Source organism: Orcinus orca, chromosome 10, assembly GCF_937001465.1.
Source record: "Orcinus orca chromosome 10, mOrcOrc1.1, whole genome shotgun sequence".
Lineage (NCBI taxonomy): Eukaryota > Metazoa > Chordata > Mammalia > Artiodactyla > Delphinidae > Orcinus > Orcinus orca.
Genome location: NC_064568.1, coordinates 104,086,063 through 104,214,748, shown reverse-complemented (window position 1 = coordinate 104,214,748; position 128,686 = coordinate 104,086,063). Strand labels below are relative to the sequence as shown.

General features: G+C 48.7%; 2 protein-coding genes and 1 long non-coding RNA gene across 6 annotated transcripts; 1 reads left to right on the top strand and 2 right to left on the bottom strand.

Moving 5' to 3' along the window:
* Nucleotides 1–10,024: 10,024 nt before the first annotated feature.
* Nucleotides 10,025–99,185, bottom strand: MYLK4 (myosin light chain kinase family member 4). The gene is made up of 14 exons (XM_049715428.1): nucleotides 97,856–99,185; nucleotides 95,879–96,105; nucleotides 81,621–81,891; nucleotides 33,466–33,544; nucleotides 29,842–29,947; nucleotides 25,817–25,910; nucleotides 25,634–25,743; nucleotides 24,603–24,744; nucleotides 21,012–21,082; nucleotides 20,110–20,238; nucleotides 19,381–19,533; nucleotides 16,619–16,697; nucleotides 13,140–13,211; nucleotides 10,025–10,529 (listed from the first exon to the last, which is right to left on the bottom strand). The coding sequence occupies exons 3-13, from the start codon at nucleotides 81,777–81,779 to the stop codon at nucleotides 13,164–13,166; spliced, it is 1,170 nt and encodes a 389-aa protein (XP_049571385.1). The 5' UTR covers nucleotides 81,780–81,891; nucleotides 95,879–96,105; nucleotides 97,856–99,185; the 3' UTR covers nucleotides 10,025–10,529; nucleotides 13,140–13,163.
* LOC117197081 (uncharacterized) lies at nucleotides 49,864–52,322 on the bottom strand. Its single transcript, XR_004477565.2, has 2 exons — nucleotides 50,430–52,322; nucleotides 49,864–50,250 (listed from the first exon to the last, which is right to left on the bottom strand). It is a non-coding gene; the product is annotated as an uncharacterized LOC117197081 (long non-coding RNA).
* Nucleotides 99,186–99,238: 53 nt separating the features above from the next.
* WRNIP1 (WRN helicase interacting protein 1) lies at nucleotides 99,239–113,909 on the top strand. Of its 4 annotated transcripts, none has more exons than XM_033408002.2 (7): nucleotides 99,242–100,140; nucleotides 101,971–102,162; nucleotides 102,603–102,844; nucleotides 108,607–108,836; nucleotides 111,340–111,495; nucleotides 112,580–112,659; nucleotides 113,090–113,230. In XM_033408002.2, exons 1-7 carry the CDS (start codon nucleotides 99,403–99,405, stop codon nucleotides 113,120–113,122), a joined length of 1,671 nt encoding a protein of 556 aa, XP_033263893.1. In that variant the 5' UTR covers nucleotides 99,242–99,402; the 3' UTR covers nucleotides 113,123–113,230. The 4 variants fall into 4 exon arrangements, with proteins under 4 accessions (XP_033263894.1, XP_033263893.1, XP_033263892.1 ...); XM_033408001.2 differs by having other exon boundaries at nucleotides 99,246–100,140; nucleotides 113,190–113,909; XM_004281073.3 differs by having other exon boundaries at nucleotides 99,250–100,140; nucleotides 113,208–113,909.
* Nucleotides 113,910–128,686: the final 14,777 nt, after the last annotated feature.

Sequence of the window (128,686 nt, the reverse complement as noted above, 5' to 3'; positions counted from 1 at the left end):
AGGAAAACTATGATTCTAATACGTTGAAAATTTAGTCAATAAGTACGGCTAATAGTGTTGAAATGTTCTCATTCCAAATCCAGCAAAATAAGGATTCATGTACTCAAAAATTAGCTCTCTTGAAACTTGGAGAGAAAAGGATAATTATGCCCCAAATAAGACCCCACATCTTACACTCAAGGAACGTACAGGAGGAGGGAAACCAGACCCCAAAAGCAGAAGCTAGAAAGTAATGTGACAACTGCTACGAGAAACATATAGAGGGTGTGACAAGGACATAAGGGCTTTGCCCTGGATTGGGAGACACTGTGGGATTTATGTGCTTATCAGGTAGAGAGACTAGTGGAGAACATTTCAGACAGAGAGATGAGGATGTACAAAGCTTCCAAATCATAAGCAGGTGTACTGTCCCGGTGCTGTCAGCATGTAGAGCATCACCACAACGAAAACCCAAAAGATGGGAGAGGCTTTGGAAACAGGCCGTGGGAAGAACCTGGAAAGACTCTGGGGAGAGTGACCTTGGAAGCGTGAAGAGCCTTGAAGAGTGTTTCATGAAGTCCTGATGCCCTTGGAAGAGGCTGAGAGTGAGGGCTTGAACGAAAGCAAAGAAAATGTTATTTGAAACTGGAAGAAAATGATCTTTGCTATAGAGAGGCAGAGAGTTTAGCAACACTGTTACCTGCAGTAATGGGGGAGGTGGAGGGGACTTCCCTGGCGGTCCAGAGGTTGAGACTTCGTCTTCCAATGCAGGGGGTGTGGGTCCGATCCCTGGTCAGGGAGCTAGGATCCCACGTGCCTCATGGCCTTAAAAACAAAAACAAAAACAAAAACATAAAAGTAAAGCAGAAGCAATATTGTAACAAATTCAATAAAGACTTAAAATTTTTTTTTAATGGGGGAGGGGGAAAACTTACCAAATGAGCTGTGTGGTCTAGCTAAGGAGACTTCCAGGGGCTGTTGAAAGTACTTCTTGGTTTCTTCTTGTAATTGCTGCTTGTAATAAAATGTGAGAAGAGACAGCTACACTACAGGAAGGACTTTTAAATAAAAAGAAATTTTAAAACTCAGCCCCTCCAGACAACAAACGATGCTACGGGTAAGGAATGGCTTCCAAGTCAAGACCAGATCCAGGGCACTCGGAAGAAAACGTGGTCTGACCGCGAAGCCAAGAATTTAGAACCTTTGCTAAGACCTCAGAATATCCAAGAAATATCCAATATCCGTCAGAGAAGCATTCAGCCGAACGATAGGGCTTCTGGGAAGTGGGAGGGTGCTGCCCCGTGTGAGGCAGAGGTCTGTGGGTGTGGCCTTTTTCTAATGGAGTCAAACCCCAATAAAATACACAGGTGACCTGTAACGTTTTTAAGAGAGTTCTATTGCCAGGTGCACTGCCCGCTTGGACTGAAATGGGCAGAGAGAACACAACGAGGAAAGAGACCTTTGTATCCTCCAACTTCTCGGCAGGAAGAAGGCCGAGAAAGCTACCCAGCTGCACACAGACTAGCTTTCGCGGGCAAGGAAGGAGGACTCAGAGGGTGAAGCTGAGATCCCAGAGGGCGGAGCCAAGAGTAAACGGCGAGTCATTCCTGGGAGGGGTGAGGCTGAGTCCTGAACAAGGAGCTCCCAACACTCACCCGCGGAATTTCACAACTGCTACGGACCAGTCACTCTCGTACGTTGTCCCTTTGCCCTCATTTTGAATAGGAATTTTAGTGGCTGTCCTATGCCTGTCCACCATTGTGGGTTAGGTGTGTATGTGGTGGGGGAGGGGTGGCTTTTCTCTTTCGTTCACATGACTTTGGATCAAGGAGCTTCACTAAGGAGCTCCACTAAGGAAGACTCATCCACAGCCCGACTCGATGTACATGGTGAGATGCCTGACTCTGAGCCGCTGTCGTCACGGGATGAGACCTTGAGGGGCCTTTGGAGCGGGTGAGGTGTTTTGCATATGTGGGAGGGATGTGAGTCACTGAGGGGCCACAGGGCAGACAATGGTCACTAGCCTTCAGAATGACCCCTCATGATTCTCATCTTGTGTCATCCCTCCCCATGTGGAATAGGGCACTGTGGACACGAGGGCATAGGTCATAAAGGAGATCGAGATTTCCATCTTTCTCTCTCCTTGATTCCTTGCTCTGAGAAGCCAGCATCACAGGAGCCGCGCCGTGGAGAGGCTCACCTGGCCAGGAGCTGTGGTCTCTGCTGAAAACCAGCATCAATTTGCCAGCTCTGCAATCCAGCCGTCTGGGAAACAGGTCCTCCTCCCGTCGCGGTCTTTTCTAGCACGAGTTGTCTGTGATAGAGAAACAGCGCACAAATCGTGTGAACCCTTTACTGGTGCCTGAAGGGTCTAAAGGCGTTACTTTCAAAATTTTAGCAACCGTGGTGTCCCAAAGGACACACATGCAAAGCCCTAACCTGGTCAGAGACACCGCATTATGACCCTGCTGGACGCCTAGGAGATAATTCCTGTGTCTTTAGGGTGGGAGTGGGGGAATACAGCAAATGATGCTGAAAAGTAAGGCCGATCCCACTAGCATGTGAGGGTCTCAAAGCTGACATTAAGGAGTTTAATTTTTTTTTTTTTGAGACTAAAGTTCTAAACTTTAAAGAGATATAAGTAATTAGATTTGTGTTTTTGAAATAAAATTAACAACATGGAGGATTGGAGGAGAAAGAGACTTGAGTCCAGGAGACTAACTGTGAAATCCGGGAGGGCTATGAAGTACGGGGTGTGTATCGGCAGGTGCCCCCAGGTGAGGGATGGAGAGGGAAGAAGCAGGAGGTGACCTGAGAGGGGCAGGTGCTCATCACAAGCCCAAGTCTCCACAGAAAATTGCAGGATCTTAGTTTTAAGAGGAATGTGGGCTCAGAGGGGCCATCCCTCTGGTTGTGATGAGTGTGGCCCTCGAGTCTCCTAGAGCAGCAGGATTCTTCCTTGGGCTTCACATCTACGTTAGGGACATGCATCGTTAAGAGGGACAGAAAGCGCTTGTGGTTGATGGCCCTGTAATCATCCCTAAGCGTTAGCTGATTCTGTGTGGCAGGGATGTCACCAAAGGTAACACACAGGGATCCAGGGGGCTTCATGAGATGTGCATTTTGGAGCAGGACAGATCTTCATGAGAAAGAAGGGAGAGGAAGGGGGCTGTACGCTCCTCAACCAGCTCAGTGATGGGCCAAACTCAGAGGCTGGAGAGCTTTTTTAAGGAAGAATCGTGTGAAATGCTATAGCCAACCTGTATGATTTTGTCTGTGATTTATTGGAAAAGACTGTGACAGAGAAGTTAGTTAACATTTGAAGGATGTTACCCTAATCCAGAATTTACACTCCAGGACTTAGCAGGTAGCATTTAAAGTCAACATAAGAAGCCTGATTTGTACAATCTCTTCTTCTATCCTCATATCCATTCAACACCAGAGGAGTTTGAAATTGACGTAAGGGATACTAGAAAATGACTTTTTTCTGATTGGTGAAATAAGTAGTGTTTAGAGTATGGATTGGCTAGAAATGTTGTACAGACACTTCCACTCTTAGATGAAGAACAAGAATAGAATAGAATATTAGAATAATAATAATAGTGTCATAATCCTTTTATGATAAGAATCCAACAAGCTCAGGAGCCTGTACGCTTGGGAGAGGCCCCCAGGCGTCAGAGCTGTGTTGAGGCTGATGTCAGACCTTTATCAAGGATGCTGTCATCTGATGTCACTAAACAGCAACTTGGATCTTGCGATTAGAATTTTTTTTTTTTTTTTTTTTTTGCGGTACGCGGGCCTCTCACTGCTGCGGCCTCTCCCGCTGCGGAGCACAGGCTCTGGACGCGCAGGCTCAGCGGCCATGGCTCACGGGCCCAGCCGCTCCGCGGCATGTGGGATCTCCCCGGACCGGGGCATGGACCGGGGCATGAACCCGCGTCCCCTGCATCGGCAGGCGGACTCCCAACCACTGCGCCACCAGGGAAGCCCTCACATCTGTCTTGAGTGACCCTCCCATACAAGACACTGTCACGACACCTGCAAGGCCCGCGAGCTGGAGCTCCACTGGGCGCACACAGCAGTTTATATAACTCTGGCTGTTCTGCGGCCATCTTTTGTAGGAAAGGCAGAATTCAGCCTGAACCTTGCTGTCACTGGACCAAACACCACCCAGCAGCCAGGTTCTGGGGGAGGCTCACTCAGCTCTACCTGCTGGTTGCTGGTAGCAGCTCCCGAGAGCCTAACAGGTGTGGTGGCCTGGTGTGCTCAGGTCTGAGCACAGAGACTGAGGCGGACAGGTGGTGAGCGTTCTCCATGGTTCCCCCCGGCTGCCTGGCTCTGCACACAACCTTAGAGTGACGGGGGCTCCAGAAACACCACATCACGTACCTGGAGGGCTGCCAGGAAGCAGCGCCCTCGGCAGGGCAGCAGGTGTCAGGGGGACCAGAGCTGCGGGTGGACGCCTCTCCCTGGCGCGCTGGCTCCTAAGCTTGTGTACGGGTACTTTAGAATTCTCTAGTAACAGCTGCGTGAGCTGTGAGGGGACTGAGCTCTGCAGGGGAGGCCACGAGCCACCTAAGCACAGGTGAGTATCTTTCCCAAAAACCTATTTGTACCCACGGCGGTGTCCGGGGACACAGATCACAAGCTCTCGGGAAACCCTGTGTTAGGGGCAGCAGAAGTAAGTTACTGAAGGGGGGACTTCAGAAGCCCCTCGTTCCCCTGATGGGCCCGGATCCCACGGTGGGTGGTGGCCGCCTTTCAGAGCAGGGAGGGGTCGGTGAAGTGATGATGTGGGTTTAGTGTCTCCCTTGGGGAGAAGGTGAGGGACACCACCCGGTCCCCTTACCCCGGGAGAAGGCGAGGACAGGGCCCGGGAGGGCAGTGACCAGTTCTTGTCCCCGCGCCCCAGGCCCCAGCCCTGAGACTATTCTTGGCAAAGGTGGAGCTGGACTCCGGGACCTGCCTTGTGCCGATACCAGAGGCTGAAGGAAAAGTGCTTCTCTGCTCGGAGCATTTCTGACAGCAAACGTGCAGGTTTCCCTCACAGGAACAGTCCTGACACTTCACTGCTTGGCGTCAGTGCAGACCCCCGGCTCCCAGTCCCACAGACTCCCCCCATCCCAGACACACTTCTGTCCAACTTGGCCACACATCAAGGCTTCCCAAGACTCCCTAAGCTTCAATAATTTGAATTTATAACTGGTTAACAGAACCCAGGGAATAACTTCCTTACTATTCGCAGTCTATTAGGAAGGATATAGTAAAGGACACAGATGAACAGGCTGACGTAGAGGTGCACAGGGCGAGGTCTAGGAGGGTCCAAAGCGCAGGAGCTTCTATCCCCATGGAGCTGGGGTGCGTCACCCTCCAGACCCCTTCATTTAGGGTTTTTAATAGGGGTTCAATACACGGGCGTGGTGGGTCGACTCAGGGGCCATTGGTGACTAGCTCAATCCCTGGCTTCTTTCCCTCCCCGAGGTGGGGGCAGCAGGGGTGGGGTTGAAGGTTTCAACCCTCTGATCACGTGGTTGGGTCACTGACCGCCAGCCTCATCCTTTGAGAGTCACCTGAGGGGCAACAGCTCAGGTGCGGCTGCTGAGGAAATTCTGAGGGTTTTAGGGGCCCTGTGCCGGGAACCGGGGACCAAGAGCAAATGCACAGCTGTGTTTATGTCACAGCACCATCAAAGACGGCCTGTGAGGTTTTCTCCTCTGGGGAGGAGGTCAGAAGGCCTCGCCTGGACGCTGGGTACGAAAGACTGAGGCTCGAACGAGAGGGAAGGGAGGCTTTGTGTGAACAGGGCCCACTTGTGCTTCCGACGGAGACACCAGAAAACCCAGCAGGTCCGTCTCAGCCAGGTGGTGCGGGTGGAGGACCCCGTCCCTGCTGGGATAAAGTGGGGACACCGGCGAGGCCCCAGGTCCTCCTCAGACACACGGCTCAGAGCTGACCAGTCACAGCAGCGTTGCAGCCGGGATGCTGGCCCAGAAGGTGACCTGGTGGTCCCCCGCTGGGGGGCCGTTTCGTCCTGAGTCTTTCAGTGGTAGGTCTTCTGAGGCAGACATCTTTCTGGGTCTGAAGAACCTGCCCGAAGTCACTTTAAAGAGTGAGCTGCTGCTAATCGCCTTTATAATTTGTCACACACTGCTCTGGCACTAGACACTGCATATGGATATCTCAGTCAATATTTTTGTGTTAAAATTAGGGGGAAAGCCCTGAGCCTTGTGTTGGTTCGTCGTAAACACTATGTTTTCAAAAGGGGGGCGGTTTTCCCCAGGGTTCCTGCGGACGGTCCTGGGGCCCCTGCAAGTGTAGCTTGGGTTCTTGATATCGCGGGACGTAATACATCAGCCTCGTCCGAAGGAGAGCGTTCGGATGCCATTTGCAATGTCCACGTCATTGCATAAATTAGCTCATTTACCAAAGGATAGACAGGTCCAAGTTTATTCTTCAATGGAATACATATATATGACTGTTACACATCTTTATAAGGCAAAAGAGTACAGCTGAATGAAACTACGTTCAGAAATAGAAAATACACACAATATATGCAACCACCACATTCTGGCTCCGTTTTTATTTCTTATCGCCACTGAAAAACCTCATCCAAAGGGCTCGCTGGCATCTATCCGCCGGAACAACTACAGAACACACAGGACGCAACGCAGGCACAGGCGGGGGTAGGACGTCTTCCACTCCTTCGAGTGGGCAGTAGGGGGTGACTTAGAAGCCTTCACGGAAGGTGAAACTGCCCATACAAAGACCACTTAGGGAAAGCACCCCGGACTGTGTCAGAAGCTGGGAGAAATACACAGACCTTCTAAGGCGGGAAGCTGTAGATTTCACGCAACGCACGGAAGGCACGCACGGAAGGCACCCTAATCCAGGAAGCCACATCCTGTAAGAGCCGCATCACGTTTCCTTTAGGACAGAAAAAGCAACTTGACTTTTGGAAACATACTTTTCATCTCAAAGAGGCTCTAGAGGAGCACGGTGATGGATAAGAAGATGGACTCTGATTCTAACTTAAGAAAAAGAGAAAGAAGTAAAAAAATAAAATGATGGAGCAAAAGCAAAGCGGGTGGCATCCTGGCTGCTGAGAAGGGCGCAGACATGGAGGAGCGAGCGCCCTGAACCCACTATGGAATCGCCAGGGGACAGAGCTGAGCTGAGCCCCCGACCTCGGCCGCTGAGGTCCCCGCCCTGCCCTCATTACCAGTTCACAAATCAGTTTCCAGATGAGGTCCCCTTGACTGGCCTACATTTCATACTGAAGAAGCTCATGTCTGAGATTGCCCCCCTACCCCAACCCAGAGCGGGGTGGGGGGAGCGTCAGGGTAGTGGGAGCAGAAGAACAAAAGAGGAATTAAATGAGAGCCTTGCTCATTTCCCTAATACAAAATCCATATTTTGATTCTAAAACAAGAAACGAATTTTGCTGCACTAATTTCCATAAAAACGGTGAAAACCTTGGTGTTCACACGTCTTCAGACCACATCACATCAGCGTCTGCCTCGGCGTGACAGTGCCCCAGGCCAATTTACATTTTTGAGGAAAGAAAGCGACTACAAGCAAACCTACGGTACTCAACAGATGTGACTTACCCAACTTCAACCCAGAAATAGTTTCCCCAAGTTAATTCAGGTGAGAATCCATTCCAGAGGGTTTTATGTCACAAATTGGGCACTAGCTCTTTTCTCCCTGATTTTTAAACAGCAACAGATTCTGGGTAACTGTTGGTATCTTACGAATTACGAATGTGACGTGCTTTTTCCTTAATAGCTTGTGAAGTTTATTTCTCTCCAGGCAGCAGGAAGTGCCCCACTGGTGCTTAATTTCCTGCATTTACTGGAGGAACGGCGGCGGCCTAAAGGGAGGGAGCAAGGTTGTCACGTCCATGAAGAGGGTGGAGAAGCAATACAGCCTCCAGTCCTCGTGACTTCTTGGAAAAGTTGATCACAATAACCCCAGTCCAGCCAGACTCCACTCCTCTGGTCCACGCTCGCATCTGGTTTGATTCTTCCGATGTGCAAAGCCCATTTCCCATCAGAGCGGCCACGTACAGCAAGGCGTGGAGGGAGGGGACCGGCCGAGCAGGAGACCGAAACTCTCCCCTTTCACCGTAACTGCAGACTGTAATAATCAGCTCTGCAGTGCAAACTCTCCCCCGTTCCCATATAAAAGGCCCCCCGCTGGCATGGGACCACCTCCCCATCCGAGGTGGAAACACAGCTACAAATTCTAAGGAGAGTCTCCTTTCTAAACCCCTAAAAAAAAAATCACATCCACTGACCGTGGGGTCATCAGTGGATGAATCCGGCAAAGAAATCACTGCTTCATTTGGCCGAAGCCGTCCCCCTCATGTGCGTGCAGCAGGGCCGGGGTGGATGCGATCTGCACGCCCTGCAAAGGCCCCCTGCTCGGGCCGGAGGGGAACACACCAGACCCCGTGTCCTGTTCAGCATTTGAGTGGATGCCAGCTCTCTGCGGGCTGAGTATTAAGCCTGCACCGGCTTGTATTTTTCCAGACTCGATGAGTACCAGCAGCTAAAGATAGCGCAGTAACATAACACTTCAGTCACAGGGCTGTGTGCGTGTGTGTGTGCATGCGTGTGTGTGCGGTGTGTGTGTGTGGTGTGTGTGTGTGTGCGGTGTGTGTGTGTGTGCATGTGTGTGTGTGTGTGTATTTGAAGGAAACTAAATTAAACATTGGAAACATAGTCACAGAACAGGAACAGGAGAAGCCAACCTTGGATAAATGCATAGGCCCAAGGAAGAAAGAGTGCATCGTAATACAAGAGCAGAGGCCGCAAAGGAGGACCTTCCACAGCCAGCATGACCAGTAAGTTGGCTTGTGGCCTGAACTAATGACACCTCGTCTTCTGCCTCTGCTTCCCCCGTAACTGAAACACAAGAAAAAGGACGTTGCACGCGTCGCTATCCGTGGGCAGGCCATGAGGATTCACTGGTGGGATGCTGGGAAAAGCCAACGCACGTCAGGTCCGCCCTGGCCCAGGCAGCCCCGAGCTGCCCTTATTTTGTTTTGTCGCTGTTGAGACAACTGCGGGCTAGAACGGTTTAAGCTAAAAATAAAGACATTATTATAGCTGATCTCAACACAACAGGTACTTGGAAGTGGAAAATGTGAGGGAGGCTTAAGATGCTAGTGGTGGGCGTGGTGCTGGGCATGTAATCCCTCTGCATCGCTTCTGCTTTGTAAAGAAACAACGCCCAATCCTGCAGCAGGGCTCACGTCCCCTGTTAAACGTCTGTGACAAAATGGCACACGAGCTCGGGAACAAGAAGACGCTTCCAACTAGAAATCAGTGTCACATCCCCAAAGTGAGCAGAGGTGCCCCTGGCCTTCAGTGTCCAAGGCTCCCTGCACGGGGCTGAGCCACAGAGACGCCACGTGGGTGAGGTCACTGGTCCTCACACGGGCTGGCATTTACCTGGGTCACTTTGACAGGAAACACAGCACCGTCCCCCTCAGGACCCACCAGACCCATCTCTTCTTGTTTCAGCCACGTTGAGGGAAGCTCTCGGGACGTTAACATTATTCCAAAGGTCCTGATTGTAAAGACTAACCATACACCATCTCCCAAAGCCAGTGTGCTCCATGTGGATGAAGATTCCCTCGGAAGAGAGCGGGGTGCATGGCGACAACACACGTGCCTCGTTTGGAAGTAGATCTGCTGCTTAGAAGACACTGCTGCTCTTGGAGGGGATTTCAGAATAAACGAAGGTAGAATGTCTGATGCTTCTTGCCTCAGAATTCAAAGAAAGCTTATGTTCCAGAAAGCAAATGACTTATCAGCTGGATTCACCCGATTTCAGACCAAATCCAAGTAACAGAGTCTGAGAAACTAAGTGGTCGAGGGTGCACCAGACTTAGAATTTTTTCTGGCGTCGTACTCACCGCTTTGAAAGGCAATTCTCCCTCTAAATGTATCCAACATGGTTGTTTTTTTTACATATATATACTTTCTTTTTCTTATTCTTTTCTGTTATGGTTTTTCTTATTCTTTTCTGTTATGGTTTATCTTTTCTGTTATGGTTTTCCTGTTATGGTTTATTCTTTTCTGTTATGGTTTCTTTTTCTTATTCTTTTCTGTTATGTTATGGTTTATAGTTCCCTGTGCTCTACAGTAGGACCTTGTTGTTTATTCATTCTATATACGATAGTTAACCTCTGCATCCAACATGTTTTAAAATCTCAACGAAATCTCCAGTATGATTTTGCTCTAGGGATCTGAGAAATTGCAGAAATAATGCACCCCGTGCATTGACTGAGATCGAAAGTTCTAAAGCTCAGGGTGGCAGGGAAATGTCTTCTGGGGTGTGCACTGCTGCAGGGAGCGGGCTTGCCTGTCCCCTGGGCCGCAGCTCTGGGTGTCCCCGGCCCCGCGAGCCTGGCCGAGGTACTCAGAGTTCTGTGTGGCGGCTTCCCCTCCCCCAGAGCCACCAGTCTCCTTAGGGGTCAAGGCATCAGAACTGCTGATTTTTCCAAAAATCTTCTCAAAGCAGCAGCAACCGCAGCAGTTTTCCTGCAAAGCAAACAAAATATGAGTCTTGTTCATTCAGCAGGGCTTTTAAAATTGTAATTAGTTGGTTGTGCCCCTTAGGAAAACCACAGATGACTTTTTATCATGTGTGTGTGTCTGTGAGGGAATAAAAAGAAACCCCTTGGAGGATCCCACTGCTTACCAGAGCTGGGTGGTTTTTTCCGTTGTTGTTGATTTAGTTTACGCAAAGCTATTTTAATACTATTTGCCGTGGCGAAGGACAAGACCTCTTTGTTTCACCTGAAGCACAGCTAGCGCCAAAGCTGCCGCCAGCTTGATTCGCTTCGAAGTCAGGCTGGGCCGCGCGTGGGAATCTTCCCATGTGCTTTACGACCACATGTGACCCAGGGCCGCATCTATCGATACATCATTCCTATAGATCTGAGGGCGTGTCCCCAGTGCACGTCTCACGGCCTGGCACAGAGCCACGGAAACGAGAAACGAAAACGCCACCTGGTTGATTTTTAGAGCGTTTCCTCAACCCATCCAAAAACCTCGAACCAACTGCAGAAGATTCCTAGGCCTCAATTTACATTGCGGATTAGGCCTTATCATAAGGCCCGGGAGCCTTCTTTTTCCGCAGGAATCATTTTCAGCCACCAGATTTTTAAAATCAATATTATCTCAAAATTGGTTTTCCTCATATCGTATGTTGCCAAAAGCCGTATCTTAGCCTGGCGGGAAAGGTTGTGAAGAATGATCTACTTTTCTAACACGACACTCTTCTCAAAGGAGTCTGCTCCCAGAGTAAATATCTGAAGCTTACATTTTCATTTGAAAAAGAAAAAACAGTGGGAAAGTAAACCAGGAAGCACCCACATCGCAGGGACATGCAGTGGTAACGGGTGGGTTTGTGTCGCCCCTGGAGGGATGGGGGGACCTGGGAAAGGAAGGCAGTCAGCCCGAGCGGCTGGCGCGAGGCGGACCCGGCCAAGTCTCGCGAGGTCTCCCCGAGCATCTCCCACAAGGATGCCATCTCTCTGTGCCAGGGGGACCAGATCAACGCTTCTGTCTTTGTCCTCTGCATGCCTGTGGCACTGCCCGGCTGCTGCCACCCTCCATTGCCCTGGGCTTAAGAGCCAACCTCCTTGGAAGGACTCAGCCATCTCCCACCGCCTTTTCCCCTCATCCTTCCCCCCAGACCCTGGCAACAGGCCTGCCTCTCTGTCCCCCACTGAATTCCTTCCCTCCAGGCCTCCAGAGTCACCCCAGTGCTTATGGTGGGAAGCTGGTTTGTGGTCAACCCTTGGGGTTTGTGGTCGCCCCTTGGGGTTTGTGGTCGCTGGGGACAAAGCTGCCTCTGGGAGGGACGGGGGGGAGAGAGAAGGACCGACCAGGCCCAGCTGTGTGTGGACACCAGGGCTCCCGGCTCACAGCGAGGCCGGGCTGTAGCTCATCCCAGGCCCCGGGGCGCGGGGCGCCCTTGTCCACACTGTCACCAGACACAAAACGACTTCCTCCTGTGCCCAAACCCTGAGGCCTTGCTATTCTGGACAGACAAGAATGGTCTCTGTATGTAGAAGGCAAAAGCATCCCTGCTGACTGCTCATCAGTGTCTAAACAAGCGACAGAATCCTCAGTAAGTGGCCCTCATACCAAAGGCTGAACGCTTGCCTCATGCTGGCTCGTGACTTTTACGATGATTTACTGAATGATTTCTGCTCTACCCGATCTTATTCTACCACAGATTCGAGGCAGCTTACAAGAATACATACAGTCAAACAGACAAAAAAAGCCTCAGGACCAGAGTAGATATGAATCAGAATCAGAGATTAAGGTGAGTGGGCAGCGAGAACGCAGCCTCACAGGCGCGAGTCCAGCAGAGATGCTGACGCCAAGCTGCACAGCCGGCCGTGGCCCTGCTGCCCGAGGAGCTGGCTGGCTGGGGGTGAATGTCTCCCGCACCGGATGCAAACGCGGGGATTTCTAAGTCCTCTGTAATAAGTACACTTCCCTAGGCCTCTCCTTTAGGCCATAAATCAGGCCATTTATTGATGTAACAGAAGATATTCACATGTAAAACTCTCTCTTTGAATAATTCGGACAAAATTCTAAGCAGGGCAGAGGCTTTGCATGAAGAGGTGGGGTCTTGGGGTCCCAGAGTGGGTCCAGACCCGGAGGCAGCTCAGGGGGGAAAAGAAGCGTGAGCTTTGGGGTAGGATCTCGCTCTACCACTGACTAGGGGCGTGGTCTTGGGGGGTTAATCCTAGGTTTTCCCATCTCTACAAAGAAGGTATTATTTCCCCTGATCTCACACGGCTGTTGCAAAGACTCCCAAGGACCGCTTCTGTGCAGGAGTTACTTCCTGAGCACCTACTGTGTGCCAGGCCCTGGTCTCTGGGCTTTTCTCGGATGATCTCATTGGAGCCACTCAACAAGCATAGGAAGTGAGACTACTTCTGGACCACAAATCTGGAACCGGAGGTTTCTGCACTAGAAAATGGCAGACGGGGTGCAAACAGAGCTGCCCGGTTTCAGGGTCTCCCCAGAGGAAACGCTGCCCCACTTCCCACCCAGTCAGATGGCCCTCCCCTCCCCTCCCCTCCCCTCCCTAGGCTCAAACGCCTCTTCAGGAAAAGGCCTGAGACCAACCTTTCAAGAGGGCGCCTCCGGGGACTATTTGGCCACCAGGTCCTGGGCGTCAGAGCAGCAATTCTTCCTCTTCTAGGGAAACCAAGAAGTGAGTTTCGAGAAGGATTAGAACCTTTCATCAGCTCCTGACTTGAGATCTGACAACACCTGAAGAGGCAGTGACTTGTCACCGGGTAGGTCCTGCCCTTGCAGAGACGTCCCTGGAGGCTGAACGGCTGACGGCCTCTTTCAGACGCACCAACCGGCCCCGAGTCCAGCTCGAGGGCGTCCCCACTCTCCCCTAAAGCTCCGTCATCACCACCCTCCCTCTCAGAGTCACAGACAAAGAGCTTTGTACCTCATGACACTTGACTTTTACACGTGTGTGTTTTGTCAAAACTCGTGTCGACAAATGCTCACTTCGACAAAGCACAGAAGTCAAGACAGACTGACCAAAGGGTGAGTCAGACACGGACAGTCAGACACGGACACTGCTTTTCCCGGATGTTCTCAAATCCAGCTGACAAGATTTAAGTGCCAGGGCAGAGTCCTGAGAGGACGGAGAGAGCGTCCCCAGTTTGGGGCTTGAGAAGGCCGTCCTGGAGGAGGTGGCAGTGACAGTGGGCCTCAGACACTGGCTGGGGTTCGGGCTGATCCGGAAGGAGCCGTGGGGATAGGGCTGGGAGCCTGACCTCGGGGTTCACTGGGGCCCGAACTGCTGGGTGTGTGTGTTCATGGTGCACGAGGGGAAAGACTGGAAGAGTTCCTGATCAGGGAATCGTATAATCAGAGCTGTAATTAATGAAGTGATGATTTGGTGAATTAGAGAAGAGAGTGGGCGGAGGTTGAATATCAGCTCCAACGTTATCTTATTAGCTCACTGAATGGGAAGAAGGACGAGAGCTGAGGCAGGTGCACGGGGGCGCGGAAGGGAAAGGTGGAAGGTCATTAGCTCTGGGAGGAAAGAATCACGTCGCCTTTGTTCAGTTTTCCTTCCTCTGGCCACAAAGCATGGAATACAGGAGGTGCTAGCTAAGTTCTCACAGATTTGCAGTGAGGCTCTGCTCCGTCCCAGGTGAGAGCTGTTTCTGATGGAAGATGGGTTACGTGTGGATGGTGACACAGAGCAAAGGTGGGAACCTCAGTCTTGTAAGCGTAACAGAGAAGACAGAGAACTCCAGGGCCTCAGCGTCTAAGAAGGAAAATCCTTCCTAAATTCACTGACCACAGTCACGCGCAGCAGTTCCGAAACAGGAAGTGCTTTTAAGCACGAAATACTTAAAAGGGATAAAAGTTTATTAAGAAAACTTTTAAAAATAGAATTTAGATTTAAATAGTTGGGTAAGCGTTAGCTTTTCAACATAGAGTTGAATTCTGATTCTATAGAACATAGAACCAAGATGATTCCAGAAATGAGTCTTCTGGGAAAAATTAGTCTCAATATTTCACTGAAGAATAAACTATATTGAGCTTGGGTGTTGGCCTTCAGGAACAGCAACGATGTCCTACAAGGATGGTTCCAGCATCGTCACAGCAGGATGGCAGAGTGGGGACCCTCGTCCGACTCCCGAGCCTGCTGCCTGCGTGGGATGCTGGATGAGCCCCTAACCCTGTCCTCGGCGGCCTCATCCACATAACGGGGATGATAACAGCGCCCATTTCGGAGGCTTGGCCTGGGGACCAAATGAGCTAATTTTCATAAAGCAGTTAGAATGGTGCCTGGCACGGCGCTGTATAATTATAACTTTCATGGAAACTAACTGGACTTATACAATGGAATTTTTCAAAAGTCCTCACTGTTCTTGAAATGTCTGTTCACCTTAGGCACCGGCAGTTGGATAGAGTAACAGAAAGGGGATTTTTGTTGTCGTTGTCATTATATGGTTTAAAAAATATTTTTAAACACTTTTAAACTGTATAATGTCATTAATTATCTGCTGTGGTTTCCATATTGTCGACCACGTCAAAGTGTATTTGGACACCAATAAGCTTGGATAAAAATACATCAGTGGAAAATTGGCCCAGAATAGGTTGGTAACCCTAATAAGCAGGTTACGCAGTCTGGGTGAGGCACCTGCTAGGGAATAAGCCTATTTTTACTTGACATCAGTACCAATTATCAAGGAAAGGTATATTCAGACACAAAGAAAACTTACTACCCATGCTGAATTTAGAAGTGAAGTTAATTTCAATAAAAACTGGATGTGGAAAAAGTGAGTACTGGGAGCACAGTCATCCCAGGGTTCTGGTCAGTGGAAAAGCTCCATTCCGAAGCCCCAGGGGGTGCAGGAGCAAAGGTGGAGGAAAGGAGAGTGTATCAGGCACATCCGGCACCAGGACACGACAGCAGCTGTCCCAGCTGCTACTCACGCCAGGCCCGCGTCCCCAGAGAGGCCTGACGGCCTGTGTTCTTGCCCCGTTGACCACCCTGAGTATTCAGCAAAGTTACTTAAACGTTACACATCTGCTTCTGTGTTATTGGTGTATTCCACAGAATCTGGATGGAGATGGTCTGAAGGGGGCTGTGACAGTAATTCAGGTGACAGGTGTCCCGGACAAGATAACCACTCAGACGGAGAGGATTGTACAGATTCCAGAAATAATTGGGGGAAATCACGTATAGAAACTTGGAAATAAACTACAGATGAGATGAGGGGATTGAGGGAGAGGAAGGAAGCAAAGAGATGCTCTGGGGTCCAGTTGAGGCCATTCGGGGGAGGTGCCGCTCTGGGAGGATGGTTGAGAATGAGGTGAGGGCGGGGCGGGGCGGGGTGAGTTCCGTTTAGAGCTGAGAACATCCGCGTGGAAATGCCCAGCGCACAGGTGGCTGTTCGGATCTGAAGCTTAGGAAAGGAATCTGCGCTGAAGAGGCAGATGAGGAAGTTGGGGTGTAAACAGTAATTAAGGCAAAGAGAGCCCATGGGGACTCCATTCAAGAACTGCCCACAGGGCACCGCTCAGTTACTCTGAACGTACACCCCAAGCCCCTTCATTTAGTCTTTGGTAAGAGTCTTGAGTACTTGTATTCATCTCTTGACCAAGCTGAATATTGCAGGGTTTTGCCACCCGAAGCAGACTAAACCAGGTAAGCACAGAAGCTGGAATTCTGAGTTGTGTTTGAAGGAGAATATTTACCTTGAATGTACATTAACACGTGTTCTCCAAAGCTTTACGTGTTTATAGACCCTAGGCTATATGCGGGCATGGGCACAGTTACAGTGATACAATTCACTGTGTAATGGATACAGTAATTAAATAATAAATGTAACAAATAGTTCTGCTGAAAATAATGCTCTACTAAACAATGTAATTAGCATTCATTAGAAACATAAATTGCTCAATAAACACATTTTAAGCAATTTAACACTTTAGCACAAGATTTGAAGCCCAAGAGAAATTAATTAGAGAGAACTTCACTCGAGGCTAAGGTGCCTCTAGCATCTGCTTGTCAGCAGACTGAAGCCGACTGGAAAAGAGGGGAAGCTGGGAGCCACGGTTACCTGCGCGTTGAGCCTGGAGCGGAGCGTGTGATCCGACAGCCAAGGGTGCTTGAGGGCTTCACTCGCGCTTATCCTCCAACTAAAGGGAAACGCAGGGGGTTATTGTATCCCCTGCGTTTGGATCCTCCCCTTCCACCCAAGGCTCTGAACGAGATAGAAATGTATCTCTCTCTCACATGATAGTCTAGGGCTGGCCTGGTTCCAGGCTCCAAACACGGCAAAAGAGACCTCGGCTCTGACCACTGCCTTTGGGAGACCAGATGGCCGAATGTCCAGGACAAAGCAAGGCAGATAATTCAGAATTCTTGTTCATAACTGAACATTTATCTTCAGATAGAAGTAACCATTCTTGATGGAATGTCTGAGCTTCATAAATTGAACTTCTATCAGTCAGATGAAGAATCAACATATATTTATTAATATAAGACAAAATTCTACTATGATTCTTGATGATTGCAAAAGCAATGTATGTGTCAAAACTTTTGAATAATATGTATTGTTAATGTTTGAATTAAGTTTTGAGAGTCAAATAAATGGAGAAGTAGATGGAACGTCAATGTAAGTATCGAGAGAGAGCGTATATTAGAAAGTCTTGAGCCAACAAAGGTTTATACAATTAAAAAATATATGAGGAAGAATCATAAAGATTATATATCATAATTTTAAGCTTTGTAAACCTGTTTTGTGTACTAATGTTTATCACATTAAACAAAATAAGCTTTCAAACTTAAAAATTATGAGTGAGTGCAATAATCTGAAGTCTGCTTCTGAAACAGTATCAAGAAAGTAGTTTCAAGCCGTCATGAAGTTCAGTCTATAGAATTGCTTCAATAAAATTGCTTCATTAGACACCAAATATTAAATATAAGAAGAGGATGTAATGGAAAAGAATCTGAAAAAGAATATATATGTATAACTGAATCACTTTGCTGTATACTTGAAACTAACACAGCATTATAAATTAACTACACTTCAATTAAAAAGAAGAAGAGGAGAGAAGCCTTTACTTTAGTCAATGAAGGATAACTTGGTGACAACATCACCAGTAGGACCCTAAATGAATAGATATAATTAAAAAAACAACTCTGGACCTCCATCAACTTCAGTTGGAAGAGTTAGTCTGTTGACTACCATAAATTTTCCATGTTGGACCTCAGAAGCATTCCAACAGATGACAGTGCTAAAAAATTATCCCTGCACTCCAGTGTCAAACTTTCAAGAGCCGACTATTAAAAAGTTAACTATAACATTGTACTAATAATTAAATATTTAATACAATTTCAAGTTTACTTCTGTAGCCCAGAAATTTATTCTATGATAGTAATGGTTGCCATTGGCCTTGGTTTCATTCATGCACTGACTTGAATGCTTAGCCAGTTGTTTTTCTGCCCAAACATGCAATTGTTGCTCTTTAGGTAAAGAACGAAGCCCTCAGACTGAGGGTGGGCAGAGCAAGGGCGCTGGAGCCCCTGAGCCAGCTGGGCGGCTGCTTCCCTGCTCTGAGCCTCAGCTCCCTCATCTGTAAAGTAACTGTGACAGCATCCACATGCCACAGGATCAGCTGGAGGATTAACCAGCTGACACAGAAGAGCACGTGTGTAACACAGGTTCTCAGTAAGCGTGGATTTCTCGGCCTCCAAAGATTTGACGGAGATGACATTTTGCATCTGTTCTCTGCTGGCATTCAGCAATGTACAGACGGCGATGCCGGTTACATCATCAGCGATGCTGGTACAATATACAGACAGTGATGCTGTCTTTCCTTACCTTTCTTGGCTCTAAAGAGCTCTCCGATTGACACTCCAGCCGGGCTAAGCCCTCCTCACCTTTCAGGCTCAGTTCTGGCCCGTGTCAATATACTCCATCTTTAATAAATGTTAACCACATTTCACTGCCTCTTTTAAAATATACCCGTGCCTTCTATTAGCTCGTGACTTAATTAAAGGCAGGGACTGGGCTTTATGCATCTGTTCTCAAAGCCCCAGACATATTTCCTGGCAGCTTGGAGATAGTCAGTGAAGTGCTGCATGAAGGAGTATGTCAGGCTCTGCACCAGACCCGTTACCCCTGCCGTTCCCTGACCCCCATCACCCCCATGGTTCTAAAATGCAAGCCCCTATATTTCAGTATCACTACTCTTCGTCCACTGAAGTTTGAATTATGTGATTTTAGCAGGGCAGAAAAGTAAAAGTCCATGTAATGCATAACAGTTAAGTGCACGGCCTTGTGTTGATCGTCAGCTCTGCCACTTAGCTAGCCGTACGATCTTGGAGTCTCACGCATAGAATATTATTGATAATTTCCACCCATGGGGCTGTGTGGGGTTAAAGAGATAATGTCTGTAAAGCGGTTGGCACAGTCTGGTCCATAGCAGACTCTCAAATGAAATGATCGTCAAGTGTTCACCTACATGGAGCCACATATGCCTCGTAGATGTGAAAGGGATCATGGGAATAACTTGTCCCGAACCCTTCATTTGGAAGGTGAGTGCACAGAGGCCCAGCAAGAGACCCTAACTGCCTTGTTGGAAAAGGCAGAAGGATGGGTTTTTGCAGCCCCATTCAAGCCTCGTGACCACGGCAGTCCCAGATCTCAGGAAACTGGGTCAAGGGCATCAAATTCATTCTAACTACGACTCTGCAGGTGCAACACAGGTGTCACTGAGGGGGTGGTAGTTCTCTGACATGAGTTCTCACAACCCTGGTGGAGCATGCCTCTCTGTTACCCCTACTTCTTTCTGAGCACAGAGTGGATGTGATCACCTCTTCTCCTTGATCAGAAGCTTGGAGATGAACCCCCGGGCCTCCTCCGAGATGTCCTGAAATTCTTCATCCTCCAGATCCCACCTGCAGGCCAGGATGTTGTTCAGGGTCTCGGCGTCGTTATCTCCCAGGAAGGGGGACAAACCGCTGAGTCTGTAAGACACGGAGTCCGGGTTGAGTAGTCTTTAAACACCTTCAAACCCTGTACAGATAAGTTGCCTTCTTGTTTCTGTCCTTTAAAACTGAAAGGAGGCAAATCACCAAGAATTAAGCATCATTTTATAATATGTCTTTGCAATCGAGAAAACGCTATGTCTCCCACCCAACTCCTAACTTAAACAAGGTCACAATGAAGGCGGCAGCTACCCTCAGATATGAATCTCAGAGAAGAGTAAAACTGCCTTTTTAAAGCACTTTACAGCTAGCAAAGTGCTGTCACATCCGCAGACGGCGGCGGTTGTGTTCTTCTAGTTTCTTTGGGGGCACTAGGTGTTGTCCTAGGGTTAGGGTGATTAATGAAGAAGACATCCTTTTACTTTTTCAGGGGATGTACAGGGAAAGAGTTTATTCCTTTCACCCACGGGAGTCAACAGAACCTAGGAAGTATCTGACTATGGAACAGAGTTATTTATTTTCGAAAGACCTAAATTAGGGTTTTTATTCAAAATAGCAAATAGAATATGCGGGGCGATTGAGAACAAGCGTCAGAGGGGCTGGGGGTCCACTTACAGCATGTAAGTGATGACTCCCACGCTCCACATGTCCGTGGAAAAGGAAACAAAATCATAGTTCACAACTTCAGGGGCGAGGAATTCTGGCGTTCCGAAGTTCACCTTCAGCTTCTCTCTGGGTTTGTATCTGAAATTTAGGAGACAGTGCAGAGGAATGGAGAGGGTCAGTCAAAAGTCAAAAAGCACGGAAGTAGAGAGGATGCGGTCTACGAGCAAAAGAACTGTAGCCACACAGCAAATTTAAAGTAAAGAGACGATAAAGGAAATCCCATACTGAAGAGACAGTGTCCACAACTTGTAAAGAAGCTTCCCACTAGAAAGCCTTAATAATCTGAAATAATTGTGAGAAAAGCCACTTAGAATAATTTCGAGCACAAATTATGGAACACGACAAAAGGAGCAGTGATACAGACTGTGACGTGTTGATGGCTTGAACGAGCCTGTTTTAATGAATAAAGAAGATGCGGTAATTTACGACCATTTAATATTTTCACTAATGCGCTGAGGTCCATGCAGAGTCTCTGCTCCCTTAAGAGGCTGGTCTGAGCCAGAATCCTTTGCAATCTTGGTCACACTATTAATTTTTTTAAGTAAATATTCTCTTTACACATGGAACAAATATAAAAGACTAAGACAAACTCTTACAAATCCTGAATTAATGTCTTCAAGTTTAATAACTGCACTGTATTAGGTCTTAATATCCCATATTTTTCTTGCGTGCACTGTGCAAACTCCTAAACGTTCCAATTCCGAAGCCAGCAAGGTAAAGCTGAAACACAACTTTGGTTAATTCTAAATGGGGATATGAAACCAAGGGGTACGTCAGATTTTTCTTTGCAAAGAACGAGCACCACCGTGCTCCCTAACTCAGTTCATACACCTATGTCCAAACTGACATACCTTCTGGCCAATCCAAAGTCAATAATTTTTATTTGTTTAGTATCCCGATTCACACACAGGATGTTCTCAGGCTGCCAGGAGAAAGAGACACATTAGCAATGAAAACAACCATCCTTCACTCAAATTGTCCCTGAACCACAACTAAAAATACAACGATGCTCGGGAAAAGCAGATCAGGCCTTTCCCTCTGGGGCTGGCTTGTCTGCGTGGGTATTTTCTCCTTTAATTATGTGGTGGACAAGGCTGTAGGTCCCTTGCCTAGTCGCCTGGCCCTGCCCGTCCCTCCCCCAGCTCTGCCGCCGACGATCACTCCTGAGTTCAGGCCGAGGCCTCCTGCCTCAGGCCTTTCCAAACGGACTGGTGGGGGCCGTCTCAGCCTTGACATCTGCCCCCTAAAATTATGAAGTATGAATTTCCCCTTCTTGGAGGAATATTTTTCCTGAGGATTTATGAGTTCCAGGAGAAATGGCCTGATTCATTCCACCAGCCACACTGAACATGCACTGTAACGAGAACGGCTCTAACCTCCGGACGTTCCCTTCGCGCTCAGTCTGTGGGAAAGTCATATGTGAAAGGAGGGGCTCCCTCACCCCCGTTCACTCTCCATTCTCAGCAATTCCAGAGTTTTGCTGAGTTTGGTCTCAGTGCCAAAAACCCTTAGCTAAGTGTTCCCTTGGAGTTTGAGTCTGGAAAGACTTTGCCCCGTCAACCGGACAGTCTCAGGGTGACGAGGAGAAAGGTAGGCAGCACTACAGCTCAGTGTTTACAGAATGTCTTACAAGTGTACCTACCTTTGTTAAGATAGAAAAACTGAGGTCTGGGAAAAATAAGGGATTCGTTTTAAAGTCAAGGTCATCCATAAAAGAGAAATAAAGATTTCAAAGAACTGCCTGAAACTTTCAAGCTCTAATTAACCCCAACTCTTCCCTAAGTGCTGGAGGGAAGGGGGAGGTTGGCCAAGTTGCCAAATCCCCAGGATTCATGTCCCATCCTTTAGGTGGGATCATGGCTGCCCCTCCCCTGCCCGTCTAGGTAGAGAAGAGGTTAGAATGAGATCAGAAACTCAGAAACACTTCATGAAATGACCTAGTGTCACCTTGCCAATAATCAATAGTCCATTTGGTCGGGCATAATGTCTTTGGAAGCCTTTTTTCTAAAATATCTCTAAAACAGAAGTCTATAAGAAAAGGCGACTTATGGAAAAGTGGGTGCTATACGAGAAGATTTGGCCTCATGCTTAAATAACTGATCGATCATGTATAAAGCTGTCCGATTGCCAAGGAGCACCGTGACATAAGATATTTGCAGAATGTAAAGAAACAGCTCTGAGGGCGCTTTCAAAAGTTACATTTTTTTTCTAATTATGAAATTAAAGCATATTCATTGAATAAGTTTTGCAAAACACAAAAAATATATAAGGGAGATCATTCTTAAGTCACCTATAATCTCCCCTACATAGTGACAAGCATTCAATACTTTGGGCCCCCTTCCTTCCAAGGAGCTTTCTGGAAGGGATGCCTGACCCTTAATGGTTCATCCAGCTGTCGCTTTTATTATGATCTTTACATACAAGCCACAGCTAAAATTGCCCGTTGCAAGTCCTCAATCAACATTATGAAGCCACATATGGAGTTGTTTGACTTATGACAGGTCAGGTCCTCATTTCAGTTGCCAGTCAAAGCCCTTTAGGGATATGTGTAAGAATATCTACACTCAATGAAAATGCTCCGTGAAAACATGCATTATCAAACCAGCTCATAGCCACGGGCTTTGCTAATGATTTTTAACCTCTGGCTGTGTCATTTTATATATCACTTCCTTCTGGCCTGTGAATGGGAGAGGCAAAAGACATAAATCAAGAGAGTAAGGGAAGCCAAGTTAGAGGAGCAGCAGCCCATGGAAACCTATTTAAGGAAGTTACATTTATTTAGCTCTGCAATCCCTGATGACTTGCAGTAGATGGTATGTTATACAGAATATATATTTTATCTCCCTGTCACGCTGTGCAAACAGGGAAATGAGAAAATGACTGAGCCACACAAGAAGATGCACTTTACGAAATTAGAGCTGGTCGGAGTTATTGGTCCTTCCCTGGTTGTAACTGTGCACCGTCCAATTCTAGGGACTTCATAATGGGAGAGAGAGCGAAAGGAAAGGCTCATTAAATAAGAGGAGAAAGAAGGCTTGGCTCCCCGCTGTTGGCACAGGCTTTCCACTGCTCCCAGGGTGCTGCCCAGCCCCACCCACCCCCTTCTGCCCCTCGCCCTTTTAGCACCTCCCTCTGGCTGCCCTGTATCCCATTCTGCCATAGGTTTCTCCTCTGTGCTCTAGTACGCCTGTAGAAAAACAATCCCTAAAGTCCTCACTTTCCTAAAAGGTTTTAGGAGAGTGCTGGGGATTCTTGGAGAGCTGGAAAGTTTGGCTACAACCAGGAAATTCTGAGTTAGCTAAAATTCTCCCACCTACTCATCCTAATAATGAGAGGATGCAACACGGATGCTGTGATGGTGGTGGTGAGGGTGATGATGGTGGTGATGGTCATGATGGTGGTGGTGGTGGTGATGGTGGTGGTGATGATGGTGATGATGGTGGTGATGGTGATGGTGGTGGTGGTGATGATGGTGATGGTGGTGGTGATGGTGATGGTGGTGGTGGTGATGATGGTGATGGTGGTGGTGATGGTGGTGATGATGGTGATGGTGGTGGTGGTGGTGATGGTGGTGATGATGGTGATGGTGGTGATGGTGGTGGTGATGGTCATGATGATGGTGATGGTAGTGATGATGGTGGTGGTGGTGATGGTGGGGATGATGGTGATGATGGTGATGGTGGTGTTGGTGGTGATGGTGATGGTGGTGGTGATGGTGGTGATGATGGTGATGGTGGTGGTGATGGTCATGATGATGGTGATGGTAGTGATGATGGTGGTGGTGGTGATGGTGGGGATGATGGTGATGATGGTGATGGTGGTGTTGGTGGTGATGGTGATGGTGGTGGTGATGGTGGTGATGATGGTGATGGTGGTGGTGATGGTCATGATGATGGTGATGGTAGTGATGGTGGTGGTGATGATCGTGGTGGTGGTGGTAATGATGGTGATGGTGGTGGTGCTGGTGGTCATGATGGTGGTGGTGGTGATGTTGGTGATGGTGGTGGTGATGGTGGTGGTAGTGGTGGTGTTGGTGGTGATGGTGGTGATGGTGATGGTGGTGATGGTGGTGGTGATGGTCATGATGATGGTGATGGTGGCAATGGTGGTGGTGATGATGGTGATGGTGGTGGCGATGATGAGGGTGGTGGTGGTGGAAACCATCTCCCATGTGAATTCCTTTAACAAAGGCAAGTTACAAGAATCTGAATAGCCGTTCCCTACAGATGGAGACATGCACATATTAGGAGGTGAGAGAAGTTGAGAATGGGGAGATGAGGCTAAGAACCCAGAGTTTCAAATTCCTGAATATGTACCTAGTGACAGGATCCATCCCCCGAGCTGGTGTACAGTACCCAGCAGGGCCCCCTGATCCAAGTCCACTCACTGAGGGGAGGGTTTGGGAAGGGTTTACAGTTCAGATGATGCAAAACACACCCTACCTTCAGGTCTAAGTGGAGGATGTACATCTGATGCATGTGCCTTACCCCCTCACATATCTGCCTGATGAACAGGATGGTATCAAGCTCGGTCAGATTGTAGTTGTCATCAACGATGCGGTCGAAGAGCTCCCCTCCATCCACACTGCAGGGAAAGAGGGGGGCGTCCTGAGTCACGACCTCTTGATGAGCATGTGTTTCTCGTGTCTGAGCCTCTCTGACTCTTCCAACAGGTGTGTGGGCAGCTATGTCTCTACCTTCTCAGTGAGATGCCTCTTACGTTGAAGGCCCTTATTTGAGCCACCATCACTTTCACAGATGGAAAGTCTCAAAGCCCTCTCATCCAGTGGCTACAGCTCTGGGATGGGTCCATCTCTGCTGTTTCCTAACCATATGGAGGATGAAGAGGATGCTAAGAAGTCAGGGAGAGGGATTCCAAATACCACGGGAAGGTTAGACTAATTTCACTGATAAAATGCTTCTATGTGGCTGATGCTGGATATTTTATTATCCAAAATCCCCATCGCACAGTGATAAACAAAACCCCAAACGGGGGCTGGGGTGGGGAAATGATGTGAATCACAAACACCGATTCAGTGTCAGAATGACTCACTCTCTAACTAAACACTTACTACGTTTTTATAAAAGTAATTTGAAACAGAAGCTTCTTAGCCCTACTTGTAAGAGTTTGACATGAACTTTGTATTAGCAATTAGGTCAAAGGTGAGATGCAGTTCAAGAATCACTTTCCTCCAGGTTACCCAGAACAAGAGTTAAGCCGGGGTTTTGACAGCACAGCTTGGAAATAAAGCTAAACCTCTGTTGTCGTCCTGCTACTTATCAACAAAATCTCACATGGAGGCGTCAATTCCCGAGTAATTTCCTTCCCAAAGTGGATGAGATTCTGACACATGCACGTCAGAATCAGGGCGCCCCAGCATGGTCCAGCAGCTCCGAGGCAGGACAGAGCCGCAGCCGCATATAAAGGGGCCCTGGCTGTGTGGGTAGGTTTGGGGCAGTGGCGGGGGACATACTACTCCATGACCAGGACGATGTCGTTCTTAGACTCGAAGGCGTCGTAGAGCTGAACGAGGTTCACGTGGTCCAGCTGGTTCATGACGTTGATCTCGTTCTTCACTTCATCCTGGGAGAGGGAAGGGCTGGTTTAGCGCCGCGAGGACAATGGCCAGGTGGGGTCCACACCGCACAGCCCTCACCTTGTCCTTCATGCCTCTGGTCTTGATGATCTTGGCCGCCAGCTTCAGACCTGTGGCTTTCTCCTCACACTTGTGAACCTGGCCAAAGCGCCCCCTGCCAGAGAAGAGGACGAGGCCCAGCATGAGGGTCTGTCCCCACCAGGGCCCTGCTCCAGTCACTGCCCAGTGGACAATACAGCTGCCCGGCACCCCTCTTTTTGACTTTGAATGAGCAAGCCTGTTATGCACGTGTTGTAGCCAATATCTCCTAGAACAGGGGCTTCCCTGGTGGCGCAGTGGTTGAGAGTCCGCCTGCCGATGCAGGGGACACGGGTTCATGCCCCGGTCCTGGAAGATCCCACATGCCGCGGAGCGGCTGGGCCCGTGAGCCATGGCCGCTGAGCCTGCGCGTCCGGAGCCTGTGCTCCGGGGTGGGAGAGGCCACAGCAGTGAGAGGCCCGCGTACCGCAAAAAATAAAAATAAAAAATCCACTTGCTAATGCAGCGGAGACGGGTTCGAGCTCTGGTCCGGGAGGATCCCACATGCCGTGGAGCAATAAGCCCGTGCGCCACAACTACTGAAGCCCGCGCGCCTAGAGCTCATGCTCCGCAACAAGTGAAGCCACTGCAATGAGGAGCCCCGCTCACTGCAACTAGAGAAAGCCTGCGCACAGCAACGAAGACCCAACGCAGAGAAAAATTAATTAATTAATTAATTTTAAAAAATATCTCCTAGAACACGTCAAGTTCTGATACAGGCCACTGGCATCAGAATTCCCTGGGGGGCTATGTCCCAGCCCTACCCCAGCCCTACTGATACAGGAAGGCCGGGGGAGGCCCCAGAAGCTGCACTTTCATGACGCCCCTTGGGTGGTTCATATGAACCCTAAAATTTGAGAACTTCCGTCACAGAAACAATAGAATCTTTCTGAATACATATGAATGTAACAAGCTAGGCTTCGTAAGCATATGAGTGATACAGGCTGTAGGTCAGGCATACCAGATTACTTTTGGAAACTGCATATAAATAAGAAGTAATAACAAAATTGCATATAGACACATTTAATCAAAATACATATTACATAACCACCTGTGAGATTTTTTGACAGTTTAGCTTGGATATAAATTTAAATATCCTTCTTCTTTTTTTAATAAATTTATTTATTTTATTTAATTTTGGATCTATTGGGTCCTTGTTGCTGCGTGCGGGCTTTCTCTAGTTGTGGCAAGCAGGCTCCTCACTGCGGTGGCTTCTCTCGTTGCGGAGCACGGGCTCTAGGCGCGTGGGCTTCAGTAGTTCTGGCTCGTGGGCTCTAGAGCGCAGGCTCAGTAGTTGTGGCACACGGGCTTCGTTGCTCTGCAGCATGTGGGTCTTCCCGGACCAGGGCTCGAACCCGTGTCCCCTGCATTGGCAGGTGGATTCTTAACCACTGCATCAGCAGGGAAGTCCTAAATATACTTCTTAAGACAGCTTCTTTCAAATATCCTCACACACCAAAGGGCACACTCAGGAACAATCTTCAGATCTGACTTGCTTGCCGTGATGCCTGATTTAGTGAAATAACTGGAACCCACGTGCCTGCCTGTGTCGCGCTGGCCGCATGCAGGAGTGGAAGGAGAGCTCCCCAACGTCGTGGCCAGAAGCCCCCAGCAGAGGAGAGGGCTGCTGCAACAGGGAAGGGGTGGGAGTGGAGGCGAGGGCACCGCATCGCCCCGACTCAGCCACGCTCCCTGAGCAGAAGCAGGTGGGTCCGTGAGCACAGGCGAGCAGGACTTCCATCCCGCCCACCGGCCCAGGCGTGGTCTCTTTCCTGGAGCTCAGGAACCTACAGCCCCAGGCGCTTCCGGTGTGGCTGTTGATTAGGAAAAGGCTTGCTTCTTAATTAGCAGCGGCCCCCAGAGCGGCCTGGCCCAGCGGCCACCCCGTCTGTCTCTCCGGCCTGGTTTATTCTGCAAAGCTTTTGAGGTGACCTCACAGGGTCCCTGCTGGTCCACCAGGCTGATAACGTCATGCTAACTGAACGGGGTGAGCGGGGACTCTAATCCCCCTACAGGCCACGGGGGAGATGAACCCCAGGAAAATTCAGGGGCCTGACACCGCATGCAGGGTCCAGGGATCCTTGCCATGGTGCAATAGCTCTGCCCAGAGTGCAGGATAATTTGCTGCATGTTGACTCTCCTACTACTGAGAAGGAGGGCCACCTGCTGATGACCTCAGTCATCAGACATCTGACTGTGTTCCTCTAACTTACTTACTGAGCCCAGAACAGGGGGTGATGGGCAGCTGGTCCTGCCTGCAGGATGACAAAGAAGAGTCAACGCTGCCCAAAGGGGCAGGAAGGAAACTCTAAGAGTCACTGACAAACCTCGATCAGAAGCGCGCGCAAACCCTGGTGGTTGTTTCAAAGCCACTGCTGCAAATAACTTCTCTCCTTTAGAGAAACAGTCGCTGGCTCGCCACCCAAGCACCCCTTTCCCCCTCAGCCCATCCTCACAGGCCTGAGGGGCCTTCGCCACAATGGATCAGCTGGCCAGCGGAGGAGGAGGAAGTTCATGTGTGTCCGCGTGACAAAGGGCAAAAGGTAAATGGGACTGGAAGAGGGGGGAGGGGCTTTGCAAAATCAACCTCACCCCCAGGACCATAGGCGGGAACGCGCTCTGTAGTAGCCATGCGTGTTTTCCCTGTGTTGGTAAGTAAATTTCTAAATATTTGTATAAATGTTCTGCTTTCCTCTTCCTATTTTACATAGATATGCTGATGGGAGTCAACTGAATAATTTAAGCCTTAAGTTCCAAGATCTCGCAGGGGGATTATTGTGACTGAGGTAGAAGAAGAAGGAACTTCCCCCAGTGACCGACCCGCCCCTGATAGACTTGACTCTTCCTACTTCAGGGAGATGTGGATGTCCTGCCAATAAGTCCTTCTGAGAGGCAAGTAACCGACTGAAATACAGTAATAATAGTAATTCATACGGTAACAGCATAAACGGAAACCAACAATGACAAACACGTGCCATGAGAAATACAGTGTTCGCTCATTTCTACATTCTGTTCCTCGGTTTTCAAGCTTCTAAAACCTTCTGAGGACTCACTCCAGACACGACAGCACAGGAAGTGAAGCAGATGTTAAATGTGGAGGGTAGTCACCACATCAACCTCTCCGGCAACAGTGATGATTTTCAGAAATGGTTAACATCTCTCATCTCTTAAAATGTTTGCTTATGATGCTTCCGGTTCTCTGGTTGAGACTGGCAAACACTTATGAAATTCTCAAGATCCATCTCTTTGTTCACAGCAGCACTATTTACAATAGCCAAGACATGGAAGCAACCTAAATGCATCAACAGATGAATGAGGAAGATGTGCTACATATATACAATAGAATACTACTCAGCCATAAAAAAGAATGAAATAATGTCATTTGCCGCAACATGGGTGGACCTAGAGATTGTCGTACTAAGTGCAGTAAGTCAGACAAAGACAAATTATCATATGATATCATTTCTATGTGGAATCTAAAAAAATGATACAAACGAACTTATTTACAAAACAGAAACAGACCCACAGATAAAGAAAACAAACTTATGGTTACCAAAGGGGAAAGGCGGGGCGGGTGGCAGGATAAATTAGGAGTTTGGGATTAACATGTACACATTACTCTATATAAAATAGATAAACAACAAGGACCCACTGTATAGCACAGGGAACTCTACTCAATATTCTATAATAACCTATAATGGAAAAGAATCTGAAAAAGAATAGATACATGTATATGTATAACTGAATCACTATACTGTACGCCTGAAACTAACACAACGTTATCAATTAACTATACTCCAATATAAAATAAAAATTTAAAAACATGAAGAAGCAGTACGAAAGCTAAAATAATAAAAATAAAATAATAAAAATAAAATAATAAAAATAAAAAATGATAAAAATAAAAACACTTATAAGAATTAAAACAACAGAAAAGGATCTGTCTCTTTGAAAGCGCTCTTCTTTCCTCTTGTCGCGAGAGTGTTGAAGCTGTGAGCATTACTCACCCTCCTAGGATTTCAGTTCTGCTCACGGTGTAGAAGCTGTTGACCGCGGCCTGCTTGGCTGTCACGATGCGGTGATCAAACGGCGCAGGTGGTGCCCAGGCCTCGTCTGGAGGTGAGAGAAGGGCCGCGTGAGAAGGGGCCCGAGGGCCAAGCCTGGGCCTGAGTGCAAATGTGCTCATTTAATAAGAAAACACAGTGGGCACCTGTTTGATTTCTAATGATCCAGGGAATGTAAGTTTTCATTTCGTGTTAGGATACACGGTTCATGAAGGTGACGCGCAACACCTTTGAGAAAGGGTGTCAGGGCCTCTGCACCGTGGCACCTATCTCCCTCAGGGCAGCTTTCAGAAACGTCAAACAACTGCAAATCTCCAAGCCCCGTACAGTCCAAACAGGTAATACTTTCAAACTGGAGATATCTGAACACAAACCCCAGAAACTGACCCATTTTTTTAAAAGCACCACTGATAAAGTCCATTATTTTCTTTAAGGCAGAGAGAAAAAGATGAAAAATTTCTTCGTGTCATTGAAAGGTTTGATATTACTATATATGACTTTCCAAAATATTTTAGCCAGTATTCAAGACACATTTAAGGCGCAAAGGTGCATTTTTTCCTGGCTGAAATCCAACACCCAGTAAAACTGGCGAAGTATATATTGTACAGCTCTCAAATTTCTCCCGCCTTCTACCTTCCAGCCTAAGCATCTAACCTCCAGTCCACCTCAGCTCTAAAATACATCGTTACTCACTAATATTCTTCCAGTATCCTTTTTACTTTTCCACGGTTACTTGCCGTGAACCTATTCATTTCCCCATTTATTCATTACTTAAACATCTACTGCGTGCAGCTTCTTACGTGCATACAAAGGGTACGAAGGGAAGTGAGTAGATAATAACTTCGCTTTCAAAAATTTACATTTATTCAAAATGTAATTCTTGAGCACTTATCTTGAGCTAGGTACTTTGCCAAATGTTCATATTTTTTAAGATTCAGATAATATAAATCTCTGGGCAGTTGATTTGATGGGGACGTTCTCCCTTCACACCATAAATATGCTGAAAAGTGAAGAAGGTATGAAAGAATTCTCTTGGTGGCATTCGTCTCTTCAGACCAAAAAAAACCCAAAAGGGATTGAGCTATGAACACAAATGCCATCAATGTGGCATGATGTCTCTTCCAGGCTGTTAGGCTAAGTGAAATGTAGTCGGAAATGTTTGCTGGAAAGGTTAAGGAGCTTTAAAGGGCTGGAAGAAAAGCCGTTTCCTACCCAGGGGGGCCACCAGATCTTGCTGCCTGGGGGTCTTTGCTCCAGGGAACCCCAGGACTTTGTCTTGTTGGTCCCCCCGGCGCCTCTGGCTTCCTGTGTCCTCCATGTGCATCTGTCACCTGCACCTGCCGCATCTATTCTGCTCTTCTTGTTCTCCTCCTGGACCAAGCTCACCTCTGCCCCTCTCCGCTTACTGCTGCCCGAGGGCTCTGTTGGATGAGAGTTCTGCAAAACAGGTCCTGTCGCTGACTTTCCTGTGGTTCGTGATGTGAAAATGGCTTTTCTGCTGCCATTATTTTACCTGGAATATAAAATCCAGCCACAGCTCTCAAAGTTTCCGGGAGAAAACTTCCAGATGGCCAAGTTTCTGAGCACTAAAGCATCCTCAAGATGATGCTTTGTTGAAGGGAGGTAAGCTTCGCGATGGAGAGTTGGCGATGTCAGTGTTCGGGGTGAGATGAAGCAGGATCATCCCCGTCATCCCAAGCAGCACGGTTACAGGCGGAGATGACCAGCATCCCGGGGACTGTCCTAACAACCTCATGACCCCAAGTTAGTCCACTGACCCTTTACAAAGGCAGTCATTTTATGACTGCCTAACTAGTCTGATCTCCATTTTTCACTTCCTTTCCTTAAAGACAATAGAAGTGACCACGTTAAAGCAAAATGAAAGGAGCAGTGGTCTCTGAGTGGTAACAGCAGAGAGTCAGCCTTTACTGGTGAAAGAACTGACCTAACAAGTTTCCCAACAGCTCCAGACCTTACTAAAAACATCTCTGCAGTGATGGATTTCTTAGTAAACATTAGTGTTACATTTAATTCTTGGAAACTTAGACTTCTCTACAATTAGTTTCCAAAATACATTAGTTAAGAATGAAATAAGGGGAATTCCCTGGCGCTCCAGTTGTTAGGACTCCGAGCTCTCACTGCTGAGGGCCTGGGTTCAATCCTGGTCAGGGAACTAAAATTCCACAAGCTGCGCGGGGCGGCCAAAAAAAGAAAAAAAAGAAATAAGAATTACGTCTTAAATCCCTAAAAAATACCACAGATGTTTGAACTGGGATGGTCTTTGCTCCAGACATCATAACGTAGAGTAATTCATTTGAGTTGGCTACATAATTGCCTGAATTTATATGTGAAACTTCCCGGTTGAGGAAGAATCATTCAATGACCTACTGTGTACTCAATCCTCACAATATTTGGGAAGCAGCCAATTTAGACATCTGATCAATCTGATCATTGCTCAGTTATCGATCTCAGGAAGGATGTGCTCTATACTGCTAAAAATAGGAAACTTTTACTTGATATTTTAAAAGTACTGGATGTGATTACTACTAATCGTTATATCCATCTATCATTTGGTAGAAGACTTAGAAAACCATAAAATGCCTGAAAGTGTCACAGGCAAGAAGAAAAAATAACGGCAAGAAAACGTGGCCAAGAAAACTCCACACAGCTGGGAAAGCGGCTTCTAAACCCCTGCTTTACAGCAGAGTCACTTCAGTGATCCTTCGATATGGACTCAAATTGCAACGGCACATAGATCTGCAGAAAACGCCAGCTGTGGAAGCAAATGCTTTACACCCTGCCTTTCATAGGATTGACCACTGTTAGTTCTAGAACACACTGCTCTTTATTTGAACCCTTGTCCAGCCCCGTTTCATCTGGAATTTCGGATTCTCCTTTTTCCTTAGCTTCTCGGTCACCAGGCTTTTCCTTAGAACGAAGCCCATTTTTCTCTTCTTTGAACACTGGCCATTCATTTTTATCTGCAGAGCCTTGCTTATCATCCCCAGAGCTATTATTTTCTTGTCAGCTCAGTCTCTCTGGGCATGAAATGTCTCTCCCATCTTCGCTTTCTCTTGGCTCTGTGGAATTTCTTACGGCAAAATCTTCTATTTCATCCTGTGGTCTTTCTGTATGAAATGCGGCGAAACTTCTCTGAACTAGAGGCAGGGGTCTTCTAAGCCTATTTCGTGTTGAGCTTTATTAAACGTTTCTTTCTCAGATTGTTCTTCGGGGAAGAGCTCTCTAAAAGCCACCATAGGACACAGTGTTTTAACGGAGGACGCAGGTGTAATTTTGGCTTCACAGAATGGCATCTCTATACAGGCTTCTCTTTATTGGCAGATAAAAGCTTTGGGGAAGAAAAGTAGGAGAAAACATGACCAGTGGACCGACAGCTGGGCCTCCAAAGAATTTCTAGTTTGTAACTAGTAGGACCCAAAGCCATTCAAACAGCACTTCACCCGACACAGGGCATCACAAACACGTAACTTCCTCTGAACAAGAACAACCTCGCGACTTGTATAACAGAGCTTGACCCACAAATATCTAGTCTTATAGAAAGGTTACCTGTGGGAGGTGCCGTCCTTTTGCCTTTGTCTGGTGCTGCTTCCTTCAGGCCAGGGTGTGAGCACACCTGCTCCTTAGCCTGTGGGCACACGATTGAGTAATGAGTAATGTGGGTTACACATCACACCAGGCTCTCTCGACCTCAGCACTTCTGACACTTGGGGCTGGAGAATTCCTTGTTATGGGGAATGTCACAAGGATTATAGGATGTTTAGCAACATCTCTGGCCTCTGCCCACCCGAAGCCCACAGTACTCTCCCCCACCCAGGTGTAATAGCCAAAAAAATGCCTCCAGAAATTGCTAAATGTCTCCGGTGGGCAAACTCACCCCATATTGAGAACCATTATATTACACAATTCAAACACAGAAAAAAATACCAAAATAAATAGTAATTTAGAGGGCAGAACAGTCTGAATTAATGAAGCCCTGTACAGACTAGAGTATTTGAAAGCAAATGACCTCACTATTTTCAAAGAAATTTTGTAAAACTCTGGCATTGTTTGTAGAAGAAGGCCCATCTTCATGGATAGATAAAGGATATTGTAACGCGATTGTCACCCTTGACCTCTGTTTGCATTGTCTTGATATAGTTCACATATAAATCAAATAAAAATGAGAGGCTATATGTCAGTGGGTTTTGTAAACCAGAAAGTAGGAGAGTAAAGTAAGCTTTTATAAAAGGGGCTTCTACATTGCTTAGATAAACAGATGGCCCCTTTCTAAGGAGATAAACGTTCTTTTCACAGTCCTGGTTTCTCTGAATTAGCTAAGCAAACCCTTTTCAAATACCACATAAATCCACCCAAATTATCATAAGTTCTGAAGTTATACATTATAAGTTAATGAAATTGTATGGATGTCCAAAGAACCAGTCTTTTTTTCTTTGGAAAGAGAGTAAAATTTGCCTGAGGGTGACTTGCAAGCATGAAACACCATGTAAGTGCAGGTCATAGATACCAAGACAAATTATAAATGTGCTTTTAAACAATCCAAAGGGCAGTCCCATAGGTTCAGAGCCTTTCCATTTTTCAGATAAGGACCTTCAAACACAGAGGCATGTTTAGTAACTCTGCAGAAAACCAAAACTAGAGATTAGAGCCCAGGAGTTTGGAACTTTCTAAGTGAAAGGGCAGGAAAATGTCCTTTAGTTTCCCTGCTCTATACTTGCACAGCAATCAGCACATACTCCCACCCCAGTATAGCTTGCAACATTTTCTTAAACATTTTTTTTCTTTCTTTCTTTCTTTTTTTTTCTTTTGCGGTACACAGGCCTCTCACTGTTGTGGTCCCTCCCGTTGCGGAGCACAGGCTCTGGACGCGCAGGCTCAGCAGCCATGGCTCATGGGCCTAGCCGCTCTGTGGCACGCGGGATCCTCCCAGACCGGGGCACGAACCCGCGTCCCCTGCATCAGCAGGCAGACTCTCAACCACTGCGCCACCAGGGAAGCCCTTCTTAAACATTTTTTCTCATCAATTTCCCACTTTTCCCAATTTTTTGCATACCGCCAAAAAAAACCCAAAAAAACAAACAAAAAAACTGGTGTGTCAGTTAATTTCAATCTATCAAAATATGTAAAATTGAGAATTTGGCTGTAAGCCTCCAGGGACGTCTCAGTGTCAGTGGTGGGTGCTCACAGGATGTGCTGACGCTCTCTGGGTGCAGTGTTCTGATTTGACCAACAGGAGAACTATCAATTCTGAGGAAGGTAAGAAACAAGCTTCCAAACCAGACCATTTTTTCCTTTAATTATATATCAGATATGATTCACCATTTAGATAACGTAAGAAGGTCTTTATTCATTGCCACAGGCTATTATGTTTTCATTTCCCTAGGTCATACTGACATCTAGAGGAACTTTGAACTGAAGAGTTCCCGAAAAACAGAAGACGTATTTCTCCTCTTCTGTTTCTGGGCAGCGACTTCAGTATGAAGTTCGTTCTTAGTGTTTCCAAGTTATATGTAGAAGTTGCTAAAATAGGAAGTACAGGTGTGTAAGCACATCTTGTTTGTTTTCCAAAAACAAACGTATTCTGTACTGATTAAAGAGGACTGGTCAGTGCTGGAAGGATTATGATCACGGTCTGCTAAGGAATAAAAAAATCAGGCCAGACACTGTGTCCTTTGCTGAATTCATGCTGACGGACCAGACGAGCACGAGGGCCCCATTTCACTCACAGTCACTCATTAATTTGTTCACTTAATCATTACTCATATATTTGCACATGGATTCCTGTTTTTTGTTTTTTGTTTTTTTTTTCGGTACACGGGCCTCTCACTGTTGTGGCCTCTCCCGTTGCGGAGCACAGGTTGCGGATGCGCAGGCTCAGCGGCCATGGCTCACGGGCCCAGCCGCTCTGCGGCATGTGAGATCTTCCCGGACCGGGGCACGAACCTGTGTCCCCTGCATCGGCAGGCGGACTCTCAACCACTGCGCCACCAGGGAAGCCCCGTGGATTCCTTTTGTAACCATTTCCCCATTCCTTTTATAATATCAGTGGATGTAGAATGACTCGGGAAAGAAAGGGGATTTGGCCCGAATACCCAAGTATTCAAAACAGAGTTTTGCTCTCTCTACTCTGTCCCATTTCCTGGGCTGGTGTCCTGAGTGGACCTGTGTTCCCAAGCTTGTCCAGCTAGTCTTTGAGGGGCATGGAGGAAATGTTAGAACTAATTTCTATTCTTTCTCCATTCTTTTCAAATGTATATTTTACTTACGTTTTAAAATATGTATTAGTAATATTGAGCACATATAATTTATGTCTGTAATATATGAAATGTTTATAAAACTATGTATACATGTATTGCTTATCCACTTATATCATTTATAAATAGAGTAAAATATTGCCACATGCTTTGAAATATTTTGCCGATGGCAGTGAACAATCCAACTACTTCGGAGACCATTCCTCTAGGTAACACTGTTTCTCACATTCTGCTTTTCTGAAATATGTGCTTTAGAGAAGAATCATTCTAATCAGCAGGTTCAAGGGCAAGTACCTAATGAGAGCTATCAGCTCAATTCTTGCAAACCCTTCTCCACCTTCTACAAAGTACTGCTTTTAAGAGGTCAGGATTCGTTCTTCAAATGACCTTTGTGACAGAGTAAACCACTTCATACTCCTGTCTCTGTTGTGGTTTCGCTTATTGCCGTGGCATCGAGACCCTTAGAGGAAGCAACACGGGTGCACAGGTGTGTGCCGTGTACCACCAGCCTCACCAGCCCAACACTAAAACCCTACTTTTCCTGAGTGGTGGGATAACCAAAAGCGAAATTCATTCGATTGAACAACTTTGCCCAATCCCTCTTTCATTCCCGTTCAATAAAAATCTATTTTAGAAAGCAGGCCTGAAATGGCTTTAACTTTGAAATAACAAAGACTGAGACAGAGAAGGTTGCTGCCTTCTCTGGATGATCCTTTCCTGGGTTATGGTACTGTCCCCGCCCCGGGGGTATGGACCTTTCCCTACACCTCTTCTTCCCCAGCACCACACAAAGGGTCAGGGTTCTAGAAGTGCCTGGTGAGCCCGTGTGCACGAAGGAAGAAGTGCTTTCCGGAATGGTGGTCTCATGGCGAGAACATCCGTGTGTCAGGCTGCATCACTGAAAAGCCAGACCACCCAGGCACAACCTGACGTGCACCCTGCCACTAAGTCTCACATCCTTCGCATCACTTAGCTGATGTTAAGTGACACCCACAGTCCTGCATTTGGGGACTACAGTTGCTTCAGAAAACTGTTTTCTTAACATCACAATGGGCCACGACTAAACTAACCGCATAAATCCTGAGCTGAGGGTATATTACTGCTTATGGAGGTGCCAAGATGAACATGTTTGGTAATTTTAACATTATGCCTTAGAAATACAAAAGCAAAATTACAACAACTGTAATGACCTTGTTAAACTCTGATTAGAATCCTCGTGGGGGAGAGAGAAAAACAGAGGCTAAAAGCAGACAAAGAGAGGAATTTTCAGAAGAAATATTAAAACTGTGTTTCCTCGCCTGAGCACAGATGATTGTAGAGATCACTTGTGAGAGCAATCTATTTCTCTTCATCCTCAGGGCACACTCAGACTTCCTGGGCATTAAGGCGAAGGCCCCTAAAGTCCCTGGCTGATACAACCCCCTTTGTGATGTGCAGGGTCTGGTAGGACAGGACCTGACGTTGGCAGGAAGGCAAGTGCTGACCCTGACCTCAGAGCCCAGCGAGTGGACCCTCCCCAGGCTGCGGAAAACATCGGGGATAATCGGACAGAAGACTAAAGCCTCTTGGTGTGTCCACAATTCCAGACACAGGCTTCATCCAGAAACCAAGGAAATAGGACTCCTCATGGGTGTATGTCAAGAAAGAGCCCGGAATCAAAGGCATTGGTTCAGGAAAGTCTAATCGGAGGCTCTGTCAAGGGAAGAGACGCGGGCAATCCCGCTTTCATTTGATTATAAGATGCATGGACAGTTCCACAAAAAGGCGGCACACTGCACAGGGAACAGCCCCTCCAGCCAGAGAAGACGGATGGGGGCCCGCACTGCTCAGAGGTGCTGTCAGGCTACTCCTCACTGACCACGGGTTTTACTTAATCTAAACACACTTTCGAGTTTTCTTAGCTCCACAACCCCTGCTGCGGCCAAGGCCCCGTGGCCACACGTGGGTGCTGAGCAGGGCTGTGCAGACCCAGGGTTACGCGAGAGGCCGGCCCTTGGTCTGCCCTGCCGCCTGGGGGGCCAGGCTGTGGACCAGAGCCGCAGACTACTGACTATATAGGCCTCCTCCACCCTCCTCTCCAGCCTGGCTTTGTCGATTCAAAAGAACTGGTTAGAATGAACCTGGAACAAATTAAAAGTCTTCTCCTAAAGATCCAGTCACATTGGGTACTTGGGTCATAAGGATTTGACTTTCCCTCGTCTCACTGCTGACGGATGAGCTCACCTGAGACATCTCATACCAGATCCGTATTTTCTGACTTCCTAGCCACCGCCGTCTCCCCGTTCAGCCCTCCGACGCGTACCTGCTCTTCTCCCACAAGCTGCCGACGAGACTCTGCCTGGCGGCCCCGCGCCACCCCGCTTCCCACCTGCCCAGACTCTCCCGCGCTCTGACCTGGTGCTTCTCGGCCACCCGGGGTGGCGGAACGTCTGGCAGCCATCAGCGCCCGGGGCGCACCAGGGAATCTCACGACCCTGCCCGGGTGGAGCCCGGACGCGGAGGCTCTGAGGCCCGCACGGACCGGACCGTCAGGCTCTGCCGGGTTTGGGGGCCGCGGCTCGCCGGCGCCGGCCCCGCCCCTCTGGCTTTGGAGGCGCTTTGGTCCCTCCCCGTCCGGGCGGCCCCACCAGAGTGTGGAGGCCAGCAATACCCCGGGGAGGCCATGTTGCTCGTGTTTCCCTTTACCCCTGCCGCCTCCCACCCACCTTCAAGGGTCTGACCCTCCCCAGGGTGCACGATTACCCAGCAGACCACTGCCTCCCAGGGCCACGTGTGGAAATGGGTCTGGGGCACAGCCCCGAAGACCACAGCCCCCCCCCAGGCTGACCTCGGGAGGATCGGGGTGGGGGGAGCCAAGAAAAAGCCCGCGCTGCCAAGCGCCCCTCGGGACCCTCCGCCCGGGACCCTCCACCCGGGACCCTCCGACCAGGACTCTCCGCCTGGGACCCTCCGCCCGGGACCCTCCGCCCGGGACCCTCCGACCAGGACTCTCCGCCCGGGGTCCTCTGCCTGGACCCTCCGCCCGGATCTTCCGCCTGGGACCCTCCGCCCGGGACCCTCCGCCTGGACCCTCCGCCCGGCCTGCTGGTCAAAATGTAGTCATGGCAAGTGATTTAATTCCTCCACCAAAATGGAGGTGAGCAAAAGAGGGGAGACTCGGGCTGAAGTGGAAGAACGCTACCTTCCAGGGCGCAGAACTATTGACACACTGCACGCAGAAGCGTGTCTGAACAGCCCGAATCAGCGCAGGCCTCTGCCTTCTGGGGATTCTGTTCCCAGAACAGAACGTGCACTTCAGACCGGGCGGCAAAGTCACTGAGGAACGAAGGGTGTGTGTGTGTGTGTGTGTGTGTGTGTGTGTGTGTGTAACCAGTTTCAAACGCAGGTATAAATGGGATTAGAGCTCCTTGATGTTCATTTGATTTAAATGAGCCTTACTTAGTAAATTCCTCTCTTATACCACACAAGACCCGACCTTGGAATGTTTTCACATGAAGTTTACTTCGTTTTATCATCACCTAATAAAACTCCCTGATTTCTCCGCGCTGCAGACAGTTTTGTAAGGATTCATTTCACATGGTATTCTCAGGCTGCTTGTTAATTTTTATTTTAGGTTCGCTTTTATCACCCCGTTCGCTGTCTCCTGCTCCGAGTAAGCGATGGGCGGTTCAGCCCACGCCCCCCGCGGGCCTTCTTGGAGGCGGGCACCCCCAGGGGGGCCCAGTGTTCCCCAAGGGAGGGGCTGTGTGGTCCCTTGGCGGTAAGGGAAGTTCGGAGGTCTGAACTTAGATTCACTGAACGAAATATTTAACCTCGCGCTTCGCCTTTCCACAGCTTCCCCAGGGCAGCAAATTTTGAAAGCACACTACAAAGCGAAGTGGCTTTCAAAGGCTATCTCTGAAAAACAGTGAGAAGCCGCAAAGCTCTCAAAAAGTCTCCGAATGTGGAATGTAATACAAACTCTGTAAGTATAAACCCATCTGTTATGACTATCCCCAAACGTTTAGTTGCCTGGTCCCTTCTACTCAAAGTAGGTCCGTGGCCAGCACCACCACCTGGGAGCTTGTTAGAAATGCAGACGGTCAGCCCCACCACACCCACTGGATCAGAATCTGTGCTTTCACCAATCCCGCAAGGCTCCGTGAACGCTAACATTTGAGAAGCGCTGGCCTAGGTAACACACATAAGGACTTGGTGTAAAGAAACTTTTCACAAAATATTCATCACGGCCTCTTGTATTGATTTGAATCTTGCCTCCATCCACGATGAGCGAATGTCACGCTTGGGGAAGCTCAGAGGGGGGCGGGAGGGAAAGGGGGCGGAGCCAGGACACAGCTCAGCTGGTCTGGAAACCAGTGGCCTTGAGGGGCGTAGGCGGGGGAATCCAGCACCGTGTTGAACACTAGTGACTTCCGCAGAATGTCCAGAATCTTGACACCGACCCAGGGGTCCTCACAGGGACTCAGAAGAGAATGCCAGCCTTGATACCACGTGCCGAGAACCGGCCACTCACCTCTGGGGTCTCCACTGATGGTGGGAGCTCTGGCCACAGACAAAAGCAGCATTGAGGTGTAAAGGTCCTGCTACGGACTGAACCTTTGCATCCCTACAAAATTCATATACCGAAGCCCTAACTCCCAGAATGAATGTATTAGGAGGCGGGACCTTTGGGAAGTGATCAGGCTTAGATGAGGTCCTGAGGGCGGGGTCGGACAATGAGATCAGTGTTTTTATAAGAGGAGGAAGGTATCAGGGTCTTCCTCTGTCCCTCTGCCACGTGGGGACACGGAGAAGGCGGCTGTCTGCAGCCCGAGAGAGGGCCCTCATCGGAGCCCGACCGTGCTGGCCCCCAACCTCAGGCCTTCAGCTTCCAGAACTGTGACAGACAAACATCTGTTGTCCAGGCCGTCCGGGCCACGGCATTTTGTTACAGCCACCCCAGCTAAGACAGGGACAATGAAAACTGTCACAGTGGAAACTCTAGAGAATTAGGGATATGTTCTGCTCAGCTCCAACCTGCAAAGAACAGTTAGGATTATTAACACAAGTGCTCTAACTTGGTTATAGCAAGCTGACTGTCAACTTTAAAAGGAACAAAAGTTATCTTATTTAGCCCAGTTCTTATGAAACAAAATTTAGAAGCCCACAGACAGTACGTGGCCTCTGATACGGTCTAGTTGTCTGTGCTCTTACTCCTAAGGTAGCCTTAAACCCTCAATTTACGGAGAACATAAATACCTTATCGAACCCTTGGTGTTTTTACCTCACTGTCTTTTGTCTTATCGTGGACGTACGGGAAACTATTCAGCGAGCACTTATACCAGTCATTAAAATAGGGAAAAGCTTCAATACTGGTTGGTAAATAGTGGGTGTCTTGCGACCTCCAGGGGTCACCCCCAGCTCCTGACCCAGCCGCCCTGCCAGCCTCTGGACCTTCCTAAGACCCAACAACTCGGGAGTCCGTACCTGGCGGGGTGGGGACCTCTGTGTCCCTGCTCGGATGGGCGAGTGACTGAACTCCCAGTTATTCAACTCAGTCCTGCACAGGGAACAGGGATAACGTATGAGTGCCCCTGGACACAAGGGCAGACTCCTGGCTACACAATTTTCAATATTTGAATAAAGGCTTGTAATTTTATTTTTGCTACCCCTACGAGTTATCATTAGTGGGAAATTGGAAAGTGTGCCTTGACAGTCAAGGGGAGAGCCGTGCGTGATGAGTGAAGAGGACGTGGGTGTTTCTACCAGCACCTCCTTTGCTGCCTTAGGCCTTGGGGCAGTGGTTCTGCAGTTCACTAAGCTCCTGCCCCAGACAGCCTTAACAGTAGCTCTGGGCTGGAGCCCGAGAACACTCTTCACGAACTCTGTAAGTGATTCTGATGTAAATGGTCCAGGGGCCATACTTTGAGGAACCATACGGAATTCCTACTCATTATTCAACACTGTACCCAAGAAGGTTTCCCGTTGTGAATTCTGCCTTGAAATGCTCCTTCCCTTAGCCTTTTACTGAAAGAGGAATCAGTCTTTCTTCCATGTGTGTTGGCTGTGCATCTATCATGCATTTATCATGGCGACCCTGCCTAGACACCTCGGTATCCTTAGCATCTAACTCTGTGCTGGATCAATTGATTAATTGATCGATCGATCGATTAGTAAGTGGGGGGGTGCGGATGCCAGACAGTATTTGCTGAGCTCCTCAGTCACCTGTATAAAACGTTATCTTGAGGGATGAGCTAGTTATTATATCCTTTAGTACATCCTCCTCAGTATGAGGCTAGACGTCCAGCTCCCAGGCCACCTAGAAGTCCCCACGCTCACGCAGTGGGCTTTGCGGGCATGCACCTCTGACAGAGAGCCCGTGCTCTGCTCACACCGCTGTGTCACCAGTTATGTATCATTTTACCACTTTCCCAACAAACGTCTCACACCTCATAAAAATCATTTGCTTTACGTATATATTTCAGACCTATTATTCATACCTCTGTATTGCCCATAACTTCCTTAACATGCTTCAGAGACACTTAATGAACACTTCCAACGACGGAAACGAGAAGAGGTTAGGGTGTCAGCACTGCTACATTTTACTTCAGTAGGATTATGAAGCAATTTTGCCTAGTGAGCAGCAGCTATTTCCTTTGAAAAGTCTGATTAAATCTCTTTGTACATCACGTAGCCCAACACTAAGGTGCTAACTCAATGCCTTTGCCTTTGCCACTGCCGTCCTTCACTGTGTCTGTCCTGGGATTAAGGAGCCAGCCTGTTCGTTATTCTAATGCTCCCTCCGCTCTCAAAGTCCACGAGGCCACGGGATGTAGACGGCAGCTCGGTGGAGTTAGAGCGCACACTCCGAATCTTTGTCTGCTGGCACGAAGACGCCTCTTGGGGGCTTTGTCAAGTACCTTCACCCTTGGAATCTACCTCCTGTTGCGATGATGGTTTAGTAGTAACCAGATGCCTGCGCGGAAATGTCTTTAGGGCAGATTGTGGAAAGCAGTGTGCTTGTCTGTTTGGCTGCGTGATATTAATTTTCCATTTCTCAGCTGGCGGGGCGTTGCTTCAATGGCGTTGGCTTCTCCCCACTGCATTAGGCCCTGTCAACACGAGGAGGGGGCGGTCTCTTGGGAACTTTACCAACAGAGGCCCGTTTCCCCCTCTCCAAGGGGAAGGGAGTGTGGTGGGTTAGTCCTGTTTCTTCCCCAGCATCGCTCAGAGGCAGTGATGCGGGGATGGGCTTGTAAGACGCGCACATCGTCAGCTCCTTTGCAAATCTGCAGTCTCGGGCAGCCTTGGCAATGAGCCTGTCCTCCTTGTTCAAACAGGGAGCTTCGTTCACTGATTCAAATAAGAATAACATTCGCTTGTTTGCCAAGGTGAGAGATTGCTGCGTCAATGAACAAAACCAATACAAGCGAAAAGGTAGCATTTTCCATTATGGAAATAAGCTCTTTACTTTCCACAATGGCTGAAGGCAGAACCAGGAGAAATAGGAAAAATCAGCTTAGACGAAACATCACAGGTTTAAATTAGATTTTAAAAAGAAATTAAGATAATGGAAGTAGTTTGCTGCACAGTCAGGCGGGTGAGATACATAACTGTTCTGTATTCCCAACCACACAATTTACCACAAAAGAACCCAGTATTTTAACAGTTCAAAATAAGACAAAGAAATAGAAAACTTACTAAATCATAAAATCTATTTAGCATTTGAAGAGACTCTGAAGGGCATGTAGCCCGAGCAGCTCAACTGAAAATGAGAAAAATGAGATTCTTCCCAATTCCACCCAAATATAGGAGATTTTAATAATATTTGAAACGTTTCTGCTAAAAGGGGTGGCTCTGGATAATACTGGTGGTTCTTCCTACAACACCTTCATCCTTAAAAGTGTTAACAGGGCTCCGTGGAGTACGGACTCTGTCCTCGTTTTCTCTCACTAAACATCCACCCACCACAGTACATATTCCAAATGTACACACAGTTCTCAATATCCCATTTGTTATTACACAGCAGTTTTCTGTGACTTTTAGAACAATAGGCAACTATAGATGAATTTATGTTAGGAATTGGTATAAGCATAAGCATTAACCTGTGTTATGGTATTGGTTTGCCAGAGTGAGAAGGACATAGTTAGGTCGAGTAAACTTTAAAGTGCCTATTTTTGTTTGGAGGAAAAACTTCTTCTCAAATAAGACACAATAATGGACAGGATTGAGGAAGCTCGATCAGCACCTGCAGGAGGTAGCTCAAGAGAGTCCCTAGGCTTGCAGCGTACAGGGCCTGAGGACCAGGAGGGGCTGGTCTGCCTTCCTCGGCTTGCTGGGGCCCCGCATGGAATTCTCTGTGGGTTTCAGGAGAGCAAAACCCTGTGTCGTGTCCTGCCGTAGGAAGCAAAAACAGCGCACACTTGCTCGCCCACCTTCCTGGAGACCGTTTGCTAGACTACGCCCAGAATAGCAGTAAATAACTGAATGGCTCCGATGAGGTGACAGCTGGCCTCGGCCGCAGCACTGCACAATCACAGCTGCAAAGTGCAGTCATGGGTATTCCAAGAGTAGGATTGCAGTCTGTTTTCAGTTAGGAACCTCGTATAAAACCGTACTCCATCTACATTCCCTCCATTCAGCTGTGCCCCCCTCAACGTGCTTAATGAACTCTTTCTTCTTTGTGAACCTGACTGACACACAAAGGTAACCCCCTTAGGTAAAAGTCATGAGCAAAATGCTCATATAAAACCACAGGGGCCGATACCCGTTTGTCCTTTTCCTCTGTTCACTGAGAGGCACGGCATGCTTCATGCCCACAGGCTAGGCTATCTCATCAAATTCCAGAAAATACATCTAAACTGTGAAATGAGAAGCTGCTAAAAGAAAAGAAAAAAAAAATAGAAGTAACTTTTTCCATCTATTCTGGTCACATCTCATTATTTTTATGTATTAAAATTTAGGCAATAGTCTAAATATACTTGAATTTCACATTTAACGAGACCAGTTCAATTTGGCATTTAACAATCACTGTAAAATTTTTCATTTTGATTTAATCAGTTATAAGCAATATATTTTCCAAACTGACCTCATTATTGGTGGAGTACATTTACACAAATACATAACTTACTATAGCAACATCGGTCAAATCTGAACATGAAAATTTCTTTACATGCTATTACTTTGCTGTTCATTTTCTATTCACTCCCACAAAATTACTCGTATTGGCACCAAATTTTCCTATTCAATAGAGAAGTAGCATTATTTAAAAATAAGTAAGTTCAGTTTCCAGGTAGATGTTATAAAAAATATTAAGTACTTTTTATGACTTCTAGTCTTAGTATCACCTCAAAATTTTTTCTCTACTAAAAGTTATGACAATTAATGTCAAAGTCAAATGCAGGGGTTTTTTCTTTTTAATTTTAAAGAAAATTAACCAGATGAGGATTACAACTCCTATAAAAATCCACATTCTATAAAACGAGGACTCCAGCTGCAAAAAATTCCTCAACTCAAAATCCTAAAATCTAGGGGTTGTTTCAAGTGATTAAATAACTAAGACTAGTTTATTTTATAATACGGATACATAATTTTTAATGAAATAGCATACCATTTATATGCATTTCATAATCATCCATATTTTTATTAAATCTTGGTCCCATCAACACTGATTTAACCAAATTCACATCTTCAAAGTGTACATAACCTTTTCCCCCTAGATGATCTAATATCTTTATTAAAATGTAAAAATAAGAATTTTGATAGAATTATCCTAACCCTATATGTAAATATACTTCCTCTAAACAATGTTTTATTTTAATAATTAATAATGTTAAAATAAGTTTCCTTACTAAAGTCAAGTACTAATCAAAGAACACCAGCTCCAAACTAAAAACAAAACTTGGGAAAGTTGACTGAATCTATAAACATACTTGTGCTTGGAGATAATAGAAATGTGTTCTTACGAGTGATATTCTTTGATGAAAACTCTGTTTTTTAAATTTGCCTTCAAGCATTACATTTTGTTACCTTCTCTTTCAATAGTTTTTCAAACCACTTTTTCAGAGGTTACCAAAGAGTTGATCTTTTCTTAATCAAAGTTTAACGTCACTGATTTGCCATACAACGTAGCCTTTGTCACCATGACTTTTGGCTGTGAAAAAAGGAAAATAAATCACATCTCACCTTCCCATTCCCTCCAGTGACAGCACAGAAGGAGTTGTCCACTCTCAGATGTGCTGTGACCTAAGCCATCAGTCTCATTAGCCTCAGGTAGCCCAGGAGTTAATTAGGTACTAAGATGCTCAGGGATTATACCAGCTCTCAGCTTCTCACAGGCTGTGTCTTGTTTATATTCAGGACTATATGTTCCTTCCACTTAATATTTTGGCTTCTTACTTTGTACTCCAACTCCAGTGAAAAGTTCTGGTCTCCTCCCCACCCGGCTCCCTCAGTGCAGAAGTCTTTATTAAAGACTGGGTTTGCCTTCTGACTGCGGTATTTTCCCTACACAGCTCACATGCTTGAAAACATTATCTGGTTTCTTTCTAAATGAGCACCTCTGGTAGGGCACTTGTAAAAATATCTAAAAGTTAAAATCTAAACCCTCCCTGTGTAAGCCATGTGCCTCTCAGGGTTCAGATGACGCCCTTTCTCTTAGACGATATGTTTTCACCTCATCCCTTTAGTGGTCCTCATGACTCACGCGTGACCAGGAACTGAGAGGTGTTTGGCATTTCTTCCTGCTTTGGCCTTCATCTACCAGGCTTCTCCGTCCACTGGTGTATTTGACATCTATGAGCACTGAGCCCTGGTTTATTCTCCTTGGAGAACTCAGCGACACTTTCAGCTAAACTCTATACAAATGATCTCAGAATTCTGTCTCTAATCCCATAATCCCAATGATTGCTAGATCTCAACATTTTGCCATGCTATAAGGCTTTCAAACGGTACAAATCTAAAATAAAACCCCACATCTTACACCTGCATTGGCTTGCCTTCAGTGATTCCAGGCTCTGTCAACAGTGCTGTGACGGTCTTAAGTGTAGATCTGCCAGGGAGCCACAGGGTCCGGCTGAAAACAAGCCAGGGCCAGGCCTGAGCCTTGCACTAAACTCCCCCATCCTCCCACCGGGTGCAGCCCTCAGAGGAGGCTCACCAACCTTAGACCCAAGGCCACGGCAAGCTCCACCGTTCAGGCATACGACTAGTACCAGGACTCCAACAGGTGAGCACAGAAAACCAAATGGGAAAACAAATCCTGAAAGGTCTGCTCATGGCGAATAGGGCCCCGATGCTAAGCTTGGGTCCCAGGGTGCAGCAATAGTCTCTAGGGGGGAGCCCAACAAGGTCAAGATCTAGACTCGGCTCTGACACACACAACGAAACTTGAAATGGGGACGAGCAAAGCCTGGTCCTAATATCTGGGGTCTCCTTGGGAGATGGGGTGCTCTAGTCTGGGGACTCAGGCGTAGGAGGCTCACATGAGAACTCAGGGTGCCCACGGGGGGAGCTACACATCTGAGAACCATGTAGAGGTCAGGAGCAGCTTCACGCAATGGCCTGATGTACAGAAAGGAGCCCAGTGGCTGGGCAGAGACACTTCATTTCCCAAGAATTCTAATAGGGAGAATTTCCTAGAATAAAGCTCCTCTGTCTAAGGAAGGGCAGAGAGGTCAAGGCTGCCTAGCATTTCCTGCTTCACCCCAAGCCTGTGGGTCCACTGATCCCTGAGGTCAGCCTGTGGGAAGCTAAGGGCCAGGATACCTTGGAAAGGAGGCGGACGCTTACAACTGAAGGCCCTGAGAACAGGTTCAAGGTCGAAATGCACATTACAGGGCAGTGACTTGCAACCCCAGCTGCACCATAGTATCACCTGGAGAGCCTCTGAAAAATACTAGCCCTGGTGTCCCATTCCAGGCCAACTGCATCCAAGTCTCTGGAGTGGGACCCTCACTTCACATTTTCTAAAGGCTTAGACTTGTCAGACCTAGCAAATGAAAACATAGGATGCCCAGTTAACTTCAAATTCAGATGAACAACAAATAATTGTTTAATATAAGTATGTCCCATACTAAAAAAATCATTCATTGTTTACCTGAAATTCCATTTTAAGTGGCGCCCTGTATATTTTCTGGGGCAACTCATGTTGAGTAAGGTACAGTCAAGGCTTGGGGACAGTTGTCCTGGGGTTGGTTGCCCTCTAATTTGCAAAATTTGTCTTAAGTGGAAAGTGAGTTCTGTCACAGACGAGACTCCCCTGTGAGGTTTATGAACTAGGGTTTAATTCACCAGACTTCAGTGGTGTGTGCAGGAGACAGCCAGGGTCAACAGCAGGGAAGTAAGCAAGACAGTATTGCTGTCCTCCAGGGACTAGCCGTCCAGAGGTGAAATAAAATAATACATTATTTCTTATTAAAATAAGAAATAATTTCTTTAAAATATTTACCCAATTAGTAACTAACTGATCATGTTGACATCTCTGTTTATGAGAGAAGTCTATTTGGAGCAAGACTTACAGAAATAAAACCTTTTTGGAACCTTTTAGATGGAGCATCAAAACTTCATTCTTAAAAATTAACCACTTTGGGGCTTCCCTGGTGGCGCAGTGGTTGAGAGTCCGCCTGCCGAAGCAGGGGACACGGGTTTGTGCCCTGGTCCGGGAAGATCCCACATGCCGCGGAGCGGCTGGGCCCGTGAGCCATGGCCGCTGAGCCTGTGCATCCGGAGCCTGTGCTCCGCAACAGGAGAGGCCACAACAGTGAGAGGCCCGCGTACTGCAAAAAAAAAAAAAAAAAAAAAATTAACCACTTTGAAATACTGATTTAAAGCTTCTGCCGTCTATAGGTTTTCTGGCACCGAAAACCACCTCCAGGTTCGAAGGATGCCTCACTCCTGCAGGCTGCTCTCAGCTGTGGAGGTGGAAGCTCCCAAGCCATGGGGTTCCTTAGGAGATTCGAAGCACACCTCTCAGTGTTCTTTAAAGATGGAGTTTAAAATGTTCAACAGGATGACGCAAGGGACAAGGGGCCAAGTCATAGCACAGACTGTCTTACAATAGCTCATAGTAGCACAGATACTTTGTTACTAATAACGTCCCAGGTACTGAAATCTGCCAGCCTTTCATTTTCCAGATCAGAGTGGTAAGTTTATTCTCAGAATAATGTCTCTTGCACTAACCAGTTTCCAGGTGTGTTTTCTTGAGTGGGAGGGACAGGGTGGACCTGTGGCCAGTCTGCTGGACTGTATGTACCCCGCACACAACCATGGACACAAGTCCAGGAGGGGCACAGCCGTCCTCCACGTGTGCCACAACAGAAAGCAACTGAGGACCATGGCTCCAGGTTCATATCAATGCACAGTTAACATGTATTGAGGATGGTTATCTAATTAACCACAACTTCACCCGGCTCTTCTGTTATCCAGCTTACATGCCTCTGAATTTCCCACAAGACATGGTAAGAAACTTAATTGCAGAAATTAATCTAAATCATGGCACTCTCACATCAGCCAGTTTAGTAACCCAGGAGAAAAAGGAATAAGATGAATTTAGCACGACATTTCCTTGATGAATGCAAGTTACAAAATTTTTGGTGATAGCGGCCCCTATCTTTACCCCGAGATGGTCCATATCCTACATGCTCTTAGCCACCAGTTACTTCCAAATTTTCTCATCAAATTCTCTTACCTGTGGCTCAGTAGAGATGGAATGAAATGAGGGAAAGACTTTTTATTTTCAAACTTTGAGTATGACACGGGAAGGAGATTTCTGGCTATCCTGCATGAGCTTTTCTGTGGGGTGTCAGCCCCATGGTTCATGAACAGGCTTTAACAGGGTGGTATCATCTGAGAAGCTGTAAAGTGCAAAGATGCTTTGGAAGGGCATCTCATATGTAACATTATCCACTAGTTAAAAACTATTTTTAAGTAATGCTAACGTTGGGTATCTTTGGTTTAAAAGAAATAGGCAACTTTTAAGGTCTATAATTTTAAAGTAGGCTCTGAGGATTTCGTTCCAAAGAGCAACATAAGACTGATCATTGTTTTTCATGATAACAAAAGCTCTTTCCTCCAGTCATGGTATCCTTGACAAAAGGTGCTTCTGTAAAGACATAAATAATAAATCAAAGTTATACATTTTCCGGTAAATATACAATAGAATACATATCAGAGTTGGCACGTGAGATAGCTTTTTCTCATCTTTTGTTTTCAAGCAGAAAAGGGCCTGCTGTTCACTGGTTTATTTAAGGAAACCGTCACCGTGTTCCCACTAATACTAACCGTAACCTAAAACCCTCAGGCACTGATTCTGCCGTCCCCGTAATGACAGCTTCATCACGCTCTGGGCTCATATTCGGCACAGGCCACCTGAGCTGAGGAATGACCTCCGTGGAGAGAAGCCATAAGAGTCAGCTGGTTGCCTTTGTCTATCGGTGGCATCCACATGCCGTGTCCATAAGCCCCTGTGCTCTTGGCCACTCAGGTCTCCAGCTAGTAAATTCCAGAAGACGGACCATTTATGCGTGGGCTTGCACATTTGCAAATAGCCTGGTGAGGGCTGCCCAGACCTGTGTGCCTACTTCAGGCCACTTAAACTCCAGAAGGAAAACACCAGTCACTCAGAGACCACCGCCAGTGGCACAGAACTTCACATGATCTCTCACCTGAGCTAAGCAGGGCAACAACAAGGGGCCCGGGAAGTTCTTTAGTCTATGACATTCATGTTTTGAGAAGCTGATTTTAATGATCATGAGAGTCATCAGCAGTGGTTTCTAACCTGAAGCTAAGCACAGTTAACCAGACTGAGTCTCGAAGTCTTGTGAGGAGCCCTGGGTGGTACCCGCTGAGGTTAGGGAGGCCCGGGGGCGGGGGCGGTGCGCCCATCTTCACGGAGCTGGGCTTTACCACCAGGATCTATGGAGAAAGGGCCAGACGCAAAGCTGCGCCTCTGCCGCTGCTCCACGCAATACTTTGCTTCGAGCCGTAAAAAGTCCTGAAGAAAGCAGGCTATTCAGATGCACGAAATCTTAACTCTCAGCGGGGATCATCTCTGTGAAATGCATCACTGGTCCACAGCCAGGATGCTGGGTTCTAGTGGCGTTTCTGTTAACCAGCTGCGTCCCCTGCAGAAGGTACTTCACGTCTCAGAGACTATGGTTCTCGCTGTCAAATGGGCTGATCTCCGCTAGTTCCAAAGATTACTGAGAGGCTAAGGTACGGTGACAAACGTGGACGTGTTTTTGGAAAAAGAAAAGCAACAAAGACACTAAGTTGGCGTGGTCTCCTGGAACAAGCCTGTTCAGCTGTCTGCACAAACGGTGTCTGCTCGGATTCCTCCGCTGCCTCGGTCAAGTCCACCTCCAACGCTGAAATAGGAGTGTCCGTGCCTGACCCTGACACTTGGAAGAGCACTCCGCCATTTACATAAGGGCCAGCACAAAGCTGTCAGCAGTGTTACGTTAGAGAGGGCCGTTCCCACCCCAGAGTCAGGGCACGATTTAATGGTCAGGAATCCCTGGGGACGTCTCTGGGGCTCAGCACGGCCGGGCGATGCAGGGCTTCCCAGCCAGCTCCTTCTAAAGGTCGGATCCCGTCTTTGGGCCCAGACGTAGGTTGATGAATGTGCCCTGAGTTACCATTCGGTGGAGAACTTTGCTTTTATGGTTCCTCCTCAAAACACTCCCACCAAACCCGGAATGAAGAATGCTTTTTCTTGAGTGAAAAGTAACATACGCCAAAACCACAGCGAGATACCACCCCACACCCATCACACCACGGAGCCCATCAAAGAAACAAAAGTAAGTGTTGCTGAGGATGTGGAGAAATTGGAACCTGTGCTCTGCTGGGGGAAACGTAAAATGGCGCAGCCACTGGGGAAGACAGTGTGGCAGTTTCTCCAAAAATTTAACGTGGAGCTGCCACATGACCCAGCAATCCCTCTTCTGGGTATACACCCAAAAGAGTTAAAAGCAAGGATCCAAAGAGACATTTGCACACCCATGTTCACAGCAGCATTATGCACAATGGCCAAGATGTGGAAGCAGCCCCAGTGTCTGTTGATGTGGTCCATCCATACAATGAAGTATTGTTCAGCCTTAGAAAGGAAGGAAATTCTGATACAGGCTGCGACCTGGAGCCTTTTTTTTTTATGTTATGTATATTTTTATGTTTTATGTTATGCATATTTTACTGCGATTTTTAAAAAAGTAATAGAAGCTAATTTCATATGTTTCACTGTTTGAGGACTTTCTTAGGAGAAAGTAGGCTGATCCAGACAATCGTGGGCTGAGAACAGCACCGGGTGACGGTTCTCCTGCAGCGTCCAAGGTCTGAGCACAGGAGCTCGTAGTGACCAAGGGGAAAGAGCACACCCTCAAGGGCATCTGAATCAAGGCCTTCTGCTGACTACTAAGAGTGAACTAGGCCTGCATCCAGTGTCCAGCTTGTAGGATCGAAATCACAAACAAACATGTTCTGCTCAGGTTCAGCTCTGCTTCGGAGAGAGGTACATCTTTGTACCATATGGAAAATAAAGGCATTTTCCCTGCCGGAGGAGGAGATGAAATGTCCACACAGTAGAAGAACTCAGCGCACTGAAGTCCCTTGGGAAGTCCAGGATTTATGGACCCTCTTCTGTGCTAGCCCGGGGTCCATGGGTTGTTATACCCACCTCCCAGGCTCCCAAGACCGAGGCCGCCATGGGCTTTAGAGCCTTTGTGCTCTGCTCGAAGCCCCCCATGCCCCCCCATCAGCACCCCTCCTCTGCTCCTTTAGAAAAACACTCCAGTGAATGCTTCTTTGTAAATGTAGACGAATAACAGAAATGAAAGGATTCTGAGTGAGCACTGCTGAGAGCACACTGGCTAAGAGACATAATTATCTCATTTCTTCCTCTGTTCCCCAAAGTAGTTGAGGTTGCTACTATGTGGTTAGAACATTTTAAAAACTGGATTTGGGGCTATGATCAATACTTTTAAATGATCAACAATTTTTACGGACACAAAATCGACGGAATTTTCAAGGTATCACAGTTAATCAAAATATCAGAATCACTTTTCATTTTTGATAAGTTGAAAATAGCCCTGTATGTACTAAGCAATGAGCAGAATGTTTAAGAGTGATCCTGTTTGGGTAAATTCTTTAAATCACATACATATATGCTGGTATTTCTAAAAGAAATCACAGGAAATGATTAACAGGGCTCACTGTGAAAAGAAACTTGAATTGGGGGCATATAGTAATTTCTCATCATTTTAGAGTTTCCTGTACAGTTAAAATTTGTTACCCCATGGTGTGTGTACACATATTCATTCATTCATTCAGGATAGAATGCTGGGTATGCTCAGAGGAATAAGACAGAGCCCCTGACAGAAAATTCTTATAATCTAGTGAGAAAAACTGATAAGTACATTATTAAAATAATCATGTATGTGTTATAGTTGCTTAAGAAACTGGATTCCCATCCTGACTTGGCCGTTTCCTAGCTGTATGATCTTGGGCAAGCCGCTTAATCTTTCCATGCCTCAATTTTCTTCTGTAAAATGAGGATAATAACAGTTCTTACCCTACAGAGTTTTCATGAGCATTAAGTGAACATATATAAAGCACTTAGACCAGTGCCTGGCACACAGTAAGCTCTCAACAAACGCCCGATGCTATTACAGTGAAGATACAGACAGGAATTACACCAGCACAGGGGAGAGAGGGATTCCTCCTGCCTGGGTCCTGGGTTATCAAGGATTTGAAGAAGAGTTGCTGCTTGAGCCGGTTTTTGCCAGGTGAATAGGAGGGAAAGGCCATCTCAGGGAAAGAGAACAGTCTGAGGAAACGCAGGGCGATGTGGGCATCTGGACAGCCACCCCAAACAGGCAAAGTGAACTCCTGAACTTTCCTTCCAGGAGCTTCTCAAGGAAATAAAAAAGAAAGAGAAACTTTGTTCATTTTTAAAGTCCAGTACGTAATTTGTGTAAAGTCCCACCCTTGGTATGGCATTTCAGACTCACTTGTTAAATTGCTTTTTTATAGTCTTCTTGGTAGACGTTCACACCTGATCAAACATCTGTAAATGAGCCAGTATAAAAAATGAAAATCCTGAAATACAAAGCAGACACGCACGCAGACCTCCAGAGCGGACGGGCAGCGGGGAGGGAACTTGCACTTTTCGAAATCCAATTTGCACCTGCTTCTGGGGTCGAGCAGTTTACAAGATGCCGTTTGGCACTGGAGATGACCTTGTGGCCGTTCACCCCAGCATCCACCACGTGGGACTCCAGGTGAAGGTCCAGCACCTCACACCTGCCTGCTTGTCCCCAAGTCCGAGGTTGGCCTGTGACCCTGGGCTCCTCAGTTTAAAGCCACATTGAGTAAGCATCTCTGTGTGGGAGACTCCACGCCGAGAAGCTTTCACAGACCTCGTCTCCATCCCCCTCCCAGAAGCAGCTGTTACTATTTCCTCCTTGTACAGGGAAAGCTGCACTTCTGAGAGGTAAAGCCATTTGTCCAAGTTCCTGACCCATAGCTCAGGATTGTGTCCACCTCTTCTGCCTCCACACTCGGTGCTCCTTTGACTGCTACGAGCTGCCTCCTCTGAGAAATGCTTAAACCCAGCACACCGAGATGCCAGCCCCGTAGCATAGAGTGTTGGGGACGTCTGACCTGTGGTCTCCACCCACACACCGAGAACCCCCTCGCTGCCCATGGTTCCAGACACACTCTCAGCCTCGTGTCTGGACTGACCACGTCATAGGTTGCCAGCAGCCTATCCAATGTCCTTCTCCCATCTTCCCTTCTAAGAGACCCCTGGATAATGTGCTCGGCTGAAAAACTACATTCTTCAGCCTCCATTGCAGAGGGGGTGACCACTGAGACGTAAGCATGAAAGAGCAAAAGGCTTTCAAAGGAAAACTTTTTGCCCTTCATTCCTCAAGCTGCAGCAAAATCAGATGTTGTGTGTGGCAGGAGCTCTAGCAACCTCCTTGGGACCATGAAGAAAAGGCCAGAGGATTTCAGAGACCTTGGCTTTAAACCAACACCCCTGGACCTCTTGCCTGTCAGGGTCTAAACCTTCAGGTATTTAATTCACCAGAGTTAGAATTCTGTTTCTAGAAGTCACATACAATTCCTAAGTGATACACTGACTAAACATGGGCACGTACTAACTCTTACCATTGTTCAAATGTTTACACTGGCGTGGTTAGTAAGTCAGACCTATTTGAAAGAATCAGTGAATAAAGATAGCTTTTAGTCATGTATTTTCTCAAGAGAAAATAGCAGAGGTAGAGCTGCTATTATTAGGGAGTCTGTGAACTTTCAGATTTTACATTCATAAGGCTGAATGTCACTAGTCTCATTGGAGCCTTAAAGTGACTTTTGAAGGCCAGTTCTCTGCATTCTCTTGTACTCCACTGACATCACTTAGGACTGCTGTTGTAGACAGGCCAGCAAGGCGCAAGCAGAGTCCCAGGGCTTCTAAGGGAAAGCCGGTGCTCTACACACACACACGCTCTTCAAAGGGCAGGATGTGCAGCTAAATCTGGGCTTACATCCTTGAGTCACATCCACCCACACATGGGAGAAAGCACTCCAGTCAGCTTCAGGCATAAAGACCAGCACACTGGATGTTTATCAGTGAGGAAGGAAGGAAGGAAGGATGGAAGGAAAGAAGGAAAGAGGGAGGGAGGGTGGGAGGGAGGACAGAGCAATGGGTCATCATAAAAAGAGACAAACCAATGGCACTTCCGGGGACTGGAAGGCTGAGGCACCATTTCCCCCTGAGAGCACGAAAAGAGGGCCAGTCTCACAGGTGAATTTGTGAGTTTGAAAGCAATTAAATATAGTAACTTCCCATCTAGCTACAGAATTGAATGCGCCAAATAATTTTGTATTAATTGACTGTGAAAATGCATGGCATTTTATAGCCCTTGAATTCCTTGCCTGTGTTTAGTGGTTTTTTAATTGTAAATGACATGTTACAGTTCACAGTTTGTCTTTCTGTTCTTTTCATCAGAGTAAACCCTCCACAATTCCAAGTTCAGGTAGACGAAAAGCCTGTAAAAAGAAAAATTTATGAAATTTGCTTAAAGAGAAGCAAGGGTTTTATTTCAGTTCTGTTAATTCAGTCATACAGATTAATAGCTAATAAAGTGCAGTTCAGGGCATAGCAAATCAGATTCACATCAGTAGCAGCATTTGTAATCAGAGGAACTTTCTGTCTTTCTGCATAAGTTCTAATAATATCCTTGAATATTTTTTCTCTTAACCAGTTTACCAATCTGCAGTGTCATTTACACTAATTTTTTTAATTAAAAAAAATGGAGAAAGGCAAACTTCATCCAAGTCAATTATCACGAATTATAAATTAGTGAAGTTTGACTACGTGAGGTTTTAACTGTATAGCTGACTGTGGTGCCAGTGCTCTCATATTTAAAGAAAACTTGGGTTGATTTTGAGCTTGTAGCCCCTTCTGAATAAATGAAGTGAAGTTAACATTTCTGCTGATGGGGCTTCTCTGCTGGCGCAGTGGTTGAGAGTCCGCCTGCCGATGCAGGGGACACGGGTTCGTGCCCCGGTCTGGGAGGATCCTACGTGCCGCGGAGCGGCTGGGCCCGTGAGCTATGGCCGCTGAGCCTGCGCGTCCGGAGCCTGTGCTCCGCGGTGGGAGAGGCCACAACAGTGAGAGGCCCGCGTACCGCAAAAAAAAAAAAAAAAAATTTCTGCTGATATATTTGTACATATGTCAATATACACTAGAACTGAAATAGAAGGCCCCTTCCGGTTTAAAACTGACCTCCTCAAAGTGTCCTTTCCTCCCTATCTTACTCTATGCTCTGCTCCTTCTTCAGACCCTATTGAAATAGCAGTAAAGGGATCTGTGAAACGGCAAACACACACACACACACACATACACACGCACAAGGTCAAAAAATAACAAGAGAAGACAAGGCAGTAATAGAATTTTGGAAACTGGAGGCAGATGGATAAGTGGTCATCAACTGGGCACAGCCAGGAAAGCTGGATCTTAAGACAACAGAGGAGGAACATTGAAAAGCAGCTTGAATTGTCCCACAAAACACTGGAAACTTCAAAAACTACGAATCCCTTCATCTTAGACCCTGAGATTACGATTTCATTGGTCTGCCATGGGGTCTGGATGTTGGCATTTTTAAAGATTTCCCATGTGATCATCACATGCAGACAAATTTTGGGACTTCTGCCCTAATACGAAAAACAGAGGCTAAAACTAATGAAGCAAAGCAAGTTGGAGGAAGCAGGGGCGACGCAGAGAACAGAGAACTGTTATAAAAGCGCATCAGTATCCTCATAAAACATATTAAGTCTCGGTTACAAGAACAGGATTCGCATGAAAGAAACACTCGGAGAATAGGAAAGAGTTCCTGGAATTGCTCTGATAGTTGACAAGAGAACTTAAAGGAGCTTCCACAATAAAGGAATCTCCCTTAAAGCAGAGCAGAGGAGGAAAATTGAAGTGAAAGGATAAGAAATTTCCAGACCAGGCGAGGAGATCTAACACTCAAATACTAGGAGTTCCAGAACAAAAACAAGAGGACATGAAATTGACCAAGACAGTTTGTCAGATGGAAGGATGTGAGAGGCCAGTAAACATCCTGCACAGTGGACAGAACACCCATACAAGGCCTGTCATTGTGAAATTTCACAATATCAGGGACAAATAGAGGGGGTCACAAGCTGCCAGAGAGAAGAATATCTGTCACTTACAAAGGGTCAGGATTCTGAACTCATTTGGACTTCTCAACAGCAACATGGAAGCTAGAAAACGACGGTACAATGCCTACCAAGTTCTGAAAAGAAACTATTTTGAACCCAGCCAGATAAACTATTATCCAAGTGCATGTGTAAACTAAAGACATTTTCAGATGTGTAAGATCTCAAAAATATCACATTAGGAAACTACTGGAAGGTGTATTCCATCTAAACAAAGGAGTAAAACAAGAAAGAGAAGCAAAGGATACACAACAGGGGATGCCCTTTCCAACAGAGGATAGGAGACAGGGTTTCTCCAGTAGAAATGCTAGGACATCAGCTCTGCTTCAGGCTTAGAGGGCAATCACTGTAGAGTAGAATAAAATTCAGATTGGTCAGAAGTCTCTGGGAGGAATTTCTTCAAGAAGATAAATTTGATAGGATACCTAATGTATCTAAAGGTATGTAGAAAAGATTTGGACAATTAATAGATGGCTTGGGGCTTCCCTGGTGGCACAGTGGTTGAGAGTCCGCCTGCCGATGCAGGGGACACGGGTTCGTGCCCCGGTCCGGGAAGATCCCACATGCCGCGGAGCGGCTGGGCCCGTGAGCCATGGCCGCTGAGCCTGCGCGTCCGGAGCCTGTGCTCTGCAACGGGAGAGGCCACAACAGAGAGAGGCCTGCGTACCGCAAAAAAAAAAAAAAAAGATGGTTTCGTTTTGAATTCATGATACGTACTTTTAAAAGCTAAGCAAATTTTAAAAATCAAGGCAACCAATAACTCCAGGGAAAAGAAGGGCTGAGCAAAAAATGAAAATCCATAATAATGCTCTACATTGCTCTCAGTCATGAATAGAATTTTCAAATCACAATAATTGAAACACTGAATTTTTATTTAACCAAAAATTATAATATAACTATGTTGGGAGAATGGGGAAAAGGAGCAAAACATAAAAGGTGTGTGTGTAGGGGGGGTGAAGGTAGAGATGAAAGAGACACAATCCTTACCTTTCTCTCAATACCATTTGATTTGAAAAGCTTAAATATGAAAAAGGAAAAAGAACATACCATATTATTTAGATATATGGAGATAATTGAAAGAATTAGCTAAAACAAATGAAAATATTTACCTCTGGTGAGGGGGGGACATGGGCACAGCAGTAGTAGAAATACTACGTCTCATGAAAAGCTGTGAGGAACTTTACGGATCTTTAGAGTATGTGAATGTATAATGAATACAAAAAATTTATATGAAAAATCTAAAGATTTTTATGTAAAAATATTTTATGTGTTTTATATAAAAAATGTTTACTTATGAGTGGGCTGTCCCAATTTTTAGCATGACAATTGAAATCCTATTATATCACCTTAATAATTTGTTTTTATACTGAATAATTCACCTTTTTTTCAATGATACATCAACCTCTCATATTTTCACTTCTTTAATTAAAAACAGAAAAGTTACGTGAGCTCTGATAATTATCAGACTGATCAGGTAGGGCCCATCCCTGCAGAGCATTGGAAAGAGTCTATTGTAAAGCTTGAAGTTGGAACAGATTTGCTCAAGCAATCCAACACTCAAACACTGGGAGGCACAGAAGGTGCTCAGAAATGCTGGGGGACCGCCCTTGGCCTGGGCGCTCCTGAGGCTCTCCTGCCCTCACTGGCACCCCAGGGGCTGTGTTTGCTCTTTCATTTAGAATCAATTTTCCATATTTCCTCTTCACCGTGGCCCAGCCAAAGCACCTCATAAAGTTAGGGTTTTGGCTTTTCACATCTTCAATAAGAGCTCAGGTGGAAGTGGTCGGGCTGTGGGTGCCTCTGGCTCCAGCCATCCCTGGCTAGACAGCTGCCCTTCATGAGGCTGTTAGCACTCGTCGGAGCTCTGCTATTTCTGGGCTCTTCTCCACAAAGTGATTTTGTCTGTTTCCATACCCGTCACCCTGGCTCTCTGGTGGATCACTTTGAAGACGGCCTTGCCCCCCTTCAGTGCCCTGCAGCCAAGAACAGCATTTCTACTCCTCACCCAGCACCTGTGCCAATGGGCTAGGCGCACAAGGGGCAAGGTGGCGACTTCCTAGTCATCACCACCAAAGCCATGGATCCTGGTGTCCCTGCTCCTCAAGGTCCAGCAGGGGCTTGCTCTGGGCAGGGGTATATTAAGGAAAAACAACAGGAATCCCAGAGGGTTCACGTCCAAAGGGGCTCTGAAAAAAGTGCTTCAACTTTGATCCAGCTGAGGAGAAACAAACACCTACCTCAAGCAGAACGGCATTTAGGGACCCTGGCTGAGGAACCAAAACGCAAAGGGTCAGTGAGAGCCTTCTGAGAAATCGTGGAGGAAAGAAGATAGCTTTTTGGGGGGGTGGGGGGGTAGCAAGTAAAAAAAAAAATCACACTACAGAAACTCATCCTTTAGACCTCTGTGGTCAGTTGCTAACCTCATGTGTACTGAGGGATATACATCAGAACTCAACATACGTCAGGATTCAGTTAAAACAAAACAGAAGACTCCTACGGTTGGGAGTGGCATCCAGCATGTCTCATCCAAGCTCCTTTTACAACATCCTGACACGTGGTTCCAGCTTCGAGCCCACGACAGCACCAGCCTGTCCTGGGAGGGCATGATCTCAGTATTTGAAGGTCCTTCTTGTCCACCAAGGTTAGGACTCCTGGGTCTTATCTTCAAGACACCGGCCTCAAGGGTCCACCCAGGAGCAAGTAGGGCTTCTCTCACTGTCAGCTGCACACACTAACCTGGAGTTAAGGGCACTGGGACATTTCTGAAAAGGCTAGGAAGAAATCAGCATCTCCAATGTACTTAGGAAATGTACACTGCTTGTGAAAGTCCACAACTGTTACTGAGACACTGTAGCTGCAGAATTGCAAAAAAAAAGTAAAATGTTTCAGGTTACAGACAGATGTAATAAAAAGCAGAGCAGATGTAGTAGGTGAGAAAGAGGAAGGGGGTCCGGGCACACAAAGCCATAGCCATTTGCCAGGAAATGGTTTAAGTGGTTTGTGGGAAACCAGGTCTCAGTGTCAGGCGTCCGCTTAAGTAAATTCCATCCTGATGTGCTCTCCCTGTGGCCGTTCACACCAACTCAGAGGAGACAAAAGCCGTGCCCAGGGTTGTCAGGTGACTACAGGAGACACAGTGAAGTGCAGGAGAGGCTCAGAGGAGACCCAGACCTTACCATGTAATTACTATGTAATTAACCAAATGGTAATTCAGGCTAAAACAGACTTCTATGTACACATCTTAAAACTGGATTTTTACCTTGTGGCAGGAGAGACCACTTTCATGATACTCTGAATTGTAAACATGTCACAGGCTATTGTCCTCTGAAATGGCGTCCTTGTAGAGTCCCCGTGGGGCTTCAGAGAATATAGATGTAGGCAGATGGGTGGCAGCCCAAGAGCTTGGAGAATTTGCTCTTTCTGGTCAACCTTCACGAATCTTGAAGAACTGGCTCCATTAACTAAATCAAAGTCAAAGGCTGCTGCCCTTTAAAACGAAATGGATCCAACACAAGCTCAAACACAGGCGTTTGGATTCTGTTTCCCTACGATTCTGGCCCCAAGGAGGAAGCAAGACACTGGAAAGCCCTACAAGGCTTTTGGGGTAAAAATGGAAACAAGAAGGGGGACATGCCGGGAAAGGGGCTGCCCAAGGTCCGGGGGCGGGGCCGCTGGAGAGCTCCCCCTTCGCCCCCAGAGCCTCAGAGCACAACCCCCCGCATCGGTGGGCGGGAAACCCCCAGAGGTCAGGCATTCTTTCTCCGAAAACAAAATCTGTGTTTCCAAAGTTTTAGAATCCTAAGAATCACTGAAGCAGGCATATTAGATATTTGACTTCATAAGTCTGGAGTGATTGGGTCACATCTCATCGTTATTATCATTAATAGCAACCACTTTCTGAGGACTCACCGCGGCCTGGCTGCCCTTGTTTAGTCCGCTAAGCGCTCACGTCCCCCCTCCCTTCTACACAGGTAAACTGAGGCTCAGAAAGGTTCTGCGGTGACTCCGACGTCACTTGGGTAGTAAGTAGCAGAGCCCAGATCTCTGTTTCTAAAGGTAACCAGGTACCGCAGTTTGAACAACAAGGTCCCCACAAGGGGCATCGGACACCAGGCAGCGGTCCTAGGCCGTGGGAAGGCGGTCTTCGTACGTAGGGCGTGGGGAGTCAGTGAAACCTTACTGCTCTCTGCAGAAGGGATGTTTGCACCCCAGCACTCTGGAGGGGCCACTTGTATCTCTTTAATTTAACTCATCCTGTATTGTTTGAAGAAAGGGCTTAAACATAAGAAAGTTTGGCAATTGCAGCCTTGAGGAATTTAAGCCCTTTATCAGGCCCTTGGGGCCTTGAGCCCGCCTGCCTTTCCATCCTCACCTCCTGCCACCTCTCGTCTTACCCAGCCTGCTGGGCCCCTTCTTCTACCTGTGACTTTCTCACCAGGTTAGGCTGGGACTCCAGAACCAAGCGGGGGGCACTCCAATGCATTTCTCTTCCATTCTGGTTATCACGGTGACCAAACGTCCTCTGTACCCCGCCGGCTTCTCTTCACCAACGTGGAAACCCAGGACAGTCACATCTCCTTCTTCCTGACCTTCAAATCAATCTGTCAGGCCCCCGCCTCCCAGTCAGCCACTCTCTGCCCCCGCCAACCCAGGCGAGAGACCACCCATGGTGCCCACAGGCCTCCGGTGCCCGAGCTCCGCCCCTGCCCCTGCCTTCTGCTGGGCTGTGACAGCCCCCAGAACTGGAAGGACACCGGTGTCCCAGCAGTGGGCACGGGCGCCTCCACTCCCTCCGTTTCCAGCCCACCAGCTGTGCCCACACCTGGCTCCCAGATTCCAGGGTCAGCTCACGGCCACAGGGGCAAAGTACCTTGTGGGCAGCCTGCTCACAGGCTGTGCCCTGTTACAATGCAACTGAAAAGACAGGAGGCCCCGTGAAATGTGAATTTCAGAGAAGCAACCAGTAGCTTCTGAGTATAAGTATGTCCCAAATATTACATGGACATACTTACGCTAAAAATGATGCATTATTTCTCTGAAATTCAAATTTCACTGAGGTCCTGAACTTTATTTGGCAGCCCTGCCCGAGCCCCCGCCTGCAGCCCTGGGCCAGACGCCCTCGTCAGGCCTCTTGGGACACTTTCTGGACTGTGGGCTCAGTTCATCTGATGTGTTTTAGTGACTCTGAACCTCCTGGGGAGACGCTGAAGGCCTCATTTTGTTCCCTCCTCCAGGGCATTTTTCAGCGTTTATGCACCAAGACCCCTGGGAAAGCAGTTTTTGACAAACTACAAAGGAGCCTATTAAAGCCTACCCCGGGGCAGTGGGCTCTGTGATTTTTCATTGACATAACCCAGAAGGGTCACTGGAGCAACTGCTCCCAGCAGGAACTCCGGGCCAAGCAGCTTTACCTCGTCCAGGTGGGGACGCGGTCGGCAACCTTCAGATGCTTCCTCTCCTCCCCTCTCGAGCACCGCCTTCCCAGGAAACCCACCACAGTCTTTCGCAAATGCGTTATTTTATTTGGAGTCTTAGGAATAAACTCTCAGCAGTTCAACAGGAATGAGTGGACAGCTGGCTAAGAACAAAGCTCGTCGTGCCAGCGAGACATCCACGGTGTGTGGTTCGCACGCTGAGCAGAGCTGCCGGGGTTGGGGGAGGAAGGTGGGCCGAGAGCCAGCTGTGGTTGAGCTCTCCGCCTCGGGGCTGAGCCCACGAAAGGGACTTCTTCTCCCGTAAGCGTCGTCGGCTGACCAGGATGTCAGGCCACCGGGCACATAGAAGGATGTCCCCACAAATCTACTGCCCTGGGGGGAGCAGTTTGGAAAACTTTGTACCAAAGAACTTTGCCAGCCTGGCGTGACCCTCTAGTCCAGGAGGATCTGGACTGGAGATCCTCCTGGGAGGGTGGGCGGAGAAAGGCTGAGAACACAGAGGAAGGGGTCAAGTCTCAAACACCCAGCTTTCCCTGACTGCCCATCGACTAGAGAACTCCAAACAGCCACAGAAGCAGGTCCCTCCGTGGTTGAAGGCTCTGGCATCTACTTGAGAGGCTAATTCTCAGGCCACATTCTCTTACTCAGCACTTTTCATCAAAATAATCAGTCCAGTGTCTGAGGAGGAACAGGGAATGAATGGGGCAGTGTAAGAGTCCCCAGCTGCTAATGAAATATTTACAAATCCAGGACAGGGATGGCCTGTACTATTTCATACAAAGGAGGCTCTTACCGTGCCCCCACATACCCTGTTTTGTTTTGGGTTTTTTTGCAAGGGGAAAAAAATAGAATTTATGCACCTTAAAAAAATATGAAGTGAAAAATTATCCATTGGCACAGCAAAGACCTATTTCCAGGAAACAGGTTTTAAAAGAAAATTCTTGACATCCTGAGGTTAAGCCAGGAGGTGTCATGACTTTGAACGTGGATGATGAAAGAGCCACTGTGTCCAGGTGCCGCGCAGGCCTGACTCGTCTCATCGTTAAGGGAGGCTGGTTAAACCCCTGGTCGTGGTCCAGAAATATCCTGGCAGTTAGCGGCCTGCATTAAAATTTATAAACCACGAAAGACCTTTTCTCACAGAAAAGCTAATTCAGTCTGGAGCGCCTGGAAAAAGAGTGTTTAAGGGGTAGTCATCAGAAGTGGTTATATGGAAAACTAGAGGTAAGTAAGTCTTTTTACTCCCCTAAAACATGCTAAAAATATAGCAACAGTAACTTCAGAAGGAAGGGAAATGGCAACAAGCATAACCTCATTTCTAAGAAGTCCTAGGAACGAGGCCTAGAACTACCAGAATTAGCTTTCGGGGGTGATAAAATAATGGCAGGGGTATTAGCAGGAAGTGGGCCTGACCAAGGGGTGGAAACGGGCCCCCTTGGTATGGGCTCTGCAGCCAGCCCAGAGGTACCCCCGCCTCGGCTCGGGCCAGTCAGTCTGCAAGGGCGTCTATTCCATCTCCCACCGCCTTCCTCCCTCCTTCACTCTGAGCCTTTTTTGGGCTCCTCCTGTATGCTGCCCTGGCTCTGTTCCTGCCCACGCTTCAGGTGTGAGCTTAAGAGGCCTTCCCTACTCCCCACAGATTAGGGAAACCCCCTGCATCTGCTCTGCTCTCAGCCCTCTGCACCCCTTCCATCGCCTGGCTTCTCTGTAAGACTGCGGGGGAGAGGGGAGCCCCATGCTTCTCACCACGGTGTCGGGCCTCACCGCCCCCCCCCTCCACACACCCACTGGGTGCTCAGGGAATATTAGTGAGATGGATAAATGCCAGACTCTGTGAGTTCAGTTCTGTGTACCTATTTTATCTTTCATTCCAAAAGGACCTGGAAATGCGGCTCTGAGGTTAGCCTTTTAAGGGGACTGGCCAAGAAAAGTGTCAGCAAAGACAGGGTGACTGTCGAGGTAGCTGGCCATGACATAACCCTCCTACAGCAGTGAGGGGTCAGCAGGCACCCACCGGACAGCCTGGAGTGACCCACTCTGCTCACCTAGGTGACAGCAGAGAAAGCCCTAAACGGGCCCATCTGCAGGACTGTCCCAGGAAGTCAGCCCGAATTTCCATTCTTGGAGAACTACTGTCCCCAAGAACCACGCTTGAACTGCCCATCTTGTTTTCTTCCTGATTCATACAATCCAACACTTCACCCTCAACTAGATGGTGAGCTTCTAGAGTGACAGGAACAGTAGTGTCATCGCCATTTACTGAGCACTTGCTGTGTACCGGGCACAGTGCTAAGCGTTTCCTAAACAGTCTGGGTGTATCTGCCCAGCAGCCCTCAGGAGAGCAACGTCACTAACTCCCTGTGCCACCCGCTCAGCAAGCCGCGGGAATCGCTGTAGGTCTGACAGCTAAGCATGATGGGCATTTCTTTGTCCTCCTGTGTAGATCCTAGGGGGTATCTGGGCACTTGGGAGGCATTTAATAAATTCTTCCACTTCGCCTGAGCAGAACGGTACAAGTCCTTGCATTTCTGGTCACAGAAGTTCCCAGCTGGGTCCCACATTCTGAGCAACCATCTGAGCCGGGCCCTGGCCTTGACAGAGTTTGCTGCCAGCTCCAAAGCACCCTGGGGCTGCTGTTCTGTGCCAGCCGTGCTGAGGGAACCCCGAGGCCACCAGCACCTAGGGCAGGTGTGGGCCAGCATTCTGGGAGGGGAGCAGAGTCTGCTGCTAGCTAAGGCCCTAAAACTGGAAATCGAGCGGGTTTTGCAAGAATGGCCAAAGGGACAGCACTGGTGCTTCATTTCTTCTCAAAGTGACCTCGGGCTGCAGAAAGCTTGGCCTTCTCTCCCAAACATGTTCCTCCCAAACATTCCTTCACTCACACCCTCCCTTGACCCTCTGTCCCCATGTGCTCTCTCCATCTATTTGTGGACACGTTTAGTAAGAACTCTCGGGTTGGATTTCATTCAGGTTCTCAAGTCGATTCAAGGAAGGTCCACTTTATCGCAATTCTTCACAGAAACGGGCCCTTCCTGCTTGGACACGTGGCAACAGGACTGTCATTTCTTCTTCAAACCTTGTGTAACATCTTCCTTCTGTTAAGATGATTTTTAATCTGTCGGTTTTACCCTCGTGAAACCTCTTTTGCTACCCCAGCTAATCCCACAAAACATTTATTGATACAACTGACTCAAAGATAAAAGAGTTATGGTGGGAACGGAAATGAATACCTAAACTAGCGTTGCCACAGTTTCCCGTGAATTCATAATCCCCGGAGACCAAACGAGCACTGGAGGGGCAAGAACTTGGTGATATCAGCCAACATTCATGCAATCCTCAGAACCAAGAGCCATCTAACACGTGTGTTGTGATCAGCCTTATTCCACAGATGAGGAAACTCGAGTGGTCACAAGACTAACTTAGTTATAAGAGGTGGGTGATGAGTACTCATTGCACAAAGAGATCAAATATTTCAAGTTTAATATATTTTTTATGGCCTAACCAACCCCCAGCAAAGACACATTATCATCTTTTTAGTTGCCAGTTATGACAAGTTCCGAGAGAGGAGAGTGAGCTGGACAGGAGTCAGATGGGGTCCCTAGAAGGGGCCCAGCCAACCACACTTCTCCCAGGGATCCCCGGGATGGCCGTTAGAAGCACAGATTCCCTCATGGGGATTCTGCTGCAGTGGCTTTAGGGACCTGGGATCGGAGTTTGCCAAGCATCCAACTGCTGCTCACCCGCAGGAGAGGTTGAGAGACGCTGTCCTGGATAAACAAACATCAGAGAGTCACACAGCTCGCTCAAAGTCAAGACCCCCTGCCCAATGTGAGGAGCCCAGCCCAGATGGGCCCACGAGCCCTAGACACAGCGATCTTCCCTCTTGACGCCGGCAGCTTCGGAAGCAGTGCCGTCCTAAGCAGATGCGATGGATCCAGCCGCTCCGCACACATGCGCTCACGTCTACACACTAGAAAGCCCGCAAAAGGGACTCAGTCACAAGATGAATCTCACGGATTACCCCTTTACTCAGCACACTTTCAATTAGACCACCTGCTGCTTCGCAGACAAGGGCAGACCAAGGACTTTCCATGACGCGGTGGCTCATCACGGGCCCCCACCTTTCCAACGGGCGAGGAGCTCGGGGTCCAGACCCATCTGAGAGGCCCAGTGACCTTCACAGGGAGACAGGCCATGCTCAGCACCTCACACGTCCCTCACCCCAGCTTATCTAACTGGCCACAGTACAAGTTTTGTATTTTGTCTGCTGGGAAATCTAATGGAAAGAACTATTATTAGACATATTTATTTTATCAAGGAAAATATGCTCTTAAAATGTTCAAGAAAGGATTTTGCCTGGTTCCCAAGAAACAGCCTGACAGACTCCTGGAAGAATATATGCACTATATACACACACATGCACACACACATATACACAGGCATTCTGGATATGTTTGTGTGTATATGTATATATATAATACGTAAGCATTATTCACAACTGTGGTAGTAAGTGTTTTTCTTTCAGCATGTCTTTACACTAAACTTTAATTAACCCTTCATTTTTCAATTGCAGAAGATAACAAACATTCTACTGTTTCTTACGCTTTAATGCGCACAGGAGCAGGAACCTTGTTCAAATGCAGATTCCTACCCAGCAGGTCTGGGTGGGACCTGATAGTCTGCATCTCTAACCAGCTCCCAGGTGATGCTGGCGAGCCATGGACCACTCTTTGAGTAAAAAGAAGTCCAGTTTGTGGTGAATGACCATCTTCATAACATGGAAAGCAGCAACTGTCAAAGATTAGGATACATAAAGGAAACAAACAAAAACTGTTCAGATTAACTTACTCTTTCTTGGATAATCTCAAAATGGAACTCAGGATCCACACAAGGCCTCTTGGCCATAACTGTAAACACGCTTCACTCAGTTTGATGAGAGCCACTTCAGAGAACAAAGCTGATAGACAAATTTTGACTTGAGAGAAAGAGGCAAAAGGCAGCCAGAGCTACAGGTGTCCTGCTCCTGCGGACACTCTGATCCGTGGGTGAATGAAGAGAGCCCGGGTGTATCAGATCACACCGACCTCTCAAAGTCGACTCTGCCAGTCTAGAAATGATTCAAGTTTCATTCAAGCACATCCTCTTGGAACTCGTGGGGAAAATTCCAGCACCAATATTATTCCAAATATTCTGCTATTTGGAGCTTCGCCCTACTCATTACTTTGTTTGAATAGTTGAAATAAGTATACTAATAATTATCCTCACTTCAAAGCCTTAAAATATGAAACTGTCCCTAAACTGCGCTGGTAATAACTAGAACACAAATGAAAATGGACATGCGTAATACAGGTGCTGTGAAGGATACAAAGAAATACAGGGGACGATCCCCATGGGGAAGGAGCCCCAGCTTTTTAGGAGCAGAGGCCAAACCTGAGTAACTACCAGAAAGGGCATCAAAGCTACCCACACAAACGGCACAAGGTACTTAAACGGTGTACTTAAAGGATGATGTAGTCAGTGCAAACTGGGGAGGTCGGATTAGAATCAACTGTGCTGGGATTTGAGTCTGACCTTGAAGGACAGAAGGATCCCAAAAGGCACAGGAGAGGAGAGAGAATGAGGAAAGGTGTGGTGAAAGGTAAAAAAGAGGGAACAGAAGTTACATTTGGGTCACATCTCTGTGCCAGGCACCAAGCCACTTGCTAACAGGTGGATTAGCTCATTTCATCCTCCAACTTCTCCTGTGAGGTTGGCATTATTACACCACTTTGGGGAACCACGGATGGAGACTCAGGTCACACAGCTGGTAAGGGCTCCCACGGGAATTTGAATCTGGGTCTCTGATACCCAAGTCATTAATCGGTTTTCTCTAAACCAGCCTTCCCACAGGTGCACCTGGTGGCACCCTGCGATATGGTTATGAGTCAGGAAACAGAGACTTCAGTGGTCAAATAAACTTTGAAAGCTCTTAGGATAAATAATACTAATAACATTTCAGATATGAGTTAACGGTTATTGAATGCTTCCCATGTGCCTGGTTAAAAACGGCTTTGTTGCTGTTGTTTTATCAGCGGGACCTCTCAGAGCCTTTAATGTGCTAACGTGCATTGAGAATTTCCAGTATTATGTGTTGGGAATAATATTAATAATCCCACGTAAGATGATGTTGATCGTGCAAACGCATAATATTAAAATAGAATAACTGGAAATGGGCTTCAGTTTAAGTCATCATCTGCTGGTGGACAAGCTGACGCTTCAGACATCATGACAGGTGACTGTCCACTCTTCCCTCTAATCCCCAGATAATTTCATCAGAATACACAGCTCTGTAGTAAACTCTGTGTGGCCCACTGAGCTTGGGCCAAGGGACAGAGGGTGGGGAGGTGGAGAGCGCAGCTTCCCCCAGGGTGTGCAACAGCTGGCTCCGTGGGGTCTGGTCAATCACCATTTGAAATATCAAGAGACAAGGGTTCCTGACAGGACACCAATGGAATCCCTCCTGCCCTTTTATCACACCGGTGATCATAATTGTTCTAATCTGAGGGTTTATAAATCTTTGTAAACTCTAGCTATGTCAGGCTTGAACTACCTGTGCACTGCCCCGCTCCCATGTCATGCTGGAAAACATGTTCAGTAAAATAAATAGTCCTGCTTTCTCTCACGTTCTATTAAGCCCATGTTGCTAAATCTTTCTGTGTTTTTCAAATAACACAAGCCCACCATTAAGCATCTGGTGATTTTCCAAGTCACGTTCCCAACTAGTCCTGTGACCAGCTGGGCCTCTTGAGAGGGGATTCGTGCAGCCTGGATGGAGTGCTGTTCTCTGCCTTGGGATCTCCGAAGATCACGCATCTTATCTGGACACATCCTTGGATGACAGTGAGAGAAATACCAACCCATTCTGCCATCATCCCAGATGTAAGAAACCTTTCAAGAAGTCACGTCCAGAATTTGGTGTTGGACAGGATGTGACAATGGAAGGAAGGGTCAATAGTACAAGACAGTGAGGTCAAGATCACTGAGGTTTCCAACCCAGAGTCACCAGGAAACCTGAAAGGAAATTCTGGGTGGAAGGACAGTAGAGGGGAAAAGTCCCTCGGGACCTGGAGTGGGGGGGGGGGGGCTCTCAGCAGGAAAGAGGTCACAGGCCGCAGAAGAGACACCAGTGCTGTGCAAAGGCTCTGCTGCTGCTAACGATAAACATTTACTGCTTTGTCTGTGGTGCCCTCTCTCTATGCCAAGCACTGTGTTAACTACTTTACACAACAACCCTGTGGGGTCAGTATTGTTAACCCCAGAAGAGGAAGTAGGTGAGAGAGGCTGAATAATATGCTCGGTGTCACAAAGGCAGCACAAGGCAGAAATGAAATCCAAGCTTGTGGTCTTACACTAAACTATGTGCACAGCAAAAACGGCTCACCTTGTAGCGCCTCACTATTAAGTACAAGCACCTGCAAAGATACCACGTATCAATTCGACTGTGAAAGCTAAACAAGACAGCCCGGCTTATCCACCTTCCTGATCTGTCATCCACTATCTTCAGTGGAAACTCAATTCCATTCAATAGTCAGGACTTAACTATGATTAATAAAGTACAGAGAGTATAGAAACTGTCATGTATTGTACAACAAACAAATTAAGTATCTTATGGCATGCTGACAAACAGCATTTAGTGTATAATTTTTCAGCCTTGTTATATGTTTGAGAAAATCATTAGTTCCAATGTTTTGTTTCCTGGCTTCTCCTCTGTCCAGGAATCACAGGCTGAGAACAGGCTGATGGCAGCCTCAAGACATTGGTTTCAACAATTGGAAGGGTGAGAATGTAAACTGGTGCAGCCACTGTGGGAAACAGTATGGAGATTCCTCAAAAAGCTAAAAATATAGCTACCATATGATCCTGTAATCCCACTCCTGGGTATATAGCCAAAGAAAACAAAAACACTAATTTGAAAAGATACATGCACCCCAATGTTCATAATTGCATTATTTTTACAATAGCCAAGATATGGAAGCAAGCCAAGCGTCCCTCAAGAGATGAATGGGTAAAGAGGACGTAGTATATATATGCGATGGAGCATCACTCAGCCTTAAAGAAGAATGAAATGATGCCATTTGAAACAACATGGATGGACCTCGAGAGTATTATGTCTAGTGAAATAAGTCAGAGAAAGACAGATGCCGCGTGATGTCACTTGCACGTGGGGTCTAAAGACATAATACAGGTGAATGGACATGCAAGACAGAGACAGACTCTCAGACACAGAGAACAAACTAGTGGTTATGAAAGGGGAGGGAGAAGGGGGAGGGGCAAACAAGGGGTATGGAATTAACAAACTACTATGTGTAAACCAGATAAGCAACAAGGATATATTGTACAGCACAGAGAAATATAGCCACTATTTTGTAATAACTTTAAATGGAGTATAACCTATAAAAACATTGAATCACTATGTTGTACATCTGAAGTTAATACTGTAAACCAAACTATACTTCAGTTAAATCATTAATTACTTAAACAATTTTTAAAAACCAACTGGATTACCCAGAGCTGCTCTGGCCTCTTGGCAGGGCTGCAGTAACTTTTGTAACTTCTTCCCACTGGAGTCACTGTTACATTGGTTCCAGAGAAGAGCCTCAATTGGCTGAGAAAAAGAAACTAGCCCGTTTTTGTCTATCTACCCAGTCTGGCTGCGTTTGCATTAAGGCAGTGGCCAACCTCTTTGGCACCAGGGACCAGTTTCGTGGAAGATAATTTTTCCACAGATGTGGGTGGGGGAGGGGGGATGGTTTCGGGTTGATTCAAGCGCATTACATTTACTGTGCACTTTATTTCTATTGCTATTGCATTGTAATATATAATGAAATAATTATACAACTCACCATAATGCTGACAGGAGGTGGAGCTCAGGTGGTAAAGCGAGGATGGGGAGCGGCTGTAAATACAGATGGAGCTTCGCTCGCCCGCCCCTCCCCCCACCTCCTCCTGTGCGGCCTGGTTCCTAACAGGCCACTGACTGGCACCGGGCCAAGGCCCGGGGGTTGGGGACCCCTGCATTAAGGAATAGAACAACCAAACAAAACAATCACCAAAGGTGAAATGTATTTCAGATAATGTGAAGATAATACAAACTGTCCTTAGAAAATTCATCAGAGGTGGTTTTCAAATACTTAATTTCTGAAAAATAAATTCCAGTTAAATGGTCTACAAATAAACCTAGCTCTCTGTTTCGTGTGCTGGGCTAACTAATCCATTCAAAAAGAGGGATCGTGGTATATAGTTGCATAACTTTGGGCAAGTTCCTGACCTCAGTTTACTCATCTGCAAAACAGAGATGATAATTATACCAAATTCATGGATCACTGTGAGGATTAACTGGGATGAAAAGTGCTCAGCGCAGTGCCGGGAACATGACAAACACAACATAAGTGCTAGTGATCCTACCATCCTTAGAGCTGATCGAAGCAGTGCCCACAAGGTTTACATGAGTTCATATCCGTAAAGTGCCTGAAACAGGGTCTGGCGCACAGTGAGGGCCATTTACATGTTTGTTAAATAAAATAGGTAAATACACAGACCCTAGTTTAAAGCATAAATCCTAAGCAGGTAAAGTGCAAACACAGCCTTAAGAATATAGAAACTTACCTATATTATCCCATCAATTAAACATGCTCATTCCGGAAGGTTAGGAAGAAATGAGACCTTACGCTTGTCGTTATCCATTTTTAAATTTCGAAGTAAGTAGAGATCGCCAAGGAGTCTAAAGGAAGACCCTGACATAAACATCTCTGTGTAGGCGTGTTGAGCTGCAGACCATGTGTACCCTTTAAATAAATGGTCTCGTTTCATCAGATTCTGCCTCTTTTTGAGACCATCAGTGACCATCAGTAAGGGAAACTGCCCTGGTCCTTGGGGCTCAAGCGTCTGCCCTCCAAATGGAGTTGCATTCGGCAACGACTACTGGAAATCCTTCATTCAGTGGGAGCTCAGTGATTCTTCCCTGAGTAAATTAATACAGAATCTAGGCACAAAGATTTACGTGAATTCTTAGACGCTGCTACAGGCTGATTAAATGCGTTTATATTCCTGCTTCACCAAGTACATTCTTAAGGAAACCTGGCTCTTTAAAAAACGAAAACTAAAGCTTTGAGTGTCTGGCAGTGAAAAGTGCTGTGGTTACTAGTACACTCTGGTGCCACGGCCTGATTTTGTGTGGAGGTGCCAACAGCTTTACCCACCACTGCCTTTTTGTCACTAGTGCAGATGTCAAGGCAGCGCAAAGAGCAACAATATTAGAATAGAACAGAAGATAGTTTTGACCGTGCAGACCTCTAGAAGAGTCTTAGGGTCCCCTGGTGGGTTCAGGGACCTCACTCTGAGAACTGCTGGTCCCAGGGAAAGACAGAGCTGGACAGCGTAGATTCATCACGTGTGCCCCTTGGCTGGCCCAGCCTCTCCTTCTCTGGACCATTTGTGAAAAACCCCGGGGCTGCTGGGACCCTCCTTAGGGCTCAGGCTGGACAGCGTGATAAGTGTCTTCTGAGGCCACACCCGTGGTGCTTTCTAAAGCTCTCTGCAGAGAACTGTAGAGGCCTGAGAGATTCAGGGGAGGGCCAGGTTCTTCGGCAGATTCTGGGAGACTTGGACGCTCCGCGTAAACTCTTCACTTCCTGCTACCTCCCCTCCTGTCCCCTGGCATCCGAGGGAGCTCAAACCCCTTTCAGGTTGGGGAAACATCCTGCAAACCATATATACATTGGACTCAAAGACACCCAAGCTGGACGTGGGCCCCAGAACTGACAGGTTGCCTGGGACAGGCCCACGGTAGAGCAGCACCTGGCAGGGGTTACAGTCTGCCTGTCAGATCTCCACGGTCAACATCCCAGGGCTCCACCTGTGCCCTGCCATGCCCCAAACACAGCACAACTCAACTTAGAATTGTAGGGCTGGAAGGGGATGCACCATCATAAGCGTCTACGTTGTACAGAAGGTAGAGAACTTTCTTTGGGACACAGAAAAAAAAAAAAGAATTAAAATCTTATCTTTATAACTCATTTCTACACTTACTCCTCTCCTAATTTAGTTTGGATAAGCCCTAAACGGTGTAACAAACATAAGGAAAGGAAAGGTGACATCCGTGTTCACTGCTCACATTTGGAATGCAAACCCTGCAAGCTAAAGGTCCACTAGACAAACCAGAGGTGGGCTCACACACCCCTCACTTGCAGCCTGGTCTCTGCCTCTTTTCAGAATTTCCTGACTCCTGACCACGGACCGGGCATCAGTCTACCCCATCACGACCTGAGCTTCTAACGGGCTCCTTGTCACACAGAGCCCAGCTCCCAGCTTGAGGCCTGGGGTGTTGTTCCCAGGGCAGCAGCCGGAGAGCAGGGACGTCAGGAAGGGGTGGCACCGAGGCCAGAGGCCAGGGCCCGGCTGACGGGCAGCCACCCTGCGAGGGGCCTGCAGGACCTCTGCCCGCTGATCCAGGGGCTGCCCTGTGGCTGCCGTGCCGGGTCCGCGTGGGAACGGCCAGCAGGAACTTGACAGCGACCTCGCCTAGGGTGGCCCAGGCCCCTGTGAAGAAGGCGGCCTCTGACCTGGACGTGGCTGGATGTGGGGAAAGGACAGTCTCGATGCAGCGACCCTGAGACAGGCCCCCTTTACCTCTCCTGGGCTTTGAGTTCCCTCAGAGAAGGACCTGGGTCAGCTGGCCTCCAAGGTCTCTCGGGAGCTATGCTTCCCAGGCCCCTGACCTCCTTTAACATCCCATCCATCATGGAAACGCCACAGTGGCCTGCGCTCCTTGGAATCCCGGGTGCACGGAGCCAGGAGCCACGCTCTCGCCGCAGGTCTGGGCTGGCAGCCTGTCGTCTGCACACGGTCAGTGGACTAGCCAATCAGACGTCTTTCCCTGATCAAAAGTTGTAAATGACGGGTGCCGTTCACCCGCACGCAACTGAAAATGCTGGGGGTTTGTCACCCTGCGGACGGCCCTTGGAGTGGCAGGGGGCAGCCTTCGGGGCTCCCTTGTTCCACACCCCCGGGCCCCGCCCCCGCTCCCACCCCCACTGCCTGAAGTCGATTCCCAGGACAATCCCAGCATCTGCACTCGAGCTCCTGACTCGGCGCCGCTTTCCGCTGGGACCTCAGGAGCGATGGCAGGGAGAACCGGGGCCAGCACGCGAGGGGCACTGGCTGAATTTGACCTGTTAGGGGTTTTCTATGTGTCTGTGTCCAGAGCGGAGACTTTGGGCCTCTCTTCTCTCCACTGCTGTCTGCTTATCACCCCCCCATCTTTGTTATCATCTCTATGTTTGGGGCAGAAAGTGAGAAATAAAGCCCAAAGTGTCCAGTGGCCCAGGACAAAGACCTGGACACAGCTCCCCGAGGCCAGCGTCCAGCGGCTGACGTGGCATCACCTCCTTACTAGGGGTTTGGGGTGATTTTCGGTTGTGAACTAACAAACCCTTTTTAAAATTTATATATGTGTATGTTATTGTGTATTTGAAAATCTAGAATAAGCACATCAAAAACATGATTCCAGGGACTTCCCTGGTGGTGCAGTGGTTAAGAATGCTCCTGCCAATGCAGGGGACACGGGTTTGAGCCCTGGTCCGGGAAGATCCCACATGCCACAGAGCAACTAAGCCCGTGAGCCACAACTACTGAGCCCACGTGCCACAACTACTGAAGCCTGTGTGCCTAGAGCCCATGCTCCACAGCAAGAGAAGCCACCACAGTGAAAAGCCCGCGCACCACAACAAAGAGTATCCCCCACTCGCTGCAACTAGAGAAAGTCCACGCGCAGCAACGAAGACCCAACCCGGCCAAAAATAAATAAATTAATTAATTAATTAAAAAAAAAACACACCCAAAGCACTCCTAATTAGCCCAGCTATCTGTCAGCCTCTCCTCTGGGAAACACTTGGAGGCCACATCTCATAGCCGGGGGAGTAACCCATTCTTTTCCACATGCATGATGAAAGCGCACAGTGTTTCCCATTGGAGGTGTGTTCAACAGCCAAAAATGATTGACGCTTGGGCAACAGCGACAGATATCGTGTCAGGTGCACAGACAGGCGCAGGGCCACCACGAAAGCCTGACTCCTTGAGTTCTGGGTCCTCTGCGCACCACCAGGACGAAGAGCTCGTAGTTTCTTGTTTGCTTTTGTTTGGTTTTGTTTTGGCTTTGGCCGTGCCACGTGGCACGTGGGATCCTAGTTCCCTGACCAGGGATCGAACCTGGGCCCCCTGCGTTGGAAGCGCAGAGGCTTAACCACTGGACCGCCAGGGACGTCCCCATGGTGGTTTCTTGTTGAATAAGATATAAATCAGGCGTTTATATGCGGGTATAGGGATATATCACCCAACTCCCCTGCAGAAATTTTTTAACCATAAATTAAGGCATTTTCAATACAGGGAATATCCAAGGAGGTAAAAATTAATTCTTTAGGAGGGGTGAAAAAAATCTTACTCTTCTTATGTGCAAAGCACAGATACACCTATAATACACGAACATGAATACAGTGCATCTGTGGTATTAAGGTTTCATGGGAGGGGTCCCTGGAATGGGGGAGATGGTGATGAGAAAGATGGGGGACGCTGTTGTCAGTCCACTTCCTGTGGGAACAAGGATCCAACACGCTCCCTGTAGTATTTGCTAAACTGCCTTATATCGTCTTAAAAATAATTCATCTATGCTAATTGATAAAAGAGTTAAATATGTGGAAAGAACTGATTTCCCAGATATGAATACCCTCTATTGGGAAGAGCTAAAATCCTTAGAATCTGAATTCTTACAGAATTCCACTGTTTTCCTGACAGAATTCCATTCCTAGAACAGCTACGGCATCACAGGAAAGGCATCATGGGGCAACGGTTCAAAGGAAAAGTCACGGAAGGCCGTGCTCGGTAGCTTTGTCACAAGAGGTGATCACTCTTCAGACACTGCTTTTGCATAGGCTTCTTTGTAAGGGGAAACGATGCTTTGCTTTTGTGCTATTTTGTTTTCCTAAGTCACATAACAGGTAAGAGAAGAAGAGATGCTGACATTATTCTTAGCTCTCACAGACAAAAATAGTGCACGTCAGGGATGGCTGTCTCCAGATTCCCCGAAAGTTGGTGGAGAGGTTGACATATGAAGTGTGCCACCTGCCTCTCCTCATCCCAACCCCCAAGGCGGCCGTCCTGGGCGAGGACTGAGACGGGACATGCCTCCTCTCTGCAGGGCAAGCCCACTCCCTGGCTGGAAACACTCAAATAGGACAGTAACACAGATCCGCCACAGTTAAAAGTGACGACGTTACTACCTGTGTGTCCTCAAGGGCAGGCGCCTGTCTGCGACCTCCCCGTGTCATCACGGACCGGAGCACACGCCAGAGGATGGGAGACGAGAGAAGGCACACGCTGCCTACGATCCAGACGTCTTTTCTTCTAAGTGAGAAGTCCATCCCCGCCTTCCCTCCCCGACCCAGCGCGAGCACGTTCCCAAGCAAAACTCTGCTCTGAGCAGGAGACGTTGCCCAGCCGCAGGGCTCTGCAGGGCCCCAAAGGAGACTCTTCCAGTTACGCCATCAGCGGGCAATCTGCCTCTTTAAAAGGAGAAAATAGGATGGCCCGTGTGACAGATCTGAAACAGGTGCAGCGGCAGAGGGAGACGGGCTGGCGACAAGTGACACCCCCGAGAATGTGCTCGTCTCCAGTTCAAGGACAATTAGCACCACGGAAACTGGGCCGCCGCCAGGGAGCTTTCTCCTGCCCTCGCGGTCCGGTGAGGAGCACAGAGACGGGGTGGGGACACGCAGCCCTAAACATCACAACCCCTCCACCCGCAGCTACGCTATTCTGAGACCTAAGTTACAGTCACCGTGGCTGCCGCTGAGGGTCCAATTTCATAGCGGTTAGGCAGGAAAGGCCACCTGCGATCAAATGTGCCAACTGCCGTCACGCTTTGCCCCAACCCACTCTAGTCTGTTCACATCCTGTTGAGGGCTATCTTGTTCTGTTTGGTCTTTGGAGCATTTGGAGCGGTTAAACATTCCAGGGGCTGTGATCCCGCCCCCTCGGGACCGTCCTCACTTCTACCCTCCCCTCGGGACCGTGCCTGGGGGTGGAGGGTAGGGGGCTAGGGGTCTCAGGAGAGCGGGGGAATCCAGAGGACAGGAGATGAGCACAGATAACCCCGGGCACAAAAAGCAGGGATGCATACAGCAAATGGGGGCGGCCGAGGAAGGGGACGGAACCGCGGGGATTTGGCCTCGGGTTGTCTGAGAACGGAAGCTCCTTGGCCTTCCATTAAGCAAAGAGAACGTGTGTGTGTGTTTGTGTGTGTGTATCAAAACAGCAAATCAGATCTGAGGGAAATGCAGCACAGGGCTTATTTATATAGCTAATAGAGAATGAACAAAAGAGGAAAACCTGGATTTGACTGTGTAAAAGTAATACTAATTATAGTTATGAGAGCCGTTATCATTTACAAGTTAATGGTACACACACAGTAGCTATTAAACTCATCACTCATATGTGCCACATTACTTATTTAAGTTTTACTTTATTTCAACACCATATTATGTGGCTTTAGATCTAGTTTATTATAGTGTATCTGCTAAAAGCCTTTAAAATTCTACACTATTTAGGTGATTTTGAACAGCCTTTGGAATATAAAAGAATGAGAAAAGTCAACTGAAAACAGAATCAAAAGGAAAGTTGGAAAACAAAAGGAACAAAACATAGTAGAAAAGTAGAGTATGTGGAATTTAATCAATTCAACAAAAAATAAAGCAGAGGAAAAGAAGGGAGTTCAAAATAAACCCAGAGGAAGAAAAATGAGTGAAATAGAAAAACCTGGTTAAGAGCAGGAAAAGAAGAATCTGGGCTTCACCAAACTATGTTAACAAACATAAGTTGTTGGATGCATAGATAATTTTTTCCTCTTAGGAGAGAAAAGACTCTTCTAGAAAGAAATTGAGCCTCAAGCCTTCAGAACAGTTTGCGTGTCACTCGAGTGTCTGAAATTCAGTGTAAATTCTTGTCAGTGCACTGCAGGGAGGGTCTCGACTACGGTTAGCTGAGCTAAGCTTCTCAAGGAGAGGAGGGGTAAAGAGAAAGGGGGCCAGGTGGGAAAATGATGCGAGCATTTTTATGGTTCCTGGGAGGAGGGTGTGGTGTTGGGAAGATCTCCCGTGGCCCAGCAGGAGACTGAGCCGAGTCAGTCCAGCTCCGTCTGCATTCCGGAGGACATCCGAGCCGCTGGAAGGCCCTCCTTGCCCACCCCTGCGAGGCCTGCTGGCCGCCCGTGCATCCACCCACTGGGCGAGCGAGGGCCTCTGGGGCCAGGGCCTGGGCCTTGGCAGACACAGAGAGAAGAGCTCCGCACCTCCCGACCATGTGCCCATCCGTCCTCCACAAGGCGAGACAGAGAGCTGGGGAGATTGCTGACATCTCTGGGCCTTGAGCCATTTACCAAGAAGAAACTGAATGGGACACACGGTCATTCCTCCCCACCTTCCACACAGCAGTGACCGCAGGGTCCACACCAGGGCCCAGGTGACACAGGGGACATCAGACCAATCACAAAGGACGTTCTTCTAGGGTCTCTGAGGAACAACATTCTCAGTGCTTCCCTCAAAAATATCCTAAAATATTTAACTTCCCAGTCATTTGATTTCTAATATTCTGGAGCGGTTCATCACAAAAACAATTCTTCCTAAAAATGTTCATGTTTCTGCTAAGCACCATTTCGCTCTTTAAAGATTCGGCCTCCACTTACAAAAATTATATCTCAGAACCTGAAGAAAAACAGTCCTGGAAACATAATCAGATTCGTAGAAACTATTGCCGGCAGTTGGTTATTTCAGTCATCCTGCAAGAATATTGCGTCTGCTCTGTTCTACAGAAATCGGTGAGCAGAAGATTTCATTCATTTGTATTCATTTGTAGTGTAAGCAGCTCTAATGAGGAAGCCCTCACATCTGACTGAGATTTTGCCCGTGGAAGTTTCTTCTTGGTGTTTGCTGAACAAGATGTTAGCTCATCAGGAAAGTGGAGTCTCAAAACACCCACGTTTCCACCTGACTCGTTTCTTCTATCCAGCACATTTTACACATTCACGATGAAAAGAGTCCTCCGCCCCTTACATCTAACAGCTTTAGTTCATTGTCTACTGCATCGTTAGAAATGCCCTTCCTACCTGGACAGGGGTTTTCAGAACAGTAGCCAGACAAAGAGGGACGTACCCCAAACCGACCTAAGAATCACTTGCTCTGATTATTGAACATAATGACCCCCAGCCCTCAACCAGAATGCAGGACTCACGTAAATAGACCTGTTTGTTCCGCAAACATTCTTGGGGCCTATTCGGTGCCGTGACCAGGAGAGCAGCCAAGAATGCAAGGTGGAGTGAGGTGAAGTCCTGACGTTGAGGAGGGCATCCAGAGAAGGGTGACAAACAAGTTCCAAACAACTGCAGGTGCTAGAGCGAGGCCCACGCCAGGCGGGCAGGAAGGGTGCTCCGTGGATGGTGAGGGAGACCCAGCGAGCTCAGACAGGGGACGGGGTGCTGCTGGCCGACACCTACTGAACGCCTACCCTGGTGACAGAGCCTATGCTGAGTGCTTTGCATACATGCAATGTTCCAACAGCTACGGCCCCACTATTCAGACAGGCAGCCCCTGGGCTGGTTTAGTAACTGCCCCAAAGAGCAAGTGGCCAGAATGGGGCTCTGCACGAGCTGTGCCGTCGGCAAGGGCTTGTCCCTGACTCTGACCGCCACTGTCAACAGCGAGGACCTCAGGGTCCTGAAGAAATTAGAAACTTCTGCAGGGCAATTGTGGCCCTCGCAGTGCTTCTCTGGATTTCATGCCCAAACCCATCCTTTTAAACCATCCTTCCTAAGAAATGTGTGTTTCCATACGTTCACCATCGTAACCTGTAGACCAGCCACCGGGCTGAGGAGCTGCCTGCAAGGGACAGGTGCACGTTCAAAGGCCTCCGAATGACTTCCGACACCCGCCAATATGCAAACCTCCATGAAACAAATGGAAGTTTGACTTCTGACACCCGCCAATACGCAAACCTCCATGAAACAAATGGAAGTTTGACTTCCGACACCCGCCGATACGCAAACCTCCATGAAACAAATGGAAGTTTGCCTGTTCATGAAGCTTCCTTAACTCTACTCAAGTGACCAAACAGAGTCAGAAAACAGTCGTATAAATGGCGACAGGTATTGCTTTATGTGAGAAAAGATAAAGTAGAACTGACACTTTTCAGGAGACTAAATTAGCACAGTTACCTCACTCTTCCCAGATCTCGAATCCTGTTCACTAGAACTTTCTTCCAGAATACACTTCACTTTCTCCACCTCTTCCATGCACTGAAAAAAGGCCATTTTCTCCAGCTGGTCACCGTGGTAACACGTGCTGATTTCTTCCAGCCGCTTCACTTTCAGCATCTTGGTGGTGAGTCCGACTAAATTCCTGTCTGGTGTGTGGTGTTCGTGCCCCTCCGCCTCCGATTTGTAAATCAGGACGCAGTCGTGACTTCTGAGTCTGCCTTCCCCTTGACTCTGTGGGAAAATGACCACTGGGAATTTAGAAGTTGCTTCTATTTAAACAGAAGGGACCCAAAATTAGGAAGAGAAATGCAAATATCAATACTGAGTTTCAAATGCTGGAACTCTGAAAGGAAAAAGGTTTCTTTCCCCACTTTTTTCTACAAAAGCAAACAGTAAGACGCCACCTTAAGTTTCACTGGGCAACTACAATTTGCCCTCATTACCTAAAATAAGTGTTTATGTTAAGTTTATGTTAAGTGGCTGGTACAAGTATGGGATACAAAGTTTCTCTGGGTTTAACTGGATTTGCTGGTTTTGCTCCTCCTGGCCCTGGTGGGAAGGGCTTGCTGTGTAAGGAAGGGGCTCTCTGGCGCTCCCCCCGGGAATTCTGTGCCCTCGGAGGAGTGCTCTCCACCAAATGAGCCATTTCCAGAGCCCCTCTCTGCCTACATCTTAAAATGTTTGGTGCTTATTTTAAAAAGAACTTTGTTTCCTAATAATCCTCTCACATAGATTAAGATTCCCAGATACCTTTCTTTGCATCCTCATTAGCAGCTAAGTACCAAAGATTTCACACCCTTGTGCTTTCCTTGAAATACTTCCCTTACGAATGTAGGTGATACATGTTCTACTGCTCTGATACTGAAGACCCACGCGATGTATGTGCCTGTGCATCTCCTGATCATCAGGGGAGACTGATGAGAACTTGTGGCCAGTTCCCTCCTGAGGCCCCCTGCTGGAGATTTTCTGGAAATTGCTTCTTCCAGCTTTTTCTCAATTTGAAATCATCTGTAATTAGCTCCACAAAACGTCGTCTTTCATTTTCTCAACTCAGCTAGTAAAAATAATACCTTGAGTTACAAATTATTTAAAATCCAATGCTCTACAAACTTCTACTGAACCACACAAAGACCTTACATTTAAACACACTCAAATGTAAGCAGGGTCAGCCAGAGCTCTGTAAAATACACCATAGACCGTCATCAGTGTTCTTACAAGTTGCCCTGAAAACAGTTATTATTAAAATAAGGATTTCATGACTACGTCTAAGACAAACTACAACTAAAATCTAATATGTAATTGTAGATGGTATTCAAGTTGGCTCAGGAAGCCACATAAAATTAACATATTAAAACAAAAGCTTGGGTCCAAGATATAAAAATTTTGCAGAGAAAATATTAAACGTTAAGCTCTACCCGGAGTTTGGTACAACTTGTTGTTTAAGGTGATGTAGAAAGACAGAAAATAAGAGTAATTACCATTTATAGGAGGACATGCTGGGGTCCAGACCATTCCAAGTGCACAGTATAAGTTCCAGCAGATAAAAGGGAGTTTGCAGAGTTCAAAACAACTGTGCAATTCCCTGGTAAAAGTCTTGACTCACTGTCAGAGTAAGTCTTCTGAAAAGACAAGTGTCCACTCTGAGAGGAGGTATCCTCTCTCTCAAATGCCACTTTGAGCCCCTGTTTAAACTCAGATGGTCCTTGATCTCATGTTGCTCAGCTGTTGCCTTCTTAGTCAGATGGGGAAGAATATTAATTTTAGACACCAGGCTTTTCAAAGCTGACGGCTCCATTTCAGAGGTCAGGTAAGGAGAGGACAGACCGTAACAGTGGATGAAATATCACCTTCACCTTCTTGTCCCGTCAGGGTGGCAACACACTCAGGACTACAACGCTGCATTTGTCTTTGCCATCAGACGCCCTGCTCTCCTGCCCGTATCAGACTCGGCATTTAGGGCACGCTTCCAGCCAGAGGGTTTAGGTGAGGGAACCGCACAGCCACCTTTTTTGCCCACCTTACACTTTGAACACATCCAACTACAGTGGGAGAGAGCTTCTGATGGCCAAAGCACTCTGCAAGTCCTTAAAATTATTTGCAACATCTCCAGCTGTTTACAGCTGCAGGGAAAGTTCAAAGGCACAGGCATGAAGGGGAGTCACAAGAACAATAATAAACTCTCCCTACAAGCGACACTCTGCCTTCCCCTGCCTTCCATCACGGGCCAAGGAAAGAGAATCCAGTGCCGGCAAACCACCTGCCTGATCCCAACAGCAGCGGATGCCTGGATCTACTGAAGTTGCATAAAGCCTTGATTCCCCAGAAAATCAAACTAATAATACAAGCGATCCTGCAATTCTTTAGCTTTCACCTCTTCAGAGCCTTTGCCAATCCCTCCACTCCCTAACCCAACACCAGTCTCTAGTGCCCTCTTGCTTTTCCAAAAAAAAGTCCTTATTTTTAATTCAGATCAATGTATTCCATATAAAATAAAAATATGTTTTCATTTTGAGTAGCATATAAAGAATTATAGCAAGATCTTTAAAAAGCCAAACGTTAGGTATTTTTCTAGGATTAGAGAACTTTGCTCTTCAGGAAGAATACCTAAACAATATTATGTATTTGTGAAAGATAAATTATGTGACACAATTGTTATGAAAAGACTGAACTTATTTGAGGTTATCAATTTTCCTTGGAGTAATTAAACTGTGAAAAAGTACTGATAAGGTGACCAATCCCCACACCCAAAGAAAACCATGTGTATGGCCTTTGGCTAATTTGACAGTACCCTCTACCCAGACCATCCAATCAGTGGAAGCAGACTTTCTGTCCCCTCGGCTCCAGCAAACCAGCCGCAGGCTCTAATCAGCTAGAAGTCAGCAGAAACTGCTCCTTTGCATATTTCCTTAATAATTGTTTTTTATATTAGAGTAGTTTAAGATCTACAGAAAAGGTAAAAAGTGAAAGGATAGCAGAGAGTCCCCCTATGCTCTGCACCCAATTTCCCGGATTTTTAACCTCTTACATGGGTATATTACACTTGTCACAATGAATGAATCAATGCTGATACATTATTATGAACTAAACTCCATACTTTATTCAGACTTAATGAGTTCTTCCCTAATGTCCCTTTTCTCTGTTGGAATCTCATCCAGGATTTCATATTCCATTTAGAAACTCTAGGATTTATGATGGATTGGATACAGGGAGTGAAGGAAAGATGGTAGGCAAGGATGACTTTCCATCTCTTTTCCTGAGCACGTGAAGGAGAGTTGACATTGACTGGGATGGAGAAGGTCATGGGAGGAGTAACTCTGGGGGGAAAAGTCAGGCCCTCAGTGTTTGACAGGTCTATTAGACGTCCAAGTTGAACAGGCTGTGATATAGAAATCTAGGCTTCAGGGGAGAGGTCCAGGTTGGAAGTCATCACATGCAGGTAAGTTTCACGCACAATATGTATTCAATAAGCATCTGTCAATTGATTACTAGAGAGAAGGTTTTTAATTATGTCTATTTGTCCTAAAGGAAAAGTCAATTAAAAGAACCCGTGCTACTTGTCTTCTAATATTAAACGACAGAAGTGCAGTTCTGCTGTGTCACACTATTTCTAGCTTCTGGCGGCACAGAGGACAAGCAGCCTGGTACAATATTGACCACCAAGAACAGGTAGTGCACGCATACCCACTGTGGTCTACCCACCTAGCCTCAGCACCCTCTGTCCATACCCATAAAATCACTGGAACATCTTTAAAGATGCTCTAAGGCAGTGGTCCCCAACCATTTTTGGCACCAGGGATGGGTTTCGTGGAAGACAATTTTTCCAGGGACCCGGGGAGTGGGGGAGGATTCAGGCAGAAACGCGGGCGATGGGGAGCCATGGGGAGCGGCAGATGAAGCTTCGCTCGCTCGCCCGCCACTCACCTCCTGCTGTGCGGCCCCGTTCCTAACAGGGACCCCCGCTCTAAGGCGTGGAAAAATTCACAGTGAGGCTAGAAGCAGCCCCAGTGGTACTTTTTCTGGATTGCCCTCATATTCTGGAATTGCAAACCTTTTTTAAAAATACTCACCTCAGGGGCTTCCCCAGTGGCACAGTGGTTGAGAGTCCGCCTGCCGATGCAGGGGATACGGGTTCGTGCCCTGGTCCGGGAGGATCCCACATACCGCGAAGCGGCTGGGCCCGTGAGCCATGGCCACTGAGCCTGCGCTCCGCAACCGGAGAGGCCACATCAGTGAGAGGCCCGCGTACCGCAAAAAAAAAAAAAAACAACTAACCTCAGGAAAACAGCATTCCACAGAGCCATAGAAATTGTGATGCTTTTCAAGGGACATTGACCAGCAAGAGACCGTGCTGTCATAGGAGCGGGCGAGGCAGGCATTGCCAGTGCCTCTGTGTGCTGGTCGGCGTCCAAAGCAGCCTGGACAACGCTAATGGTTTCTGCGTGTGCACGGCATTCGGAATGTCTCAGAACAAGGGTTCTTCAACGTCTACACACACAAGTGAGCAATCTTCACAAACACCAAAATGCAGGTGAAAGGCATCCCTGTTATCCACATAGCTACTGAATTTTCTTCCTTTCAAAAAGCACCACTGAGTATGATTGGTGAGAGCAAAAACTGATACACTGCACTTCACCAAAATTCAAAATCTGCTCTTCAAAAGACACCATAGGAAAATGGAAAGACAAGCTACAGACTTGGAGAAAATACTGTGAAATCATTTTGATAAACGATTTTGATATCTGATAAACGACTCATATCCTGAAACTCTTACAAATCAACAATATGGTGACAACCCAATTTTACAAATGGACAGGAGATCTGAAGGCTAGCTTACCAAGGAAGATAAATAAAAGAAGTTAATATGCACATAAAAAATGCTCTGAAATCTGTCATTAGAGAGATGAAAGTTAAAATCACAATTAAATAACATTTCACACCCGCCAGAAGAGCTACAATAAAAAGGCAGCAGAAGGGAAATGCTGGTAAGGGTGTGGAGTCACGGGAACCCTCAGCACAAAGGTCGGAGGGAGTGTAAAATGGTGCAGCTGCCTTGGGAAATAGTTCCTTAAAAAGTTATTCCTCATATGACCTAACAATTCTTCTCCCAGGTATCTTCCCAAGAGAAATGAAAACATTTGAACACACAAAGCCTCCCATGCAAATGTTCACAGCCGCATTATTCACAACAGCCCCAAACTGGAAACCACCCAAGTGTCCAGCAATGGATTCAGTGAATGGAGAAAGGTAACTGATATATCCACTCAAGTGCAATACTACTCAACGATAAAAAGGAATGAAGCACTAATCCCTGCTACAAGCTGGATAAACAAAAACATTGTGCTAAGAGAAAAAAGCCAGAAATAAAGACCGTACACTGTAAAGTTCCATTTGCATGGAATGTCCAGAAAAGGCACATCTATAGACACAGGAAGTAGATTTAGGTTGCCTGGGGCTGAGAGCAGGAACAGGCATTAACTGCAAACAGAATCGTATTGGGGTGATGGAAAGGTTCAAAAACATTTTGAACAACTCACTAAGTTTCCAAACACGTAGTTGAATTGTACACTTACGATGGGTGAATTTTATGATACGTAAATTACATTTCAATAAAGTAATTAAGAAAGCAGAAAACCCAATAATATGAATAATGAAAGGTAAACTTGTTAAAAGAAGAAAGAAAAGCACCAGTGAACAGTTTATGGCCGGCTGTTCCAGGTGACCCAGGCTGGATCCAAGGAGTCATAAATCATACCCGACGTTTGCCGGGTCACCTGGGGCCAGAGAAAAGGAAGAGGAAACGGTGAGTGGGAAAGAGTTAAGACTCTCACTCTTCTCTTCTCCGGGTAGGAATACCACATAGTGTATGATTTTGTAATTAGTAGAAAATGAACAGAAATTTAAAACTAATTTCTACCTCTTACTTTCTATTTGGAGATAGGAAACTCCAAGGCAGGACAGTGACGTTACGGAACATTCAGACTCGCTTACAACCTAGCTGATATTAGACTCTTAGAATGTCCAAGTGACAGTGAGTAAGTAGCTAAATTTTGTGTAATAAAAAATGAAAATAAAATAGGAGGATTGAAAACAATTAGATAAAAATATAGCTGGGGCCATTTAAAAATGAGTCTCCTCGGAAGTACTAAACAGTGTTTTCTGTTCATTACTTCTATAATGGTTGCACAATTTGTTCATCTAATTATAGCCTTTTTTACTTTCTTGTAAAATGTAAATACATGTCACTGAGTTAATATACTGCTTAGAAAACATGTGTGATATTCAATAGGAACAAAGTACACGGTGCAGTCCTATTCATAAATTCATAAATACATTTCCAAAGCTCATACGACTTTTATATAATTTTTGTTAGATATGTTTCCTTTCCTCTGAGTTATTTTTTTAGAACTTAAAACCTGCAGAGAATTTGCATGAACAGTACAATGAATATCGATACACCCTGCACGTGGACTCACCAAATGTTTGTTTTCCATATTTGCTGTCTCTCTCTTTTCTGAGAGTAAGTTACAGACCTTGTGAAACTTTATCCCTAAATACATTGGCATATGTCTCCTTGAGAACAAAGACAGGAGCCAACCAAAAATCACACAAGCACATTTCGTTGAGATGTCTTTTTAGTCTCTTTTTATCTATTCAAGGAGCAATAACCCAGTCTTTTTTTTTTTTTTTGACCTTTCATGACATTGATATTTTTGAAGACTTCAGACCAATTTCTTCATAAAATATCCCTCAATTTGAATTGCCTGATTGTTTCTTCATATTTGGAACCAGGTAAACCTCAAATCATGAAAACCACATCAGTGATGGTGCGTCTTTCTGGGAATGTCTCAGTAGGTGGTACATGATGTAGCTTGTATCACGATTCATATAATTTGGTATCCTGATTCAGGTGGTGGCTGCCAGATTTCCCCACAGTAAAGTCACCCTTATTTCTTTTGTAATTAATAAGTAACCCATGAGATTTTTATGGGTATCCTGTTCCACAACAGTCTATCACTCCATGACTTTAGTATCCATTCTTGCATGAATCAGTTATTACCACAGTGATTGTTCAGTGGTGATTTTCTAATTCTATGATTTTCTACATTTAGTAACTGGTATTATATTCTATTAAGAAGAGCTCTCCAGCCCATCCGGATCCCCGTCCCTGTTTAGTATCATTTCTAAACGTGACAACATTCCCCGTGTCAGTCATGTGGATGCTCAAACTGTCCCAGATTTGGTCAATGGGAGCCTCTGTACTTCTGACATATCACTATTGTTTGGGGGCGCACTTCCTTGCTTTCTGGCATAATGAGATGTTCAAAGCTCACCATGTAATTTTCCTGCCCTGTTTCTAGAATCTGCCATTTCTCAGAGAAGCCCTGGCTCCTCTTAGGGAAGAATGGTATTTAGAAACCAAGACCAGGGTAATGGGAGTGCTCTTTGCTGCTGGGGTGTCATTGCTTCTGGTCCTTGCAGTGGACAGAGCTGGAAATATAATTTTTTTAAATCCTGAGTTCATTCTTATAGTTTCCTAATTCCAACCCAGCACCATAGGATTCTCTCTGATCCTTCCCCCATTACACAAATGTACCTCCCTCCCATTAATTCATTAAGTCTGAAAATGTAAGAACAAAATAAAATGCCTGCTGTAAGGTAAACTTCATGCTTCTGTTGAGATTGTTCTAAACAATTGGGAAAAGTGAGAGCATTCATGCCCAAATTTAAAACATTCCATTCTACAGCATGAATCATCATTTTTTTTTCCAGTTGGAATTTGAGGAAGGGTATATTTATGTTTCCATTCTTGAGAATGCTTTTCTACCTTCTAAATTGGAAGTGAATTTTAGGAGCTAGAAGAAGCTTATGACAGGAACAAGGCATGAAATTACAGAAGTGCAAAGCCCAAGACATGCTCTTCTGACCAAATGTTGGCCTGCTTTTCCCAAGAGGGTAAGGTTCAGTAGAGAAATTTTCCATGGGGAAATGTTACAGCAGAGAGGGTAATAGTGGCTGAAGGGGAGGTGGGTGAAAACTCCGCATACTCTCAGGTTTGGGTTATTTCTTATTAAAGGTAAAAGTTGTATCTTTAGGTAGAAGATAAATTTGGCTATTATGTAATGGTTCATAATAGGTTTTTAGGTTTTATGCTACATATTCAAAAGTATTGATGTTTCTTGCTACAAAAGGACCATGGCAGCTGGTAAAATGGTAAAAGGGCATTGTAAGTCCCAGCTCGTACATGGGAAACACTTTCAGCATAAATGAAGCCTGGGAGGGCACAGGGTGGCACGCTCCTACACTTCTGGTTGGAATGTAAATGCCCTCATCTTTAGGGAGGGCAAGTTGGCCATTCTCTTTGACCCCATTTGCATTTCTAAGACTTTTGCCCCTAAGAAATAGAATTGTAAAATATTATCTTTGAAGTAATACACGATGACATTATTTACTACATTTAAAACATTGAAATAAAGCCTAAGTCCAAGTTGATTGAATAGCTGTGGTTCTCCCATAAGAAAGAACGTTATGCTTCCATTAAGTCGTGTGCAGAAGAATATTTAACAATGTCAGAAAAAAAATGAGTGTGGTAGCGCAGGGAAGTAGTTGTTGGGGTAGGTTTACTTCTGGGTAGCCTTGCCAGGAGGCGCCGCCCCCCGGGTACCAGCTTCACGAAGGGACATCTATTAGGCCCCTCCGCTTGAGGTCAGACCCCTGGCTCAGGTAGACCCTGGGCTCATGACTGTCACCTCGCCTGCAGAGGCCACCCAAGGCCAGGCCCACTGTGCGCAGAATTAGCAAAAGCCCTCGGGGCAAAAGGAACTCTTGCACTCAGGTCCCTCTGGCCTGTTTGGATTTGGATTCCTTTGGATTTTTGCCAGGTAGTTCCTATTTTATCAGGTCTCTGATACTTAAGATTTCTAAACCATTTGCTTCAGCATTTTTACTTGTTTTCATCAGTTACCTGTGTTGATCTGAAGTTCCTAGCTGCCATTATTGGAAATGGAAACCCCTTGAATTAATTTTTTTTTAATTGAGGTGAAATTTGCTAACAGTGAAATGCACAGAGCTCGGATCTACAGTTGGATGGGTTTGGAGAAACGTGTGTTCCTAATTAACCAACATCGCAGCCAGGATGCAGAACATTTCCGTTATGCCCCCTTTCAGTCAATGCCCTTGTCTCAGCAACACCGATTTCTAACACTCCAGTTTCCTTAGACGTGCCTGTTCTTGAACTTCCTTCCAACGGACTCACCATCTGTGCTCTTTGTGTCTGGTTTCATTCACTCAACATAATACTTATGAGAATCATGTGTGGTTTTGCATGTATCACCAGTTCATCCTCTTCTAATTTAATGTAGCATTTCACAGACCACATTCTGTTTATCTATCACCTGCAGATTTACATTGTTTCCAGGGTTTTTTGTTTGTTTGTTTTGCTATTACAAATAAAGCTTCTATAAACATTCTTCTACAAGACTTTTTATACATATGGTCTCATATCTTTGGGGTAAATACCTAAGAATACAATTGATGGGTCATAGGGCAGGTGTATATTTAATTTTATAAGAAATCAACAAGTTTTTCAAAGAGCCCATTTTAGGCTTGCACCAGCAATGCACCGGCAATGCGTGAGCGTTCCAGCTGCTCTGCACCCTTGTTAACATTTGGTATTGACAGTCACGTGAATTTTGGTCATTCTAATGGGCAGGAAATAGGATCTTGCTGTGGTTTTTAAAATCAATCTTATTGAGATATAATTTACATAAATAAACTGCACTCATTTTAAAGGTACAGTTTGATGAGTTTTGATAAATGCATATAATGGTGTAACCATCTCCTCAATTTATACCACATTTCTATCACTAGCCAAAAACTCCCTCATGCCCTGGCCACCAATAATCCCCATCCCTTCACCCACTGATATAATTTCTACACTACAGATTAGCTTTGCCTGGTCTAGAATTTTGCATAACTGGAATCATACAATACATATACTGTTTTGTGTCTGACTTCCTTTATTCAGCACAATGTTTCTAAGATTTATCATTGCTCTGTGTGTTGGCAGTTTAATTTTTTTACCAAGTAGAATTCCACTGTATGAGTAAACCAAACTTTGTTTTTCCATTCGCTGTTGATGGGCGTTTGCAGTGTTTCCAGTCTGGGGTTATTATGAATAAGCCTGCGCTAACCATTTGCATACAACCCGTTTTGTGGACACACTTTGAACATGTTTTCATCTCTCCCGGGTAAATTCTCTGGGAACAGAATTAATGGATGACATGGCAAGGGTGTGTTTCCCTTTTTAAGAAAACTGCCAAATGATTTTCCAAAATGATTTTACCATTTTATGTTCTCACAAGCAATGCTTTGAGTTCCAACTGTGCCTTGTCTTTGACAACATGTAATGTTGTCAGTCTTTTTATTTTCAGTCATTCCAGAGGGAGTGTAGTGGCATCTCACCGTGGTTTTAATGTGCATTTCACTGTGCCTGTTTCATGTGTTTTTCTTTCGATATATCTTCTTTTGTGAAGTATTCTTTTATACCTTTTGCCCATTTAAAAATGGAGGTGTTGGGAGGGGGAAGGGTAAGCTGGGACGAAGTGAGAGAGTGGCATGGACTTATATACACTACCAAATGTAAAATAGATAGCTAGTGGGAAGCAGCCGCATAGCACAGGGAGATCAGCTCGGTGCTTTGTGACCACCTAGAGGGGTGGGATAGGGAGGGTGGGAGACACAAGAGGGAGGGGATATGCGGATATATGCACACGTATAGCTGATTCACTTTGTTATAAAGCAGAAACAAACACACCATTGTAAAGCAATTATACTCCAATAAAGATGTTAAAAAAAAAGATTAAAAATGGAGGTATTTTTTTCTTCTTATTGAGTTGCAATAATTCTTTATATACTCCGGAAATGAGTCCTGTGCGGATATATGTATTACAAATATTTTCTCTCAGACTATGGCTTGTGTTTTCATTTTCCCACAGATGTCTTTTTTTTTTTAAACATCTTTATTGGAGTATAATTGCTTTACAGTGGTGTGTTAGTTTGTGCTTTATAACAAAGTGAATCAGTTATACATATACATATGTCCCCATATCTCTTCCCTCTTGCGTCTCCCTCCCTCCCACCCTCCCTATCCCACCCCTCTAGGCGGTCACAGAGCACCGAGCTGATCTCCCTGTGCTATGCGGCTGCTTCCCACTAGCTATCTACCTTACGTTTGGTAGTGTATATATGTCCATGCCTCTCTCGCTTTGTCACAGCTTACCCTTCCCCCTCCCCATATCCTCAAGTCCGTTCTCTAGTAGGGCTGTGTCTTTATTCCTGTCTTACCCCTAGGTTCTTCATGACATTTTTTTTTTTAGATTCCATATATATGTGTTAGCATACGGTATTTCTCTTTCTGACTTACTTCACCCTGTATGACAGACTCTAGGTCCATCCACCTCACTACAAATAACTCAGTTTCGTTTCTTTTTATGGCTGAGTAATATTCCATCCCCACAGATGTCTCCTGAAGAGCAGATGTTTTTAAAATTTTAATTAAGTTCAATTTATATATATATATTCATATGTATATTTTTAATGATCAGTGCTGTTTACGCCCTCACTAAGAAACCTTCACGTACCCCGAAGCCATGAAGATATTCTTCCACGTTTCCCTGTAGAAGCCTCATACTTTTAGCTTTTACATCCAGGCCTAGGAGCCATCTTGAATTAGTTTTTGCCTGTGGTGTAAGGTAGAAACCAAGGTTCGCTTTTTCTCTTTCACTTATTCAGTCCGGACGGGATCACCTGTTGAACTCCACGTTAACTTTTAATATGCTTCTTCAACAACATCTCTGAGATCCTCTTTACCCTTGCCTCATTCTACTACCCAGTCGCTTAGCAGCTCCCAGTGTATCCCCGACTCATTTCTGGAAATTCCTCGAAGAGTTGCTGAAATGTGCTGCAAGCTGTTCTGTGAGCTGCAGTCCTCACGTGTGTCTGCAGGGTCCCCCTGCCCTGCCAGGCGAAGACCATGGTCAACACCCTCCTGGAAGAAGCCTGGGCGCCGGCACTGATGATGAGGCCTCGGTGCAAGCACCAGGGTCTGAGCGGGGGAGGGCAGAACTAGGGGATGTCGCCTCCCCTCCAACGCAGCGCTGCTGGGTCCTCCAGATCTAGATTCCTGCCCAGAACATCAGCTCATCTTCTGGTCTTCAGCCCTCTCCCCGTAGGGTTTCAAATTCAGTTTGATGGACAAGAAGGAAACGGATGTCACGGCTCACCCTCCACTTTCTCTTCTTCCTTCTGTGAAAAATCCATCTCTCCCCAGAGCAACCCAGTCTTTCCTCCCAGTGGCAATTCTCCACTGTTCCTAGGAGACCATCTTAGTCTCACCTCCCAAAAAGTGCCCTTTCTCTTTATGGAAGGGTTCTCTAAATATCTCCATGTCGGGAGAAAGTCTTCATCTAATCTTTCCATAACTAAAAGCCCCATTCAGGTGGTCTTTCTGGAAGAAACAGAATGCTCCTGCTGTGAACCTCAGGGGAAAGGGTGAAGCCTGCACTTGACACCTGCCAGTCACGGGTCCCGTTCAAGCACAGCCCAGCGCTCCCTACGTGTCAGGCATGGGGCCTGCACTGTCCTATAATGGAAGCTGGGCAGGAGTGGAAACAGACATGCAATGGGCAGTTATAATACTATGAGGCATCTGTCATAAGGGACAGACAAGGTGTCAAATGAGCAAAGGGACCAAACCAGCCTGGAGGGTCAGGGACAATTAACAGGACTTCTCTAAACTGAAGAGTAAGTAGTAACGCAGACGCAGCAAAGGACTGGAAAGCTCTCCAGGGTGAGAAGTGCGGGAAGAAACGACAAATATCTTTAGTGTTTTCATCATTAAATATGATGGTGGCTGCCAGTTTGAGGAAAAACAAAACAAAAACCATCATGTTAAGGAGGTACCTTTCTCTATTTTACTAGAAGTTTTTTAAAGTCAGGGATTGAAGTAGAGTTTTGGCTCTGTCACTTCACTGTTCACTTTATAAGGTAAAGAGACCTGCTTTCTCCAACAGTGTAATAATAACTAGTACTGGCCAATGAAATTCAGAAAGAAAACAAAATAATAGATAAATGTGTTGGAAAGAGGAAAAGCACTGTTCTGATACCAACTCTCCAACGCCAGCTGGGTGTCCTGCAATTTGATTCTGCTCTGACGCCCACCTACCAGAGTTAGCATCAGAACCCACGGATCAGGGCAGAGTCCTCACAGTAGTGACCCATTTCAGACTCCAGCCTCAAGGCTCAGGGACCAGCACTCCTACCAACCGGCTACAAAGATGGGGGTCCCACAAGCCCCCGCCTCAGGTCTGATAATTCCCTGGAAGAAATCACAGAACTCACTGAAAAAAATTTCAGTTTTTTAACAAAGGATGCACGTAACACGAGGTCTGGAGGATCCCGGACGCAGCTTCCATGCCCTCTGCATGGCGACAGGGCTCATCCCACCCCCACTACTATATTCACCAACCAAGAAGCTCCACCAGCGTTGGTGTCCGGAGGTTTACTGGGGTTCTACTATGCAGGCACGATTGATTAAATCACCGGCCATGTGCCTGAAGGCCATCTCCAACATCCCTCCCCTCCCCAGTGATGGCTGGCCTGAAGTTCCAACCTCTAATTGTGTGCTTGGTGTTTCTGGTGAGCAGTTCCCATTCTGAAGCTCTCCGGGGACCCACCAGGAGTCGCCTCATTGGCTCTCCAGTCACTCAGGAAATTCCAAGGATTTTTGAAGCTCAGTGCCAAGAACTGATGACAAAGTTCAGATGTATTCTTTTTATACAAAGAGTATCAATTGAAAATCACTTAAAACTAATAAAAGAGTTTCCCCCAAAAAAGCCAAATATGAAATAAATTATAAAAGTCAAAGCACTTCTTTTATACCAGTAAGACCAGTAATAAAATAGAACAATCCGGCAGTCTTATTACAGTAGCAAGAAAACGTATTCAATTTACTAAAGTTAATAGAAACGTGGCATAGACTGCAGGGGACACAAGGCAAAGTCAGGAAAAGAAAGGCATATGAGGTTAGGCTAGGCAAGAGGACTCCCAAAGCAGGAAGGGGAACAGAGGGCCGTGGGGCTGACTTTTAGGATGGTGACTAAAGATGGCAGGGATGTGCATCATGGTGGGATTAACTGAACTCAAAATGTCCAACATACCTTGGGTATGATTACAAGGGCCAAGATGACGCCTGAGGTTCGATAACACTAGGAGGCGTATTACACGGCAGCACGCGGGACCTGCATGAGGCTGAGACTTTCCCGGTGGCCACTGAATAGATGGCTGATCTGAGAGTTGAGCCACACACGGCATCTGTCATCCCCATTGCGATTCTGGGGCAGAGAACAGACATGGTTACACTGCTCAAAGAGAGCGCCAAGTCCGGCTGAAGACAAGAAAGCAGTGAGGGATTAACGGAGGACACTTAAGCCGAGGGCTTACTGCTTTACATTGAACTCATTTACTGCAACCTTATAACAGAGTTTACACTTATTTGTATTTATGCTGATTTAAAAAGAAAGTTTAAATCTGCTTAGAGGCTGGTATGGTTTACTCATTTTATTTTTCTACCATCACCATCTAGTGGAGAAAACTTTGAACTTCAGGCAGGATGAGCTGGGGTTCAGGAAAACAGAGTAATAGAGGGCTTACTCTGTGCTGGGCACGGTACTAAACACCTTTACATTCATAAGATCACTTAATTCTCACAACAGATTGAGAGGGAGGCGTTACTGTTCCCCTCTTAGATTTGGAAGCTGAGTCTGGGAGGGGAAGGAGCTCGCCCAAGGTCACACCATGTCCAACTCAAGCCCAGATTCTAGGGCAAGTCCAGTGCACTTTCACCTCACAGTCTATCCAAATGGTGCGATTTTATTCATGTATGACACCATGGGAGTAAAGTACATATACGTGTATGGAGAGTTTTGTCTTTTCTTCATATGTTTCCTTTTTCTTATTTTTTCTTTTATATATTATATATACGAGCAGAACACTTGTATAAAAATGTGATTATACTATATAGCTTTGTATCTTCTAACTTTTACTCCATATTATGCAATGAATATTTTCCCATTACAGTAAAAACTTTTGAAAATATATATTAGGTTTACATTTATATGTAAATACCCAGTGTAGTCTTGAGATATATTTTTCTTTTTGAAATACATTTTAAAAGACTGGAATAGGGTGCTGCAATATTAACAATGAGAATCTCTGAGCAGATTTTCCATAATAAGCATATATCATTTCTAAAAAAAAAATAAGTTTTAAGCTTTACATTAAAAGACTCAGGAAGCTTCAGAGTTGTTGCCCAGTTTGTTGTCATTATTTTAAAATATTTTGCTTGTGTTAGAGACCACATGTCCATCTATTTCTATACGTAGTGTATATTTCCATACTTAGTAACACTTTCCTTCACAACTCATTTTGAGGACAGCCCTAGAACCTGATGGGCAGCAGAATACGCTGCACCAAACCGTGCCAGTTTGGCATAAGGATTATATTGAGCTAAAGGCAATTAAGCTGATACAAGAAAAGCTCGCTGCTCTCTCCCTACTTCCTAAGAGCAGGATATAAGTTTGCAAAGGTGTCCCCCCCGCCCCCAATCTACCAGAAAGGGCAGAAGTCAATCACAGGAGAAAACTCTAGACCCTCATCAGCCCAGAGGTGGCACTGGAGGAATCTGCATAACCAACTTTACTAACTAGTTCTTGTCTCCCATCAGTTTCCCATGTATTTGCCTTCCCACAATTGGCCGCCCTAGAAACTCAAGGTCCTTTTCCTTTGTCTTGTGGCTTCTCTACAAATGTTTTGTTCTTTTGATAAATTGCTACGTAAGCCCGCCCATCACCAGTTACTCCGTGTGTAGGGGCGCTGCAAATGTTAACAGTCTGTTTTTCTTTTTAATCTGTCTTTTGTCGGTTACATTCACAGGGCCCGAGCTAATAACCCTAAGACAAGGAGAGAAGATTTCTTTCCCCGCCCGCAAACCTCTTCGCAAAGTACTTGCTTTTGTGAAGTTCGGGGGCTGGATGCTCTGGGCGATAAGTGAAAGGCTATATAAAAGCTCATGATCCTACATTTCAAATTGTATGATGGCCAAACAATAAAAGACTCCACAACTCATTCTTACTTACCTTTTCTACTAATGCTACTTTTTTTTTTTTTTTTTTGGCAGTACTCGGGCCTCTCACTGCTGTGGCCTCTCCCGTTGCGGAGCACAGGCTCCGGACGCGCAGGCTCAGTGGCCATGGCTCACGGGCCCAGCCGCTCCGCGGCATGGGGGATCCTCCCGGACCGGGGCACGAACCCGCGTGCCCTGTATCGGCAGGCGGACTCTCAACCACTGCGCCACCAGGGAAGCCCCTACTAATACTACTTTTGAGCCTAACATACGTAGTTGGAAAAACTATCAGAAAGTCAGATTTCAGTCCTCTCAACACTTGCCAGCAGGTTGGGACACATGCTTCACAACCAGTATCAACTGAAAAAAAAAACACTTCCTTTGCTCTTTCCTTTCATACTATCTTTTACCTAATTCTAGTTCTTTGTGAGGCATTCCTTTTTGTAAAATCATCTCATGTGAAGAGGCTCATTTAACCCTTAGGGGTCTGCGTTTGGGTAAGTTCCAAGGAGATGTTCTTGTGCAGATTAAATAAACATCCCAGTTTTGTCAACTTTTAGGAAAGTCCCTTCTTTTCTAAAACTGTCTCACTTCTGTTTTCATTCCCCTTCTATTTTCTTCTTTTAAATACCAAAAATGCAGGTTTGTGTCACATTCCTGAAGGAGAAGTTTAGAGAAAAGCAGGAACGCGTGTCAGAGACGGTCATCCCCTCGCCCCAGGCCAGACCCCTCGCGGGACTCAACCCGACGTCGCTCGGCCCGGGGGCGGCGCGCGCGGCGGAGCCTGACGCCGCCTCGAGATGCCCGGCCATTTCTAACATTTAACTACAAAACGGCCGTGAGACACCACGTGTGCGAGCGCGCGTTCCGGGTAAAAGGCCAACAATCTGGGGCGGATGGTTCCCTTTCCTTGTCTCTGGCGGCCGCAGCCGCCGCCGCCCAGGCGAACACGCCCACCCGGAGGACCTTCGTGTTCCCTTTGCTCCGTACACCCCTGCTCCCCGCCGGCGCGTCCCGCGTCTCTCCCATTTCTCCGCCCCCTGCCCTTCGCCCCCTGACCTCCGCCACGTGCGGAAAGCCACTCCCCTCGCGCAGCCGCGGCGCGTTTCCACGGCTCCGCCGGCGCCCCGTCCACGGAGGATAGGCCTGCGCACGCGCAACCCGCTGGCCTCTCGCGAGGCCGGCCGGAAGGGAACGCACTGCAGCCGGGAGAACGTCCACGGACTACACTTCCCGAAAGGCCGCGCGAGCCGTTGCCCCCGGCGGCCAAGCGAACCTCCGTGGTCTACATTTCCCGACAGGCCGCGCGAACCGTTGCGAGCGGCCGCGGACTACGTTTCCCGTCAGGCCGCGCGGGCCGTGGCCAGCGGCTGCCGAGCGAGGGGCCGCGGACTCTGCTTCCCGGCGCGCCGCGCGAGGCGCCGGGGCTGCCGGCCGAGGGCGGGCCGACGCGGGCAGCCCGGACGTGAGGCATGAGCGGCGCCCTCCGCCGGCCAGCTCGCGTCCTGCCGCCTCCCCGAGCGAGGGTCGCGCGGCGCGGGGCCTAGCGCGGCGGCCGCCATGGAGGTGAGCGGGCCCGAGGACGACCCGTTCCTGGCGCAGCTGCACCGGGTGCAGTGCCCCGTGTGCCAGCAGACCATGCCCGCCGCGCACATCAACTCGCACCTAGACCGCTGCCTGCTGCTGCACCCGGCGGGCCACGCGGAGCCCGCGCCGCCCCGCGCCAAGCGGCGCCGGCCGTCCGAGAGCTCCGCGCTCAAGCAGCCGGCCACGCCGACGGCGGCCGAGAGCAGCGAGGGCGAGGCCGAGGAGCCGGACGACGGCGGCGAGACCGAGAGCCGAGAGAGCTACGACGCGCCGCCCACGCCCAGCGGCGCGCGGCTCATCCCCGACTTCCCGGTGGCGCGGCCCGGCAGCCCCGGCGGGAAGGGCGCGGGGCAGCGGCCGGCGGCGGCGGCGGGCAGCGCGTCCCCGCGGAGCTGGGACGAGGCGGAGGCGCCGGAGGAGGAGGAGGCGGCGGGCGACGCAGATGGCGAGGACGACGCGGGCCGCTGGGACGCGGACGCCGCCGCCACCTTCGAGGCCCCGGGGGGCCGCCCGCACGCCCGGGTCCCCGCGGCCGAGGAAGTGCGGCAGCTGCTGCAGGGGAAGCCGCTGGCCGACACGATGCGGCCCGACGCGCTGCAGGACTTCGTGGGGCAGGGCCGCGCCGTGGGGCCCGAGACGCTGCTGCGCTCGCTGCTCGAGGCCAACGAGGTGCCCTCGCTCATCCTGTGGGGGCCGCCGGGCTGCGGCAAGGTGAGCGCGTCCGCCCGCCCCGCAGCGCCCCCGGGCCGCAGGCGCGTTCTCCGGGCGTTAACAGAGTGAAGGTGTCTGAATGCGGGGGGTGCGCGGGAATCGGGGGACTCCCGTGGCGGGCCGCCCAGAGCCGTGGTCCATCCTGTTCCGGGGGCGGGTGGAGTCAGGTGTGCAGCCAGCAGCCGGGAATTGTAGAATTTCTGTTGTGCTGCTTCCGGCTCCTTGTAGCCGTTGGTTTTTTCAGCAGACGGGTGTTCGTTAAAACTTGAGACTGTGCTCGCTTAACAGGACTGACAGGAGAACTCCTTGCCCCTGCGAGCCGCCTTCATCCGCCGTTTCCATAACTGTCCTTAGGATGGCTTATCCTTTAAAGAAGCAACATCGGTGCATCTTGGTGGCCAGTGTTTTCTTAGGGGCGGGCACAAGCCCAGAGGAGGGCACTTAGGATGTTGGGGTCTAGAGAACACGTCACTGGAAAAGCGCTGGGGAGACTGGGAAGGAGCCCTAAGGAGACAGGAGCTAGACGGAAAAAAGAGAAAGCGAGGAGGTGCTGAAATACATATTTTCCTGTCTTCAGGGAAAGGGAGGAGAGAAGCACGAGGGAGCGAAAAGCAAAGCCCAGGACGAGGCATGAAGGGGCTCAGAGCTGTGAGCGGGCCCAGAGCCCTCAGCGCACAAGGGCTTTTACGGATTTCTTCCAGTTGTTCTTTCCAGCTTCGTCTCCCACAGCTTAATCGCATCTCCGTTTATTCCAGTTCCTAGAGTGCGTCCTGCTCGTGGTGTGCCTTCTTGTTTGCACTGGAGCTTCTGAAGCCAGGAACAATCGGAGTTGACCCAGGAAGCATGGCAGCACGCGGTAGCATTCTTAGTGATTCCCTAGAGCTCTTAAGACGGTCAGAACAGCTAATCAGGTGGCGGGCGTAGAGGCAGATGGCAAGAAAAACGTCCCTGCGGAGGGGCGCTCAGAGCGCATGCCTGGCAGGAGAGCCAGTGGGCCGAACCGTTCAGAGTAGTGGTTGGTCGCCGGTCACAGCGAGGCAGATGTGGCCTGTGGCCGGGCTTGCAGAGGAGCAGCCGCAGTGCATGATGGTGCTGTGCGACTTCAGAAAACAGAATGCCCCCTTCCCACTCGTTCAGGAGCACATTTGCCCCTCGTGACACGGTCTTCCGTTTTTCTTTACCTCCGTCCTTAACTGCTATACTTCACTGCTGACAGTAATAATAAAGTTAATAACAGCGTGTGTGTGTTTATCAAGCACCCACTAAATGCCAGGCGCCGGGCGTCGCTTCCCGGGAAGCGCTGACAGGGTCGCGGTGCTGCTGTTCCGTCTCTGTCCTCAGTGGACAGTCCCACGGGGCGGGGGTCGCCCTGAGCGCCGGGGGTCATCACTGGGCTCTCAGTTCAAGGGCTGGCTCTCCTCTTCTGAGCTGCCCTGCGGAGCTTTCGGATGTGGCCCCGCCAGCCCCGTGGGTCTGCGCCTCAGCCGTCCGTGGTGCTGTGTCCTTGGCTGGGAGAGGTCACGGCTGTCGCCAGGCTCTGCCGCCTCAAGGTGGCCGCTCCTTCCGGGGGTTCCAGAGATCTTAGCGTCCCCAGGAAGGCATCAGATGGGGTTAGACACCAAGGAGAGGAGATCAGGATCGGCGAACTTTCAGCTGCTTTCCTGTTTTCTTTGTAACATTCTTTTCCACTTGGAAGCGCGCTGCGCTGTTTCCGAGCGTATCTGCTGCCGAGCGCGCCTCAGCGTTCAGGCCGCGGGTGAACGCTGCCGCGGCAGCCTAGGTGCGCGTCCCTCCATCTCACCTGCTTCCACGCTCTGCCCTCTGTCGCAGACCACGCTGGCCCACATCATAGCTAACAACAGCAAGAAACACAGCGTGAGGTTCGTGACGTTGTCGGCGACCAGCGCCAAGACAACCGACGTGCGCGACGTCATCAAACAAGCTCAGAACGAGAAGCGCTTTTTCAAGAGGAAAACCATCCTTTTTATTGACGAGATTCATCGGTTCAATAAGTCCCAGCAGGTATGTTCACTTCTTTTTACTTTCTTGTGGTCCTTGTGAATGCTGACTTGAGTGTAAAGCCCGTGAGGTCACTGCATAAATGCTCGGGGCTGGGGGTGATGATAATTCTCCGTCCGCAGAAGCCTAGACCCTCAGCCCTTCTCCTTTGCCTGTGTCCCTTCACTTTTTCTTAGCGTTTTTTTTTTTTGGTGACCAGAAAATGCTTCCTCTATCTGATAAATGAAATTGTTGGTATACTTCTGAGCTATACATATCAGAAACACCACTTTGGGTCAAGCTTCCAATTTTCGTAAGTGTTTAAACGTCAGGACTCACGGTGAGTCTAAGTTCCTAACCTAATCCTGAGCGCAGAATTAGGAAAAGGAAGGAACAGCCGACTTACCCAGGATCCTGCAGGGTGTCGACGGGGGTCAATTTCTTTTGTTTTCCTCCACGATCAGGACACGTTCCTTCCTCACGTGGAGTGTGGAACCATCACGCTGATTGGGGCGACCACGGAGAACCCCTCCTTCCAGGTCAACGCTGCTCTTCTGAGCCGCTGCCGGGTTATCGTTCTTGAGAAGCTTCCGGTGGAGGCTGTGGTGACTGTCTTGATGCGGGCGATCAACTCCCTGGGGATCCACGTCCTGGACTCCAGCCGCCCTGCCGACCCTCTGGGCCACGGCAGCAACAGCGGCTCTGAGTAAGTGACTCCGGCTCCGGCAGGGCCCTGGGGTGACACCTCCCGGAGAATCCCCGGCTGGGGCTGGAGGGGCGGGGTGGAGAAATGTCCTCCTAGGAGAGACGGGAATGGAGGAGGGAAGTGCTGGGTTACAGACAGGCAGACAGGTGTGGCTTTGTCTCTGCAAAGGGCTCCTGGCTTTTCACATGCGCATTAGAGCCCATTGCGGGCTCATCTGTAGTTCTTCCAGCTTTAACTGTTTAGCCCCTTGCTTTAGTTCTTGGGTGTTTGCTTTTGTGCTGACAGATTTGGGTCTTTTCCTAGCACACTTCTTTTTTAAGGCTTGGAAGACCGACCATGAGAAGCCTTATTGATTATTTTCTTCACAGGATAGACTTACCTTATGAATCTTTTGAAGTTTATGCTCAGATCCCAATTTCCTGTTCTTGCAGTTTTTTTTCTTTTTAAGACACTAAGAATTAGTATAAATATTACCATAAAACTCCTTAAGTCTTTTTAGGATGACGTTTGAGCACTCTAGAAGTCAAACTCAGTTCCGTGAAAGTAAAGAAATTTTAGCTGAAAATGATGCATTAAAGGCTGTCCCTTTTCTCCTGGTGATCTCCTCCTGTACTGTGAGAGCTGTGCGACGCACGGGGTGTGTATCGTGGATGACTGGCTGGGTTACCTGGGGCAGAGGTTTTACCTTCTTTGTATTAGGGCGCATTCCTCAGCCGCCCCGGGGTCCCGCGTCAGCAGCCATAGCGCTGGGGGGCGAGGCCCATCTGCCTGGGGCTGGCGCCTGCACCCTCACCTCCACTGCTCTGGGGCTGCTCCTCTGTGACGATTAAAGCACAAGACCGAATTTCAGGCTCGGGGCGTGGGTTTCAGCTGCCCCTCCCCGTGTGTCCGGCCTCCGCCGCTCGCTCCTGTCTTGGATGCCGGAGGAGCTATGTGGTGCCTCGTGAGAGCCCTGGACATGGCCGAGGACCCCATCAGCACCCAGGTTGCGTGGCTTTAGGGTAGAGCCGAGGCGGGACCGCCACCCACGGTGGGAGCTCCAGGAGGGGCCTCTGCGTGCGGGGCGTGCGCCGGGGTCTGCAGGGCTGCTGCCCGCTCTGTGCGTCCAGTCCAGCTTTCCTCCAAGCAGCACGTCCACTGCAGACTCGCGGAACCGAGTGATAAAGGGAAATTGAGAGGGAAACAATCCTGACTTTTGTGTGTGTGTTTTTTGTGCATGTACTGGCTGTCGTTATGTGTCTGCAACTTTCTGTGCCATGTTTGTGTGTATCTAGGGTCATTTATTTATTTTATTCACGGGATGACTGTCAGGTTATCCCCTCCCCATCACGGCCATGCCGTAGTTTAAGTGAAACAAGGACCAGAGCAGCAGGCAGGGTGCAGATGATCAGGGGTCTACTCGTTAGCAGTTCTGACAAGAAGTTAAGTTGGGAGACATCATAGGTCATTGGCTCAGGAGGCTGAGACGCAAAAAGGCCGAGTCATGTGCCCCAGATTACACAGCTTGAATGATGGAGCTGGATTTTGAAAGCGTGCTTCTAACCCAGTTGGAAGAAGGAACCTGAAGTTCAAGGAGTTACTTAGTACCTCCTTGGTACTGAGTGAAAGTGCTACTGGTGAGTATTAACATTCTAACCTTTCTCTGTGCTTCTTCGTGTCCAGGCAGACTGTATTAATTTGTAAAGGATTAGGAACCAAAGGCTTCCATGTGTAATTTAGCAGTTGTGTCTTTTGACCAGATCTGCACATCACGCTTACCAGGGATATAGTTTGAAAAGGCATGTGCCCGGGGTCAGGCCCTGGAGGCTGTGGAGTCAGTAAATCTGTGCTGAGATCCACACACCTGGATTTTAGGAAAGTTCTCTGTAACGTGACACACGTCGCTCTTGTCACCCTGACCGTGGAGTGTTCCTTTTCCTTAGAGAGTCACAGAGCATTGTTTTGTCATTCAGGGAGCGGGTAACTGAGCCACGTATGTGCTTCTGCATGAAATAACAGGCGTCTTTTCACTTACTTCACTCCTCCTGCAGCTTAGACATCCAGCTGTAGAATCCTCCAGGTCGCAGGAAAACAAGGTGCACAAAGATGCAGGCCTTGGAAGGAAAGGGGGAAGGATGGCGCTGGCCTTGCCGCTCGCGCCCAGGTTCCGGCTCAGACCCCATGCTGCTCTCCAGCTAGAGGACGAGGCTGTCACTTCCTTCCTCTCTGGGTCTCATTACTTTGGAATGTGATCTTTCCCAGTGCACTTAAACCATTTTTTCCCTTATTATGGCACCATTTTTTGAATCACATTATAACGATATAGTTTATGGTCTACTGCTTATTTCTCTGTGGGATGCTGTGCAATTTCAGGCAATCTACCCAAGGTAGATTGTGCCTCCTTTAATTCTTTTATGACTTTGGAAAGTTACTTCCAAATGAAAAACATTGTAGAAGTGTACGCTTCCGTTTTACAATAGCCTTAAACTCTCGAGCCGGAGCACGGTCCCCGTGATCTGTGCAGTAGTGGCTGTTTGTTGAGGGGTTTTGCCAAAGGCGGTGCACGCGTCCCTGCCTCTGTTCTCGCGTGACCCTCCTCCGTTCCCTCTCCTGAGATCTCAAGGTGTTCTGGCGCATTTATTCCTCTTCAGAAGCTGGCTGGAGTCGGCGGGGGTTGGGACGGACTGGTGGCGGCAGGGACCTCTGGCCGTCTGGAGTCGGCGGGGGTTGGGATGGACTGGCGACGGTAGGGACCTCTGGCCGTCCTGTGCGGCTTTCTTGGCAGCCGGTTCCCATCAGAGACTCGGCGCGTGACTGTCCCAAGTGGCACCTTGGTTAGTGGAGCCCAGGTGCTGACAGATTCATTTGTGTTTACAAAGACTCATTTTGGGCGGGGCTGAAATTGGGGTGTGGCTCACATGGAAGAGGGGCTGTGGCGCACTGGCGGCCGGGGGGGTGCCCTCCCGTCCCCTGACTCCAGACCTGATGGACAGGGTGACAGTGGAACAGTGTGGACTTTGGTTAAGAGTCTAAACAGCGAAGGAAGGATTTCCTTTTCCACCCACGTAAAACTCGTCCCCGTTTTTAAAGGCTAGCTCACAGTCTGCTAGTCGGCTTCTCTCATAGTTAGCGAGGCCCGTGCGGAGGTGTGGAAACGCGGGAGCAGCGGGAGGGCCGGGGTGTGAGGCCACCCGTCTGCCTGTTCTCTGCCCCAAAGCACTTCATGCCTCTCGGTGCATCCGGTGGACAGTCACACAGGCGGGAGGTGCGTGCACCAGAGCCCTGACCTGAAGGTGGCAGAGCAACAGGGGACTTTACCCCTTTGTTGCTGGTGTTTACATTTTTTATAATCCCATTTGGTAAACAAGTAATATTCAGAGTTCTGAGTAGCTTGCTTGTATTTCAAAATAATAATTTTTTTAGTAAGATTGTAAGCGCTATATGGTATGGCCCCAATTTTGTTTTAAAAACGAGACTGGATATTTATAGGATAGAAATTCACAAGGTGTTCAGAAGGCTCTCTCTGCCACCCGGTGTGTCCGGAGCTGCAGGTCACACCACCCAGGTCCAGTGAGGTTGACAGAGACGGGGGTGGACGGCCCATAGAGCAGATCCAGCAAATGACCTGGTAGCTGTCATTCTCTAGGTGGTACGGATAAGGGGTTTTTATGGCTTTGGTTTTTTTGTACTTTCCATGTGTCACCATGTTTAAAAATACATGTTTCACTCTGAGATTGTGGGAAGATTGAAGTTAGTCCGTTCGTTGTGCAGATGTGGAGTGCACATTCATAAAGAATGAAACATGATTTCCGTCCTCGCGGCCCGGCGGTGGCGGGGGTGGAGAGACGGCATGTCACCACCAAATGGCCCGGCTCCAGGTGACGCTCGCTCAGGGCTGCGGCTCGATCCCTTTCCTCCTGCAGATGGCCCTGCGGGCTCTTTGTTGCTAGGAAGCCTTCCAAGGAGATGGAATGCGTTGCTTTTATTAGTTCTGAAATGAGATGTTCAGGCCGTTTGGGTCTCCCTGCCCCCCCCAAACACACACAGATGCATATACACACACGTACACATACGTGTATACAGGTACACACATATATACACGCACAAATGTATACATACATGCACACATGTATACACACACACAGATGATGTGCCGTCACCGAGCCCCGACTGCCCTCCCTCTCAGGCATACCTGGGCTGCCACACCCCCTCTGGTGTGGGCCTGTGCAACACATTCTCTTTAGTGTGGGTTGTCTAGTTTTTTCCAAATCATCAAAAATCTGCTTCAGGGCTTCCCTGGTGGCGCAGTGGTTGAGAGTCCACCTGCCGATGCAGGGGATGTGGGTTCGTGCCCCGGTCCGGGAGGATCCCACATGCCGCGGAGCGGCTGGGCCCGTGAGCCATGGCCGCTGAGCCTGCGCGTCCGGAGCCTGTGCTCCGCAACGGGAGAGGACACAACAGTGAGAGGCCCGCGTACTGCAAAAAAAAAAAAAAAAAAAACTGCTTCAGGAGCGGGCCGTCAGCTTTACAAAGAGCCAGTGAGGTGGCCTTGGTGTGTGTGGTGAGTGTCAGATGAGGAAGGGAAGAGGGGGCCCTGCAGGCGGTTCGCACGGCTCTGGGGCCCAGGCAGCTGTGAGGGGTCCTGGGAGAGTCACTCACAGCGCAGCTAACCCCTGGGGTGGGAGGCGTTCCCCGGAAGGCTTGGCTTTGGTGAGGGGGCAGGGGCTCGGGGTCATCAGGGAGTGAGGTGCAGACCGGGGTCGTTCAGGCTGTTCACCGGAGCGAGGGGGGGTGGATGTGTGGTCAGGACCTCTGCATGGACCTCGTAGACAAGCTGGGCCCCTCTTGTGGCCACCTCCCACTCCCCGCCTTGGCCCAGCCCAGCGGCTGCCTAGGAGCAGCTGATGAAGGTTGCGGCCGACACGGGTGAGCCATCACTTTGAACGGTTACTTTTTGCTTTGCACACGCGCAGCTGACACCTAGCCGGGAAGAGTAAGCCCCCTCTAGGTAACTAGATGTGTCACACATCTAGTGTGACTAGACTGGGAGTAGGAAAAGTAGTTCAGTTAGAGTCGAAAAGGAGTCGTGGTTAGACCTCCTTTACGAAGGTCCGCGTGTGCTTAGTACCCCCGTGGCAGCATATGCCCCAGGCCTAAATCCCAGAGCCCTGCTTCTGGGTCCTGCTGTGCCCAGAGGGGCTGGGGACGTGGTGGGTCGTTTGTAAAATAAGGAACACGTGTAGGCCTATGTAGTTGTCACTCAGTATCTGCGGGGGAACGGTTCCAGGGCCCCTGCCCCAGCAGATACCAAAATCCGAGGGTGGCGGATGCTCAGGTCCCTTCCGCAAGATGGCGTAGTGTTTGCATAGGGCCTGAGCACATCCATATACTTCAGATCATCTCTAGAGGACTTGTGATACCTAACGCAATGTAAGTGACACGTAGACTGTTGTAAATAGTTGTTGGTATGCAGCAGATTCAAGCTGTGCCTTTTGGAACCATCTGGAATCTCCCCCTGACGTTTTCCATCCAAGGCTGTTGAATCCGTGGATGCGGAACCCACGGATGCAGAGGGCAGAGCGTCCAGTGAAATCACCTCGCGACTCCAGGGCGAGGCCAACCCATGTGACACCGTGGACCCGCTTTAACACAGTGGCTTGGGATCCAGGGCAGAGGCTTGAACCTCGGGTGCCTCGTTAGTGGCCTTGCAGGGACAAAAGGTCACAGAGTGCTGTGGGGTGAGCGTGTCCCCCACGTGTGACGCGCTCTCGGTGGTGTTGCAGGCCCTCCGTGTTCATAGAGGACAAGGCAGTGGACACACTGGCCCGCCTGAGCGACGGGGACGCGCGGGCCGGACTGAACGGGCTGCAGCTGGCGGTGCTGGCCAGGCTGAGCGCCAGGAAGGCGTTCGGGAAGAAGAGCGGGCAGAGCTACCCTCCCAGCCGCGTGCTGGTCACCGAGAGCGACGTGAAGGAAGGCCTCCAGCGCTCTCACATCCTGTACGACCGAGCAGGTGAGTGACCGCCCGAGCTGTGCGGCCCCCGGGCAGCTCTGTGTTGGTCGTAGAGGCGCCTCCCGCCCAGAGCCCCGTGTCGCAAACCTGCTTCCCGGTTCCTCGGGTGCAGAGCAGGGCGGCCCTGAGAGCGGGGATGAAACTGCGGGAAGTTGGGTGCGCCTCTAATTTCAGAAGCTCAGTTCAGTTAGAGTTAGCTAAATGAGTTAGAATCTTTAATTCTTAGAGTCTTCACGCAAAATTAAGTTTACATAGAACTTGGTGCTTTCGTTTCATAATAGCTTTTTAAAAAATTAAAGTTGATGTGTGTATTTATCTGTTTTCATAGAACCGTATTTACAGGTACCAAATATGATCCCGGCTCTTTTTAAATTCCTGACCTGGCAATATTAAATGTCGTAAGCACAGCCCGTTTGTGTCTTTTTATAAAAGACGCGGGTGCTGAAGAGAGTCTCCTGCAGATGAGGCTGTAGGGTAGACCTGGGTCTGTGTGATTCTCGGCAGCCGCGGCAGGAACCGGAGTAGCCTTCTACACCTTTGAGAGGAAGCTGATGGCTCGAGCTGTCACTGCGTGCCGTGTCTGCAGTGCTTCCAGATGCTTCTTGGTGATGGAAGCTCCTTCAGCTGTCCGGGGCGGGGCATGGGGGAAGCTTGGCAATGACTGGTTCCGGGCATGGCCTCCTGATGAGGCCACCAAGCGGGCCATGTGGCCTCTGGGAAGCGCCTCGGCCGACTGGGGGCACTCGGGACATGCTGGAGGCCTGTCATGGCCGCTCCCGTCTCCGTCCCGATGCAGCCCAAGCATCTCAGCCCCCAGCACTTTGTGCCCCGAAGTGGTATGAATGCTCAGAAAATCTGGACAGTAAGCCATTCTGGGTGTAGAGCATTGCTTCGCTTTGGCCAGGTGCAAGGATTGGCGATGTGAATGAAATGTAAAATTTCCAGAGGTAGAAATGCACCCACGTGCTGGACTCCCGTTGTTTCTGGAGGCTCTGGTCTTCCTCCTTTGTGGTTGTACTAAGGTGATACTTCATTCTGACGGGACCCCGTGGAACTGCTCTCATGTGTCATCAGACTGTCAGCTAAAAACCAGAGAGCTGCCATCTAATGTAACGGTAGCTAACGTGGAAGTTTGTCTTTTAGTTTTCAAAACCTTAGGCAGTTAGGTAACTATTAATGTTACCCCAGTTTACAGATGGCAAAGCCTGAGTTCACAAAGCAAGTGCTAAAACTCATCCTCAAATCCAAGTCTGACAGATCCTGAGGACAGGACCTTCCCCCGTGTCGGCGCTGCCTGCACGCCAGCCCGCCCCACGGTCACCAGCCTCACCCCTGCAGCACATACCTACGCACGTGCACGCACACACGCACGCGCGCTGTCAGACACATCCCAGCCGGGGGTTCCTGTTTCTCGGGGTCATGTTCCATCACGGGGAGCCACGCACAACGGGGACCCCCGTTCTCCACAGCTCTCTGCTGCCCGCCTGGGCCAGGCCTTGAGAACCTGCACATTCTAGAAGCCTTCCCCTTCGTGCCGCCCCCGCTGTCACATCCCCACCCACAGTGGGTCGGCAGACACAAATACACTTCAGAACCTAGAGAATCATCCTCTCACAGGCTTTGTTCCATAAATACGGATGATAGCGGCCTCGCCCTGGAACCTGCTCGCTGGTACTCTTGGCCTTTTTTGTAACTCTGCTGAGACAAAGACCGCCACCCCCAGGATTTTAATTATTTCTTTTCATGTCATCTAGCATATATGGGATTTGGTAGCTAGCTCCGATATTTCTGTGTCAGAGTGAAGAGATTTCCAAATGAGAACAGGTTCTCTGCCCTGCGTTGAGGTTGAGGTTCTACACAGATAGTGTGGAATTCTAGGCTATAAAGTGGTGTATGGTAAAAGCAGAAATAGAAGCTAGCGTAGAACGTCCAACTCACACACGTGCCTACAGCGCTTGCCCTGTGCCTGGCGGCCGTTATGAATACAGCCCCGTGAGCTAGCTGGTGTTGCACCCATTCTGCAGGTGAGGGACCAAGACACAGACGGGGTCAGACTTGCCCACGGTCACGTGGCCGGTGCGCTTGGCATTTAAACCCAGGCCGCCTGGCTCCAGAGCCCGTGGCCTCGACCGTGTTACCTTCATCGTGGACCTAGTAGAAGTGTGAGACCCGAGGACCTCTGCAGCGGGGGAGAATCGGGGCCGCCTCCTCGCTCACAGTCGGCGAGGCGGGCGGAGGAGAGCTGTCCTGCGTGCTCCGTGTCTGCGGTGGGCCGGGCCCGCACTGCCGGGCCTCGCGCCCACATCCAGGCTCAGCGTCCCACACCGGTCACCGGGCAGCTTGAGCGCGGCTGTCCCACCTCGCTCTCCTCAGGCCTTCCTGGGCCCCGCGCTAGTTCAGGCTTCCTTGAAGTCAGCCGAGTGAGAGCAGCGCGTGGCTCGGATGGCGTGTGGGCGCGGACCCCACGTCCCGCCACGGCTGAGCAGTGCTCTCTGGTGTCCAGGAGAGGAGCATTACAACTGCATTTCCGCGCTGCACAAGTCCATGCGGGGCTCGGACCCGAGCGCCTCCCTCTACTGGCTGGGGCGCATGCTGGAGGGGGGCGAGGACCCGCTGTACGTGGCCCGGCGGCTCGTGAGGTTTGCCAGCGAGGACGTGGGTGAGTGACGGGGGGCCCGGGCCCAGCGGTGCTGCTGCCTTTCGGCCTGGGAATCCCTTGGCTCCGTGTGGGGCAGGTGGGGAGGGGGAGAGTCAGTGTGAGCACAGCCGCTTATTCTCGGGGGGCGGGGGGTGTGCTCGGGGTGTTTGTCTCCCAGAGTCACCGTTTTCTGCTTCCTCTGCGGTATGGACCACGCAGGAGGACAGGCCCCCTCGTTTCATCTGCACTTTGCTGCGTGTCACAGATAGTGCGTTTTTTACGAAGTGAAGGTTTGTGGCATCCCTGCGTCAGGTGGGTCTGGCAGCACCCTTTTTCCCACAGCAGCTGCTCCCGTGGCGTCTCTGTCACACTTCGGTAATTCTCGTGGTATTTCATACTTCTTCACCTCCGTTATATTTTTGTTATGGAGATGTGTGACAAGTCATCTTTGATGCCGCTACTGCAGAAAGATTGGCTCACTGAAGCTTCAGATGATGGTTAGCATTTTTTTAGCAATAAAGTATTTTTAGACATAATGCCGTTGGTGACGGTAGCATGTAAACGTAACCTTTATGTGCACTGGGAAACCAAAAATTTCATGCGACTTGCTTTATTGTGGTATTCACTTTATTGCAGTGGTCTGGAACCAAACCCACAGTCTCTCTGAGGTGCGGGTGTTGAAATAAAAGAAACATTTTAAATTTGCTTTGCAGTCAGGTGTTCTGGTTCCATCAGACAGCTCCTGAGAAAGAGATGGAAGATTCTGGACACTATTTAAAGAAAACGACCAGAAAGCTCTACCTTGCTTTGGTTTAGTAAATGTTCTGCTTTTAATGTGTCCGTCCTTGTGGCTGTCTTCACGGCCTCGGCTCCTTATGTGGGTTGTACGTAGTCTCCTGTTTTTCCTACTAGCTGTAGAGTTTTTATCCATGAGGAGACAATTCTTGACGCTGCACAGTACCCACTCAGTAAATGTCTCCAGTACGCTAGTGAGATCAGATTTTGCTGAGTGGATTCTTTTGGTCAAAGTCTGCAGGCAGTGATGGGTCAGGATGGGGGTGTGCGTTACGACTTACACGTGCCTTCGTCTCTGTGTGTGTGGCAGGTCTGGCCGACCCTTCTGCATTAACACAAGCAGTCGCCGCCTACCAAGGCTGTCACTTTATAGGCATGCCCGAGTGCGAGGTAAGGGAACCCGCTCCGTTCTTTGCAGATCGGTCCCTTGCTCTCACGCTGTGTCCCTTCGTGGTCCCTCACCGTGGGTGCCTGGGACACTGAAGAAGCTGCTTGGCTTTCTCACTCGCATCTTAGAAGCTTAAGACTCTAGAGAGGGGACCTCGGGTGTCAGCAGGGTCATGTGTTCAAACTGGGGGAGTCCTGAGTGCCGAGGAGGTGCCCGGGGTTTCCTGGGGACAGAAGTGTCAGAGGGGCCAAACAGGAAATCTCCGCAGGTTCACCCACAAACAGGGCCGCTTCTGCTTAGCTCTGTATATTCGGGTTTCAAGAAAAATTTCATGTAATAAAATGTTCCTTCAGTTTAAAAAAAAAAGAAAAGAAAACCAGTGGTCTGGTTCAGCCTCTCGCCTCAAGCAGGAATGTCTTCTTTCTGTCCTAGGTGATCCAGACTGTGGGCAAAGCGGGGGAGTAAAAGCCTGGGGGCGGGGATGGGGCGGGGGTCTTCTCAGAACTAACCGGAGGCGGCGCCTCTGTGACAGTGGTGCCCTCTCGCCCAGGTGCTCCTGGCCCAGTGCGTCGTCTATTTGGCCCGAGCCCCGAAGTCGATCGAGGTGTACAGTGCCTACAACAACGTCAAGGCCTGCCTGCGGAGCCACCAGGGGCCCCTGCCCCCCGTCCCCCTGCACCTGCGCAACGCGCCCACCAGGCTCATGAAGGATCTAGGCTACGGCCAGGGCTACAAGTACACCCCCGTGTACAGCGAGCCCGCAGACCAGGACTACCTGCCCGAAGAACTGAGGGGCGTGGATTTCTTTAAGCAGCGGCGGTGCTGACTCGGAGGCTGGGCCAGGGAGGGGAGGCCCTGGATCGCCGGTGGGTGGCCTGGCGGGCGTTACAACAGGCCGACCTTTCGTGCCAGAGGTGTAAGCGTTCCTGGAGGGGGGGAAGCTTCCTTCAGCCGAACGTGTGGCGTCGAAATTGTGTTCGTTTGCACCCTGTGCGACATTATGCTCATGAAACGGTCTGGCAGCTTTGTGCAATTAATTAACGTTAGGAGGGATTATCTATTTTGTCATAGTATTTAAGTCATAATGTCATTTCAGAATTCAGTTCTGTAGGGTTTTTTTCTTTTAAAAAATGTATATTCTGGGTAGTTTCCATTGGCAAAGAAATGTAATTGTGATTTAATACTGCATAGTGTTTTGGGTATTTTTTTTATATGCAAAGGTCTTATGGGCCAATAAAACTATTTGAAAGTACTTCAGTTTTTGCCTGTTTCTCCACCTGGGACCCAAGGCACCAGCATCTGTCACCATCACAGTTTGGTAGGTAAACGCCGTGAAAGAAACATTTTCATAGGTGACGTTGGAAAGTTTGGAAGTCCGTGTATCTTTCGAAAATTAACTTCTAACCATTTTGAAGGATTGTAAATGGCTTCTGAAAGGATCAGCAGCCTCCCGTCCCGGGCCTCCCCACTTCTCCAGACTCTTGAAGCCCCGTGTTTCTAAATGATATATCCGGTTTTGCCTCAGTGTTTGCTAAAGCTAAATATGCCCCCGCACGCACACACACGCGCACACACACACACACACACACACACCACACAAACACACATCACACACACGCATACAGAGCTTCGTTTCCTTTGTATCTACTGCTGATGTAACCAAAAGGGGGGTCCAGCAGCTCACTGTGCAGAAGCCAATAAAGAGGCCAGGTTGGTGGAAAGGAAAGTTTGCTTTATTTTCGATGCCGGCAGCCAGGGTTGGGGGAGGGTGAACTCGTGTCCAAAGGCCGACTGCCCCCTGACAGTCAGGGGGCAAGGGCTTCTATAGGTGGAGGGAGGGGGCTACACGCAGAAACAGCACAGGCAGCTCTGACAGGCGTCTTGATATTGGCCACGCGGTGCTCTGACCGGCGTCATCTTGATGAAGTGCAGTTAGTCTTCAGTTCCAAGGTCGGTTGGTTCCCATTTCCTTGAGGCCAGTTCTCAGAATTGTGGCAGCTTGTGTCACGGCTACAGTCTGGTCATCATGCAGTTCACTTCTTCCACCTGGTGGGGTTTCAGTATCTGCAAGATGGCTCACAGGATGTGGCTCAGAATATCATCTGTGGCCCTTGACGAGGAACTACAGGGCCTTGACTGCGCTTAACGACTCAACTATTCTCTTGTCCTGTTTGGCCGCTTTTCTTTGTTTCTGCGTTTTCTCACTTCTCTGATTAAGCTTATTCTTTGCCTAAAGTTTTTCCACAGACAAAAGGCAGGCTGAGGACGTGGGGGGAAGGACCGTAGGGCCCTGCTCCGTTTCACTGATTCTTCTCCAACTCCTTTGACACCCATTTTCCCTAGGACACTACCACCTACTCGTCTGTCGGTGGTCTCCCCTGCGCTGTGACCCCTCCTGGGCACCTTTGCTACATCCGTGTGTCACATCTGACCTCGGGATCCTGTGCTCTCCCTTCTGCTCCGGTGGTGCAGATCCTGCAGTCGCTTTAAGGAGCGTGGATGCCTGGAAGGCAACATGATTTTAGACCTTGAGAGTCTGGAAGTGCTCTTACTCTACCTTCAGACTCGCCTGGTGGTTTGGGAACAAGTTCTCAGTGGGCAGCGTTTGCCAGTTGCCTCCCTCTTGCCCACGTTGCTGTTGAGAAGTTTGACCTCTGCAGGCCGAGCGAGTCTCTCTCTGTTCCTGGGGTCGGAAAGTTTGCGATGGTTTTCCTGGGCATTAGGTGGAGCCTTTCAGTCTGGAAGCTCAGGTCTTTGAGTCCTGGGAAAGTTTCTTTTCTTTTCATTCAGTGAACACTGAGTGCCTGCCTCACACTGGGCTCTCGTTGGGAACATAAGTGAACAAACAACAACAACAGACGACAATCCTGTGCTCGTGAAACAGCGTGGAAAAGAGCATTTCAGTATGGCAGCGGGATAAGTGCTAAGGAAGAAGTGCTGCCCCGGGATGGACGAAGACAGGAGCGGGTGTGGTCCAGATGTTCGGGTGGCCAAGCAGACCTCCGCGAGAACGAGAGGGGGAGTGTGCCCCAGAGGAGGGCCTGCCAGGCTGACGGAGGGGCGAGTCCACAGGCCCTGAGCGGGAAGGTGCCTGGCCGGCTCGGTGTCCGGTGAGGCCGGTCCAGCACGTGAGCAGAGATAGTGGCGTCGCCGGGAGATGGCGGTGTGGGGGCTTCTTGGTCGTGGGAGACTTGGCTTCTACTCAGGGTTTCTAGCAAAGGAGTGATGTGGTGGGACTTAGGTGTCGTGAGGGTCACCTGTGCTGTGGCCCGGAGAGAGGACGGAAGGGAGGAGGGGCGGCCAAGGGCCAGGCGGCGGCTGTGAAGCCTGGGCGGTGCTGGTGCACAAGCGGTGGTGGCGGAGATGGTGCGGCTGGTCTGGTGATGAGGGCGCTTGAAGGACGAGCCAATAAAATCTGGTGACAGGTCGTGTGTGGCGTGTATGTGTGGAAGAGGAGCTGGCGGTGGCTTTCGTTTACTGCGGTCATGATAGGCACCAGCTTGGTTCTTAGCGCTTTGCAGGGACTGCTCATTTGAATCCTCGTAATAACCCGGTAAACTACCCTTATTCACATTTTCGGGGTAAGGAGGCTAACTTGCCCTGGGTCCCCCAGCTCAGAGGGGGGGGGCCTCGGACGCAGAGGCCTGCTCTCACCTGTGGATTCTTCTCACCTCCACCCTCTCTGGTCCGTCTTTTCTGGAATAGCCGCTGGAGCTTTGCTCTTTGGACGTTGTATATGTTTCTTTCCTCATTTCCCATCGTTTGTCTTTCTGCTCTTCTCCCTGAGTTCCTCAACTTTATTTTTCCTCTTTGCCATCATCGTGCTATAAATTTCCGAGAGCTCACTTTTTTGGTAATGTCTTTTTTTTGTTGTAGCCTGTGTGTGTTTGGTGGTTACTTATCTCCGTGAGGATATCAAGTTTGTTTTTAATTTTCTCCCTGCACGTTCTCTTTGCTTCCACGGTTTTTTCTGTTCGTTTTGGCCTCTTTCGCAGCACTTTTTCCTCAGATGTCCAGCAGCCCCGGATTAGGTGTGCTTGCGTTCAGCTCGAGAGCAGATTGAAAGCTCGGAGCATGGGGCGGGGACGGGGCACGGGGTGTGGCTTTGATCCTCAAGGAGCCATTTGTTGGAAACCCTGGAAGCCAGGGTCTTCAGGGCTATTCCTCTGGGGCTGGTTAGAGCCCCAGAGAACCTCTTCTGTTCTCTCGCCAAGTGGGGAAAAGTCTGCTCCCTGCGTTCTAGGTGCCACGTGGGCAGGCGTCTCCCAGCGAGCAGTGTGTGTGTGTGTATGTGTGTCCCCTTGGTCTCTGCGTGTGACGTGGGACCCAGGCCCCCAGCTCGACTGGGGTCCAGTTCAGAGATCCTCCTGGAGTGGGAGAGGATGACCACTGCCGTTGGAGCCCTGCAGACGCCTGCCGCGTAAGCGAGGTGGGTTCTTGTCCCCGCTGGGACCTGCCCAGTGCGTTGCCAGGTGCCCGTCCTGTCCCCGGGCTCGGCACTGTGCTGCTGTGTCTTCAGCGTACGACCCCTTTACTGCACGGTGGGCGGGGGCTTGGGAGGACTTGAAGTGAGACGTGGGGTCAGTCCATCGCCTTGACTAACATTCAGGATAATTAAGGTTTGCAGCTCACAACCGTCGGGACTCAAGGCCTGGCCTCTGACCAGAGTGGGCAGGCCGTACTTAGACGGGGTGGGGTCGGGGGGACTCAGCCTCCGCTGCACGTCCTGGCAGGAGTGGGGGGAGGGTGGGAGAAGGAGGTGAGTGCCTGACCCCGCCCCCTACCACCTGAGTCGCTGGTGCCCCCGTTGCAGAACCTGCCAGATGCTCCCTGGTAAAACAGGACGGAAAGGGTGGAGCGTGGGTCTGGGGGGACGGCGGGGCGGGCACACCTAGAAGGGACAGATCTCTGAGCCCAGACGCGTAGCGACTACATCTTAGACGAACCAAAGTTCCGCCTGATTGTGTACCTTGAGAAAACTAACAATAGGACCGGGAAAATTGTCAGATGTAAACCATTTATGAAAATCAGTCGCTTCTGGACTATAATTGTAATCAGGAAATGTACCAAGAAAAATCTGCCCTTCTCAGTAACAGCATGGAGGTAAACGTACTAGTTTCCGAGGAATAGGACCAAGGTGGAGACAAAAGCCTCGAACAGAAGCAGGCATAAGCTGTATTCCTAAACATGATTTTATTAGAAACATCATTAGTATAAACAGTATTTAAATTCGGTTTTATATTCCCACCATGCTTGGGAATGTAAACACGGGCGAGGTGGTCAGTGTGTATTTAAAAGGTGGTCAGTGTGTATTTGTTGACTGACAGAATGAGTGAATAAACTGTCACTGAGACATTTATGTCGGTGTCTGAAGGGGGGGGGGGCTGCCCTCGCCCGACGTGTGTGTCCACCAGGAGGCGGGCTCCACCGCGACGGCCAGTCTCAGCACAGCGGCCGCCTGGTGCCCGTGACCACACTCAGCTGACTGGTTCAGCGTTTGTAGCTGACCTCATGGGCCAATCACCAGGTTTTTAAAAAGCTTACTGTTTATCTGTACCGTCACATTTGGCAACGTGACTGTGGCCAAAAAGGTACGAGAGGAGATGCAGCCAAAACCAGAAGAAAGCACACGGAAAAAACATAATAAAAGTCAACTTTAATTTTTTTCTCAACAGTAACCACTGCTAGCTTTTTAGTATACGTCTCTGGGGTATCCTTTCCCACGTGTGTGGGAAAATTGGAAGCACCATCACCCGTCTCCTAGTCTGCCTGCCTGCCTTTTCTCGCCTCGCCGTGTGGCTTGTCACGTCCTGGAATTGGCCTCAGCGGGTGACTCTCAGTGGCTGCACAGAACCCCGAGGGGCCACTTGCTCTGTGTGACGCAGAGCACGGGCTGTGACGTCGGGCTCCTAAGAACCAGGAAGATGTGGTCTGGACCTCGGGCTGCTTTCTCCAGCGCCTGCACTGCACCGCCCTCGTCCCTTACCTGGACCCTCCCCCTGCCCTCAAGCCCACCCAGGGAAGGGTCTGATCACATACCACCAACCCCTCCCCGCCCCACCCCCCGCCCACCTAAACTCCCCACACTCTCAGTATAAAGACGGAGTCCATGCTTTAGTCCCCAAGACCGCATCGCCCACCTGGTCTCACCCATCGGGTCCCGCCACCCGTGCAGCAGCGTTCCCACCTCGCTCCCTCCCTCCCTGCTCTCAGCCCCTGCCCCCAGGTGGTGAAGAGCCAGGGCTCAGACCTGTCTACTTGGGTGCGAGTCCTGTCTGTGCCACTTCTCCCCTGGGTGACCTCGGTCAGGGTCATCTTTGTTTTCACTCTCCTCATCTGTAGGATGGGGATCAAAATACTACCTAATCGCAGCGGGAATGACCTGCTGAGAACCATCTGCTCAAGAAGTGTGAGTTATGAGCGTTTCTCGTTCTCCTGATCTCACCTCAAACGTCACTTCCTTCGGGAGGCCTGTGACCCCTCAGGCCACGTCAGGCCCCACCCCAGTTGCACACCCACCCGGATGTGCTCGCACAGCCCGTGCCCTCGTGCTCAGAGCTCAGGGAGCGCTGCTCCCCTTGCTGGATGTTGACTGCTCTCCCTCTGGACCGCGCAGGGTACGAGGCCAGCGCCCGGCCTGCAGCTCCTTTCATCTCCTTCCCTGAGGGGCCGGGCTGAGCCCAGGAGGCCAGCCCGGGGATGGGGAGGGTTGCAGTCTTCCAGGGACACCTGACATGTGCGCTGCCTGCTGTACGTCAGGCACTGTTGGTAGTGTTTCACATTTATCATCTCAGTTTCCCAAATGACCACCTGAGCCTCGTCTATGTTGTATCTAGAAGAGGACTTGGGACTCAGAGAGGCTGAGTGACCGTCCCGGGGCCACAGAGCGGGTTGAAACCCAGGCAGCCTGAGTGCTCAGCTGCCTTGCCCCTGGTTCTCGGCCTCCTGTGCGCATCAGAGCCCAGAATGCTGGTTCAGTCTGTCTGCGGTGGGGCTGAGAATGCGTTTCTAGTAGGTTCCCCATGAGGCCGGTGCTGCTGGTGCGTGCAGACCACACCTGGAGAGCCCCCGCGCCACCCGCCATCAGTGCCCAGGAGGAAGTTTCCAGTAGCCAGCGGGCTCCCCTAGATGTGGGTACAACTGCACTGTTGCCTTTGCCCCCACCTGCCTCCTACCTGGACACTCATTTATCTTTCCTTTCTGGTTCCAACCACGTCGGTGACTCGGGAGGACGAGTCCCCGTGTCACCTGGGCCTGCCCACCTCCCTTCTGTCGGACCCTTCAAACTGCGGCTGCTGGTTTTCCCCAGCGGGGCTGGTTTAAATCATCCACCTTGAAATGGACTCGCGTGTGTTGTGCTGGCGAGGCCCCCCGAGGCAGGGGAGGGTCGGCTGACGCCAGAGGAAACGGCACCTTTCTGCTGCTCACGGAGGCGCCACGGTGGCCAGCTGGGCCCTCGGGAAGACAGAGATTTTCAAGCAACTCGATTTCTGTGCTGCTTGCCGACTTTGATTAACTTTTCACTCCCACTGTAGAGCGTGGGTTTTGTTCACTTGGCTTCTCACGGAGGAATAGGAGCCTGCGGCCCTCAGGCCCCCGCCCGCCCTGCCACTTCCTTGCTGCCACACTTCCTCCGTGTCACACCGTGGAGACCAGATTGTGAAAACAAGAAGTCTCTTCTCGGGCCGAGGGCTCGGAAAACCGCACACTTGCCCATGGGCATCGAAAGCCTGGGTCCAAGTGCGTGGAGGAAGATGCCTGGTTGCTCCCCAGGGGTTACGCCTGGGGCGCCCGGGTCCGGGCAGCCTCTGCTTCAGCAACGGCGGAGTCCCGGCTGGTAATTCGTTACTGAGGGAAGTTACATAACCGGCCACCTTCTAACTGTTCAGCTGTTTCCTGGAGCAGAAAGTATTTGAGTTGGAATCCTACCTTTCTTCCATTATCTATTTTTTGAAGTCTTGCCTCAAGCCAGCAAAAATGTGAAGGCTTCACTGAACCATCCAGTTAGAACAGACTCTGCTCCCCCTGTGCTGACATCACGCCTGGCAGCTGGCGCTGCAGAGGTTCTGGCCTTTCGGCTTCGGATGCTAAGCCTCCTGAGGGCAGCTGTAGGAATGACGGTGGTAACCTCACGACGCCTGGCTCCTCGGAGGTCTTCAGCAAGCACTTGTGTACTGGACACATTTAGGAGACGTGGTTCTGTCTCAGCCGGGCAGGTGCGAACTCTCCCTGGTTCGGGGAGTGGATCACCGTGTCGGGGGCGTTCTCCCGGCCACCTCGCTGAGCTGGGGAACGGCTGGGAGTGACCGTGTAGGATATGGTACCAATTTTCTACTTCTGCACTAAAAGCAGGACCACCCAGGTCCCTTTTGCAGTATCTTTATTGAAGCAATAAACTGATTGCAAAGCCAGTGCTTTCTTACCTGTCCATGTTCTAATGAAGTGAAATAAAAAGGATATAATGAACATGCTCAAGGTCGTAATCGTGAGACAGAGCTGGACGGCTTCTGGAATCTCAGGGTATCATTTAGTCTCTCCCAGCCTCAGGCTCCTCATTCCTCGAAGCGGGATGGGTTACAACAACCTGTAAAAACACGCGCAGTTTGAGGATGCGTGGTTTGTGTTCACATCACAAAGCCACCTAAAGGAAACTCCGCATTTTGCTGGTGAGCCATTCAATTCCAGCCTCCGTCCACGATGGGAAAACTAGATTTGAGACAAAGCCATTGTCCAGCCAGTGGCAGGTCACTTCACTCCCTTGGGCCTCAATTTTCCCAGCTTTAAAGTGAGGACAGGGGCTTCCCTGGTGACGCGGCGGTTGAGAGTCCGCCTGCCGATGCAGGGGACGCGGGTTCGTGCCCCGGTCCGGGAGGATCCCACGTGCCGCGGAGCGGCTGGGCCCGTGAGCCATGGCCGCTGAGCCTGCGCGTCCAGAGCCTGTGCTCCGCAACGGGAGAGGCCACAACAGTGAGAGGCCCGCGTACCGAAAATAAATAAGTAAATAAAGTGAGGATAAGAGAGGCCGCTGGGCCCTCTTTTACTTTGGAAGTTTCTTATGAAAATCAGGTGAGGTGACATAGGTGCTGTCTAAAAGTGAGGGACCCTTCTTGCCATTTATATAGGAAAGGGTCAGGGATCATCGGCAAGTTTTCAGAGGCCTGACGATTGGAAGACAGATGTTTTTCGTTCACTCGCTGGACATTCACGCAGGAATGGACGGAACCCCAGCTGGTAAACCGTCCTCCGGTTCTTAGCCTCTTTCTCCCTGCAGAGCCGGCTGCTTCTTTCTCGAGGGAGGACAGCCCTGAGGGCACAGGCTGGACGGAGTTCTGCTGTTGTTTCATCTGCCCTCTTAGCAGCCACAGCCAGTCTCTCCTCGCCCGTCTGCCCACACCCCACCGCTCCTGGGATAGGACGCTGCAAGCGTGTTGAAACCGCGGAAGGCCAGAGGCCGGTTGCTACCCGGAACCTCCTCCAGCCCCTCTGCCAGGTAACCGTCACAGCCGTACGAAGGCAGAACCGGGGAGAGACCGTCCCGGCACAGAGGCTCGGAGCTCCCTGCAGCCCTTCTCCCAAGCCAGGCCTGCCCGGAGGCGGCGTCTCACCCTGGGGCGGATGGCGCGTCATCTGGGATTCTGCAGACCCAGCTCTGCCTTCTACGTCAGGGCCACTCGGGTGAGCCTCCCAGCCGGCACAGCCTCCCCGGGGCCCGTGAGAAGTGCAGGAAGCAGAGAATCCAGCCCAGTGAAGCAGCATCTCTAAGGGCTGGGCCCAGGAATCTGGGTTGTAACAAGGTCTCTCGGGATTTCTGCACCCACTGCATATGGAGAAATGACGTTCTAAGTTATTCGGGGACACTCTGGTGTCGTGACACTGGGTGGACACCTAGAATCCTGTGTGCTCGACCCGCCCACCCCTCCCTGTGGGAACGTCCTGCTGCCTCAACTCTAAGCGTGTGATGGCAGGGTTGCTGGGAGCGAGACTCCATCCAGTGGCCTGGTGGGCGCCTCTCCTCCAGGCCCAGCTCCTCCTGGGGCCAGAGAGAACAGGCCTGGGCGCCCCTCTGGTCGTGACGCCCAGGTGTGCCAGTGTGGAAAGCAGGGTGAGGAAATGGCTGACCCCGAGGACAGCAGCCTGGGCGCGTTCCGGGCCGCAGTGCAGGTGTTTCCTGGTCCAGCTGCGTCCCCGGACACACCCTGGCCATCTCTTCAAGCTGCCAGTAGACACCCCTCTTCTTTCCTCTTAACCAGGTGAAGCTGGGTTTCAACAACCTGCGGCAAGAGTTGTGACGATGGCCAGTAGGGCTAAGGAGGGCCGGAAGCCGAGCGGCTGGGATGTGGGCAGGATGGAGGCTCGGGCCTGACGCAGGCCTTCAGGGTGCGGGGGGCAGAGGGCAGGGGGCACGGCAGCTCTCGAGACCTCACACCCGTCCTTCGCTGGTAACTTGGGATTTCCAGTTTCCTATTGAAAAGGCTCCTAATTTATTTTGAAATGGGGGCCGAAAAGAGGGTCTTTGTCTCCAAGAACTATACCATCTGCTGGGAACCTCTGTCTCTGTCATTTTTTGAGATGTGTCAGCAGCAGCCGGGGCTGGCTGACGCACCCCTGTGGCATCGGTCCCTGTTCCCCCAGGGCCTGTCCACCCAGCCCTGCCCCGAGCCCCGACACCCCACCGCTCACCCAGAGGTGCAGAGGGCCAGTGAGGGGAGCTTGGGGGTGGACTCAGGTGCCCTAAGTGTACACTCTGCACCTTGGCCTCTTCCCCGGTGAAGCTGAGCTGAGGGGTCCCACTTAGAAGGCAGAGAGGAGTGAGAATAGTAACTCTGAAACACCTGGCACATAGAAGGTGTTTCGTTAGAGCTCTCGAAAGACCCCCGTGTAATACCCCTTTCTACTGAAAGTACAGATTTTTCTTTCTGATCCTGGCTGTTTTCAGAAGTGGCCAGTGTTGTTTGCTGGGACCCGTCCAGGTGTGATTTTTCCTTCCACCTGGGAAGCCAGGTGTGCCAGACGTTCCTTCTTACGACTTAGTGCTGGAGATCCTTTTCCTTGTGTGGTTAAAACACATAAATACGTAGAGCCGGGTGACAGTCTGTTTCAGCCCTAAGATCAGATCACTTGTAGATAATCAGTGCTGTCTCACAGGCATCGTAGGACAGGAAAAGAATTTCTGAGGTTTTTTTTGTTTGCTTGTTTTAAATAAGTTTATTTATTTATTTTTGACTGCGTTGGGTCTTTGTTGCTGTGCGCGCGCTTTCTCTAGTTGCAGTGAGCAGGGGCTACTCTTCGTTGCAGTGCGCGGGCTTCTCACTGCGGTGGCCTCTCGTTGCGGAGCACGGGCTCTAGGCACGCGGGCTTCAGTAGTTGTGGCTCGCGGGCTCAGTAGTTGTGGTGCACAGGCTTAGTTGCTCCGTGGCATGTGGGATCTTCCCGGATCAGGGCTCGAACCCGTGTCCCCTGCATTGGCAGGAGGATTCTTAACCACTGCGCCACCAGGGAAGTCCTTCTGAGTTATTTAATCCACTTCCTGCAGTAATCGTGCATCACCAGCTGTCACTCTGCCTGCGTGACAGAGGCTCAGCTGTGGAGGGGAAAGAACAGAGCAAAGTCAGTTATTCTGATGGATCGTTTGTTCGGTCATAACTGTCTCCATCAATATGCCTAACAAACACCATTTCCTAATTCAGTCATCCTGATAATACCGCTGCTTGAAACAAACAAAAAAACGCATTAAAATAAATAACAGTAGGTTATGGTCATGGAGGGTTTAGCCTGAGACCGGCCTCCGCCCAGTAAGTGTGTGATTCACTGAATCAAATTCCTACAATATCAGCTAGTTCCGTCCGAGTTTCTACAGGTGTTCCGGGTTCGCTAGAGAAAGGTCCAGAGTGGAGAAGGAAGGAGTGGGGACCAGCCTGCCCTTCAGAGACCTCGCGGCATCACGTCTCGACTTACACCCCTTGTGATCACTGGACCTGGTTACCTAGTTGTATTCACTCATTTATTCATTAAGAGATTGAACGTGTAAGTTCTGGGAATATCAAAATCAGTGAGAGAACTTCCAAGCTAAGTTAACGGCAGAGGCCAAATGTACTCGTAATTAAAATACTTCATGTAACTGGGAAAGAGTTGGCGCTTTACGTCAGAGAGTAAATCTGCTAGTAATAGGCAGGCTTGGTTCAGTGCCGTCTCCTACCATCAGAATCCATCTTTCTCTCCTTCACACTCCAGCAGGGCTCATACAGCATCTTCGGTACTATAGTACCGTTCATGGTCTGTTTTGTATTTTAGTTGTATTATTAGGATCTGAAGAAGGAACAGAAATAAGAAAGAAATGGGTCTTTGCCTTCAAGGAGCTTACAGTCTACTGCAGCTTTAAGCCGGGGTCACAAGTGATGATTCAGAGAAGTATCTGGTAAGTGTTAAAGGAAGCCGCAGAGGTTAAGCGTGCGGGTGAGAACGTCGGTGTATCAGGAGAAGGCTCGTGAGGGAGAGGCGTATCGACAAGGGGCTTGAAGGTTGAGTGGTATTTCCACAGGTACGGGTGTAGAAACCAGCATTCTGGAACGAGGAAGGGCACAGCTCTGCTTCCACGTGGAGAAGGGTTTCTCAACCGCGTGCGGCACTGTTGACGTTTGGGGTCAGATCATTCTCTGCGAGGGGCCATCCTGTGCACTGTAGGCCATTCCCACCTCCCCGCTAGATGCCCCGGCACCTCCCCCGAGAAGATGTCTCCAGATGTTGCCACATGCCCCTGGGGCTGGGGGCAAGACCGCCTCGGTCAAGACCCCTGATGGAGAACATACACAGACACAGAGAGGCAGGTGTATGAGGAGGTGTGTTTACATCACTGAGGACAGATGCAGGAGAGAAGCAGCTGACGACCCTGGCTGCATTTGATTGAGATCTCAAAAAACGACGGAGGAGGAGGATGTTGCCCCCAGACTTTCATAGTCCTTGCAGACAGAGACCCACTGGGGCCCATTATTTTGTCATTTTCCCCAGAGCCCAGTGTTCTCGTGGTCTCTCTCCCATCAAGCTTGTTCTCAGACCCTCAGCCCTACAAAATGTGATGACTGATCTTCACTAGGACATCAGTGGTGCCTGAAGACAGTTATTCCTGTAGCAAGCATTTTTATTTTAAAGCACGCCTGATTCTTTAAGGCAACAGGATGTAACTTAGCCGTGGAATCTCAGGCATTAGTGAGAGGGTCTGTGGGGGCAGAGGACGTGGAGCCCCCCCAGGAACAGCTGCAGATGGTCACATGTCTCCCTGGCTCATACCAGCCCTCTTTCAGGTACAGTACATGCTCAGCGCCCTCCAAGTTTGAATGACAACTGCTTAAGAATCTGCCGACGTGTTCACCACTAGAAAAAGGAAACATGCCTTGTTGCTTTGTGTTGAAAACTCAAAGCACCACATTCCTCCTATTCCCCAGGAAAATCCAGCTCTGACCAAATTCCTTACAGCGCGTGACCCTGAGCCCCAACGTGAACTTCACCTTCGTCTCCCCCAGAACAGCTGTGCGCTCCACCACCAGCCTCACAGGTCACATTTTAAAAGTCAGCAGGGATTTTTCCCGCAATGCTTCAAACTCAAAGTTGAGACGCAGTCATAGCAGTGAAACTCACTCAGCCTCTCAGGATTAAGCCTGGTGAGTCTGTCACTCTGTTTCTGTGCCTGGTAATCAGGAATGTAAAGAGACTTATTCTGAGTAGGAGGGAGCAGAAAAGGGATAGATTTGCTGAAGATATAGAAACCATGATAAGAGGAGATATGAAATCAACAAGAAAACGGTTGCCAGGCAACATGCTTGGTTGTCAGAGCGACAGAGCCATCTTCAATAATAACCCACAAACAATCTTGTAAAGCTCTGAGCTAGAAAGCGTCGATGTCAGGAGTGGGCGACAGCAGATACTCTTCCAGAGAACGAAGGCATACGGCTCCCTCGTTCCATTCCATGAATGTGGACCATGCTGTAAACACAGGCCCCAGGGGTCTGCACATCTGAGGAGGGTAGTGTCCCTGCTACCTGGAACATTTTGTGGCTTTTGTTTTTCTTATGGTCGTAGCCCTGTCTGCACATTATATTTTTACTCAGCACAGTGAACTGCAGTCACAGGAAGCACCCAGTTGTCCCCAGTATCTTGCCTTGCAAGCCTGGCACAGTCTTGCTGACTTGATCACCAGCATGTGGCCAGTGGGGCCCATTCCTGAGCAGGGTGGTGACCAGGCATGAAGATGGCAGGATGTTAGGGTTTGGGGGAAATTTATGGAACAGGGGCCTCCTTCGTCACTTTTCCAGGTGAGGGATGTGACTCCTATGATGGATGTACCATTGCCCACCTCCTCTTGCTCTCTGGGTCTGCCTCTGGGTCTGCCCTTCGAAGTAGAACCCGGTCTCTGTGCTGAGTCCTCTGCAGCTGACCTCGTGCTCCTATTTTCCTCCGTAAAAGGACTCCTTGACAGCAAGGACTCTGCTGTGCTCCTTCCTGGTCCCCGGCCGCCAGCCCAGTACATTCAAACGTCGCTACACAGGAGCACTAATACCTCCGCCTGACCAGTGACCTTCAAGACAAGCAGTAAGTCGTGGTCAGCACATCCCAGCCCTGCGCTATCCCGAGTGCAGTACAGGGGCGAAGGGCTCTGCAGGCCAGACTCCAGCCTGAACCCTGGCTCTCTGCGACCCTTGACTTGCCTGATGTCTCTGTCTCTCGGTCTTGTCGTCTGTAAAATGAGGATACCGGTTATACCCAACTCATCAGATCGTCTAGGGGATTAAGCAAGCTCATAGCAAGTTTGGAGAAGTTCCCGTCCCATGAGCACCGTGACTCTGTAAAGTGAGACACTACCTTCCTCTTACAGTTTGGCCCTTGCGGGAATCACGTCAAAGCAGAATCTACCCAGGTCACAGGCTGGAACTCGGCAGGACTGTGCCAGTGGGCAGGGTGGGTGCGTGGGGACGTGGTGGAGGAGGACAGGCCCCGTCCCTCTTCTTTGAGGTTTTCCCACGTGAAACCTTGATCGCTGGGTTGGTGGTTCTTAGCAATATAAATTAAGCCATCGTTCGGCTTTCCCTCACTGGGATTTTCCATGTCCATGCTGATTTTGATTTACTTTTATTTCTTCTAAAAAGCAGCATGCAAAGAGGCCTTACCAAGAGTTTTATTCGTTGTCATAACAAAACTGTGGTGGAACCGCTCAGAAAGACAGCGGTTTCCTGTGTAACTGGTCACAGCCTTGCTCAAGATTAGAGGCTTTTTCTTAACACCTAACAGAGAAGAGCCAGCTAGGGATAGAAAAGCCAAATACTTTATTTGATGAATAGATTTTTAAATTTTTATTGAAGTCTAGTTGGTTTACAATGTGTTAATTTCTGCTGTACAGCAAAGTGGCTCCGTTATACATACATATATTCTTTTCCATATTCCTCTCCAGTATGGTTTATCGCAGGATATTGAATAGCTCCCTGTGCTAGGACCTTGTTGTTTATTGGGGGCATATGTTATCATCACATGTGCACACAAAGCCTGCAGAGCCTCATTCCTCCAGGGTGGTGCTTTCTCCACAAGGCAAGTTGTCATTCAAAACAGATTCATCACAGGCTCCACACACAATGTCCATATATCCACAAAATGTAAAAGTAAGGAAACTCAGAGTATACAGACAGAACTCCTCTAGGTCTTTAGGAAGTAGAGGAGAGGGTACCTTGGCAGGGCTGTGACACCCAGAGGGCTGGGAGAATTCTCCTTCTTGTTCTGGGTGCTGAATACATGGGTGAGCTCATCTCCTGAAACATTTTTGAGCTGTCCTACTTACGCTGGTTAATTCCTAGCAAATGGCATTTATCAAAATACAGACATTTTTCAAAAGCTTAATAAGCTTTCTAAAGTCAAATAAAGGTGATCCCTAGTTAGGAAAATAGATGGTTGCAATGATTAAACAAAACAATCATTATCCAAAAGCAATGAAGAGAATGGATGGTACTGCGTGGACAGTCACCCCGTTCCAGGATTACCTGACCCCAC

Coding starts and splice junctions, on each gene's coding strand:
- WRNIP1 (XM_033408001.2), top strand. CDS start 99,403: ATGGAGGTGAGCGGGCCCGAGGACGACCCGTTCCTGGCGCAGCTGCAC. Junction 108,837..111,339: donor CATCCTGTACGACCGAGCAG/GTGAGTGACCGC, acceptor TCTGGTGTCCAG/GAGAGGAGCATTACAACTGC. Junction 112,660..113,189: donor TAGGCATGCCCGAGTGCGAG/GTAAGGGAACCC, acceptor CCTCTGTGACAG/TGGTGCCCTCTCGCCCAGGT.
- MYLK4 (XM_049715428.1), bottom strand. CDS start 81,779: ATGCTGAAAGTGAAGCGGCTGGAAGAAATCAGCACGTGTTACCACGGT. Junction 29,948..33,465: donor AAGGACGGCACCTCCCACAG/GTAACCTTTCTA, acceptor TCTCACCTCCAG/ACGAGGCCTGGGCACCACCT. Junction 21,083..24,602: donor TCCTCCACTTAGACCTGAAG/GTAGGGTGTGTT, acceptor TTCTCCTGGCAG/CCTGAGAACATCCTGTGTGT.